At 44.6% G+C, this 140,165-nt stretch overlaps 15 protein-coding genes and 1 long non-coding RNA gene across 17 annotated transcripts; 10 read left to right on the forward strand and 6 right to left on the reverse strand.

Annotated features, from left to right (window-relative positions):
- Positions 1-2,888: 2,888 nt before the first annotated feature.
- LOC4332184 (glutamate decarboxylase 1) lies at positions 2,889-5,847 on the forward strand. Its single transcript, XM_015772426.3, has 5 exons — positions 2,889-3,170; positions 3,283-3,487; positions 4,140-4,555; positions 4,642-4,948; positions 5,039-5,847. Exons 1-5 carry the CDS (start codon positions 3,085-3,087, stop codon positions 5,501-5,503), a joined length of 1,479 nt encoding a protein of 492 aa, XP_015627912.1. The 5' UTR covers positions 2,889-3,084; the 3' UTR covers positions 5,504-5,847.
- A 288-nt stretch (positions 5,848-6,135) lies between these two features.
- On the forward strand, positions 6,136-7,257 carry LOC107278453 (transcription factor MYB1). The gene has a single exon (XM_015774770.3). The coding sequence runs from the start codon at positions 6,202-6,204 to the stop codon at positions 6,928-6,930; it is 729 nt and encodes a 242-aa protein (XP_015630256.1). The 5' UTR covers positions 6,136-6,201; the 3' UTR covers positions 6,931-7,257.
- A 4,167-nt stretch (positions 7,258-11,424) lies between these two features.
- LOC136355798 (uncharacterized) lies at positions 11,425-16,340 on the forward strand. Its single transcript, XM_066308874.1, has 2 exons — positions 11,425-12,167; positions 16,057-16,340. Exons 1-2 carry the CDS (start codon positions 11,558-11,560, stop codon positions 16,110-16,112), a joined length of 666 nt encoding a protein of 221 aa, XP_066164971.1. The 5' UTR covers positions 11,425-11,557; the 3' UTR covers positions 16,113-16,340.
- Positions 16,341-17,575: 1,235 nt separating this feature from the next.
- On the reverse strand, positions 17,576-18,442 carry LOC136355527 (vegetative cell wall protein gp1-like). The gene has a single exon (XM_066308220.1). The coding sequence runs from the start codon at positions 18,440-18,442 to the stop codon at positions 17,576-17,578; it is 867 nt and encodes a 288-aa protein (XP_066164317.1).
- Positions 18,443-31,194: 12,752 nt separating this feature from the next.
- Positions 31,195-32,122, forward strand: LOC112938344 (uncharacterized). Its single transcript, XM_026024411.2, has one exon. The coding sequence runs from the start codon at positions 31,223-31,225 to the stop codon at positions 31,847-31,849; it is 627 nt and encodes a 208-aa protein (XP_025880196.1). The 5' UTR covers positions 31,195-31,222; the 3' UTR covers positions 31,850-32,122.
- A 1,102-nt stretch (positions 32,123-33,224) lies between these two features.
- LOC107277088 (uncharacterized) lies at positions 33,225-34,064 on the forward strand. Its single transcript, XM_026024494.2, has one exon. The coding sequence runs from the start codon at positions 33,238-33,240 to the stop codon at positions 33,883-33,885; it is 648 nt and encodes a 215-aa protein (XP_025880279.1). The 5' UTR covers positions 33,225-33,237; the 3' UTR covers positions 33,886-34,064.
- A 291-nt stretch (positions 34,065-34,355) lies between these two features.
- On the forward strand, positions 34,356-43,048 carry LOC9267792 (anaphase-promoting complex subunit 6). Its single transcript, XM_015772908.3, has 16 exons — positions 34,356-34,765; positions 35,633-35,767; positions 35,850-35,923; positions 36,277-36,316; positions 36,495-36,540; positions 36,715-36,794; positions 36,902-37,077; positions 37,165-37,290; positions 37,673-37,747; positions 38,452-38,577; positions 39,132-39,201; positions 39,579-39,661; positions 40,533-40,646; positions 41,201-41,300; positions 41,942-41,977; positions 42,618-43,048. Exons 1-16 carry the CDS (start codon positions 34,406-34,408, stop codon positions 42,708-42,710), a joined length of 1,734 nt encoding a protein of 577 aa, XP_015628394.1. The 5' UTR covers positions 34,356-34,405; the 3' UTR covers positions 42,711-43,048.
- A 2,518-nt stretch (positions 43,049-45,566) lies between these two features.
- LOC4332186 (transmembrane 9 superfamily member 3) lies at positions 45,567-49,831 on the forward strand. Its single transcript, XM_015775462.3, has 7 exons — positions 45,567-45,932; positions 46,348-46,388; positions 46,473-47,058; positions 47,624-47,761; positions 47,889-48,045; positions 48,165-48,649; positions 49,184-49,831. The coding sequence occupies exons 1-7, from the start codon at positions 45,772-45,774 to the stop codon at positions 49,401-49,403; spliced, it is 1,788 nt and encodes a 595-aa protein (XP_015630948.1). The 5' UTR covers positions 45,567-45,771; the 3' UTR covers positions 49,404-49,831.
- Positions 49,832-50,878: 1,047 nt separating this feature from the next.
- Positions 50,879-53,319, forward strand: LOC4332187 (deoxymugineic acid synthase 1-like). Its single transcript, XM_015775463.3, has 4 exons — positions 50,879-51,248; positions 52,334-52,577; positions 52,704-52,883; positions 52,969-53,319. Exons 1-4 carry the CDS (start codon positions 50,941-50,943, stop codon positions 53,191-53,193), a joined length of 957 nt encoding a protein of 318 aa, XP_015630949.1. The 5' UTR covers positions 50,879-50,940; the 3' UTR covers positions 53,194-53,319.
- Positions 53,320-58,910: 5,591 nt separating this feature from the next.
- LOC9270511 (protein indeterminate-domain 16) lies at positions 58,911-63,264 on the reverse strand. The gene is made up of 3 exons (XM_015773933.3): positions 62,816-63,264; positions 62,266-62,734; positions 58,911-59,798 (listed from the first exon to the last, which is right to left on the reverse strand). The coding sequence occupies exons 1-3, from the start codon at positions 62,991-62,993 to the stop codon at positions 59,129-59,131; spliced, it is 1,317 nt and encodes a 438-aa protein (XP_015629419.1). The 5' UTR covers positions 62,994-63,264; the 3' UTR covers positions 58,911-59,128.
- Positions 63,265-96,490: 33,226 nt separating this feature from the next.
- Positions 96,491-99,244, forward strand: LOC4332189 (uncharacterized). Of its 2 annotated transcripts, XR_001544692.3 has the most exons (3): positions 96,491-97,077; positions 98,283-98,341; positions 98,895-99,244. XR_001544692.3 is itself a non-coding variant. In XM_015776330.3 (2 exons), exon 1 carries the CDS (start codon positions 96,527-96,529, stop codon positions 97,067-97,069), a length of 543 nt encoding a protein of 180 aa, XP_015631816.2. In that variant the 5' UTR covers positions 96,491-96,526; the 3' UTR covers positions 97,070-97,077; positions 98,895-99,244. The 2 variants fall into 2 exon arrangements, 1 of the variants encoding a protein (XP_015631816.2); XM_015776330.3 differs by lacking the exon at positions 98,283-98,341.
- A 964-nt stretch (positions 99,245-100,208) lies between these two features.
- LOC4332190 (65-kDa microtubule-associated protein 6) lies at positions 100,209-106,109 on the reverse strand. Its single transcript, XM_015776329.3, has 11 exons — positions 105,654-106,109; positions 104,136-104,339; positions 103,128-103,385; positions 102,501-102,716; positions 102,260-102,415; positions 102,022-102,181; positions 101,784-101,935; positions 101,567-101,654; positions 101,240-101,313; positions 101,077-101,151; positions 100,209-100,982 (listed from the first exon to the last, which is right to left on the reverse strand). The coding sequence occupies exons 1-11, from the start codon at positions 105,750-105,752 to the stop codon at positions 100,632-100,634; spliced, it is 1,833 nt and encodes a 610-aa protein (XP_015631815.1). The 5' UTR covers positions 105,753-106,109; the 3' UTR covers positions 100,209-100,631.
- Positions 106,110-112,585: 6,476 nt separating this feature from the next.
- LOC9271521 (cyclin-J18-like) lies at positions 112,586-115,078 on the reverse strand. The gene is made up of 9 exons (XM_015777778.3): positions 114,904-115,078; positions 114,733-114,809; positions 114,529-114,646; positions 114,330-114,428; positions 114,233-114,250; positions 114,027-114,097; positions 113,220-113,346; positions 113,073-113,133; positions 112,586-112,924 (listed from the first exon to the last, which is right to left on the reverse strand). The coding sequence occupies exons 1-9, from the start codon at positions 114,997-114,999 to the stop codon at positions 112,806-112,808; spliced, it is 786 nt and encodes a 261-aa protein (XP_015633264.1). The 5' UTR covers positions 115,000-115,078; the 3' UTR covers positions 112,586-112,805.
- On the forward strand, positions 114,232-123,311 carry LOC112938300 (uncharacterized). The gene is made up of 3 exons (XR_003241434.2): positions 114,232-114,436; positions 114,523-118,075; positions 123,088-123,311. It is a non-coding gene; the product is annotated as an uncharacterized lncRNA (long non-coding RNA).
- LOC9267393 (uncharacterized) lies at positions 115,550-117,346 on the reverse strand. The gene is made up of 2 exons (XM_015777779.3): positions 116,991-117,346; positions 115,550-116,392 (listed from the first exon to the last, which is right to left on the reverse strand). The coding sequence occupies exon 2, from the start codon at positions 116,371-116,373 to the stop codon at positions 115,660-115,662; it is 714 nt and encodes a 237-aa protein (XP_015633265.1). The 5' UTR covers positions 116,374-116,392; positions 116,991-117,346; the 3' UTR covers positions 115,550-115,659.
- Positions 123,312-127,092: 3,781 nt separating the features above from the next.
- Positions 127,093-130,314, reverse strand: LOC4332194 (type IV inositol polyphosphate 5-phosphatase 9). The gene is made up of 8 exons (XM_015772961.2): positions 130,209-130,314; positions 129,878-130,113; positions 129,632-129,739; positions 129,122-129,536; positions 128,782-128,966; positions 127,947-128,055; positions 127,688-127,845; positions 127,093-127,578 (listed from the first exon to the last, which is right to left on the reverse strand). Exons 1-8 carry the CDS (start codon positions 130,233-130,235, stop codon positions 127,329-127,331), a joined length of 1,488 nt encoding a protein of 495 aa, XP_015628447.1. The 5' UTR covers positions 130,236-130,314; the 3' UTR covers positions 127,093-127,328.
- Positions 130,315-140,165: the final 9,851 nt, after the last annotated feature.

Consider the following 140,165-nt stretch of genomic DNA (forward strand, 5'->3'; position numbering starts at 1 on the left):
AATGTGAAGTCTTCTCTTACTTTTGACGAGTAACACATGATAGTTTGGGGTGGGGGTGATAGCATTGATATATACTATCCCCTAGCCTAGAACAGGGGCGGATCTACAGAATTAAGGTCGACACCGACGACTTTCGGTAAAATCTATAATAAAACTGCTTATCTATATGTTATAACAATATGACCTAAGGATAATTAGCATGCTATGACACCGATAGTCACGTTATGACACCAACGAATCTATTTTCTAGATCTGCCACTGCCTAGAACCCTTCCCTTCTCTTTTCCTACTTTTTTTTTTCTGTCCAAACTCCAAACCCTCAAATGAATTATAATTTTGATGTCAGGGCGAATATGGCATATGTCTTGACGAAGGTTGAATGGTAAGTGGTCAAAATTTTCGTCCTTTTCAACCCCGTTTCAAGAATTTACAGCTAAGATTCTCTTACGTTCAAGACATGTAACAATGTTAGGTTATTATCTGAAAAACGTAACAATGTTAGGTCTCCCTGTATCAACAAATTAACAAAAATTAGCGTTAGTGGACGAAAGTATACAGGTCTTATTTCTTTGTAAGAAAAATATGCAAGAACGCTACTGGGTTTCATCAAGAGTAGGAGTACTTTTTGTGCAGCTTGCTGACGTCATGAGTTTCTCAGCTGCCGTTCTCTGTCACGAGTCACGACCACCTCAGATCAAATGTCAAAAGGGGCGAGTGACGTATTTGATACAAGATGAACGAATGGAACCTGAAAAAAGCAGTTAAATATAAGTACAATATATGTCGAACGTGTGTCGATCTTACATAAGACTAACCATTTTGCTTTTCGTTGGGAAAATGATTTAAAACTCTCGAGGGAATGCTTTCTTTTCATGTCATTTATGTAGTTGTATTTTTTTTAAAAAAATAGATTAATATGTGGTATATCACTACATAAATATATAAGATCAAATATGATATCTACAAGTTAAAAAAAACTCTAGTTAGTTTACATATATTGACAGTTAAATTTGTTTGCTTTGTAAACTTGTAGAAATCATAGACATATCATACATCAATCTACCTTTTTTTTAACTTTTGAGTAAAGTGAATTGTTGGTCTCTAAACTTGTTCACCTGTGTAATTTAGGTTCTCTAACTCTCGAAAATTTATTTTTCAAATTCCTGGACAAGTGTTTCATTCTGATTCCAAATTGCCTAGACCCCTCTATAAAATGAGGGCCTGTTTAGTTGGTGAAATGAGAATTTTTTGTGTCACATCGGACGTTTGACCGGATATCGGAAGGGGTTTTCGGGCACGAATGAAAAAACTAATTTCATAACTCACCTGGAAACCGCGAGACGGATCTTTTGAGCCTAATTAATCCGTCATTAGTACATGTGGGTTACTGTAGCACTTATGGCTAATCATAGACTAATTAGACTCAAAAGATTCATCTCGCGATTTACATGTAAACTGTGCAGTTAGTTTTTCTTTTTATCTATATTTAATGCTCCATATATATGTTTAAAGATTCGATGTGATGTTTTTGGGAAAAGTTTCGTGGGAACTAAACAGCCCCTGAGTCAATGCCTCATGTGGCATGTCAGGTGAACAACACATAGGATCCCGGATGGGTCATGACCGAAATAACATACTTTAACAAGTTTAGGATCTAAAAATGTATTTTGAGAGTTAGAATACTTATATGACACAGGAGACCGGCAGTGTACTTTACTCTTAATTTTGTATAAGTATTTAAATAAGAGTATAAGAGGACAAAAATCATTTTTATTTCTGGTGTATATAATATTTCGTCTTATCTCTTACTAGCTGGTACAAGTAACCAGTACTCCCTCTGGTAAAACAAAAATACATCATTTGATTTTCTTTCAATCATACTAGAATTTTGATCATCAATAAATTTCAAAATACTTAAGTCTAAATCATAAAAAATGATATATGTAGCTTTGTCTTGATAAAAATACTACCTCCATCTTAAAAGAAGTACACTTTTATCCATGAATTTAAACTTTATTTTGGCACCAAAGTAGTACGCTAATAATCCATAAACTAATTAAACTTTTTGTAACTAATATGGGTAGACCAGTACTTAGCCACTTCTTTATATTTTGTCCGAAAATTGCTAGATTGACAAGTAATACGAAACGGATGGAGGGGTTGTGATTAAAGTATCATCATTGTGACCTAAAAATGTATGCGTATATTTTGGTTACAGATCAACGATGCTTTTATTTATTTGACCATTTATGGTCAGAATAGACTTTCATAAATTTATCTTAATAAATAATCACGGTCCAATTCACACCAGAACGACCTAAAAATATCTTCATATTATTTGATCAGAGGAGCATGTGTTTTACAGATCAACAGTTCCTTTGTTTATTTGACTATTCATGGTCAGATTTTTCTTTTTGGTTTTAAGAAGACTGTGCACCGTCTCTCTCTCTCTCTCTCTCTCTCTCTCTCTCTCTCACGAGTACTGAGTACTGACAGGTTAGTTTGTTTCCCTATTCATTGGACAATTACGCAGTTACACACCAGTGCCCATTTTTTGACCAACTAGTGAAAACGGAACCAAATCAAAAGTGTCCATTTACCGAATCAAGTAACGACAGCACACGGCGATTTGTCTGCGCGACGAAGGCTCGCGGCCTCGCGCCTGGCAGCTCGCTCGCTCGCTCGCTCAGTCGACCGTCGCTGCTTGACTTTTCCCCCTTTTCAAAGTCGCTTCCTCTAGACCCAGCGAGAGCGGGCAATGACGGAGCGGCCACTGCTTCCGTCCGTCCCTCTCTCCTTCCGTCCCTTTCGGCGTTTGTTGTGCTCCGTCTCCGCCGCGTCACTATTTTTTGCGGTATAAAACCCGGCGCTGCCCCCTGCCTCCAACCACACCAAAACAACTCGCATCCGTTTCGTTCAAGTCCCCCCCCGAAAAGAGCTTAGTAGAAGCGCGCCACAGAGCCTTCTCGACCTGGCTCTCCTCTAGCCACCTCTGCTTCTTCTTCTTCTTCTTCTTCTTCTTCGTCTGATCGCCACCGAGGCTAAAGCCACCAGGAGGAGCAGGTTGATAGCTCGGCAGGCAAGATGGTGCTCTCCAAGGCCGTCTCCGAGAGTGACATGTCCGTGCACTCCACCTTCGCCTCCCGCTACGTCCGCGCCTCCCTCCCAAGGTACGTGCTCTCGATCTGCTCTCTCTCTGTTCTTGCTGTTCTTGGCCCAATGCAGAGCTTCTTCCAATATTTCATGGCTGACTCGATGGGATTGATCGATTGGTGTTATTAGGTACCGGATGCCGGAGAACTCGATCCCGAAGGAGGCGGCGTACCAGATCATCAACGACGAGCTGATGCTGGACGGCAACCCGCGGCTGAACCTGGCGTCGTTCGTCACCACGTGGATGGAGCCCGAGTGCGACAAGCTCATCATGGCCGCCATCAACAAGAACTACGTCGACATGGACGAGTACCCCGTCACCACCGAGCTCCAGGTACAGCACCCTGCAGGCATCTCTGCTTCGTTGAATTTTCTCCTATCACCTCGCGTTTTCTCGCCGCCGCGCGCGGCTCGAATGCACACTGGAAATCCCCGGATTTTTGGTCGATAAAACCGGCTTGGCCAGTTGGCCTGGCCTGGCAGATTGGTGATAAGAATCTCAGGCTAGAAACTTTATTTCCGAGTTTATCATTTGCGTCATTCACGGGAGGCAGAATGGGGGAAGAACATGGCACAGTTTCCGAGATGATCACCAATTCGCATTAGAAAAAATATATAGGAAGTCCAATAAATAAAGTAAGGGGATGGGAAGAATGATCACCATATCTCTTCATTTTTCGCATTAAAATATGGAAGGTGCATGAATGAAGGGAAATGGGAAAGAATAATGCTTGGTTTGGTCAAAACAGGGCAAGAGACCAAAGTTCCATCTACTGAAACGGCGTGGACAACAGTCAAAACCTGGAACACAGAAAACACCACTGCAACTTTCCCCTTTTTGTGAATGAGACACATTATTAGTCCTTTTTTCAGCCAGACATGCTTTGGGCCAGATGATGTCCTAGCATGAAATGTACAACATTTTTTTTGGGCCGGGCCGTTCTACAGCTAATTAACGAACGCTTTGGATGTGTGACGCTGTGCAGAACCGGTGCGTGAACATGATCGCGCACCTGTTCCACGCGCCGCTCGGGGAGGACGAGACGGCGGTGGGCGTGGGCACGGTGGGTTCGTCGGAGGCCATCATGCTGGCCGGGCTGGCCTTCAAGCGGCGGTGGCAGAACAAGCGCAAGGCCGAGGGGAAGCCGTTCGACAAGCCCAACATCATCACCGGCGCCAACGTGCAGGTGTGCTGGGAGAAGTTCGCCCGCTACTTCGAGGTGGAGCTCAAGGAGGTGAAGCTCCGCGACGGCTACTACGTCATGGACCCCGAGAAGGCCGTCGACATGGTCAACGAGAACACCATCTGCGTCGCCGCCATCCTCGGCTCCACCCTCAACGGCGAGTTCGAGGACGTCAAGCTACTCAACGACCTCCTCGACAAGAAGAACAAGGAGACTGGGTAACTAAAATTACTATTTCTACTACACTAAATTATCTATCTATGAAAGTGAGATTAATCGATGTCATTGCGGCCGTGGTGTGCAGGTGGGAGACGCCGATCCACGTGGACGCGGCGAGCGGCGGGTTCATCGCGCCGTTCCTGTACCCGGAGCTGGAGTGGGACTTCCGGCTGCCGTGGGTGAAGAGCATCAACGTGAGCGGTCACAAGTACGGGCTCGTCTACGCCGGCATCGGCTGGTGCATCTGGCGCAACAAGGAGGACCTGCCCGAGGAGCTCATCTTCCACATCAACTACCTCGGCACCGACCAGCCAACCTTCACCCTCAACTTCTCCAAGGGCTCCAGCCAGGTCATCGCCCAGTACTACCAGCTCATCCGCCACGGCTTCGAGGTATAATCAATGGAACACAATTAACTCTCTTGATCAGATGAATTTTTTTTAGCTGATCTGACACACCCATCGATCCGATGTTATTTGCAGGGGTACAGGAACATCATGGAGAACTGCCACGAGAACGCGATGGTGCTGAAGGAAGGGCTGGTGAAGACGGGGAGGTTCGACATCGTGTCCAAGGACGAAGGGGTGCCGCTGGTGGCGTTCTCGCTCAAGGACCGGAGCCGGCACGACGAGTTCGAGATCTCCGACATGCTGCGCCGCTTCGGCTGGATCGTGCCGGCGTACACCATGCCGCCCGACGCCCAGCACGTCACGGTGCTCCGCGTGGTCATCCGGGAGGAGTTCAGCCGCACCCTCGCCGAGCGCCTCGTCCTCGACATCGAGAAGGTGATGTACCAGCTCGACGCGCTCCCCTCCAGGCTCATGCCCCCCGTGCCGCCGGCGCCGCTGCTGGTGGTCGCCAAGAAGTCGGAGCTCGAGACGCAGCGGTCGGTGACGGAGGCGTGGAAGAAGTTCGTGCTCGCCAAGAGGACCAACGGCGTCTGCTAGTCTCAATTAGCGACAGCGCCACGGCCTACAAATCCACAAATCAAGACGCTGCTGATTGATATGATTAATTACATTCATGGTGTGAGCTACCATTACTGTATTTTTTTTTTACCGTGCTAATTTGAGTGGAGCCTTCGATTCTAGGTCCAAGGTACTAGTAGAGTTCATAACCAAAAGCCATGCTCTTGCTTTTGTTTCTCCTTCTGATAATCTGTGCAGCTGCGCTGCAGCCTGCACTCATCTCCCGAGAGTTGTAAGTTGAAACTGTACGATTTTGATGTTCCCTGTTCTAGTGTAAGTGCCAATTATTGAGTGGTATGGAAAATATTTCTTCAAGAAACCAATCAGAGCGTAATTTCCGTGCTTGATGTTGTGCTTGCTTCTTGCCGTTATATGTTCCCCGTAGTACCCTCTCTACCTGCACTTGCCTTAAACTTTTTTCTCAACCTTATCAGTAGTACTAGTAATTTTCCCCTGATTTGCCTTAACAGTAGGAGTAGTACTAATAGTATCAAGTAGTTTGTTCTAAAGAGGACTTCTAAAAATGTAAATTGGGCCCAATTGAGCCCGACTCGGACTCGACGCAACGGCGATAGCCCTATAAAAGCAACGGTTAGCCGCAACGCTCAGCCATCGAACGACTCATTGATCAAAGAGGAGAGAAAAGGAAACGACTCGTTGATCAAGAAACTGACTCGATGGCGTTGGAGGGAGCCGCGGGCGGCGGCGGCGTCGGCGGCGGTGGCGGACCACCGGGGCAGGAGGCGGGGAAGAAGGTGGGGTGGAGCAAGGAGGAGGACAAGCTGCTGCGGGAGCTGGTGCGGAAGCAAGGCGGGAAGGACTGGGGCGTCATCGCCACCGCGTTCCCCGGCCGCACCGACAAGTCGTGCCGCCTCCGGTGGAGGCAGCACCTGGACCCCAGCGTCGACGTCGCGCTGCCCTTCTCCGCCGGCGAGGACAGGAAGATCGTGGAGCTGCACCGCGTCCACGGCAACCGCTGGGCCACCATCGCGGCCTTCCTCCCCGGCCGCAGCGACAACGCCATCAAGAACCGCTGGAACACCCACCTCCGCAAGCGCCACGCCCAGGACGTGCAGCAGCGCCCGTCAGGTGGCCTCGCCCTCGGCCTCGGCGGCGGTGGCGGCGCTGGGCAGGCTGCGGGCGGGAAACTGACGCCGGTGTGCCTCCAATTGTTCCCTCCGACGCAGGCACCGCCGATCGGGGAGAACTTACCGGGGCCGGCAAGAAGCGCTGTGCCGGAGCTCCTCAAGCTCTTCCCCCTGGCTCCCGGTGATCTCAAGGACAATGCGAGCGCGGCGGCGGCGATGGATGTGGGTAACGAGGCCGTCCGCGCGCTCCCCGAGTTGAGGCTTTCCCCGGCGGCGGTGGTGTTCGACGCAATGCCGCTGCAGGCTATCCGGATGTAGATTCTTGCCTCGTCTTCAATTTTTTCTTGTTTCTTCTATTTTGTTGTTTCTGAGATGAACAGCTCTTCAATCAACGCAGGGTATTTCCTAGAGGAACTTAGTTTTGATCGAAGAGCTGTAGATTTTGATCTTCTTGGTTTCTTGCAACAATCTTGCTAGTTAGTGGTGATCAAGAAGCCGTCTTGTGATTCTAGTTCTTGTTAGTAGTAGTCAAAAAATTGAGGTATCACCTTCCTGTAATTACTTGATTGCAATAGTAATCAAGGTCTGACCATCCTGTAATTACGTGATGTCGATGAATCTTTTGTTGTGGTATTCAGTTCGAAACTTGCAATTGGTTTCATCAATGTCTGGTCTAGATTACGCTGACAGAATGACAGTATCAATCTTCAGCCGTGCTTGTGTGGGACTTTAAAACATCCTGGTATGGGTCTGGGCCAGTTCTTCAGAATTTGTTTGATGGATCAATCTGCATCCCTCCAGTCCACTTGTTGTTTCTTCCTGTCCTGTGTTGGTAATGTGATCTGGAACGACTGCCCGCCGTGGCAGTTAACTGTAAAGATGTTATCTCGTTGATGTTGTTTGTCTTTCGTTACAGACGGACTCTGCTTCTCCTGAACAGTCAGACTCTGTTTTCTCTTGCCTGTACATATTCAGTTACATTTACATTTTGGAGATGGTTTGAGTTCAGCCAACAACGGCCAAGGAGTTCGACCTGAAGGCAAACAATCTTAAAGTGATTTTTGAGTAAAAAAGTTCGATTTTTTAAAAGAATGATTCTTTTTTTTTGAATGCCTAAAAGAATGATTCTAAGTAGTTTTTATATATATAAAAAAAATTCTTCCTAGCAATTATGGGATAGAGTTGTAAACGAAAATGACAAAGAAAACCCTACAATCAAATTCTAAAGCACTGATAAATCGAAACTCCTAGTGGGCGGGCGATCGTTCCCCTCTCCTCCACCACTTAGTTTTCTTTTTTGGCACCGTATTACTTTTCTGTTTTAGTAAATTTATGCACCTATAGTTTACACATCTAAAGTTTAGAGATCCAAAGTTTATAAATCAAAGGTTTATATATCCAATTCAAATTTGAATTTGAATTCAAATATTTTTTATATATAGTATTTCTATACATCTAAAGTTTATACACCTAAAATTTATAGACCCAAAGTTTATAAGTCAAAAGTTTATATACCCGATTCAAATTTGAATTTGACTTATATCTAATTCAAATTTAAATTTGAATTCAAATATTTTTTAATATATTATTTCTATACATTTAAAGTTTATACACCTAAAGTTTATAGACCTAAAGTTTATAGGTCAAAAGTTTACATACCAATTTAAATTTGAATTTGAATTTGAATTCAAATATTTTTTTTATTTATAGTATTTCTATATATAAATTTTTCTAACTCTTGTTTTTTCTTATTTTTTAAAAAATTTATGGTATAGTAGGAAGGTAAGAAGGGGAGGAGGAAGGGGGAGAGGAGTGTGTCTAAGGGGAGGATGGGGATCGATCACTTCGCGGCTTCGCCCGTTAGCATGCCCCCTGATAAATTGTGTTTAAGAATAACTGAAGTCCCGCATATAGCGTCTCCGTGAACGAAGCAGTTGTCCCATACACTGGGACTCCGATTAAAGCGGAGCCAAAACAAGTGTCTGAAGACAATATTTCCATATTGGTTAGCTCTATGATCAGATATTCCGATCACCACAACGACGGAAAAAAAAGGCAATTATAGTTGTCTATTTGGTAATTTGTATATTCTTGTAGATAAAAGAATTTTCCTATGAGGTACTAGATGCATAGTATTACTAGATGATACCCCGCGCGTTGCGACGGGATATTTGTAATGCATGTTTGTTTATTATTGTAAATAACTTTAAGTGATTAGTATATTTGCAAGGAAGTTGTAAGTTATATATAGTCTTTCAGAAACACTACATACTAAAAAGAGAACGCAAGTAATGATTATTTAAGAACTGATTTAGCTAAGGAACACTCTTGTTACCGCTCATGGTAAGGAATGCGATTGTGAAATACTATGATAGAAGTATTTGATCACACATGGGTATAACATGCAAAGAGCCATAGCATATACATTTCGTTACTTATATTGGGATAGTAGCTTCAGTTGTGCTATGTAAAAGTGCCAATGGACTGAGGGTTCCGTAGCTGGTACGGCTGAGGTAGGCAGGGCGATCCGACAAAAGCGGATCACGCCTGGCCACCGCCGGTGGCCGGCGGCTGCCGGAGCCACGCTCGTATGAGCGCTAGGCGGGGGAGGCTCCTCACTATCGCTCCTCTGGCCGGTGGTCTCGCTAGAAGCCGAGGTCAGAGCGGCGCAGATGCCGGCCGTGGTGTCGGTGGTCAGCGCGCGGCTGTGGGTGGCGTTTCAGAGGAGAGCGGTGGAGCGCTGTGTGAGCAAAGGGCACGGCGTCAATTGTCCAAGGAGGTGGCGTGGGCAGCGGCCATGACCGGCCGCCCCAAGCCGGTGCATGCTGTGACCCCTTCGCCAGCATCGCCGATCCGCTCAAAGTTTTGGGCAACGCCGGACGACGATGACTCGGAGGATGATGATGAGGCACCGACACCGCCCCCGTTCACAGGCTCATCGGCGACATCTTCTCCGTCGACGGAGGAATTCGTCAACGAGGCAAGCGCAGCGGGATTCTCACGTGCACAGCTCGTCATGGCGGAGCAGCAACTCCAAGCAGGTAAGAACAGCGACCAACGGTTGCCGGAGGTAATCTTGTCCACGCTGCTACGGCGGAAGCTGGTGGGTCCGCCATGGCGTGGCCCTTTACCAGCGGAACGCGTTTCTCCGCCGAGAACGCTGGGCGACTGCCTGGCGTCGGCATCTCGGTGTCCGCGGCGTAGGCGGCGCGATGGTCGACGGTGCGGCGTTCCTCGTTCATCGTCATCGCCGGAGGCCGGGACGGTTGGTTCAAAATTCGTAATTCCGAAATCGTTGGGCGTTTCAAACGACTCCGATCAATTACTACGGCAGGGTTCACGGCCTGATTTCCCTCCTCTCTGCGGTGCGCACTCGTCGGTCTCTACCGCGATTGCCAGCGCAGGAGGGGAGGTACGAAGGCCGGCGCCATCTGCATCTCAGTCGGATCGGATTCGTTTGGGGCCCGGGAAGTGGTTTCGGCCCACCAAAGGATTGATCTCCCTCTTTGCTCGCTCTGGACTCAAACCTAGATCGCGAAAACTGCAGCCGCCATCACGCCCCACTGCGACGATCTCGTACGCTGCGGTCGTACGGAGAGGAAAAGCCATGGCGGCACACGGAGGCAGAGGGTTTGGCGGTCAAGGGGGAGGGAGAGGCTGGGGCTTCGCGCAAGGTTTCCACCCTGGCTTCGACGGCGGCCGCGGCCGTGGCCGTGATCAGCGCGGTCGCCCACATGGCCACAACGGTGGCGGATTCGGAGGAGGGTACGGAGGCGGATATGGCGGCGGAGGCTATGGTGGTAACAGTCACGGTGGATACGGAGGCAACCGGAACCGCCGCGGTTGGCAGGGTGGGCGCCGCTTCGCGCCGGCTGCTGGCCACGCGGCCGGTCAGTTCCACGCCGGAGGTGGCGTTCCTGGACACCAGGCCGGTGGCCAGGCGGTGGTCGGCCAACTGCAGCAGCAGGCCGCTGCTGGTCAGTTCCAGCCGGCTGGCTTCCAGACAGCGGGGCTGGCTGACCAACAGCCCGCCCAGGCGCCCTTCCAGGCACCTCTGGCTGGCCAGCAGCCTACCCAGCCGGCTGCGGCTGGCAACCAGACCAGGGAGGCTGGGGCTGTGCTCTTCCAGCAGGTCAGCCAAAGCCAGAAGGCCCAGGTGGCTGCACCGGCCAACGGTGGCGGCCTCGGTACGTCTCAGGTCGGGACGTCGGCGCTGCTGGCCTCCAGCCAAGCAGCACCGGCGGCTGCTCCAGCTGGCTCCACAAGAGGGGCCATCATTGGAGGATCGGCACAGGATCCCGCGGCGACACATCTGGAAGGCTTCATGGCAACCAAGCCCGAACCTGCACAAGCCGGAAAGCAGAAGAGCAAGGGTAAACCCTACTGTTTCCGCTGCTATACAAAGGGGCACACTTTAGATGATTGCACTGTCTTGCTTTGCTGTGATTTGTGCTTTGAAAATCATGTTCTAAAGAATTGCCCAAATGTGAAGAAAACAAATGCGATTGCGGCTCCATGTGGTTATGCAGTAGAGGGCATGGGCTTTTACTATATCCCTATGAATGACAACCCAAAGAGTAATGTGGAGGAGCACACGGTCTTGGTACGTGTCTTAGACGGTTCCTTTACTGTTGATCAACTGACAGTGGAACTTGATAGACTACTGCCAGCTAAAATCACTTGGGAGATTGGTTTGAAGGGGTCTGATGCCTTCATCATTACTAATTTTCCATCCGAGCTCCGAGAATATGCGGTGAATTGGGGTCCAATGGACACCAAGACAATTAAGGGAAAGATCCGCTTCGAGAAAGGTGTCGAGAATGATGTGAACAGATATGAGATTGACAAAGTTTGGGTTCAGTTTCGGGGTCTACCTAGCGAGCTCAGAGAATTTCCTATTATATGGGCTATAGGGTCCATATTAGGGGTCTCTAAAGCGGTGGATATGCGCTTTACCAAGACGTTTGGCAGGTCCAGACTGAAGGTGGCTGTTCTAGACCCGAACAGGATCCCAGATTACGTTGATGTGGTCATTGGTGACTTCGTTTATGAGCTGCAGTTCCGCATGGAGATAGATATGCCTGTTGGAGAGCCTTCAGTCATTGACATGGACTCTACCACAGACAATGATGGTGACAATGATGGGAAAGGCGAGGACCCAATGGAGGAGGATGCCAACAAAAATAATGGCACCCCTGATGACTTACCAAAGGATGCTGCCCCTGAAAATGCCCCTGCAGACCAGCTACCCAAGCATGGCGCGGGTGCTGAGACAGGCAAGCTGAAGGAGAAAACAGTGGCTAAGTCTGATCCGGGAAAAAATAAAAGGCCCGTGGCTGTACTATCTCAGGGGATCTCTCTGGAGGGTTCCATTCAGTGGCAGGCAAACATGTTGGGTAACCATGGCTCTTCTAGCAAACCGGTGGTGCACAAGGGAGAGACTGTATCTCCTCTGAGGTCCAGCAAGCGCAATGTGTCCTCCCTGGAGCAGGACTCCATGGAAAAGGCCACCAAACTGAAAGCTCGCAAAAACTTGGATTCCACTGCTGCAAAAGGTAACAAACCCCTCCCCTCCTCTTTTCATAATTTAGATGATTCTGTTATACTGGCTACAACTGACTCTTTAGGAATTAATTTGGGGGACGATGTTAGTTCGGTTCTAGATTCTGTACATTCTTTAAAACAAATTGAGTTACAAAGATTTAACGACTTTTGCTCATCTAGTAAAGAGGAGAAACGTAGCTGCGAGGAAAACTCATCAGTTTGTTCGGAGGATAATGTTGATATTGATGCTTTAAATACTATCTGTTCGGAAATTGCGGAAAGCCTTGGTGATGGGGGCTATGACCCGCTGTGTCTACATACCCCCTTATCACAAATAAAGAGGAGGCAGCCTAAGGGTAAGCAGAATAAAAATAAAAGCGAACGTAGTAAAACATGAAGGGTATTTTTTGGAATTGTAATGGGTTTGCAGACCCGAAAAAATATAAATTTTTGTCTGATCTAACTAAGGAGCAAAATCTAGACTTTATTGCTTTATCAGAGACGGGCAGAGCCTCTTTTCCTCAGTCAACATTAAATAATATTTGTGCTGGCAGAGATTTCATCTGGCACTGCATGGCCCCTAGGGGGCGCTCTGGTGGTATGATTCTAGGTGTTAATTTGCTGTTTCTTGACATTGGAGAAATTGAGGAAGGAGATTTTTTCATTCGCTTTAAATTAAGACAGAGAGCAGATGATTTTAAATTTAATTTGATTTCTGTATATGGTCCAGCACAGTCTGATTTAAAAGGTCATTTTCTCTCTGAATTAGTACGAGTTTGCTCTAAAGAAACCATACCTACAGTTGTAGGTGGTGACTTTAATATACTTCGTAACCCACAGGAGAAAAATAATGATACCTTTAACGATAGATGGCCATTTCTGTTCAATGCAGTAATTGACACTTTGAATCTTAGAGAATTGGAGTCATCAGGGAGATCTTTTACTTGGGCAAATCACTTACAAAATCAAACTTTTGAGAAGCTTGACAGAATTCTAGTTTCTACGGAGTTTGAGACAAAATTCCCACTCTCTACTGTTAGCATCCTCACTAGGGAAATTTCAGATCATACACCTTTGCTATACAATTCAGGCGGTGCGTCCGCAGCTTACCAACCTCAATTTAAATTTGAATTGGGCTGGTTGCGGAGGGACGGTTTCAGTGATATTGTAAAGGAGGTGTGGCAAGGGGTGTCCATTGAGGGTACACCTTTAGAGAGATGGCAGAGGAAAATTAGACGATTACGCCAATTTCTTCGAGGTTGGGCGAAAAATATTACTGGTGCTTACAAAAAAGAAAAGAAAGAGTTATTGGATAAATTAGATACACTTGATAAGAAAGCTGAACATACTATACTCAATGAGTTTGAATTAAATGTTAAGCATGTTCTAAATGATAGACTGGCTGAGTTATTGAGGGAGGAAGAAATTAAATGGTACCAACGTGCTAAGGTCAAGCACCTATTGGAAGGAGATGCTAACACAAAATACTATCATCTTCTGGCAAATGGCCGTCACAGGAAAACTCGTATTTTCCAATTGCAGGACGGGAACGAGGTCATTACTGGTGATGCTCAACTTAAGGAGCACATCACCAAGTACTTTAAGACCCTGTTCGGCCCATCACAGACTTCATCTATTTTTTTAGATGAGTCTCAGGTCGACGACATACGACAAGTCTCTGCAGAAGAAAATGAGTCTTTAACGGCAGATTTTACAGAAGAAGAGATAAAATGTGCTATATTCCAAATGAAACATAATACTGCACCTGGTCCGGATGGTTTCCCACCAGAGTTTTATCAGGCCTTCTGGACAATTATAAAGGACGACCTGTTAGCTCTGTTTTCGGATTTCCAGCAGGGATCGTTGCCTCTTAATAGCCTAAACTTTGGTACGATTATTCTACTGCCCAAGCAGAAGGATGTTAGGACTATTCAGCAATACAGACCAATCTGTCTCCTGAACGTCTCCTTTAAAATCTTTACCAAAGTGGCTACTAACAGGCTTACATCAGTAGCTCAGAAAGTGATTAAACCTACTCAAACGGCTTTTTTACCGGGTAGAAATATAATGGAGGGGGCCATTATTCTTCATGAAACTTTACATGAACTCCACACAAAGAAGCAAGATGGGGTCATTTTTAAGATAGATTTTGAAAAAGCATATGACAAAGTTAGATGGTCTTTTCTCCAACAAACTCTCAGAATGAAAGGGTTTTCACATAAATGGTGCAGTTGGGTGGAGAAGTTTACTCAAGGGGGTAATGTCAGTATAAAGGTGAATGATCAAGTTGGTAATTATTTCCAATCCAAAAAGGGCTTGAGGCAGGGGGATCCGATGTCGCCAGTACTATTTAATATAGTTGTCGACATGTTAGCGATTCTCATTGCTAGAGCCAAAAACGCTGACCGCGTAGAGGGTGTTATCCCACACCTGATTCAGGATGGCCTGTCGATACTCCAATATGCGGATGATACGGTAATTTTCATGAGCCATGATGTCGCCAAAGCGATTAATATGAAGTTAATTCTTACAACCTTTGAACAACTATCAGGCCTCAAGATAAATTTCCATAAGAGCGAAATCTTTTGTTTTGGTAGAGCAAAAGAGAACGAAGCCTTTTATTCGCAGCTATTTGGGTGTAAGATTGGGTCATTTCCGTTTAGATACCTTGGTCTTCCCATGCATACCAGAAAACTTAACAATAAAGATTGGCAAGAAATCAAAAATAGGATCGAAAAGAAGTTGGGGGGTTGGAAAGGAAAATTACTAACGGCCGGAGGGAGACTCGTACTAATTAACTCTGTGCTTTCCAGCTTACCGATGTTTATGCTGTCTTTCTTCGAAATTCCAAAAGGTGTGCTAGAAAAAATTGACTGCTATAGATCAAGGTTCTATTGGCAGAATGATCAGCACAAGAAAAAATACAGACTAGCTAAATGGACAGTCATGTGCCAACCAAAGATACAAGGGGGGCTAGGTATCCCCAATTTAGAGATTCAAAATAAATGCTTACTGAGCAAATGGCTTTTCAAACTGTTAAATGAGGACGGACTTTGGCAGGAACTGATTAGGAACAAATACTTGAAGGAAAAGCCCCTAGGTTGTTGCCAGAAAAGGGCTACGGATTCACACTTCTGGAAAGGTTTAATGAGCATAAAAGACACTTTCCTGGGCTTGGGATCGTTCAAAATCAAAGATGGATCGCAAACGAGATTTTGGTGCGATACGTGGCTGGGTAATAAACCTTTAAAGGACAGATTTCCATCATTGTTTAATATTGTTAGAAGGAAAAATGACTCTGTGGCCAAAGTACTTAGTTCGTCCCCTCTGAATATTTCGTTTAGGCGGAATTTGGTGGGAGCGAATCTTAGTAGATGGAATAGAGTGCTTGCTTCCATACAGGAAGTATTATTACAGGATGGGGGTGACTCGTTTGTGTGGTCTTTGCAGGCCTCAGGAAATTTTACTGTCAAATCGATGTATGCTGCACTAATCAGTAATGGTATTAGAGTTTCACAGGATATTTGGCAAATTAAGGTCCCTTCAAAAATAAAAATTTTTTTGTGGTACTTAAAGAAAGGTGTCATTCTTACTAAAGATAATTTAGCTAGGAGGAATTGGCATGGTGATTTAAAATGCGCTTTCTGTCATCAGCCTGAGTCAATTCAACACCTGTTTTTTGATTGCTATATTGCCAAGTTCTTGTGGCGAGCGGTTCATATTTTGTTTGGTATAAGTACCCCATCAAACTTAGTTGAGTTATTCCAACAGTGGTCTAAGGGGGGTAATAAAAAACAAAATACTTTACTGTTAACTGCAGCAGCAGCGCTTTTCTGGACAGTTTGGTTAACAAGAAACGAGTTAGTGTTTGACAATTACGGACCGAAATCTTTTTTGCAGGTACTATTCAGGGGTACGCATTGGTTACGCCAATGGGCGAAGCTGCAACGGCATGAGGATCTGCGTTCACAGTTGATCGCGGCATCGCAACATCTTGAGTCATCAGCTTTGCAATTTTTTAGTTCCAATGGATGGTTATCAGCTAGACACATCGGTCTTTAGTCGTCTGAACTTTTATCTCGGTTTTGTTTCCAAGTGTTACTCTGTAAGAACGTTTGTTATAATTGGCATGAGTCTATCTTTTGATAGATGAAGCCGGGTATAAAATATCCATTATCTAAAAATGTAAAAGTGCCAATCCTTTCTACGGAGACTACTGAAGCTACAGCTAAGTAGTTATTATCACCAATCAATGTATCCTGATTGAGGATAGAAAAAATTGTACATCGATTAACTTGCTTGTAGCTACTGCCCAAGTGAGTATGTGTGTTCCATTTTCCATGTAACAGTCTACTCTGTCCACAGCAAGTCAGCAACAATGAGCATGCAAACAGAACAAAATTCGCATTCTCAGTACAACATAAATGTTAATGCGAGGTAAAACTCGAAGGAATGAATTAATTGTGTTATGCAAAAAAAAAAGGAAGCTGAACCTCTTGAAATTCTAGATTATATATTCCTAGGAAGACCCAGTGCTTTTATGAACTAAGAAATCAGTTTTCTGTGATTCAAGCAACAAATGCACTGGGGGCTTAGAAACCAAACAAAAATAATGTATATGAGGTATGAAGTGCCTGCAAGGTTAAAAGATGAACTACTTGGAACAACCCTTTTAATTCTTCGTTTTCAGTTGCTCCATTCTATAAACAGCTTAGCAGCGAATCTTCAGATGAAGTCTGGGTTTCTAAGTGCAACAACCTTTGATTGGAATTAATTAAAATGATATTACGCCCAGAAATTAAGATCTGCTACCATCATTTATTAGGCCCATCCGTAGAAAAACAATAGGGGGGGGGATTAAACATGGGTAAGTGAAATATTTTTTAGTGAAAAACAGAGTACACGTAATAGATCAAAACCCTGTAGAGGATAGACAGAACAAAAATACAGATACACCACATGACAGAGTTCCCACGTAGTGAGGGACATAGTAAATCTTGCCCATGGAGTCAGAAAAGCACGGAGAAAAGGCATGAGCTGAAACGACAAAACTTAGGCCCCCTTTGATTCAAAGGAAATTCATAGGAATTTTAAAGGATTTAATTCCTATAGGAATTTTTCCTATATAGCCCTTTGAATCAAAGGAATGAATCCTATGGAATCCTATAAAATTCCTATGGAATGCCTCTTCCCATGCAAATTTTGAAGGAAATTTAACATGAGGTTCTACCTCATGTTAAGAATCCTTTGAGTCTTTCTCTCTCCTCAAATTCCTGTGTTTTTCCTGCGGCTCAATCAAACGGTCATTCCTATGTTTTTCCTGTGTTTTGCAATCCTCTGTTTTACACTTGTATTCCTATCAGAATCCTATGTTTTTCCTATTCCCCCGTTTTTTCATTCCTGTGATTCAAAGGGGGCCTTAAGGCCAATTTAATCTGTAACCTGAGCATTCGTATCGAAAGAGAGCCCCCGCATCGTCTCCCTCACGGGCGACACGGGAGGCAGAAACCACCGCCGCCGTCGCCCGCTCCCCCACTCCTGCCTCTGCCGCCTCGCCGCCGCCCGAGCGGCCGCCGGCAAAGCCGCACGGCCACAAGGACGGCGGCGGCGGGGCTTCGTCTCTCCCTCCCGTCGGCGGTGGGGGCACCGACACGGTCTGGGGCGCGAAGACGGCGACACCGGCCTGCCCGACCGGCTGGCGAGGTGAAGAAGGCAGCGGGGTGGAGGAGTCGGTGGCGGGGTGAAGGAGGCGGCGGTGCGGCAGAGGTTGTAGTGGCGGCGTGGGCGTAGGAGGCGAGGTTGGCGGCGGGGTAGAGGCCGCGGCAGCGGGCTCGCCGGCGTGCGGCGACGCCGGATCTAGCTCCCCTGCGCTCCCCGCGCGGCGGAGGCGTCCGACGACGGGGAAGGAGGAGCGGCCGGCTTCGGTGGCAACGGCGTGGGCGGCGCCCGGTGGTGCGGCGGCGGGCGAGGCTAAGTCCGCGGCCGACGGAGGCGCGCGGAGCCCGTGCGACGGCGGCAGCTTCGACTGACGCAGCACTGGCGGGGCGGCTCGGCCAGCGACGGCAAAACCCGGCATGGCATGGTGGCAGCGGTGCGTGCGTGGTGGCGGTGGTGCACGGCAGGCGGAGGCCGGCATGGTGGCGCTGGTGGCGGGAGCGAAGGAGGGGACGGTGGCATGGTGCTCGGTGACGACGTCGGCGGTGTACCTCAGATCCGTGCCGCTCGGCCGGATCTGGAGGGTGGCCGGTGGTGGTTGCTGCGGCAGCTGAGGACATGGCGGCGGCATCGGGCCGGTTGCTGGCTGCTTTGGTGGTGGAGGGCGACGGTGCAGTGGCTTCTTTGGCGGTGGCGGCGGTTTGCGGAGACGGCGGCTGTCGTCGGTGGCTGGTGACAGCGACAGCGGCAACGGCGGCTGGTTTGCGGCGGTCGGGTCTGTGAGGCGGTGCTGATGTCGCTGGATGCGGCAGCGGCTGGCGACGTCGTGCAGACGATCGCCGGCGACAGCAGGTTGAGGCGGGGAAGGAGTCGGGTGCGAGGTGTGGATGGCAACGGGTGTTTGGCAGCAGCGGTGGTGGTGATCGTGTCTGCGGTCACCGGAGGCATGACGGCTTCGGTCGGCTAGCCGAGGGCGTGGCAGACGGCTACTTCTAGCCGGCGCGACATCGTTTGGAGGAGGGGTCGGAGACCGGCTTGGCGCAGAGAGGCGTAGCCGATGGCAGTGGAGGCCGGCTCGGCGCGAGCGGCGGAGATGGAGGCCGGCTTGGCGCGAGAGGCGTGGCCGGCGGTGGAGGAGGCGACCTCGGTATGAGGAGGAGCTGCCGGTGGGTGTGGCGCGGTCTTCCGCGCACGAAGGCTGGTCGGCGGGGGGCGGCGGTGCAGGTGTGCCACATGTCGGCAGAGCTTGAGCAGTGGTGGAGCATCGGGACACCAGCTGTAGATTTGCATGTGGTGAGCAGCGGGTGAAAACCTAGCCCGGCCTTGGCCGGACCGGCAACGATGTTCCCCCTCCTGAGGGTGTTGTCGTGCTGTCTCACCCCTCAAAGGTGGTTGCCAGGCGAAAGCCTAGTCTTGGCTCCTTTGAACCTTGACGGACGGCGGCGGCGGTGGTTCTCCCGTCACTTCTCTTCTTGGAGACGTCGTTTTGGCATCCCCTAGGGGGTGATCTCGTCTATGTTCCTTTGTTGGTCTAGCGGCGATCGGTCCGGTGCTTGCCTTCTCCCGGGCTTGTGTGTTGGCGCTGTCGGTGTGTGGGTGGTGGTATATTTTTTTCCTTTTTCCTGGTTAGACCTTCCAAGGTTGTAATCTTGTAATTTTTACCTGCTCTATCAATAGAAGTTCACACCGTCTCGTGCGAGTGGTTAAAAAAAAGGCCAATTTATGTACTAATATCGAGCAAGATAAATCGGAGGAACCTTGTTTTGTTTCCAATGACTTCCAAGTCAGACTTGCTGGAATAATGGGCTAGGAGTTCACTTGCAAGGTGAAAGAACTGGTCAATGTATAGTTGCCATGAGACCACGAGAATGCCCGATATGCTGCATTGGCAATTGGCTTGTTCAGACTTCAAAGGATCATATATATATATATAGAATTAAGGTGAGCAATAAACAGACTCAATAAGATGGAAAGCCGGTAGAAGATATATAAGTCGGCCATTACAAAGGAGAAAGAACGTCAAGCAACTGCTGGGAGGTCGAACGACAGCGGCAGTAGGAAGCTCAGGGGACAACATGGAGATGGAAGGAGTCGGCTGATTGGGTTCACCGGCAGGAAGGAGAGCATATGCGTCTGTTCAAGGATCAAGCGTGCGTGGCGTAGAAAACTGATCTGGCGGTTCTCCTTCTGAAGTGACGTGGCTGCACCAGGAAGCAGGAAAATAACTTAGTGGGGATGAATTGCATAAGTATATAGGATATGTAAATTTGTTTTTGTTAGTTGGATACGACCATTTTGGATGGTATGAGATGGGGTTTGGTAGATTGGATGGAATTTTTTTTTCTCCTAAAAGTCTCTAAATTTTATGACAAGGGAATGCTCCAAAACTTCTACTCTTTTTTCTCGTATAATTTTCATCTTCCTTGTTCAATTATTTTTATTTTTTTCGTTCTTTTCAAGTTTGTTTGTTTATTTTCTGTCTTTCCGTTTTGTTCAATGTGTTACGCTGGTCCAGACTCCAGAAGCTGAGGCCCATGGGCCTGGCGGTTTAGGTCCATGAAGGAAAAGTCTATACAATTTCGTCTTACTAAACTCTTATTATCTATTACTAACACTATGAGTATATCTGCATTTGCTATAATTTTTATATACTTAAATCAAACATCATTGTTTATAAGAGTTCTTTTTTTTTAAAAAAAAAGCACGTGTAGCAGTGCTCGTCCACAAATTGCCTGTCAGCCTCTGTCGTCGTCACGCACGGTCACAAGTCACAAGTCACAACTCACGGCTCGTAAGCGAGGCAGGCAAGCAATTTTCCACCTGCTGTTCATCTCCCTGATCCCGGATGTGGTGTCGTTCAAGGTTTTTTCACGAACGAGACATTTTCTTTTCTTCTTTTTTTTTTCGTGATTGAGAAAGTTTGGACTTCTTACAATTTACAAGTAGTAGTAAGTTTAGTAACTAGTGTAACACGATTACATCCAGAACGCTTGCGGCGCAAAGACAGAGTCATGCTTGCGCACCCTGTAGGAAGCGCGGCGACACCTGGACGAAGCACGGAGCTGTCCGTGCCGGTCGTGCTTGAGACGAAACCTGGTGACACGGAGCACGTACTCGTCGATCTCGTCGCGATCCCACACCGGATCCATCCATTTCGGCGTCACGGACTCCACGATGCAGAACTCGGCGTCGCCCGTGGACACCAGCGACGTGCCGCCGCGCTCCGGATGATCCTCCTGGAAGAGGTGCTCCGCGTTCACCAGCTGCCACGCCGGCGGCTGCGACGTCGCCGCCGCCACACTACTGAAGGTGGTGGACGGGACGTCGCAGGTGCACACGTGCCCTGGCGAGTGGAGGCCGACCCATGCGCGCAGCTTGGCGTCGTAGTGGCCCTGGCCATGGAACGGCAGCAGCCAGTCGCCGCGGCGCGTCCACTCGTTGTCGTCGTCGTCGTCGAGGGAGGAGGAGAACGTGCCGTGGTGCTTGCCACTCGTGGCGGACACGAAGACGGTGCGCCCGTCGGGATGCATGGCGTACGAGGTTATTTGCATGGTGCGGCGCGGCGAGCCGGGCTGCATGCCGTCGAACGGCAGGCGCAGCGACGAGCAGGCCGTGCTCCACGTCCACCGCGGCTCGGTCGTCGCCTCGCCGCCGCCGCGGCGCTCCAGGAAGTGCATGCCGCCCCCGTGCAGCGCGTACAGCCCGCGGGCGCCGGCGGACGACGCGACGACGAAGCGCATGGGCTGCAGCGCCCTCGGGTGGCGAGGGCCGGCGGCGTCCAGCCGCCCCGTGGCCGTGTCGTACACGGCGGTGCGCGTCGTCTCGTACCTCGGCTGCCACAGGGCGAGGATGTCGGTGCCGACGGCGGCGAACAGCACGTCGCGTGCGCCCTTGGCGGCCTCGAGCTGGAGCACGGGAGGCTCGGGCAGTTGCGACTCGGCCTCCGTGTCCGCGGAGCCGATCGCGTGGACGTCAACCTTGTAGAGATTGTACCCTTTCTCCCAGTCGTCCAGCGCCAGGTAGAGATGCTTCTGCTCCGGCCGCGGCCGCTTGGCCTCTCCGCCGGCGCACGCACCGCTGCGGTGGTCAGCATCCGATTCCGATCGCGACCGTCGTTTGCCCATCTCCGCAATCTCCTTGATCGGTCGGGTCGCGTCGCGTCGGCTTCCTTGAGTTTGCTGCTCTTGCGGGGTCTTCCGGAGTAGTACTGTATATTTATAGACCGGGCAATGGCTCCTGGGCCAGGAATGGATCCGTATCCGATTCCAATAAGGAGAAGTAAGCTCGGATCAGAATCGGAATCGGATGGTACTAATCTGCCGGTGCAGTTTCCTGATTGCTCTTGGACAGTTGGACTCTTGCCGTTGGGGGAAAGCTCGGCTTCCACTTCAGTAAGGCTCATACGACTCTTCGAATGAACCATCTACTGCAAGTCTAAACTTGACACAAAATGAAACAATTTTGCACTAAAACCATACGATTTTTCTCATAACTCTGAGTACTTCTGTAACTAGTTTTGATGTCTTTTCCAACAATGATGACACCATGAACTTTAACACGCTATAATAGCTGCACGTAAGGTGATAATACCTGAAAGAAAATTTCTCCCTTCGATAAAACCCTGCGAGGGTTAATAATTAATACGTAGTATGAGCCAACTATGCAAGGATTGTATTTTTTTTATTTTTCTCTTAGAAATTCATGGAGATTCCTTTTTAATTAACTTTAACAGATTTTTTTTTGCGGGGAACTTTAACAGATTTAAGAAAATGCAATACACATATTTTTATTTAATAAGGGATACAACAATAAAAATATATTAGAAATTGGATCGGTAACTTGTGTACATTTGAAGGTTAGGTACTACCCCGTCCTATAATATAAGATATTTTAACTATACGGATATTTCCCAAATTACCTGATAAATCCATTTGGGAATTTCATATGCATGTAAGTAAGCACTAACAGTATGGTGGTGTAGTTGTAAATGTATGATTTCACCCACTAGGATTAAAATTTGATGTGCTCAATAATACAAGTATAATTTCAACAAAAATTTAGTGACACCAAAGATGTGTCGCTGGTCTCGCTCTTTTTAGTGTGCATCATGGACAAACCTGTGGATACTCCCATAAAAATATGTGTATAGTGTTGTGTGCACGTACTCTACCGTATAATTGAAAAAAAAAAGGTCATATGCATGAATATTTAACCAAGGGTATGCACCACCTACCCGTAACAGGAATTGGTTATCGGAAAAGTAGGTCTTTGCGTGAGTTAACTAGTACCATCCAAGTATCCAACGGTGAAAAATAAATGTTTGAAATTTGGATCCGCCAATTTAAGGTTTTGATTTTTTTTTCTTCATAGGAACTTTATATGCTTTTATTTTTCTCAGTGTATTTGGATATAGTTTATTGTAGTTTAAATATAGATATATGTCCATGAAGTTTGTCGGAGAATAAACTCCTCCATCAGGGAACCGTGAGACCCCCTTTGTGAGTTCGGCCGGGGGCAGCGGGTGAGATTCGAGGGTTTGGTGAGCGAAGCTGTGTGATCTTGAGGGCGTTCAATCCCCCAAAGACGATGAGACAAAAGGGGTTTATACAGGTTCGGGCCGCTAAGAAGCGTAATACCCTACTCCTGTGTTTGGGATTATGGTTGAGTGTTACAAGGGTTCCTAAACTCCGGAGAGCATTCTCGCTCTTCTTCTCCTAGAGTTCAGGCCTACCGAGTGTCGACGTCGTCGTCGTCGTCCCTTTTCTTGGTGGGCAAGGTCCTCCTTTTATAGTTCAAGGGGATACCACATATGCCCAACAACTAACTTCCTCGAGAAGTATTACCATCTTTACATTAAATGCATGTCTTGTTCCTTAACTTGGAAGCCGCATACACGTCGCCTCGGTCATGGGGCCTACCACACCATGCCACCTGACACGGGGGGCGCCCATGTCATTCACCATTTAATGGGTGAAGACTTCTGGGCTCCTATTACATCGGGGAACGGGAGCCTAGATTTGACCAGAGTGGGAGGACCGACTCCGGCTGGGTGTAACACTACGCCACCGCGAAACTCGCCGCCGACGAGAGAGAGAGATATATATATTTAGACGAGATCGGAGTTGGGGACGAAGAGAAACAGAGCTGAGGCAGAGGAGAGACAGAGTTTGGAGAGAGATAGATTCGATTTCTTTTGCCAGGTTGGCCACAGCCATTCTCTCTCTCGAGTATTTATCTCCTGATTACATGGGCTGTTGGCCCAAACGATTTAAGGCACACAGGCCGCATTCTATTTGATAAAGTCTAGCCCAAAACACACACACTATCATTCACAGTTAAACCTCTTTCTCAGTGTCACCATTGCCGGTCATGACAGTGCCGCCCGCAGGAGTTTCAGCTTGTCCCCAAGCTGGAGCATCTGGAAAGCGAGTCTTCACAACATGATAGTCCTCCCAAGTAGCATGATCTGCTGGTAATGAAGACCATTTCAGCAACACCTGGACATGAGCTGCATTGCTGCGCTTCACTAGTCGACGCTCCAAAATCGCCTCAGGAACAACGTCAGCAGCATCAAGAACCACTTGGGATGGCAAAGAAGTATAAACAGGAGTATGATCTGGCACCTGAGCTTTGAGTTGAGAAACATGAAACACCGGATGCACAGTGCTGCTGGCAGGTAGATCCAAACGATAAGCCGCCACTCCAATGCGCTCCAAAACAGTAAAAGGGCCAAAGAACTTATAAGCCAACTTAGGATATGGTCTATTAACTACTGAGGACTGAGCATAAGGCTGTAACTTCAAGAAAACAGCATCACCCACAGCAAAAACACGGTCAGAACGACCTTTATCAACCTTGTTCTTCATGCGCAGCTGGGCTCGAGTTAACTGCTGCTGTAAAAATTCAGACAAGTGCTGCCTTTCAGTCTGAACATCCACCACATCAGGCAGAGTAGCCAATGTCAGATCAGGAACTTGAGAATAATGAGGATCCACCCCAAAAAGAGCCTTATGAGGAGAACAGCCAAGATATGTATGATAATTTGTATTGTACCAAAATTCTGCCAAATGAATCCAATGGCTCCACTTCTTAGGGTTAGCCTGAGTCATGCATCGTAAATACATTTCCAAACACTGATTGACACGCTCTATTTGGCCATCTGTTTGCGGGTGATATGCTGTGCTCATCTGTAATTGAGTGTCCCAAGTAGCAAAAAGAGTTGTCCAGAACTTGCTAGTAAAGAGACGATCACGATCAGACACAATAGAACGAGGGATGCCATGAGTTTTAAATACAGTTTTGTCCACCAGATGAGCCACTTGTGATGCAGTGAATGGATGACGCAAAGGAATGAAATTCGCATACTTAGTAAAACGATCCACCACCACCAAAATTGCATTATAGCCATCAGAGCGCGGTAAACCTTCAATAAAATCCATGGAGATGTCCTGCCAGGCCTCTTTTGGAATTGGGAGAGGAGCTAACAGTCCAGGAAGCCGACAGTGTTCATGTTTGGCCTGTTGGCAAACCTGACATTGCTTCACAAAATTTTCAACATCCAACTTGAGACCAGGCCAAGCAAATAATTTCTTAATCCGATGATAAGTAGCAGCAATCCCAGAATGGCCACCAAGTGCAGAAGCATGAAAAGCTTGAATCAACTTAGTATGCAGTCCTGCATTGGATCCAATCCAAATCTTATTCTGGAATCTAATAATCCCTTGTGTCAATGAATACCCTTGAGAATTAGGAGAATGCACAGCCAACTCAGCTAGTAGCTGCTGAGCTTGAGGATCCACTGTATAAGAATTGATCATCTCCTGAATCCAGATCGGTTGGACCACAGAAAAAGCACAAAATTGAGAGGAGGAAGGCATTCTAGATAAAGCATCAGCAACAATATTATTAACCCCTCTCTTGTATTGAAAAGAATATTGCAAACCCATCAATTTAGTCATTGCCTTTTGCTGTAATTCAGTCCCCAATATTTGATCATCCAAATGACACAAGATTTTGTGATATGTTTTAATGATAAATGGACCTCTCTGCAGATAACATCTCCACTTATCCACAGCCATCATAATAGCTAGAAACTCTTTTTCGTAAATGGACAATTTCTGATTAACAGGGCCCAAAGTTTTGCTATAATAAGCAATAGGGTGACCCTGCTGACTTAAAACAGCACCAAGACCATAAGCACATGCATCAGTCTCCAAAGTAAAAGGAAGCTGAAAATTGGGCAAAGCTAACATTGGAGTGTTACTCATAGCTGTCTTCAACTGATCAAAAGCAAGCTGAGCAGCATCAGTCCAAAGAAAGGCCTTCTTCTTCAACAAGAGTGTCAATGGTCGTGCTATGATACTATAACCCTGAACAAATTTTCTGTAATAGCCTGTCAGTCCCAAAAATCCCCTCAATTCAGTAACAGAAGTAGGCACAGGCCAAGCCAGCATTGCTGCTGTCTTCTCAGGATCAGTACTAACTCCTTTGTCAGAAATGATATGTCCTAAGTATTCCAGTTGAGTGCAAGCAAAAGAGCATTTAGACCTCCTAGCAAACAACTGGTGCTGCCTCAAAATAACAAAAACTTGCTGAAGATGATGCAAATGACTATCAAGGTCAGGGCTATAAACTAAGATATCATCCATAAACACCAACACAAACTTCCTGATAAATGGTGCAAGGACTGAGTTCATAAGGCACTGAAAGGTGGAGGGTGCATTCGTGAGACCAAATGGCATAACCCTAAACTGAAATTGCCCATGATGTGTCTTAAAGGCTGTCTTGGCTTCATCAGTTTCCACCATTCGAATTTGATGATACCCAGCTTTCAAGTCCAGTTTAGAGAAGAATTTAGTGCCTGAGAGCTCATCCAATAATTCATCAACAACCGGCATAGGAAACTTACTTTTAATGGTGAGAGCATTTAATCTTCTGTAATCCACACAAAAACGCCAACTACCATCCTTTTTCTTGACAAGTAAAACAGGTGATGCATAGGGACTCATACTAGGTGTAATTAAACCAGCATCAATCATTTCTTTCACCTGTTTCTCAATCTCGTCTTTTTGTAACGGAGAATAGCGATAAGGTCTGCAGTTGACAGGAGCTCACCTTCCTACTGCTATTCGTTTGAGAGCATTGGTTCACAGTAAAGTCTTGTTACTTTTGGTGGATTCTGGCAGCTCTCACAGCTTTATTGATTACAACTTTTTCAGTGTCACCATTGCCGGTCATGACACTGGGATAAGAGGGTGAGAACTTCTCACCATCATTATTTGATGGGACATGTCAGGCTGCACGCCGCCTGACACAAAAGCAGCGCACAGGCGCACTAGCCAGTCCCATCGGTTATTCGACCGGTCACAGACCGGTTGAGTACACTGCACGCCGCACGACCGCTCGGGTCACCATAAATGCGAGTAGGTGGGCACCTGTACGTGGTGACCTAGAGAGGGGGTCGGGGGAGCCCGATCCCTAGTCACGGGAAGGGGCCGCCGCCGCCCGACCTCGGGCTCGATCCCCCCTCGGGGGAGGGCCACATGGCGCCTGGGGCAGCCTTCTCCCTCTAGTCTTGGCCAGGGAGTGGCCGCCACCCCACCTCAGGCCTGACTCCCCTTGGGGGAGGGCCATGTGGCATTGGGGGGCGGCCTCCTCCGACTAGTCTTTGGGAAGGAGTGGCCGCCACCCCACCTCGGGCCTGACTCCCCTTGGGGGAGGGCCACATGGCATTGGGGGCAGCCTCCTCCGACTAGTCTTTGGGAAGGAGTGGCCGCCACCCCAGCCTCCTCCCTCTAAACATGATACCCCCGGGCTCATATCACCGACAGTAGCCCCCGGCGTTAGCCCTGGCCAAAACCTTTCCCAGGTGATCAGGGTTGACACCAATCTGCTAGTCAGTTGACATGCGGGCCCGATCTTCTGTCCTATCATTCTGGGAGTTGGGCGGTGGGAGTTTAGTCACGTTCATACGTCGCCTTAACTTCCCACTTTCCTCCCGGTCTCCGAGGCACTGCGGGCTCGGGAGTTTAGCCCATACCTTAGGTCGTGAACTTATTTCCTGTATATACTCAGCAAATGTTGTTAGACTCTCTCGGGCCCGTGACCTTACGCCGCGTACCTTGCTTGCCCCTGCCTCTTGTTAACCTCTGTTCGTGTTATACTTCATCTATTCAAAACGATTATTTTTGCGTGAGCGTGGGGACTGAACTTTCCATAGTCAACAATCTTTACCCGCGATCAAGCCAGGCTGGGCGCCGTAGCCAGCTGGTGGGGCCAAAACTAGCTGCTATGGAAGAGCCAGCACAGGGGACCCCAGGCGTCGACGGCGACCAGAGCTCGACGCAGGGCTAGGATAGAGCTAGGAATCATAGCTCCCACACTTCTAGCAAAGAATCGTTTGAATGGATGAGGTGAATACAAACTTTTTGTTACCAAGGGAGGCAAGCCAGCGCGCGACACGTGGGTACCGCGGGACCGCGAGGAAGAGATGGGCGAGAGATAAACATAAGCAATAATAATTCTATGCAAATGATCATCTTTGCGCGAGTGCGAGGACTAAATTTTCCATAGCCAACAATCTTCACCCACGATCAAGCCAAGCTGGGCGCTGTAGCCAGCCGACGGGGCCAAAACCAGCCGCTACGGAAGAGCCAGCACAGGGGGACCCAGACGTCGACGGCGCCCAAAGCTCGACGCAGGGCTAGGATAGAGCTAGGAATCGTAGCCCCCATACTTTTAGCAAAGAATCGTTTGTATGAATGAAGCAAACACAAACCTTGCTTGCATGTCGCGACCTTTCAAACCTTTAGCTTGAAGAGGGCCTCCCTCCATGGGTCCCTAACCACTTTGGGAAGCCTGCGACCACTTAGCAAACGAGGTTAGGTTCCCACAAGCCTGTGTCCCCACGCTACACATTCTGTTTGATCTTTCCTTTCGGTGGCCTCCTTTCAATATCTCTTCCTTCTACACGGACGACTACTTTCGCCCGTGTGTGAGAGCCGAAAAACTCTAGAGCCAGCGATCCCCGTCCACAGTTGAGCCAGGCCGGGCACCGTAGCCAACCGGTGGGACCAAAGCTAGCCGCTACGGAAGAGCCAGCACAGGGGGTCCCGGGCTTCGACGGCACCCGACACTCAACTTAAGGCTAGAATAGGGCTAGAAAACTTAGCCCCCACACCTAGCGAGGAAACATTCATGTAGATGGGAGAGAGGTTGGGCTTTTACCACCGAGGGAGCAAACAAATGCGCAACACGCGAGCGTCATATGGCCATGAGAAAAGAACGGGGGAAAATAAATATAAGACTTCAAGCTGTATTAAGCTGATGAATTGAAAAAATGAAAATACTTGAAGCTTGAAAGGACGATTAGTTGAGCCGGGCCGAGCACCGTAGCCAGCCGGCGGGACCAAAACTAGCCGCTATGGAAGAGCCAGCACAGGGGGTCCCGGGCTTCGACGACACCCGGAGCTCAACTGCAAGAGTCCTCTCAGGAGTAGACCGAGGCAGGTGGCAGGTTCATGAGCGATCCCCGCGCTTGGCCATGAAGGGCCATGGGGAAGAAACTCGCCTTGACCCGGTCGTCACCCCACGCCGCCTCTATGATCGTCGTGTGGATCTGGAGGGACTCGGAGGGGTTGATGCTACCGTGGTACCTTTCGGTGAGGCTGGGCCGAAACTTTGGGGGTCATCGGTCATTCCGAAGACTCGCCATAAAGACCTGGCCGCCAGCCTTATCCGGTGAAGATGAGGGGGGCCTGGCCCCCTGCCTGGGGTGGTGCGGCACTCCTGAGGAAGCTGCGCCTTCCCCCGCATTGGCGGCGCAACACTTATCGCGCCGGCGCTCGAAAGAACCTCAAAAATCACGAACGCGCCCCCTACCTGGCGCGCCAGATGTCGGAGAATGAACTCCTCCATCAGGGAACCGTGAGGCCCCCCTTTGTGAGTTCGGCCGGGGGCAGCGGGTGAGATTCGAGGGCTTGGTGAGCGAAGCTGTGTGATCTTGAGGGCGTTCAATCCCCAAAGACGATGAGACAAAAGAGATTTATACAGGTTCGCTCCGCTAAGAAGCGTAATACCCTACTCCTGTGTTTGGAATTATGGTTGAGTGTTACAAGGGTTCCTAAACTCCGGAGAGCATTCTCGCTCTTCTTCTCCTAGAGTTCAGGCCTACTGAGTGTCGTCGTCGTCGTCATCGTCCCTTTTCTCAGTGGGCAAGGTCCTCCTTTTATAGTTCAAGGGGATACCACATAGGCCCAACAACTAACTTCCTCGAGAAGTATTACCATCTTTGCATTAAATGCATGTCTTGTTCCTTAACTTGGAAGCCGCATCCACGTCGCCTCGGTCGTGGGGCCTACCACACCATGCCGCCTGACACGAGGGACGCCCATGTCATTCACCATTTAATGGGTGAAGACTTCTGGGCTCCTATTACATCGGGGAACGGGAGCCTAGCTTTGACCAGAGCGGGAGGACCGACTCCGGCTGGGATAAGAGGATGAGAACCTCTCACCATCATTATTTGATGGGACATGTCAGGCTGCACGCCGCCTAACACACGAGCAGCGCACAGGTGCACTAGCCAGTTCCATCGGTTATTCGACCGGTCACAGACCGGTTGAGTACACTGCACGCCGGCGTGGCGCGACCGCTCGGGTCGCCATAAATGCGGGTAGGTGGGCACCTGTACGTGGTGACCTAGAGAGGTGGTCGGGGGAGCCCGACCCCTAGTCACGGGAGGTGGCCGCCGCCGCCCGACCTCGGGCTCGATCCCCCCTCGGGGGAGGGCCACGTGGCGCCTGGGGCAGCCTTTTCCCTCTAGTCTCGGCCAGGGAGTGGCCGCCATCCCACCTCGGGCCTGACTCTCCTTGGGGGAGGGCCACGTGGCATTGGGGGGCGGCCTCCTCCGACTAGTATTTGGGAAGGAGTGGCCGCCACCCCACCTCGGGCCTGACTCCCCTTGGGGGAGGGCCATGTGGCATTTTGGGGGGGGGGCAGCCTCCTCCCTCTAAACATGATAACCCCGGGCCCATATCACTGACAAAGTTTTATTGGGAGGAAATGATTAAATTTTAAAACCCATGATAACTTCTTTGCATATACTCCTCTGCAGTAAAGCTCAAGGACATCCAATCTTCTCGCTAATTTAGTACTATAGGGTGTTTGGAAAATAGGTTAGGAGAGGTGGAATTAGGAAACGGAAATGAATGAAGCGATAGGATGAAATATGGTGAGAATGATGGATAGCTAAGATTAAGACTTATCCTTTGAGGTGTGGGAAATCATATCCCAAACCTATTTTCCAAACATGACCATAGTACTAATCTCTCCACCTAAATACCATCCTATATAAGCCACGCGCTGCGTGTGTCAGTGTCACCGCGCACACGCCTTCAATTATTATTTGCCAATGGCTTTCTCGGCTTCCATCTTCTCCTTTTACTCCTTCGCCGTCGCCGCCGTCCTCTTGGTAGGCACGGCGGCCGCCAGGCCAGCCACGTCCGCCGTCGTGGCTCGTGGCACCAATGCCACGGCGGCCGCCGCCAACGCAACCGTGATGGCGCGCCGCGGCCGCTCCTCGCCGCTATCGACGGCGACGACGGAGGAGGAGCAGCAGTACATCTGCTACCTCTGCCGCGGGCGCAACACGCTGATGATCAGCTGGTGCCCCCTCGACAAGGACGAGTGCCACATCGCCTGCCTCTCGTCGCCGTCGTCGGCGTCGCGCTCCTCCTCCTCGTCTCCGCCGCGCGCGCTGCCTTTTTCCGCCGCCGACGACGATGGCGGCGACAACGGCCGGGGCGGGGGCCACGACGACTGCTACGTCATGAAGGTGTACCCTGACGGCAGCTGGGTCGTCGTCGACGTGGTCAGCTGCCAGGCGTCCGCGGGATGCTACCTCGTGTGCAGCTACGGCGACGCGCTGCCGTCGTCGTCGTCGTCGGGCGCCGCTTCCGGCGAGATCACCCCGGCCGCCATCGGTAGCCCGCTGCCGCGCGGCCTGACCGAGTTCGAGCGGTGCGGCGACCAGCGCTAGCCGTGCCCGGGTGCCGCCGTCCGCGAGCCCATGTCGACAACGCGTACGTGCCGTTTGATGATCCGATCCGACGAATGTAACGTTGGACATAGCACTAAACCTCGTGTCAATCTGTGCATAAATATATAGGCAGTATGGTAGAGAGAAAACCAAAAGAAATTCAAGCAAGCAAAACAAATAAAAATAATAATACGAGTAACACTTTAGGTTTCACAATTTTTTTTCAGGAAGTAGTAGTTAATGTGGAAGAATCAACCAGCTCATATTTGCAAACTACGATCTGTCTCTGTTAACCAAATTACGAGTGTGTGTTCTTGGGATAAATTCACAGCCGTTTAATTTCTTACTGATCGGATCGATCTTGCGGCTTGCGGCAGCAACACGAGAAGTCTCCTCGTTCTATGGCTAAAAACGTCCCAACCTGCCGTTTCGGTGGTTTGTTTTTTGGTAAATGGCTGCGGCAGCACAACACACTTTGCTTGTTGCTCACCACTTTCAAACAGAATCCATTGCTTCCTGGGCTTGCTAATTAACCGTGTCCACCGCTGACAAATAGTACCATCCACCGCCGGAGCGCGTAGTTGCTGAACAGCTGAATTAGTAAATCACTATTCCACTACTGATTTGCACTACATTTGTTTGCTGTTCATAGCGATATGCGTAGTCTACGTGCATGTACTATGTTTTTTTTTTGAAAGGGATATGTACCGGGTATTCATGAGTATGAACCTTGTTAGAAAATTTGTACAGAGGAAAATAGGAAATGTATACCCTAGACGTTTGATCTGGAAAATGAGTACAGCTAGAAAGCTATTTTTCAGATGAGGATGAAATATTAAGTTGATGCGCGTGAAACGAGAAAACTATTAGTGCATGATTAATTAAAATATAATTATTACAGCCTTTATAAATGGGTATCTTTAATATTTTAAAGCAACCTATATATAGAAAGTTTTTGCATGAAATATACCGTTTAATAGTTTAAAAGCGTGCTAACGAAACAGAGATACAATCCGAATCTTAATTACAAAATAACATATGTATGCAACCGATTTTTCTGGTTTATCTTGATGAAGAAAAACATGTAACCTCTACATGGGAAGAGATAATTAGCAGATTGCTCGATTGAAATTTGATACCACCCTTCAGAATTCAGATAGCACTCTTACGCAGAAACAGGTAAGCACTTATTCTCGTATAGTCAAATTGTAGTATCCATTCATTGACTGAGATTTTGTTGGTCTCCCAACATAATCATAATTTCATACTACTACGCTCCTGACGTCAAAATGCAGCTGCAGCCAAAATGACCTATAAATATCCCCGCCATAAAAAAAACCCTTATAAATGAGACAGGCTGCACGCATCATCTCTCATCAATTTGTGATATGCCTCTCTCAGCAGCTTCCATCAACCGTGCATCCTACCAAGTTCTCCTCCTCCTCGCCGCCGCCGCCGTGTCCACCACGGGCGGCGACGGCAACACGGCGCCCGGCAATGCCACCGCCACGGCGACGACTGGCGGCGACGACACGGAGATGTACATCTGCTACCTCTGCACCGGGCGCAACCCGATCCTGATCAGGAGGTGCCCCATCTACTGGGACTACTGCCACCTCAACTGCTTTGACGACGCGCCCTCCACCGCCGCCGCCGCCGACGACGTCGCCGCCGTTCCCGTGGCCTCGCCGGCGGCGCCTGCGCGACGGGTGGGCGGCGTCCCGCGCGAGACCCTCGAGGACGAGGAGTGCTACGTCATGAAGCTGTACGAGAACGGCAGCTACGTCATCGTGACCACGCTGGGCTGCTCCCAGACCGCCTCGTGCCTCCTCTCCTGCGGCGGCGGCGACCTCGCAGCCGACGGCGAAGAAGCCCTGGCGGCGGCGCACCCGGCCGGCGCCGTCGGCGTCTCGCCGCCGGTGAGAGCGACGGCTCCCCGCGGCATGCCGCCGCCCCGCGTCGCCGATTTCCAGCGGTGCGGCTCACAGGCGATGACCGCTACTCCGGCAACGAGGGCCATCACCGGCGGCGTGTAGCGACCGCTTTCGGCTCCGATGGACGACGTTCGTGCACATTAATTCGTCTTCACATGATAAAAAAAAAAAGAACAGTGCAGCAATTGTAAGATAGACATAAGAATTTGCAGGAATTCCAAAGGAATCATTTCAAATTATCGTTTCTCCCGTGTTAATAATAATAGAAAAGTAAATTCAAACAGGGACGACTAAGGTGAAGAACGTCAATGTAAGCTGGCAAAATCAACATTTGTATACCACGAAATCTATACATTTCCGTAGGTTTTGATCGCAATTTCACAGAGGTAGATTCCGAATCCGGCCAGATGATGGGCCTGGCCCGTGTGTCCTCTCCTATACAGGCTTTCTGGTTCGTTTGCATATGTTGTGGGCCGTGGGCCCGTGGCCCATAAGCCATACTGCTTGCACGTTCCATCCATCGATCACTTGCTGCGATCCGCGGCGCGTCGGGACTCCATTTTTTTTTCCCCGTGAGAAATTTCCAAAAACCACCACTCTCCGCCGCGAACCCTAGTGGCGAATGTGGGATACAAAATTCGGTTTCCCTCCAGCAGCGCCGCCCACCACCGCCGCCGCAGCGCAGAAAAATCCCAAGCGGAGGAGAGAGGCGGAGGCGGAGGGGGAGGTGGCGGCGGAGATGAGGGAGGAGGCGGTGGAGCGGCTGCGCGGGGTGGTGCGGGACAGCGTCGGGAAGCACCTGTACGCGTCCGCCATCTTCCTCGCCGACAAGGTGGCCGCGGCCACGGGGGACCCCGCCGACGTCTACATGCTCGCGCAGGCGCTCTTCCTGGGCCGCCACTTCCGCCGCGCGCTCCACATCCTCAACTCCTCCAAGCTCCTCCGCGACCTCCGCTTCCGCTTCCTCGCAGCCAAGTGCCTCGTGAGCTTCCCCACCCACGCCCTTGTTTAGTCTGCCATTTTGTCGAACATGTTGGGTGCATGCTGTGTGTAGATAGAAGGTTTAGTTTCACTGCCCCTGTTAATGTTCCAGTGCGTGGCTGCGCTTGAGCTTCCTTATGAACAGCTTGTGGTTGTATGGTGGCCTCAATGTTCTTTCACTCTGGGCATTGTTTGGCAGTTTTTTTGACGATTTGATTCTGTGTGTTTGCAAGCACTCGATAAAATTTTGCTTGATCAGCTTTTAGCTTTAGCTGTATGAGTTGAGATAGGGTCGTTTACTTCACACAAGGTGCGCCCAATGGCTTGCACTGGGGGATTTCATTTTTTTGGCTTCAAGTCCAATGCTCTGCTGATGCTTCAAAATAATTAACATGATACACCTGCATTTTCTCGACCAGAATATTTTTACTTGGGCATTCCATCAATGAACGGGTGCTTAGCTTGGTTCTTAATAGCTGGTCTGATCTGGGAGTTTGGTTGATTATAATATGTGCTTCCTGCTTCGGACTTTTAGATAAATGAGAATTTTGTTTAAGTTCTATATATGTCAGATATATAAACTGCACATATGATTTTGACTGCTTATTCAATCAATATCCATGACACTCGAAACAAAAATCTGGTTTCTTATAGGAAAGATCAAAAGAACTGTATAGGATTAGTGATTTTTTTAATGTACTTCTAAGATTTTACTTTAGAAAATTGAACCATACCAGAAAATATTATGATTCAGTATAGATTTTTCTGATTTGTGCTCTGGTGTACAGTCCTGTGTAGTCCTTTATTTTATCTACCGTCTTTCCTTTTATCTTAGCTACTGTTTCATCGTTTTGTTTTGGTTTGTTAGGAGGAGTTGAAAGAATGGCATCAGTGTTTGATCATACTTGGAGATGCAAAAATAGATGAGCATGGAAACGTTGTTGATCAGGATGATGGCAGTGACATTTACTTTGATAAGGATGCTGAAGACCATGAGATCAATGTGTGTTGACTCTTCTTTCTCTTCCCCATGCCTCTCTCTCTCTCTCTTAGTATGGTGATTGATAGTAATATTTGCTTGCCAGATCAAAGCGGCAATATGTTTTTTACGTGGCAAGGCATACGAAGCACTGGACAACTGTGACCTTGCTCGACAATGGTAAAGCATCATTTCATTTTTTGTCTAATTGAGTGTATTCAGTGGTTCTGGTGAATGACGATGCAGTTATTTTGAAGTCTTTCTTCTCTTACACCTTTTACTCAATATCTTCACTGAGAATGTTGGGTTATTCGATACTCTTTAGAAGATATAAAGAAAATGAGTTTTTCTTGTAAAACGAGGACACACTGCTAATAGTTGAAATAACTGTTGCTACCTGGAAGTACTGCTAATTTTCTTTGTTTGAAATTAAGATTTAAGCAGGATTGTCTAATCAGTGTTTTTTTTTGGGCATATCTGGCCAAATAGCTTGGTTAAGATGGTTTTATGGCTTTGTTCTGCTGTTATCTCAGGTACAAAGCTGCAGTGAAGGCTGATCCTTTGTGCTATGAGGTGAGAAGAATCATGTGACTCTTTAGTACAATACCTTTTCAATTACATGAACCACCATTATTTTGTATTTTTGGTTCTACTAAATATGGAATTTGGCATCCAGATGCTAACATGGAATTGGGCCTCTGTGGTAACCCCAGTTAGTTCATTCCTAACTTCTTATGTCTGTACATGGCAGGCCCTTGAATGCCTTGTTGATAACTACATGTTGACATGCGAGGAAGGTAAGTTTTACAAAATCAATCTTCCCATCTGTCATGTCCATCCTCTTAGGATATTTCTTTTAAATAATACAATGTTTATTGTTATTACTGGACTAGTTTTAAGAAGATATGCTTAATGTTGGACCTTCAATCCTCTCTTTGTTCTTGGTACTTATTGTTATGCAATGATATCAGAATCTGAGCTATTGTCCTCTCTAAAATTTGGAAAAGAAGATGGGTGGCTCTCAGCATTCTACTCTTGTTTGATAAGGAAGGTACACGACTTATTAACTGCATTGCTTTGCAATTTAATAAACAATATGTGTATCTGCATTCACTTATATTTCTTTTGATCATGGTTTGTTTTGTTTTATGGCTTTAGCATGAAAAAGAATATATAGTGGAAGCAAAGTTCAAGGAATTTGAACGAGAATCTTGTAGTATTTCATCTTTGAGTTCAGGACTGACACTGAAAAATAATATTGACGTGTTGGCTTGCAAAGCTGAATACTATCATCAGAGTGGAGAGTACCAAAAATGTTTCGAACTCACATCTGCGTAAGTTGGTAAATGATTCATTGTCGGTACATATGTTTCCTTGATCAATATTGGTTTATCATTCTTGTGATGCTATATGTGCCTCAGGTTACTTGAAAGGGACCCTTTTCATTTGAAATGCACGTTAGTTCATTTGGCAGCTGCAATGGAGCTTGGCCATTCAAATGACCTTTATATTTTGGCCTGCAATCTAGTGAAGGACTATCCTCAGAAGTGAGTATTCCCACTGGCCTGCCCACATTCAGACCCACATAATATTTGTTATCCTGCTAGATGGGCTTTTCCCCCTTTCATTTGCATGTAACAATCTTAGATATAATGACAGTGTTGTGCACATTATTCATCTTTCTGCAAACTTTAATGCAACTTGTAAAATCTAGCCTTTAATAGCATCGGGATTGGGGTAAAATATGTTAACTGACCTTTATTTATGTGATGAACAAGAAGAGATTGACCCCCCCCCCCCCCCTTCATGTTGGTTATATAGACTCCAATAGTTGGAGGGACATAATACTAAAGTACACTTGATTGTTTGTAGTCAGACATGAGCAAACAAAGTATATTATTTTAATGTCAGCTGTGGTTCCATCTGTAGAGCTCTTTCCTGGTTTGCTGTTGGGTGTTATTACTACTGTATTAAGAAGTATGATCAAGCACGCAGATACTTTGGGTAAGCATATTCTTCTCTTAATTTCTACTGTATTATTTTTATTTGAACCTTCACTATGCATTTTTGCCTTAGGATAGCTTAGAAGATAATCCTGCTGTGCCTTCGATGTTGGGATGTAAAATAAAATAGGGTGTGATTAGTGAATATCCTCTGCACTGCAAATCACAACCATGTTCCTGCGTAAGGCAACACTTTTGTCATGAAAACATGGCAGACATGGTATAACATGTGTGCTACAATAGTGTTACCATCTGATGGAGAGAACAGTGTCCATAGGTGCCATTGCCTCCTGAAATCTACGCATATCCAACTGACTGATTGATTTCTTATAACAAACAATATATTTCTTTGTTAAATATTTTTAGTTGTCTGGAATGATAGAACAATGTGATAAAAAGACAGAAATGAGTAGGTTCTACTCATGTAGTATCAGTCTGTCAGATGGTTTGTAAGGTGAAACATATCTGTCCAATAATTCTCCAGAGTCCAAGTTCAAATAAACAATATATATTTTCTTAAGACATGTGTCTCAGTTATACCAGTCCAAAGGTTGCAGGTTATTTTGTTTCTTATTTGTTCAATGCTCATTGTTCATTGAATTTAATCATGGATGGGTTTAACCCTCTTACAACTTCTTATACCTTGTATTCTTGTTCAATTTTAAGTAGCTGTAATATGTTTTGCACTAATATATTTCCTATCAGCAAAGCTACAGGGTTAGATGGGACATTTCCTCCTGCTTGGATTGGTACTGGTATTGCTTATGCTGCACAGGAGGAGGGTGATCAAGCAATGGCTGCATTTCGGACAGCAGCTCGGCTATTTCCTGGGTCAGTAATTCCTTTCGAAGTAATTGTTTGTGTAAAAAAACTTCTTTATTTGTTATGTTATTATGCTGTGTACAGTTTAGCAAAATATTAATTAAATTAATTTGATTCTTTTTACACTTAAGTCAACTCAATATTAACACCAGAGCATACTTGTACTTGTTTGTCTAAGGAGCAATTATCTTAACACAATTAGTTGCATTAATTTTCCTTTGTACTATCTTTCAATTGTTTTGGCCTTTTATTCTGGAAATTGATATTCGTATTTTTTTTGGGTGTGACAAGCTTTTGTATCTGCTATGCATTACCGATTATGAGCATTGTGGATCCTTTCTACTTTCTTTCATTTTTTGGCCTTCTGTTCTGGAAACTGCTATTCGTGTTTTTTGGGACACTGGCAAGCTTTTGTATCTACTACACATTACTGATTATGAGCATTGTGGATTGAGTTCCTCTCTTTGTTTTGGAGTGTAGATTCTTGTTGCACTTCAATTACTTCACCTCTGTTGTTGTCTGTCCTTCGGCTCACTATTTGTTGAAATTGTTTTCTATTTCAGATGTCATCTGCCAACTTTATACATGGGCATGCAATATTTGCGAATGCACAATTTCAAACTTGCAGAGCAGGTAATAACTTGAGAAATCCTACCGAGACTAATTTTCTTATGAGGCTTCCACTCTGATAAAGAAACTATACTTAGAGCTGACTTTTTTCCCTATATTTTCTCATTCCATATTTTGTTTTTGGCAAAAAAGGAGGTTTAATGTGGTAATAGTAGTTGGTCAGATGCTGAAAATACATCCTGTATTTGTAATATTGGATGGGTTATAGAAAATGAGATATTATCATGCACAACTTCCTTTTACTTAGTGAATACTGTTTGTTGTAGCTCACAATGAGAGCCTATCATGGAGAGTATGTTATTTGCAAAGTTTTATTTGGCAAGGCATAATAGTTTTGTCATCATTTTTTTAAACCCCCTTTTCTTTCTGCTGTGATGCAGTTCTTCACGCAAGCAAAATCTATCTGCCCATCTGATCCGCTTATATATAACGAGATGGGGGTTGTAGCTTATAATATGAAAGAGTAAGAGTTTCTCTGTTCTAAAGGTTTCTTTTGTCTGCTTATCCTATTATTATTGGAACCAGTGATGCTCCACTTTCCCTTGTAAGATGCTTTGCTCTCATGAAAGGGAAAGCATTCCTATAAGTTCTATATCTGATATTCCTATAGGAAAAATGTTATGCTAACATGGATGTTTTGAAAGATGTCCATGATATACAAGGTTGATTTGGTGGTTCTGAAATTTTGAATAGAATATGGATGTAGTATGCATAGTATTGTATGGAAAGCTTTTTGAAGTGGGATGATGTGAACCCTAGTTCATGTTAAGGTTAGCATGTAGAAACTGGCTACACCGGAGGAACTTTGGGATAAAAGAAGAATAAAAGAAGGGGAATGGCTCCAGGATAAATAAGAAAGGATAGGCTATTATGATGAACTTTGGGGAGAAAAAATGTTTCATCTTTCTTGATTGATTTGTAACGGATGCTTTGCTGTTCCCTTTGTATCGACAAGATCTTCACATAGTATTCAGTGAAGTAAACCCAAGTAAGAGAGCAACTAATTTTTTTCCCCTTAGTTTCCAACTAATGCTGCACCAGCTGGGCCCTGCATTAACGCAATCACGATAACAAGTGTGTTTTATGCATTTATAGTATGATCATTAGAGTTTGAAACGTGTGATTGATGTCCATGATCCATATACAAGTTTGGTTTTTATTTGCTTTTCAAATTCTCTTCAACTTATAAAATTTCATCCCATTAGATTTGGTTCTCTGCTGAAAAAAATGTTTGACACATCCAGTTCTAGTGGTTTCAGTAAAAAGAACTGTTTGTGCTGCTATTAAAGTAGTTGAGAATTTGATATTCTGTTTTTTTTAAAAAAAATGTTTAGGTATCAAAAAGCAGTTCAGTGGTTTGAGCTAACACTGGAGCATACTTCATCCTCCTTGAATGAAATGTGGGAACCAACATTGGTGAATCTTGGGCATGCATTGCGGAAACTCAAGTAAGGGAACCATCGCATCACATTGTTACATTTAATTTCATAAGTCTGTTGGCATATGACTTTTTTATGTTAGTTTAGCAATAGATTTGTCAAGTTCCAATCCCATTTATATGCTCAATTTATGATTTTTGTTATACATGAGAGAATGGGAAAGGAAGTGTTGATTTAGTTCAGTCATCTCAGTTGTGCAGCTGTGGTTGCTTTGTTTGAAGACCTTTTATTACAGACTAGAACAAAATAAATCAGCAATATGCCAGTGTTATTATTTGGGCCAGTGTGTGTGAGGGTAAGTTCGAACTTGTGGATTTCTTTGTATCCAGAGCCAGTCAAGCCTAAATTGCATGAAACTTTAATAAGAAAATATGCCTTAGATTTTGTGCCTAGCATATCCTGACCTGAATAGCATTTCTTTGCGATGAACAGCAGCTTTGCTGTTAGTTTTGACTGATGGAATAATAATTAACCGAATTATACTGGTTCTCTTTCTTTTTGGTTGTTGTCATCAGTTGTTAAAATATCATTCTTGAGCTAACCTTTTTTTTTTGTTGCAACAGGAAATATCAAAAGGCAATATCATATTATGAAAAGGCACTCACCTTTCAAACCAAAAGTTTGAGCGCGTTTGCTGGTCTTGCTTATACTTACCACCTTATGGTACTCTTCTGTTCCTTTCTTATCCACTGCTTTGAATGGTACTATCTCTGTTATGCTGCACTGGCATGCTGTAAAGGCGATGTATCATGTGCATAGGGCAGAAGTTCTGCAAATTCTGACAAAAGAACCTGGAAGATGATACGTGTTAGATCATGGTCTTTCCACATAGACTTATATTTAATTATCTATTGGATATCTATATGATCAGAAGTTCAAAACTAAGTTTTATGTAACCTGCTACTTCAATTACAACATCAATTCATATATGTGTGCTGAGCGTTTACCGTTGAAACATCGGGATACTTGGTATTTGTTAGTTCCCATAGGCATAAGTGAGAAACAACTAGACAAGGCATAGAGATGCCATTGGAAGAATCGAGAACAGAGTAATGAGAGGGTGATTTAAGTTCTAGTAGTAGTGTTTTCAGGAAAAAAAATTTCGGTCAGAGATTCCTTGCTAATTTACATGAAAATCACGAAGGACAATTGACCTTTAAGCTTAAGTTGCATTTGTAGAAGCAATATTTTTTAGTTTTAAGAATGAGACCTGATATGCTTGATTCATTGTTTCAGTTTGACACTTCCACAGTTACTTTCTGAGTATATCTGAATTTTACTAATATCATCTTTTCATAACACAGGATAAATTCGAGGCTGCGATAACTTACTACCACAAGGTGACGCTCTATGATCATTTGTACTTAGCTGTCATGTTTAGAATACATCTTTCTAATCAAACACCTTCGGCCTGTTTGGTTGGAGGGAGTTTTTAGAAGGGATTGGGAGTTTAGAGGGATGAGGCTATTAAGTGTTTTGTTTGGTTGGGAGATATGGGAATTTTGGTGGGATGGGGATGGGGAATTGAGGAAGGAACTCCCTCCTTTTCAATACCTGGGTAGGGGCAGGTAATTGGGAGGGAATTCCTCCTTTACTTTGTCTAAGCAAATCTCAGCCATCCGTTTTTATTAATGACCTAATCTCCAACTAAACTCCCTATCAATTTCCATCACCTCTACCAAACAAGATATTGGGATTAAAAATCAAATTTCCATCTTAATCTCATCATCAATTCCCTCGTGTAAACTCCCAATCCTCTTCCCTCCAGTTACCAAACAAGCCGCTTGGAGCTGCCAATAGTTCAGCATAGGGACTTTCTTGTGCGTAATGTATCTTCACCGTGTATATATGCAATTAAGTTTTTGAAGTTTAAAACTGAAGAGATATAACAGTGGAGACCAATGCCTTTCTATTCAGTTTGTTCGTTGTTTTCATGTAGCGCAGGGTTAGTTACTAATATTTTCTCGCTATTTTGGTCAGGCTTTATGGTTGAAACCAGACGATCAATTCTCCACAGACATGCTAACGTTAGCCCTCGAGTCCAGCTGTCAAATCACTGCTCGGACAAGATAGCATAGGTGCAATCGCTGTTCGCAAACTGCAACAGGTGATGTTGTATCTTAGGAGTGTTGTATCAATTCGGATCATCTGTAGCCAGTCTTGTAAAGTTAGTGTTTAATATATAATTGCTCAAGCTCATTCGCCGTATCATCAAGATTTTGTTACCTTCGTACTGATGTAAATACCGTCCATTCCTTGTCATCACGACTAATGATGCCCAAGATTATTCTGCATGTTTAGAAAGGTTAAGGTCAGCCGCAATTGTGAGGTAGTTTTATTACATTCTTATGATAACTGAGGTATTTGCTGTAAATTTGAATGGAATCTTGATCCTTTTCTTACGAAGTGTCTATGCCTGACTCCTAAGATTTGTGGATTTCTTTTTTTTTTTCTAGCGGTTTCATTCGATTATTATTCTTAAATACTATTAAATAGATGAAAGTAATATGTGCAATGTTGTACGCTCTCTTTCTTATCTGAGCAATTAGTTGCCCAGAACTCGTTATCTGTCGTCTGTTGGTTCCACACGATTTCTCGCGGTTATCCCCCAAATCGATGGAGCATATCCATTTCTCGTGGCCTCACCAAATTCAACTGCCGAATTGACTTGACTGTATGGAGGAAGCAAAGGTTGCCTCAGTTGAATTTAATGCTAACTTGTGTTTTAAGCTAATTTAAGTTTGTTGAATGAGAGATTATTTTACTTAGATACATGAGTACAAAACCGTAGTGATTCCAAAGTTTGTGCAAAATTTCCATCACGCAGAAAATCACGCCGGGGATACAATCATTCATGGAGTAAACATTAAGAATTCTTCAGCAATCATCTGGAAAGAGGCATGGCCCCTCCAAATAAGTAAAGCATTAAGCCGATGCCTTCGGAAAAGGTAAGATTTTTAGGGAAGAAAATAACGCTAGCAATTAGCTTATTGCAGTGTCTTGGAAGGGTTTTTTTTTTTCCCGATAACTAGTGTGTTGCTCCGTCTGTTCAAAAAAAAATCGGAAGTACCTATACATCTTTCGAAAGATTTTTATGATGGTATCGCACAGATTTTTAATCTTTGGATTAAAATCCGATAGATATAATAAAAAGCAAAAAGTAATTAAGAAACACCATAATGGACACTAAATTACCATATCCTCAAGAAAAAGACCAAATCCAATACAAAATTTAAAATTTACATGCGAAGATTCAAAAATTACAGTGTAACTTACAAAAGTTACCGTGTAAGTTTCATAAATTACACTGTAACTTACAAGAAAATGCACTGTAAATTTGAGTGAGAAAATCGAGTGAGAGATAAGAAAAAAATCTTTCGAGTGAGATATAGCAAAATCGAAAAAAATCTATTATTAAATGATATATTTTTATACAACAAATCCGAACATACTCCTGTCCAATTTTATTGTATTAGGAAATATTATATCTAATATTAGGTTTGTTTTTTTTTTCTTTTGATGGAGGGAGTAGAAATGAGAACCACCTCGCTGTGGCTGCCGCCTGCGGATGGTTCTTTTTTGACTGAAACTTATCAGTTCTCTCAACGGTTCCCATTTATTCATGAGAAATTGTCAGGGAAATGAGCTGCATACTCCATACATCACATGCAGAGAGCTAAGAGGTGTCATTGTCGACCGACAGAGTTAGTTCCTACCAGCACTTGAAGTCAGCATGCGTATGTAGAGGAAACCTGATGACAGCGTAACTGCAGGAAAGGATTATGAAACTAGGGGAAGTGAAGCTCACTGAATTGGTGGCATTTGCATGGCGCTAGTGAGGGCAGGTGAAAAGCAAAGGTTGCGTTGTGGTATTCTTTTCTTTCAGCATTTGCATAGCCCTGCTAAGTTGGTAACTGCTGCAGATGGTATTACTGCATAAGCTCACTTTGGTAGTACATGGCCCGTTGCCATTCTTGCGGTACTGTCAACTCTCATGATGTTTGTGATTTTCATCTCTATAGGCAGTGACCTTCTTAGCAGCATAAAACTGAATATTACACTCCTGCAGTAGTCACTATTGTAGATTCTTTGAATGACCTAGCAATTTTTTCTACCTTAAAAAAAATCAAGCATGTGCTTCGCTTCCATCCTTCCAGGGATGGCCAGTGAGCTTATGCAGTAATGCTTCTCTTCCAGCAATGTACTCCATCCAGCCCGATTCGTTTCTGAGTTCAAGTTTGGCTGAAGCATATGTCCATCCAGCAATGTTGTACCAAACTTGAACAAAGTTTGGCTGAAGCATATGTCCATCCAGCAATGTTGTACCAAATTCCTGCCCTCATTCCTCCCTTGTTCAAGTTTCTACAACATTGTTACATGGACATATGCTATACACTAAACTTTGATTTTCTTGAGAGCAGGGAAGCCCTACTGCCCGTTCTTTTTGGATTAAAATGTATGTAGTCTACTTCAGTTTTCATTATCACGCTTTTTAAACCGTTAAACAATATGTTTCATGTGAAAAATTTATACATAAAAGTTACTATAAACTATCAAATAAATCCATTTTCAACTTTATAATAAGTTAAAACCTAATCAATCATACGCTAATGACTTTCCCGTTTTCCGTACCATTACTTAATCTTCATCTTATTAGTTTTCCGTACTACTTTCACTATTCACTACTGGAGCTAACCGATAATATTTGACAAAAAAAAATCAGAATGTGACTAGGCCAAAAAGTGGAAAGAAAACTTGCGCTGGACTCAACCCCGACCCCCGGGGAGCGAGAGAGCGCTCTGATTTGGATCGTGTCAAACCGACCGACGCACCAAAATGTGGGCTACTACTAGCCTTTAGCTTAGCTGACCCCATTATACTAGTACTACAATATTAGGGCCACAGTACGCCTCCACCTTCCTCCCCCCCACCCAACCCTGAAAACGCCACCCTCTCCAGATCTCCCCTCCGCCTCGTCTCGTCTCGTCTCGGTCTCTCTCTCTATTAAGGAGCAAGCAAAGCGGCCACTCCGGCTCAGATCTCCGCGCGTGCATCCCACCACCCCCAAACCCTCGCGCGCGCGCTCTCTCTCCTCGTCAACGCGCGCGCCCCCGCCCCCGCCCCGACGAGAGCGATGGCCTCGCCGGCAGCGGCGGCCCCCGCGGCGCTGCTCGTCCTTCTCGCCGCGGCCCTCGCGGCGACCGGCGTCGTCGCCGACGGCTCCGACCACCGCTACAAGGCCAACGAGCTCGTCCCGCTCTACGCCAACAAGGTCGGCCCCTTCCACAACCCCAGGTGAGGCTCTCTCTCTCTCCTCCCCCGCTCAGATCCCATCGTCGGATCCGTTAGATTCGTGGGTGTGGGTTGGGTTAGTTGTTCCCGCCCCCCGATCTCGCCTCGAGGTGTGTGTGGGCTGAGTCGTCGTGGGTTTAGGTTTGTCTGGTCAAACGCAGAGAGGCTAGTTTCGGAGATCCGAGAGATGACGTTCGTAGTGATTTGGACGGGATAACGATCGATCACTGCACTGTTGACTGCCCAGATCTTCGCGTCGGGCTCTGTTTTCGTTTCAGTTTTAGCAAGTATAGGTGTTCGGAGAGCGGATTCTAGACTTGCTGGGAATCGGATCTATTTGTAAAGTAGATTTTTTATTCTTAAAGGCGATAATGTCACGCGAATGCCGTTGTCATGATATTTTCCTTTTTCCTTGCAGTGAGACGTATCGGTACTTTGACCTGCCTTTCTGCTCTCCAGGTTAGTTAGTCACAGATTCATGCTTCCTCTTCATTGCTGAAGAATCCCAGTTAGTTGTTTGCTAATAAATGGTGTTAATTACAGAGAAAGTGAAGGAGAAGAGCGAGGCACTCGGTGAGGTCCTCAATGGGGACCGGTTGGTTGATGCACCTTACAAGCTTGATTTCCGTGTGGATTATGACTCCAAGCCGGTTTGCTCGAAGAAGCTCACCAAGGAGGAGGTGGCCAAGTTTCGGAATGCGGTAGCAAAGGACTACTACTTCCAGATGTACTACGATGACCTCCCACTGTGGGGATTCATTGGTAAGGTGGAGAAGGGAGGCAAGACAGATCCGAAAGAGTGGAAGTATTACCTGTACAGGCACATCATCTTTGACATCCTCTACAACAATGACCGGGTTATTGAGATCAATGTGCACACTGACCAGAGTGCACTAGTTGACCTGACTGAGGACAAGGAAGCTGATGTTCAATTCCTTTACTCAGTCAAGTGGAAGGAGACACCCACACCATTTGAGAAGAGGATGGAGAAGTATTCCAGTTCCTCCAACCTCCCACACCATTTGGAGGTCCATTGGTTCTCTATCATAAACTCTTGTGTTACAGTCCTCCTTTTGACTGGATTCTTGGCGACCATCCTCATGCGAGTACTGAAGAACGATTTTGTCAAGTAAGGATCTATACATTACGTATTTACATTAAGTATTAAAGATATTTTGGAAGATACTCCATGCATGTCACGATATTTGCCTGAGCCCACTATGCACATGTGCTAGTTAAGCACTAAAAGAAAAGAAATGTAATGAGCAGTGACAGTAAAGACAGATGCCAGCCCATAGAACATGGAAAATTGCAGCATATAAATTATTTTTATTTCCTATGGAGATGCATTTTGACAATTGACATGACTGTCGAAACTCACTCCAAACAGTGGTTTCTATTCTACTAAACGAGCATCTATTCTTCCTCTTGCCATGTTCTTCAGTTGAGAGTAAACTAATGCATGATGCATAGAGCAAATATTTTGGTCTGAAATGGATATTAAATTATTAACTTGCTAAAGGAAGCGCATAAAGCAGATCTACTATGTCAACGGTGTTCAGATTATATGTCCTTTGTAGTGTAATGCTTATGAATTTATTACTTGAAGGTTGATCTTCTCTTTGATTTATGAGCTTGATGACTTGACTACATTTCATCTCGTAGTTTTTAGTTTAACCCTTTTTCATTTGAAGGTATGCCCATGATGAGGAAGCAGCTGATGACCAAGAAGAGTCTGGATGGAAGTATATCCATGGGGATGTCTTCCGGTTCCCCAAGAACAAGTCCTTTTTTTCGGCTGCTCTCGGCACCGGAACTCAACTGTTTGCCCTGTAAGTTTTGATGGGCCTTTTCTTGCCACATATATTATGGTTTTATTTTGCTTAACTGGAATTCTTCCTCCTGTTGTTCCTTTTTAGACATGCAGATAGCTAACAATCTTTATTTGGCACATTGCAGCACAACCTTTATATTCCTTCTTGCACTTGTTGGAGTATTCTACCCGTACAATCGTGGTGCTCTTTTTACTGCATTGGTTGTCATCTATGCTCTCACTTCAGGAATTGCTGGGTATATTGCAACCTCTTTCTACTGTCAGCTAGAGGGAACAAACTGGGTATGTGTTACATGTATACATAATACATCCCTAGACACTTCTACAATGCTAAGACTGCAAATTTAAAAGCATCGATTATAATTCTTTTATTACTAATGCTATCGTTTTATACTTCTCAGGTGAGGAACTTGCTGTTGACAGGATGCCTGTTCTGTGGACCCCTATTCCTGACTTTCTGCTTCCTAAACACTGTTGCTATTGCTTATAGTGCAACAGCAGCTTTGCCCTTCGGCACTATCTGTGTCATTGTGCTCATCTGGACCTTAGTTACATTTCCCCTTCTAGTTTTGGGAGGCATTGCTGGTAAAAACAGCAAGACTGAATTCCAAGCTCCCTGCCGTACCACCAAATATCCTAGGGAGATTCCTCCACTTCCGTGGTACCGGCAAACAATCCCGCAGATGGCTATGGCTGGGTTTTTACCTTTCAGTGCCATCTATATTGAGCTCTACTACATCTTTGCTAGTGTTTGGGGCCACAGGATTTACACAATTTACAGCATTCTCTTCATAGTCTTCATCATCCTCCTTATTGTTACTGCCTTCATTACTGTTGCACTGACGTACTTTCAGCTTGCTGCTGAAGACCATGAATGGTGGTGGAGGTACATTCATTTCCCTTTATGTTTTTTAAACAAGTACTGGCATGGGAATGCATCATATATTTCATTTTATACACTGAAACTGATATTTTGGGTATTTGCTTTTATTTATTGAGCTCTGAGATCAATCAGGTGGCTGTCAATTTTCTGCAGTTATTTTTTCGTTTGTTTGACATCTTATTCATATGTATTTCCTGGGCACCCTTCTGTTGTTTTCCCATAGTTACAATTGGAGTTGCTGATTAGCAAAGTATTATCGTAGTGAAATTTTGAGTACAATGCAATAACCAATTATGTATCATCTCAATGGATTCTAGAGGGACTAGTTCTTGAAATCTGTTGCAACTCTACATTTTTTTGTCATGAGCAAGGTATACAATGCTGAGCAGTGAGCACCACCCATTTATGGATATTCTACCAATCCTTATGTTCTCTCATCCATCTATTTATTATCTAGGAACTCCAGTTTAATGCTGTTCTTTTGTACTAAATGCTGAACAACAATATGATTTTTTTTCTGCCCTTTCTCTTATACAGGTCATTCCTATGTGGAGGATCAACTGGATTTTTTGTCTATGGGTATTGTCTGTACTACTATTATGCACGATCAGATATGTCTGGATTTATGCAGACATCATTCTTCTTCGGCTACATGGCTTGCATCTGCTATGCTTTCTTCCTGATGCTGGGCATGATCGGTTTCCGTGCCGCATTGTTCTTTGTCCGTCACATATACAAATCCATCAAGTGTGAGTAATACTGTTGTCAAAGGCTGGAGAGCAGCGGAGTTGTACTCCTTTTTGGTGCCACTAAGAAGTCCCAGTATAGAAAAGGTTAGCTCTCGCACAACAGGAGCAGCTAGAGATTGCCATGTTTCAGGTTAGGCCATTATTCATAGGAACAGGTAATGAACCTATAAATTTGTTCTCCTTTTGTGCGACTGCTGTGATAAATCGTCTTTTCTTTGGTCATGTAATTCTCCCTGTGATGTCTAGACATTTTCACGTTGTTGATGCATGACCTACCTGAGCATCTCTGGAAGATCATGTCATGTCTTATTTCCTATAGCAGAATAACTGAAGTGTAGAGATGATGCCTCTAGAGCGGCTTGTCTATTTATACGTGTACCCACCGCTGGTTATGTATTGTCAAATATTGAAATACTGAACCATTCTTTTTTTTTCACTTTTGAGAATCATGATCATTTTGATTGATAGTGCGAAGCAGCTTCCAATGTGCAACTAGGCTTGACACGTTATATTTGTTGATGTGATTCGTTCTTCATAATCCAGCGAAGCTTGTTCTGCTTTTGGACTGCATTTTCTGAAAAGTTACATCTTTTCTATTGCTAATGAGACAGAAAAACCTATTCCATCTGTACTAAGATAACTTTATTTTAACATCTAACATTTGTCCCAAAACAAATTCTATGCTCTTACCTATCATTCAGTCTAAAATTAAGTTTTTATCATTTCAGTATCTCTTATCTACCCATCCATTAATATAACATTTCTATTAATTAGTGCCACTTTTTTCTGTGCTAATTTGAACCCTTATGTCTGAAGTTATTTTGAGCCCTTATGCCTGAAGTTATTTTGGGACAGATGTAAGTACATAAAATAATTCTTAAAATTGTACTATAATTAAGCTTCGGGGTATAATTTAGATAGTACGAAGAAGTTTCAACCCTCTCTTAATTGTAGAAAATGACTAGCATGATAGCCATCGATATGGATGTATTAGAACGCCACTTGGATTATCACTTGCTCTGATCCACATCGCATCGACACTCCGAGAAGTCACTACTAGCGGTGACCGTTAAGATTAATCTGTGATGTAACGCAAAGAACCAAGCCTATGACTGCATGAGCTTGGCCGGTCTCGCTATGCTACAAAACCAGGATGGCGTGATATGGGCCGCCTCCCCTTCTCCTTAGATCAGCATAGGCTTGAGTAACGGCTCTCCTTTTCCCGTCAAATCGCAAATGAACTTCCGTTACGATCCAAAAACAAATCCGAGAGGAAAACGAGAACGATCAGGCGCGATGCGCGCCTCAAAATATCCACCTTTTCCTCCTCTTTTTTGAGAAAATTCTGCGAAAGCATCGAATAGTTTTGTACTGGTCACCGACGACAACCAAATAACCAACCGGTGTCACGGCGAATTCCGTCAACACCGCACCCAAGTCGTCGTGTTTATATATGCTTTGCCAATTTGCCATAAAAACCCCCACGAAATCCTCCAATCCATTGCCGCAGTCCGTCCAAGAGAGGGGGACACTCTGCCTCCAGCCATGAGCGACGGCGGCGCAGGCGCCAAGGGCGCGGGCTTCGGCATGCCGCGCGTCGGCATGGGCACGGCGGTGCAGGGGCCGAGGCCGGAGCCCATCCGGCGCGCCGTGCTCAAGGCCATCGAGGCCGGGTACCGCCACTTCGACACCGCGGCGCACTACGAGACCGAGGCGCCCATCGGCGAGGCCGCCGCCGAGGCCGTGCGGTCCGGCGCCATCGCCTCCCGCGCTGACCTCTTCATCACGTCCAAGCTCTGGTGCAGCGACGCGCACCGCGACAGGGTGCTCCCCGCGCTCAGGCAGACGCTATGGTATGTATGCCCCCCCCCCCCCCCCCCCCCTTCTCTTTGCCCCCGTATAAGATTCCGGCGGAATCAAGTGAAGAATTGTGATTTTAGTAGTGGATTATTACGAGTTGTTTGGAGTAATCGGTTGGGCCAGGCCTATAAGAAAAACAAAGGCATTATCTTAAATAAAGGAAAATTTATTGTGGAATTAGGATATGTGATAGGGACCACCTATACATTTGTCGACAAATTTTCTCCTAAAAATTTGATAGATGTAATTATAATACAATTGTAGTGTAATTACACTGTAACTTGCATATAACTATATAACTATAGTGTAACTTGTACGTAAGTTTCACGTAATTTTGAATTGTTAGATCTATTATAAGATTTGTTTTGATGAGGAAGAAAAAAAATCACAGCACACACACATGTGAAATAGTTTGTTCCCACAACCTCTATTTTACCAAAATAACATGTTACGGAGAGATTTTTAAAAGTTACATAGAAGTTACATTATAGTTACAGTGTAATTACATGCATGTTACAGTGTAATTACACTATGATTGTACTGTAATTACATCTGTCAAATTTTTGGGGGAAAATTTATCGACAAATATATAGCAAAATTGTATGTGATATTATTCTTTAATCTTAACAAGACAAATTATAAAAAGTCTTACTCTTTGGTTGTCGTGCTGATGCTCATCTTTGAGTATAGGAATGCCTTGAGTATATCACGTGCCGACCACTCCTATGCCTTGAGTATAGGGATGCCTTGAGTATCTAGTTGGTAACTAGTTTCTAATAATTTAAAAAAGCTAGAAAACCTAATTTCTAATTTCTAGTTTATTTTTTGAATTTTGAATGTAGTTGAAAAACCAAACTGTTTGAGTGCTTTTAATTTTGGAAGATACTGCATTAGCCACGAGACAAATTCTTTCATTACCATCTTGGCTGCCACCTCCAAACAGATATTAGTCCCTCATTAACTGCAGTGCATTTAATTTCTATCTGAGGCACCATGCGACTAATCAACTGATTATGAAAGGTTAAGACTCACCTTAATTAACAGAAAGCACATGCTCATCCCACACGTATATATGCAGGAACCTTCAGATGGAGTACGTGGACTTGTACCTGGTGCACTGGCCTGTGTCCATGAAGCCGGGCCGGTACAAGGCCCCCTTCACCGCCGACGACTTCGTGCCGTTCGACATGCGGGCCGTCTGGGAGGCCATGGAGGAGTGCCACCGCCTGGGCCTCGCCAAGGCCATCGGCGTCTGCAACTTCTCCTGCAAAAAGCTCGACACCCTGCTCTCCTTCGCCACCATCCCTCCCGCCGTCAACCAGGTTGGTTTGCACAATTCACAATGCTGCAACAACCAAAAATGTTATAACCTTTTTTTAATGGTTGATTTGCTTATTGTGTTGGGTTTGCGTTGCGTTTGGTTTGTCACGGTACGTACGTACGTGCAGGTGGAGGTGAACCCGGTGTGGCAGCAGAGGAAGCTGAGGGAGCTGTGCAGGGAGAAGGGCGTCCAGATCTGCGCCTACTCGCCGCTGGGCGCCAGCGGCACGCACTGGGGCAGCGACTCCGTCATGGCCTCCGCCGTGCTCCGCGACATCGCCCAATCCAAGGGCAAGACCGTAGCCCAGGCACGTCACGTCTACATTTGCACGCGTGTGTTCGTGTCGCGCCGTCGTCTCAGCAGCAACTGACGTGTGTGTGTTGATTTGGCAGGTGTGCCTGAGGTGGGTGTACGAGCAAGGGGACTGCCTGATCGTGAAGAGCTTCGACGAGGCGCGGATGCGGGAGAACCTGGACATCGTCGGATGGGAGCTGACGGAGGAGGAGAGGCAGAGGATCGCCGGCATCCCGCAGCGGAAGATCAACCGTGCCCTCCGCTTCGTCTCCGACCACGGGCCCTACAAGTCGCTCGACGACCTCTGGGACGGCGAGATATGAGCACTCGCCGGCGACCGCTTCGTGTTTCCAGGCGCCGGCCGACGTGCGTGCTGCTCTGAGGAACGTAACAACAAAAACTGCGGCTCTTGACGATCGTGTTGAATAAAGCAAAGTGTGACGATTTCATCGGCTCTGATTGCATAATTCCGGAGTGCACACGCTAGCACGTGCGAGAGAGAGAGATATAGGTACATCGAGCGTGTCAAATCGATCAAAATTGTTATAGACGAGGCCGAGCCGAGCCAAGGAAAAGCTTCCATTAGAGCATTTACAGTGCTTCTTACTCGCATGCCAAGTCTCACATGTCAGTTGGCTCAAGACCAGTATTAGACACTCGTGTCACAATACTGTAGCCTTAAGTGGGGTCTACAAAAATACAGAAGTCCCTTCTCTCCTCTTTTTTCCCCTCTATCATGCCTTCCACTCTCTCTCTCTCTCTCTTTCTCTCTCTCTTTCCCTCTCACGCTCGAGCGGCGACTTGCACGCTCTCCTCTTCTCCTTCCACTGTGGCGGGGCGGCCGGGCGGAGCAGCAGCCTAAGCGGCAATAGCGTCAGGAGAAGCGGTGGTCCGAGCAGTGATGGCGCTAGGCGGGGCGGCCATATCCGATCTGGGCTCGCTAGATCTGGCCTTGGGCGATGGCAGCGGCTCGTCGGATCTCCCCTCTCCCCTCAGCTTGCTAGTGCCAAATCTCATCTCCCCTCCTCGTCGGCGCCCGTTGTCCAAGGCGACGACGACGAGCGGCGGCGTGGCCTATACCCTCTCCTCGGTGGCGCCTTCCGTCCTCTTCTCCGTCCGGCAGCCCTCCTCCCTTGGCCGTCGTGGGCTATCCAGACGAATCCCTGACAAATCTGACGAGAAACATGCGACTCATTTAGGCTCCATTTTCTTCACTTGGTAACGGAAACATCCGACGTGGCGTGGAATCTTGGCTGGGGCTGCCTAAGGTTGAATGCCAGTTATACGCATTGTGAACGCCGGCCGTGCCATCTGCCACCGGCACGTACGAACCGAACGTCGCTAGCTTTTGCGTCGTCGCGTCGTCCTCGTCGATCTCGGCGGAATCAACCGCCCAACCAACCGAACCGCGCCTCGTCTCGTCACGAGCCGCCGTGACAGCGTCGTGCCGGTGCAGGGGCCCCTGGCAGAGCGTGCTTACGCCGATACGTGCGACCAAAAAGCGGCTCGCATCGATCACGTCTTGAGAAAAGAGAAGAATCAAACAAAAAGGAAGAAGAAAGAAAGCGTACTAGGGGCAAAGCTTTGCAAGAGTGTATTACATATATCGATCATCTCATGGCATCTCACCTCACCTCACAGCTTTTATGGAATCACATGTTGGTCGCCAATGCAAGCTTGTCAAGTTGCCACCATAGCTAAGCTAGGAGTACTAGGTAGGGCGGTGTCTAGCTAAGGAACCAGTAGTAGTCATCGGAGGAGCATTTGCTTTGCAAATGCTTTGCAAGCGGCTAGAGTAGGTCAAACTACATTGTCACAATCTATTCGACCGGGAGCTCCAACGTTGGAGCACTCTGTAGTCTGTAGTACTCCATCGATGATTATTTACCCAAGAGCGTGCTCTGACACATTGGCATTGCCCCCTTGCAAAACAATTCTGAACATTTCGACCGTACAAACAAAATCCTTGCAAAACTTGTATACTGTACTAGCACTGTACCTCGCCGGATGGTCGTACGATGTGGCCAAGTCACAGGCACACAGTGGCACGACACATTTGACTGACAACGCCATCGAAGAGATCGAATGCAACTGGCAAAACGACTCGAGTACCCTTCTGGTAAAAGTCACCGCGACGTCGCCAGGTTTGTTTCAGATGAGGCAAAGTTTTTACTACCGAACAGGCCATGTGGTGAAGCCCAAGAACACACGTCCCCACAGACCGGCCCAGCCATGTATAAAATCAGGGCATATTCCCTCATCTCGCTGTGCAGGAGGACTGGGCGAAAAAAAAGAAAGGAAAAAAGCGAAGGTAATCGAGCGTTTTTACTGCGGCAGAGTTCACGGGGAATTCAGAGCGCACTGGGTGACGAAATGGATTGCGCGCTGCAGTTGCTCGCAGCTGCGCCGACCGGGAAGGGGGGGCTCTGCGCCTGGATCGTGCGGTTAAAAGCAGGATGAGTAAAGGCGTTTTTTGGTTCCTTTTGCGAAAGGAACGGCATCCTCTGAATCCTCCTCCTGACGCCGCTGCAGCCTCTTTTCAGTGACGCACTGATGCTGTAAACTACTGGCTCAGATTGATTATTACTCCAGGCTGAGTCCAGCTCGATGTAAACGAGTCGAATACTCGAACGATGTGCATCATGCAATGGCATCCCTGTTGCCACAACTACTGTATTTGTTTGCTCACTAATAAGAGTCTAAGATGAGTACTGTATATGCATTGAGGTATGGTTAAAGAGATCGTTTCATCTACGTACCTAGAATATTGTACTACTACGTCTTTGATAGCGGCTTTGTCCAAACGCTGTAATTTGATATTTTGTGTGTGTGTGTGTGTGTGTGTGTGTGTTAGAGCTCTAATACAATCGCAACACAAATATGGCTATATATTTCTTAAGTAAATCCAAGAGACATTACTCCCTCATCCCATGATATAAATATTTTTTATTCGTGTTTATCCAGATATATATGTAGCCAGAAATCCTTTTATTTTGAGATACAATGCTACTTCGTCCGTCAATAAATATGTTCACTTCTAGCAATTGGGATTTCTCAATTCATGAAGCAAAGGTACGTAGGTAGGGAAATAGAAATTAATATATTTTAGTATAGAGAAAATACAACGAAATTAAATCAATCCGCATGTGACTATTAGAAATATCCTACTATTTTTTTATCCACGGTAATACTATAATATATTTTGTTTTCAGCAATGAGTAACGGATCCCATATATACATATTTGAGTGTGCTCACACTATCTTAAAATAATTGTTGGCTATGTTCCCGAATAGTAAAAAATTGGTACATTTTGGGATGGAGATATAAAAAAAATGCATAATCATTTTAAGAAAAGAAAATGTTTGACTTGCCCCCCTAAACGTTTGGTGTAGCATGCTTCCCCTAATCCCCCCTGACTCTCGTGGCAACGTTGTATCAGGTGGCACTCAATCATCCAGGTGGGATAATCAACTTATATATATATAAAGAAAGAAATATCTATACCTATATGTCGTTTGCTTCATATTCTTTTCTACTTGCGCTCCTCTCTAGGGTCAACCTATATATCTACGCCACCCGTGCCAAGGAGGGAAGAGAGGAGTATGCACAGGTGCCGGAGGAAGGAGGGGAGCAGAGAGGATGAAAGCCGGTGACGGAGAAGCTAAAGGTGGAGCCCGCAATTCAGCCTGCAAATGGGGCGGGGCAGGTAGGCCCGTTCCCTATACCCTCTGACCCATTTGCTTTTGGGCACCAGTTGAAACCAGAGACAAACATTGGCCCGCCCCTCTCTGGTGGCACTGGTCGCCCCGTTAGGTTCCTACTCCAGACAACATAACAGTGCACTTGTCCAAGCAGCGACATGCAAAGATAGCAGAGTTCAGTAGTTGATAAGCATCAAATAAAATGCAGCCGGACAAGATGATAATATAAATTGACAAATCATGGTTAAACAATTCAGAATAGAAGCAAAAGAAAAACAAATTGAATTGGATTCAGAAAATTCAATCTAGAAATTTTAAAGAAACAGATATAACTCCATTAACTTTCCTAGATGTTCCATTCAGAATTTGTGATTCCTTTGCACAAATCTTCGCATTCTAAAACACAAACATCACTACTAGCAACCAGTAGTACTTCATCAAGCAAATGACACCCAATCTAACAACATGCTCTTCTGCCCAAGACGCAATAACAAAGAACACTCACACTCCATGCTCATAATCCTGATGATCGCCGGCGTCGTCGCTGCTGAAGCTGCAGCCTGAAGCAAGGTTGGGCTAAATCAATAATGGACAGCGGGAGCGCATCGCCGCCTAGCTTGTAAGCTTGGAGCCGCTGCTACCGTCTCGATCCAGCCGGGCCGGAGCCCGGGACTGCGTCGCCCCGAACCCGAAGCCGCCGCCGCCGCCGCTCCAGCCGGGACGCGTCGCCCCAACCTGAAGTCGTCGTCGCCGTTGCCGCCGCCGCCGCTGCCGCCTCGAGCCCTCGATCCAGCCTGGGGCGCGTCGCCCCAACCTGAAGCCGCCGCCGCCGCCTCGATCTAGCTGAGGAGTGCGTCGCCCCTACGCAGTGCTGTGATAAGCCGATTACGGGTCGACCCAGGGTGCACTGGTTCCTGGACTCGTTTGACCCTAAAATTATATGGGTCGACCCATAAACCTTCTGGAGCCGAATTTTGAGGGTCGGGCCAGCGGTCCAACGGGCCGACCCGCCCCATTTGCAGGCTGACCCGCAATGGTGATGGGGGTGATGTACACAACTGAACCAACATAGGCAAGGTCTGACGCTACCAAATTAACAAAAGGGGCAACCAGGTAGACGTGGCAACAGGTAGGAACTTGTCAACGCCACCACCTTGTGGCCGCTTAAATTCCCTTCCACAATTACTTCTTCCCGGTGATGAGGGGGCATATTCCTTCTCGCCCCAAGATGGCAAACTACGCCTCTTCTTCCCTTCCTGAGATTTGCCCCTATCGCCCCCTCCATTCTCTGTGGCACTGTGAATTTGGGGTGCAATCCACGTGCCTTTAGCTGCCAGTCGCCATGGGAGAGGATGGAAGAAAGGGGAAGGAAAGGGAAGCCAAGGCATCATGGCATCCTACAGCTCTATGAGAGAGAGAGAGAGAGAGAGTACGGAGGGAGGAGGAATGGGAGGACATCTTCAGGCTAACCCAACCATAGAGATGCTTCAGGATGGAGAGATCAAGAAGAGAGGATGCTAGAGAGGTAAACAAGCAGCAACAGCAACACTAATAGGTCGGCCTCACCAATTTTTTTTATTTTATTTTGTTAATTGGATTATCACATCAGTTAAATTATTGCCTACACATGTTACGTGAAACCAAAACCGCATTGGATTGAGTGAGAGAGTACTTCATTCGGATTGAAAAGTTTAGAGTTAAAAATGTCTAATTTTGCGGTTTATGGGGTAAACCGGACTAGGCCAAAAGTTCAGTGTAAGTCAGACATTTCCGTTTCAAAACAGCGGTTTATTGATGCCGCGATACACCATTAATTTATTTTATAGTGATTGAAGTATCATTTACAGATTGATGCCGCGATACACCATTAATTTATTTTATAGTGATTGAAGTATCATTTACAGATTGATGCCGCGATACACCATTAATTTATTTTATAGTGATTGAAGTATCATTTACAGATTGATGCAGCGATACACCATTAAGTAGTAACCTAGAACCATTACCAGTCCAGATTAAAGGAGCAACTTTTCCAGTAAAAAAAAAAGAGCAACTTTTTAGCACCCTAAAAACTACTCCCTTTGTTTCGAAATGTTTGACGCCGTTGACTTTTTAGCACATGTTTGACCATTCGTCTTATTCAAAAAATTTAAATAATTATTAATTCTTTTCCTATCATTTGATTCATTGTTAAATATATTTTTATGTAGGCATATAATTTTACATATTTCACAAAAGTTTTTGAATAAGGCGAACGGTCAAACATATGCTAAAAAGTCAACGGTGTTAAATATTTCGATACGGAGGGAGTATAATGGTGCCAGGGTGCATTCATGCAAAAGTTGCAAATACCACCTTTGATAATTTTCCCAACAATGACATCGATCGACCGAAGCTCGAAACGACCTACGAAACTACGTACACTTCATCAATTTGCGGCTAAAAAAAAAGATGAATTACACCGTCGTCACCCAACCCCCCTTGCTTTACATACATACGCGTGCACGTACACACGTGAACGTACAAGTTGTACATGTGCATGCATGTACATATCAGCTAGATGCCGGCGCCGACGCCGCCGCCCCTCAGGTGCTCGCGCGCCACCGCCGACGCGCCGTGGCCGTCGATGGCGGCCATGGACATCACGGCGAGCGAGCGCTGCCGGCACGCGTGGCAGGTCACCTGCGCGATCAGGCGCGCCGCGTGGTCCCGCAGCGCGAGCGCCTTCTCGAGCTCCCCGCGCGCCCGGTGGCGCGCGCGGCGGGCGTCCTCCAGCGCGCGCTCCGCCGCCGCGGCCTCCTCGCGCGCCCGCTCCCGCGCCGCGTCCGCCGCGGTCTTCTCCTCCAGCGCGCGCCTCACCTCTTCCCGCTGCTGCTCCTCCTCCCCTCCTGCCGCCGCGGCGCAGGCGCCGCCGCCGCCGGACGCCGCGGCGACGACGGCGGCGGGGCCGATTGAGAGCTGCAGCTTCGTCGTTGTCATCGTCGTCGCGTGTTGCTCGTGGGAGGAGGAGCCGGTGGTCGTGGAGTTGGACGAGAACGCGGCGGCCAACGGCGCCGTGGTGGACGCCGGGAGGAGCTGCAGCTCAGGCGGCGGCGGCGGCGGATGATGGTGATGATGCCGCAGCGCCGCGGGACGGATGACCGGCAGCGTCGTGGCCACGGGCACGACCTCACCGCGCACACGTCCAGAGTTACACGCATCCTGGTGCTCTATGAAGCTCTCCACTCTGCAACCAACACACACAACCACCGCCATTAGCACACACTAATCATACCACTTAACCACCATCTTATCACCAAACACAACAAAAACACGGCGATCGATCTGATCGACTGATTGATCATCTGTACATGTAGATCGATCGAAAGCAACGCATCGATCTCGAACAAGACACACACTGACAGATCGATGAGAGCATGAGACAACCAGATGAAACCCATGGGATGGACCACCATATGCCATCGTTAAACCCATCAAGGAAGCTAGCTACGTTCCATTGCTGACTAAATGGCCACGCGCGACCAGTCCGTCCAAGGGACCAACCAACAGCAGCACTGTACACATATACTACACACACAGCTAGCTAGTGATGGCGCCTGCACTTACGCCATTATTGATCGAGCTAGAAAACCAGTCGTCGACGACGACGACGACATATGGAAGAAGCAACGATCATATCGGTATCTGCAGGGGAAAACATGCTGCATATGCTGCTGATGCTGCTGCTCGTCCGGTATATTTATGGGCTGGTCAGTGACAAGAGAGTGTGGCTTAGCTACTGCCAATTATTAAAGCGATCGCCTAGTGGGAAGCTCTTGTCCTGGAGAGAAAAAAACAGAGGAGGAGATGATGCTGTTGTGTGTGCATGGATGATGGATGGGTGCACATGGTGGCCTGTGTATAGCTTAGCTCCGGGCGATCTGGTGATGTGCCCCGTCCGCGCGTGGTTGTACTTTGGTGGTGGATCCAGGGGTCCGAGGAATGGAGCAGCTTGTCTTTACCTACCTAGCGACCTCTGCTTCGTCACCTTGCACCTTGCCTCGTCCACATCATCTCACTCCCTAGGACATCTACATGTAGTACTAGTGTCCGTTCTATTACGGGATCAAACACACATTCTAATTCTATTACTGTAAATCTAGGCAGGTCAGGATTATCCTATCACGTACTTGATTGCTATATTTGATAGAGATATTATATACTTCATTCTTAAATAATTGGCTATGTCACTATACAGGTTTAAACTTCTGGTAATTTTTCTGGAAAAAAATAAATACTACTTAAAAATATGTTATATTACCGAAGTGTACATCATCATTAATATAACCACACAAGTTTTCTTAATTATAATGTTCTCCCTCCGTTTCAGGTTATAAATCGTTTTGACTTTGATCAAAATCAAACTGCTTTAAATTTGACTAAGTTTATAGATAAATATAGTAATATTTACAACACCAAATTAGTTTCATCAAATCAATAATTGAATATATTTTCGTAACAAATTTGTTTTGGGTTGAAAATGTTACTACTTTTTCCTATAAACTTGGTTAGATTTGAAGAAGTTTGACTTTGACAAAACAACTGATAATATGGATTGGAGGAAGTAATTATTTAAAAGTAATTTGTGGTTAAAGTTACGTGACGATAGCAGTTACTACAGCCACCTGATAAGTTTTCACAGAATTAAGATCCATAAATAGCTGCTAGTAACTCGCATGCTAAAATGCTACTCCTACAAGCTATTAATGGCTGATTAGCTCTGGCAGGCATTATGTTTGCACATGAACAAACAGTGGCGCTCATGTTTTACTTACTTTGAGTTAGGACTACAACAACCAGCCATCTTATCAGCGTAACTGGCCGGAAGCTGGAGCTATCGCTGCTACTACTACACTTAGCTTAGCTGTTGGGTGAAATGCGCAGAGACAGTTTTTGGTCGATATGCGGTCGCTTTCCTGTAGGAATTTTCGGTCCTACCGCAACCCGCCACCGAAACGATCATATGCCAGGCGTCTGCCCTGCTTTTTCATCTCTTCCATGATCTCATCGATCTCCTCTGATTTAATTTTTTCTCTCCCTTTTTCAGTCTAGCTAGAAAATAGTTTTCGATTAATCTCGATGGATATATGCGTACTACTGGACCCTAGCTACCTAGCAGGATGTATGTATGTAAGTGATCAGCATGCATCAACAGCAAGAACCTGAAGTAGTAGTAATAGTCCCGATCCAATTAGTCCGTACATAAATATGCTCTTTCTTTGGTCAGCTAGCTAGCCAGTTAAACAACGGATCGATCAGATCAAACTATAGCTAGTCAATTGGTGTCGGCTACAAAAACACACATCCTTTTAATTTTCTTTTTTTCTTTTTTCTCTCTCCGAGTGGCGATATCATATCTACAGCCCAGTGGCAGGTTTTAAACCCTGAAACGTACCATAGCTTTTGTCTTATCTCCATGCAACCCTGTCTCCCACCAAAAACAATTCGAAATTCATCTCTTTAAATCTAAATACTCCAAGATCTAATTACGTATGCACATAATCATGATATATATCCAACCACCCAAACGTCATCGTATCAATCGCTAATCATGGATGGTTAGCGTTCGTACGTAGTAGTAGTAGTGCATGCGTCGCCGGCCGCCATGAACGCTACGTAGGTTTGAGGAGGAGGAGAGGGGGTGGTGTACGTACCGGGAGAAGACGCGGCCGCAGTCGCAGGAGTGGCCGCGGGTGCCGCAGGTCTTGAGGTGGGCCTTGTAGTCGGACTGGACGGCGTAGCCCTTGGCGCAGCGGGCACACACCCACTGCCGCCGGCCGCCGTGCTTGCGCCGGAAGTGCTTCTTGATGCCGACGAGGTCGCCCAGCGCGTGTGCCGGGTCGTGGTGGAGGCAGCTCGGCTCCGGGCACACGAACACGCGCTTCCGCGCCCCTCCGCCGCCCGCGCCGCCGCCGGCGCCGCCGCCGCCACCCGCGGCGCCGCCGTCCTCCGCCGCCGTCGCCGCCGCGGGGCGCTTGACCAGCCGCCACGGCACCTTGTGCCGGCGCCGGTGCATCTGCAGGTTCTGCTCCCGCTGGAACCCCTGCCCGCAGATCTCGCACACGTACCTGTCCGACTCCAGCAGCGTCCTCGGCGACAGCGCCACCACCTCCGCATCTGGGTCTACGTACACACGGGCTCCATGATCGAACACCATGCATGCATGATGGTATCAATGTCTCCAACACATACGTATATACGTACCTGGCGTGCCGGGAGGGCGCCTCTTGCGCTTGGCGGGGGAGGGCTGGTCGGCGGCGGCGGCGGCGAGGCTGGAGGAGTTCGACGCCGGCGGTGGAGGCTGCTGCTGCTGGGAGGAGGGTGAGGAGGACGAGGTGGAAGAAGAGGCCAACATTTGGTGGTGGCTCTTGACCAGTGCCATAACTGCAAGGAGCTTTTCTTCTTTTTAAGGGAGAGGATCACTAATAAGCTTAAGCTTAAGCTTATCACCACAATACCACTTCTAGAGCTAGAGCTACCACCACAAGAGGCTAGATCACAGCAGCTACTTCTACTACTACTACTACTGCCTCTGCAGCAGCTGCCTTGGTTTGGTTCTCTTTTTGCTCCTTAGTGGGATAGGGGTGCCAAGGGAGGCTTTATGGGGTGGAAAGGTGAAGGTGCATTGTGTGTGTATGTGTTTGTGTTGTAGAAAGGGCTGGGGCATGAGGGGATCATATATAGCTTAAGCCAGGGAGAGAGAGGGGTTGTGTGTGTGTGTGTGTGTGTGTGTGTGCAAGGTGAGATGAAAAAAAGGGCTTTGTCAATATCTCTTTGCTTTTGTGCCTGCATCGGTGTGTGGGTGTTGGCCCCCTTTTTTTGAAGGGGGAATGTGTCTCATATACTCATTGGATGGGCAGCTTTTATCAAGGCTTTGTTTGTTTGTTTTGGGGGTTTATTAAGATGGGATCATGAGGGGGCTAGTCTCTGCCAAATCGATCTCGCCAACGCAATTAATGGAGCACTGTCCATTACCTTCATCATAACTTGATTAGCAAGCTGATGACCCTCTTTGATTAGTCTCTGCGTACGTTTTAATTTCCTCTCGACCCCCCTCTTTGCCTTCTTTTCTGTTGTCCTGACAGGAGTTTGGCAGCTAGATGGAAATTCAGTTCACGCATTCTTCTTTATTTATCTAGAAATACATATATATACACACTAAAAAAAATCTACTCCAAAACGCCACGTATATACGAATGCAAATATATATATATATATATATATATATATATATATATATATATATATATATATATAGTTGTTGATGCCGTGGTAGATAGCTGACCGGAGATGAAATTAAAGCTAGTGTTTTTGCCAATGATAAACTATGCAGACGAACAGCTCATCCTTGTCACCGAAGTGATTGCTTTGCTGAAAAAACGCCCCAACTGTTAGTGATCAGCAATGGGGGTGGTGATGGGGGAGAAGATTCTTCACACATGCAGGCGATCATTTTTCTCCCACAAGTGCCCCCGGCCCTTGCCTTGATCCTATCTAGGATCTCCCTTTTCTCTCTCTCGCTAAATAAACTAGCCTCGCAATGAGATGGCATTGACATCTTTCTCTCCTCAAACAACTAAAGTTTATTTGTCTCTTGGCTTTTCCTCCCTTTCGACTTTCTGCTAAGATGGCCGCATGTGTAGCTCATTAACAAAATTTTAGAAGTAAGTTGCACACACATGTCTTTTTTAATACTACCATGCATCATCCGGCTACTGCTACTCGATCTTTACAATATTCAGAAGTTGTCCTTTTGGCGAAGCTGCATGCAGTAGTACGCATAGATTCGATGAGGAGGAGGAGAAAAAGATGGCATCTTTTTTTGGAGGAAACTAAACGATGGGCCGGCGAACAATCCATCTTCTTTTGAACAGAATTTTGGCAATTACTTTTGGACTTTGATTGAAACTAACAAATACTAGTACTGTACTTTGCACAATAGCTGCTAGTATAGTAGACTAGTAGCAGCTGATTTTCATGACGAACAGAGGACTGGCCCTACTGAATTCTTCTATCTTTGTTATTGATCTCAATGCTAGAAAACGTCATATAAAATTAATAGAACGCATGGCCAGATTGTTTGGTAGTATTTGTTTTGATCTCCTGTATGAAAATAGTGTATTCATTGCATATATAAATTTAAGGGGAAAATGACAAAATGTCATAAACTATAGGTGTCTGGCATTCCTTTCCTCATACATACGCATGCATGCAAACAGGACTGAAGAAACTGTACTATATTCTGAAGTGTTAATTCGATGATGAGTGCCATCTTGTTCTCTCTCTCTGGCTGGTTAGCACTAAGCATCATCATCAACAAGTAGACTACCGTATATTAACATGCGACTTTGTGTCGTCGTACGTTTATTGATTTTATATAGCAAAAAGAAGGTGTTATTAATAAGAGGTTATCAAGAACATATCGTTTCGAGCAGTACCTTTCTCCCTCCTCGTTCGCCTGTTTCATCATTTAGGTCTCCATGCTATGCAACATGCTCGCCAAAGTTTGCAAAGGTAGAGAGCTGCTTTTATCTCTGGGTTGCTCTCAGTTATCGCAATCATCATGCTATAGCATTTGCAAGTTCGTGCATGCCAATATATATTGCCAATGCCAATGCCAATGCCAATGTGTGTACATGTATATGCGTAGTAGTAGTAGATCAATAGGATGTCCTCGTGCTCTCGAATCCCAACCAGGTTACCAACATGAACTAGTGCCTACGGCCATGTGTGTCGATCTATAATTATTCTCGTGCTTTTTCAGACTTTCAGGCTTCAGAGTCCATGCCGCCATCCTTCAGAAAGATAAATTTTCACTGTGCAAGTATACTGGGGAGCTCGCTTTCAAACATAAATTTCAGTTCAGCAACAGTGTGTTTGTCATGTCATCAGCTAAACACATCTTGCATTTCAGAGTTTCTTTTCAGCTAAAGACACTGGTGATCACCGATATATCGGGTACCTTTGTAAAAAGTAGGGAGACCATTTTAATTGCTAATTGTGGATTTCACAAGGGCATTACACAAAGTGAGTTTCCTTCTCTGAAAGAGAGAACAACGGTCGTTTGTAACTTGTATAACATAACCTTTGTCAGTTTATTAGCATAGGACATAGATTAGATATAGCATGCTAGCTACATGTCCTCATTTTTTAAAGAGTAGAATACAGAGCCTGTACTTAAAACTTGAAATAGGCTAAATGTTGGTTTATAAACCTGTAAAATATGTATTTGTATCCCTTATATTGGTTTGGTGTATCGCCGAGGTCCAAAGTGCATATGATGCAACTCGGGCACTGACGTAGCCATCCATAGACCATAGTTGTGAGAATTTTACATTTACATCCTCAATTAGAGTATGCCCTAAAATTGACTCCTACCACTTCCAAACCGACTCTCACCATGCCCATGGGAGACGAGGGGAAGAAACAACGATTAGGATAGTTGTGATCATCGGCAATTGAAGGTCTAGGGAGACGAATTGAAATAGATGACACGATCGGGAGAATAAGGTGATCATGCAAATCCGGTGTAGCGTTATTGTCACCATGATCCTCACGCATTCTAGGTCCACCATCTGCCTTCACGACGACAATCACGTCGCATCGGGTTCGTGGGATCATCCTCACCCTACCTTCTATCTCCGTCTCTTCACCTCCTCTTTCATAGGTATGTTTTTTTTTGCGGGGTCATAGGTATGTTTTGTTAAGAGTGTCGCGAGTCAATTTGAGAGTATATTGTAGTGGAAGGGCCTAAATGCAAAGTTCTTAGCATCGTGAAAACCGTGTGGTTACCCTAAGGTATAACGTGGTTTCAAAAACTGAAAAGGTTATCGCACGTGATCATCGCGATAACTACACGGTTTTGTAAACAGCAGCCGCAGCAGCAGCTAGCCGTAGGAATTCCCTGGTTACGAATTCCGGAGCACTACCATCGCTAGACAAAATCATTTAGACCAAATCAAATCACCCCCAAATTCCTCTCCCCAAAAGAGAAATTTGGAACCTCTTTTGATCACTCCTCCATGCATCATCCCATTCCCATGCAGTGCTAGTAGCCGTAGCCACCGATTTACAATTAGGCCATGCATGCATAGCTGTCGCAGTAACTTTCTTTCTTTCCCCTCTCTCTTTCTCTGTGTATTCCAGGGCCGTCGTCTCTCTCCAGTCCGGTGTCCAACCCCGCACAGGCAGCCGCACCTGAGCGCGTAGCTCGCCTTTCTCTCTGGCCGATGCAATCATGCAGCTCCCCCTGAAATGACCTATCAATCCGGCGCGGCGCGCAATTCTTCGCTGGGAGAGAAGCATCAACGACACCCTGCTCCTGCTCCCCCCCCCCCCCCTCACACTCCACAGTCCACACTCACCCAGCTCGATCACTATCAGTGTCGGTAAAAAAACACATTCCCAATCCCAAGCTACCATTTCTCGAGCGAAGAAACGGCCACTGTGCGACGCAACGCAAAGTTTGCAAGACCATGGCGAAAAGAAGAAAGAAAAAGGCACCTGGCCGAAGCATGGAATGCAATCAGTCCTATGCTGCCGCTGCAGCTGCAGCTGCATGCAGCAACCGAGAGCGAGAGCTAGCGTAGGAGTAGTAGTACCAGGTAAGGCTGTGCCTGGCTGCTCGCTGCGGCATGATCTGCAATTCCTGGCAATACGCAGGAAAGAGTGAGAGAGAAAGGAAGGAAGAGAGAGAGAGAGAGATGCGTGTGTCCAAGGAATTGCCGACTAATTGAGCTTTTCTGCAACGCGGTAAAAAAAGAAGGGAAAAGGAAAGCTAAGCGCACGCAGGGATGCTGCAGCAGCAGGGAGAGGGGGGGGGGGGGGGGGGGGTAACCACGCTCGTGATGATTATACTCGCTCGCCTGGTGCAGTAGAAAAAAGACGGGCGAGCTGTGATGCTGTGTGTTCATCAGAATCGGCGCCCGTTTCCTGCGCCGCATCATTCTGCCTTTCGGATCTTTTTTCACTCACAATCTTTGCTCCATTTCGTGCTACAGTAGCTGTTACTACTACCCTCCTGTTGGCTGTTAGGCTGTGTTTAGTTTCACCGGCAAAAAATTTGCCGGGTCGCATCAGATATACGGACACACATTTGAAGTATTAAACGTAGACTAATAACAAAACAAATTACATAATATGTATGTAAGTTGCGAGACAAATTTATTAAACGTAATTAATCCGTCATTAACAAATGTTTACTGTAGTCCCACATTGTCCGATCATAGCATAATTAGACTTAAAAGATTCGTCTCGTAATTTACACGTAAATTATGTAATTAGTTTTTTTTAATATTTAATACTCCGTAAATGTGTTCAAACGTTCGATGTGATGGGGAAATAAAATTTGCTGATGGCCCCCCTTGTAAAATCAAAGGTGTTTTTGATTATTATTCTGTGATGAACAATTGGGCATCGTAGATTATTGGTTTTGTTATTTGGAATCTATTCACGAAGTGGTTTTGGAGATGATTGGATTTCACATGTGATCGCAGGATTCGTCATTTTATGTGACCGGTCAGACCGGGCTGTGTATGCCGGTCAGACCGGCGGTGATCGAGCGGTCGAACCGGCCAGCCCGCGGTTTGACCGGCCGACACTGTGTCGGTTTCGGTTTCGGGTTGTTTGTTTGGATATCCGTGATTATTTCATGATTATGACTTCTAGATGGATACTATACGTATGTAATACTGTTGTTTGCTACTAATGAGTTAAGTTGGAGATAGCTTGGTATCGGAATATGGTTTCTTTGTTTATTTCATGTGTATGTGACTCGATGCCTCGGGACAGTATTTGCGGTGATGGACCGGGAGTCGGCTTGGGAATAAGACGACGTCCGTGGTGGTCAGAGATCATGCGGGATACTTAGGCTAGAGTTGATGCACGTTGTTGATGGAGATTTCATATGGCATACGATGGAGGTATTGTGTGCGTATGGGATGCGGAGTCAAATTTGGAAGGAGTCCAAATTTGGTACGATTGGTTATGTAAAGTTTCTTTCTTGTACTAGAGGGTTTCCTAAAGTGTTTAGGACTTCTAGTATGAGTTTGGTTCGTGGCTTTAGGCTGCCTACCTCGGGTATAAATAGAGGGGGAGCGTGAGGCTTCCCGGTATCGCTTTAGAGAGCAATTGAGTTGAGTTTTGAGTTAGGATTTCGAGTTTAGTCGAAATTTTCGTAAGGAGTGCTGTTGGTGCACTTTGTAAACACAGAGAGAATCAATAAAGTCGTCATCCACTTTAAGAGTTCTTCGATTTGTGTTTACCGGGTTTCGGCGGTCTAACCGGCGATCTACCGGCGGTCAGACCGGCGGCATACGGGCGGTCAGACCGGCGGCGGCGACAGGCGCGGCAGGCAACTTCGGCGGTTAGACCGGAGATTCAACACCGGTTAGACCGGCGGCATCCACTCGGTCAGACCGGTAGATTAATCTCGGTTAGACCGACTTGCGTCGATTTCGAGGGTAACTTTTATTTCCGCTAAAAGTTTTCGGTTTTTGGATATACCAACCATTCACCCCCCTCTGGTTGGCTTAATTCTTGTGATTCGATCCTATACCCCATAGTAATATTTTTCTCTAAGGTGTGAAGTCATGGTCAAAGGGCCCTTTTTTTCAGCTATACTGTGTCACTGTTCTTAGGTAATTTGTCTCTGCAGAAGAGGACTGTAGCATGATGTGTTTGGGCACATGCCTGCATGGTGCACTTGTGTGGATTTGGCAAGTTCCAAGAATACCCTTTTGTCCTTTTCAGTATTTTGCATATCCATGGGCAATTGGGCACTCTGAGGTGGGGGTAATGCCCATTAGTGCAGTAGTTAATTAATTAGTATGTATGCATATATTCAGGGAGAAGCAATATATGTTGGCCGGTTATTCATAAAAATAGAAAGATTATCACTGTATATGACTGTTGAACGAGGTTTTTATATAGAATATGTATGTCGGTCTATCTGTGTATCAGTATGCTAATTTGTCATTACAAATGAGCTGCAACGTTAATAAAATTTAAGAATCAATCATCGTATTATCATTGTCGTGGAACATATTAAAATATGTGTTAAATAAAATATGTCATTGAAAATACCATTGACTCGTTTGTTTTAGTAAAATAAATATTTCTTAAATTCACAATTAATAATTATGAAATTGTAGCGATCTTGCAACTTAATTTATTATTATAATTATTATTAATTTAATTCTAAAATATAAATTATTAATTACATTTTCTAGAAAAAAATAGCAATTTCTAACAAGTTGTAATCGGCATAACTTTTCTGTTAATCTAAGGGTACAATTGAAAACTATGCCAATATATTATTACATGATTGCAAAGTAAGCGTAACTCAACTTGTTAAGTTTTTTGTGGTGGAACCAGTTCACCTGGGTTCAAGTCCTATGATTGACAGGAGTGCTCGTATTTACGGCTAAATATTCTTTCAGCGGTAAACGGCATATTTGTCAACAGCGAGACATATGTAATAACTTCGTCAATCTCAAGACATGTCGATCCAGTCCTTGAGGGTGCTCATATTGGTAGGGTGTGTGTGCGTGTTCATAGGGATGAGTATGTGCACGTTGTGGACGCCTACGTTTGTACTCTGTTTCTAAAAGAGTAAATTTCATAAAACTACATATACTTTGCACATTCTATCACAAAACTACATATTTAAGAATTTATTTTACAAAACTACAGATTTAGTGTCTATGTTTATCACAAAACTACAGGTACTTTGCACAATACATCACACAACTACAGATTTAGAAACTTGTTTCACAAAATTACAGATTTAATATCTTCATTTATCATAAAACTACAAGTTTAGTGTCTTCATTATCACAAAACTACATGTTTTAGCATTGTTAAAACTTGTAGTTTTGTAATAATGGAGACACTAAACCTGTAGTTTTGTGATAAAAGAAGACACTAAATGTGTAGTTCTGGGATAAACGAATACACTAAATCTATAGTTTTGTGAAACAAGTTCTTAAATATGTAGTTTTGTGATAAATTATACAAAGTACCTGTAGTTTTGTGATAAAAGTAGACACTAAATCTGTAGTTTTGTAAAACAAGCTCTTAAATATGTAGTTTTGTGATAGATTGTGCAAAATAACTGTAGTTTTGTGAAATTTACTCTTTCTAAAAAAAGTATAGTAGCATATATGATTAATTTTTAATATATATAATAAATAGAGTCTATGCAATGGCGTGGTAACTAATTGGTTTAATTTCTACAGGAATTAGGAAACCTTACATTTTACTTTTTTTAAAAAAGGGCTGAGCATATCAATCGATGAAACCTTTCAAGTGGAATATCAACAGAAAATAAAATAAAAAACACTGGAGAGCTGAAGAAGATGAAGGGGGAGCTTTGCCAAGAGAAGGGGGTGTCACTATTGGGCCTGGTCCCCAAGTCTGTCCTCTCGGCCCGTTTGAACTTAGCAAGGTGGCCCACGAATCCGATGGTTGAGATCTGAGACGGCAAGGCGGGCCCACCCTGTGCTTCCTTGCACACGTAGACTGGCCTCCCCCCTGGACCCACCCATTCTTGCTTAACCATCAATGATGACTACGAGGCAAGCAGGATACTTGGCCCAGCTAAAGAGCTAACCATCATTGTGTCTCTCTCTAATTGTACTTGCACATTTCGTAATCTCAACTACATATATGTGTTCAAATGTAGTAGACGAGCTTAGCTTAATTTTAGGATGACAGTGAGATAGGGATAAAATGTGTTAAATCTTCTGTAGAATAAAAGGGAGAGAAGACTGCAGCGTATACTGTAACTGATGAATAGCCGGGTGATAAATTGACAAAAGGCAGCATGTTAGGCACAGGGAAGAAGCACCCAAGTGGCTCTGTGTTGATAGGCATCAAGAACAGCTATTCCCATTAATTAGCTGGCCTTGGTGTAAACTCATGTTAACCCAACAGTCACAACTCATCATAACTTACATGCAACACAGGGCATGACAAGCACTTGAGCTTAGTTTTTCAGCGCGCCCATGTCTCCATCTGTCGGGGGTGGCTTTCAGACCTCTTATTGCTGCTTAATAATTAATAACTTCAACTTAATCTGATCAGTATGAAATTATGAATGATTGGGCTAGCAGCTTCTAACTAACTAAGCTAGATCTAGTGTACCGGCCGGGTTGGTTCTAATTAAGGGGGAAAACTCTGATGTTGTAGTTTAATCATTATGCTTAGCTAGCAGGAATCGATATATGCCTAACTGAAAGAGTTCAGAGAATTAACAATACATTAGTGCAACGAAATATATATCAATTGTGGTAATTAAGGTTAAATTGTGCAGGCTAATCTCTGAAGAACTGATATACCAACCTAATGATTTCCGGCTTGGTAACGAGGTTTAGGGTACTCCTACGATTTTGCTAGTTAGCTAGTTGCACTTGAAAAAGGTAGGCATGCAACAGAACTAGTTTTGGTATCCTTCGATTGAACTAATCTGCCGACGACGTACGCAGATATATACGGATGGAGTACGGTGGCCAATGCAACGACAAGGACATGCTGTACAGTAGTGTTCAAGTTGTTATGATCCTGATCGATCCAAGTTATAATATGGTACGGTTTTGGAGAGCTTATAATCTGGTACGGTTTTGGAGAGCTTAAAAAATTTGAGAAGTAGCTGGCTATGGTTGGTAAGGGCAAGTTTTATAGTAGAGGTGGATGTCACATCTAATTTGAACCATGTCATCTTCTCATTAATTAAGAGGTAACACATACAAAATATCACATCTAATACACAAACCCCAATATTAGTCTACTCTCACATCATCTTTCACTTTTCTTGGAGATTGTGTAGATGTTGCCCCTTGCATGAGGGATGGCTCATTCTCTCTCTCCTAACTTCTCTCTTCCACCTCATTATCTAATCTTATGTGGTAAATTTAGGGGCGCAATATGTAGAGGCTTATAGTACTTGCCCTAACCACTTTCTAAGAATCTAGAGAAGTTAAGAAGAATTCTAGTTTATTTTTTAGATTCTGTAACCATATGTTCATAAAATCTGAATAAAAACTGAATTTAATAAAGCCTTTAATTATAGGAGAAGTTACCGTTGTCAAAAGTTTTTCTAAATAGGCCCTTGACAATGTTTGCAATGTCCCCTCCCCCCCTCCCTCTACCACATAGTATGAAATTATGGCGATTTTTTATTTTTTGTGAATTTGGTTAAAATCTATTTAAATTTAGCCATAACCGGGCAGAATTTAAAAACAAAAATCGCTAAACGAACTCCAAAACATCTGAAATCTCGGAAGTTCTGTTGCCCAGCATAAATGTTCAAAACACCTAGTCATAGTAATATCTTACGAGTTACGATACCATGGTCCTATCAAACGGCACGATGATCTTGATCCTACCATAAATATGTTATAGTATCATGTTCCCACATAAGAGTATTAATTGATTCCATAAGATCGGTGGACGATCTTACCTGGGATCCCGATAATATGATTAATTATGCTATTGTTCAAAACTAAGGTGGATTTTTTTTAAAAAAAATGAATAACTCTACTCAAGTTTACACAATTTAACAAAACTGATATTATTGTATTAATTTTTTTACAATGTATTATAACATTTATATAAAACTATGCACTTTATGAAAATATGACAGGATCATGATCCTACGTCCGATTCTACGATTCAATATTGTTAGAAGAAAACGATCTTACCTAATATTATATTATCGATCCTGCAGATAGCTTTGATGTGTTCATTGTCACTTGTCACTGCTGCCTGAAAGTTTCGAGAGATCGCCAAGTCAGTTAAAGCCAAACGCTTGGTGTTGAAATGCCGGCCGGTGCGTGTGCCTACGCACGTGGACGAGCCAAAAACCACGTAGTACACACACCCACTAGCTAGCTCTTGTTCTGATATATATATTCTCCTTGCCTGAGCTCTAGTCGTCCTCAGCCAGGTCGGCTCATCGTCCCGTCGACCGACGATCCATCGATCCATCCATCGACAGATCGAGGGTCCCTTCAAGCTCTTAATTAATCCATACATGTAAATATGTAATTCGAACAATAATTAATCTTGACTCGGCGCTCTTCTCGGTCTCTATGGTTTTGGAGTCTATTCTCTCGGAGAGTCATGTGTGATCTTTCGCTGGCGTAGTTGTTTTTGGGGTTTTTTTTAGTGTAGTGTGGCTCCATCTTCACCATCTCGTTGATTGAAGTAGCTTTTATCCGTAATAGTTTCTCTTTCTTTTACCTAGTTGTAGCTTTTGTTTTTTCTTTTCTTCCCACCCCTGATATAGGTTTATCCGATTGCGTTGTGTAATAGAAACTATCAGTCTGTCTATCTGCAGCTAGTTGCATACACAATTACATGTAGGCTACAGCCACTTCGATCTCGATATCTCCAAAGAACCTGATCACTAATAAACGATGCTAATATATATTCCCCTCGATCACCATCCGATCGATGCCCGAAACGTACAACTAGTCAACTAGGTAGCTAGCGCATGCCTAGTTGCATAGTTGCGTTGCATCACATGCATATATACAATGCATGCATCCATGCACCCGATTAATCACAGATAGCTAGCTGCGTCCGTCACCGATCGGCAGCTAGCAAGTAGCACGGGGTACAGTCGCAATGCTCATGCTGTGCCACTGTCGGGCGTACGTACACACAAAAACACGAACACGCACCAGTCACTTCTTGGACGATGCAATTAATCACAGTCCATGCAAATTAAAGCACGGCATGTGATTGATCATCAAGAGGCCGATCGATCGAGATCGATCACCACTGTGTACGCCGTGCATGCACGCACCGATCTCATCTCATCGATCTCATCTGATCGATCGATCTAGCAGCTAAGCTATCAGCAGGTGGAATTGGAGGAGGAGCGGAGGGAATAAAACGGTGGCAGGTCGGGTACAAACGCAAGGCACCGCGAGATCGCCGTGGCAAAGGACCCTCCGGGTGCGCGGCGACAAGGGGATGCGACCAGCCGCGCGCGGCGGCTGCTCTCTCGATCGATCGATCGATCGACCGAGAGCCCTGTGGCGAAAGCAAAGGGTTGTAGCTAGCCAGTACACATGTAGCTATGGCTAGCTTCAATTAGCTTAATTAGCCGTGCATGGTCGATTGGCCGGCCACCCAGCGAGTCGCCACTGTGCTGCAGCCGGCCGTGCATGCATGGCTAGCTAGAGCTGGCCCAATGCAGAGCACGATCGCTCGCGGGCGAGAGGAATGAACAGTGCAGCTGCCTGTTCATGTCCTACTGATTAAAGCCGTTGATTCCCAGCACTTTGGTCACTGTTCGACGCTAGCTCGACATGTGTACAATGGGATTGAAAGGGGACAGAGAACGATCGCGACAGTACGTACTTGCCGTCGTCGCCGTCGTCGTCGTCCTGTGCCTTTTTTGTGGACAGGGAATGGCCTTGCTTGGCCTCGATCGATGATGCATAGCATAGATAGCATCCTCTAGAGCCAAGCCAGCGAAATTATATATGTCTATATATGCACATGTACGCTTTATATAATCTGCATATATGCAAGTATGATTATATAGTGCATTTAGTTATCAACACATTAGCTACCACTGGTACAATAACAATTTTTCCGTGCAGTCAGAATCGGTTTTCGCGTGCGGATCTTCCACCCGTCTGGAACGAGATGTCTGCGAAAATCTGATTTTTTTTCGTACGGGTGCAGGCACTTAAGCCGCCCGCATGGAAAAATAAAAAAAATTAAAAAAACAAATCAAAAGCGGAACCCTAATCCAGCGGCTGCCGCCGCCGCCGTCACCACTGTCATCGTCGCTGCCACCACCGTTGTTGTCACCGCCTTGCCCGAGGCCCGATGCTGTCATCCCCGCGGTTGCTGGCGATGAATCCAGCCTCCCCGCGATGGCCGGCGACGAATCAGGCCTCCCCATGGTGGTTGGCGACGGGTCCGGCCTCCTCGCGATCGCCGGCGACGAATCCGGCCTCCCTGCGGTGGCCAGCGATGGATCCGCTCCACCGCCGCCAACCTAGCCGTTGCCGTCGCCTCCATTGTCGTCTCCGGGATCAGGAGATGGGAGGAGGGTGAGGAGGAGAGGGAGATGGGAGGAGTGGGAGGAGTTGAGAGTGATATGGGAGTGAGTGGGATGGGCGGCAACTGCGGGATTAAAAATGTAGGTGGGCTATTTCCGTGTGCGGGTTATTTAACAGGTCCGCACGCGAAAATAAGCTTATTTTCACGTGCGGACATGTTAAGTGGTCCGTCTGCAAAAATTAATTTTACCGTACAGTCATTTTAAAGAGCTGCACGTAAAAATAGAGCACGATTTTTTACAGACGCGACCGGTTACGGTCCCGTCTGCAATCTAAAATTAGTCCCGTCCAGAAAAATTATTCCGGTACTAGTGTACAATCTGCATGCAGATTGCAGAGTACTGTGCCATAGTGCGTGTCGTCAGTTTTGGAAGAAGAAATTAACAGGATAAGCTAGTGGGTTCATTAATATTTTGGTAGGAGCATATACTCTCTCCGTAAAAAAAAACTCAACCTAAGACTGAAATATGAGATAATCTAGTACAACAAATATGGACATAAGTTATACTAGATTATGTGCTTGTTTAGTTCCCAACTTTTTTTTTCAAACTTTCAACTTTTCCATCACATCCAAACTTTCCTACACACATAAACTTCCAACGTTTTTCTTTAAACTTTTAATTTTAGTCAAACTTTTAATTTTGGTGTGAAACTAAACACAACCTATGTCACATCCCAATTCTCGGTTGAGTTTTTTTTGGACGGAGGGATTACATTTCTTTTGCTTCGTTACACACGTTCGAGTCCATGCACATATGACCAAGCAAGGCAGGGCACAGCCTATAGCTAGGTACGTGTACGTCTCCCCTGGATAATTAAGCTCTCAGTAGTGTGGTACTACACTACTACACTTATGAACACTGCTAGGGATAGCAGAATTCAGTGGTCGCTGTCGTGGCACAGCGTTGCGCATCATTGCACACGAGAGACCAAAGGTGTACAAACAAAAAGCGTCAAGGGGGGGAGAACAGCACAAGTCACACCCAATTGGAGAAGGATTTGGATCAAGGGGCTTGTCACGTAGCAGCAAAGAGCCATGAGACAAGGGTGAAAGGGACAAACTAGAGTTTGTACCGCCAACTCTTTCCCGGGAGCCCCCAGATGCCATCGCCTTATCTTTGCCCTCCAATCTTTGGACATGGCTAATCCAAATCATTGAGGTAGCCCTGCTGCTCAACAGAGCCATCGAGCGAATTAACTTAACAAACCCCCCCCCCCACCCCCCCTCGATCGATCTTGCAAAAGCTAGGCAACAGTCGGAGAACACGCCATGTGGAACTAAATTAACTTTGTGTAAATGCATAATGGAATCTTAGGTTTGCCTACATGCCTCCTAGTTGTAGATAGAGTCATAGAGAGGGATATTTATGACCTCGTTGGTAAAAAAAAATTGCTAACATATTGTTGGAAAAGAAATGACGGATGTTAAGCAAGTGTTTCTGTGAATTCTTCTGTTCCTCTCCCCTTCTGAGGGTTACATTTATATATTTATACTTAGTGGCTCCCCTTCTCAGCATGCTCCGTATTCGGCTCTGACTCCAGATTATCGGAGCCACGAGCTCCTCCTCACGCTAAGGGGGAAACCGCTCTATTCCTCCTGAGCCATCGCCTCCTTAGGGTCGACGTGCTTGTTGCCTGAAGGACAACTCAACCTCCGACGGATGACCTTCCCAACGGAGGCCCTCCCTCTGATTACCTAGAAAGGGGCGCGAGGGTCGGAGCCCTTCCCCAACACATATAATATATTTTAATTTTTTAACTTAGCAAGATTTGAAGGTGATGATCACTTTATTAACCTACCAGGTTTTAGCTTTATCAAAATTTGGCAAGCTACCAAAGTTTGATAATTCTAGGATCGTCTTCTCACAAAATCTTGACAAATGTGGCAAACCAAATACAACTTACACATCTCAACCTTAATTAATTACTAAATATTGGTAATGCTAAAATTTGCCAATATCAATATTTGATCAAGTTGATTTAGGAATCAAAGTGAACTCCCCTATAAATAGAGTTATATTGTTAATAATTCATACTTTTGTTTTCTATAAACAAATAGCGCTAGTAGATTTAGTAATGTGTTAGAAAAAAATGGTAAAAAACCCGTAGATGCACTTCTTACAATTGTATTTACATGCAGTTATTAGCCTACATCACGATCGAGAACGATTAACGTGCTCCCATCGAGTGGTCTTCTGACAAAAATCAAGGACGAGGCCAAGATATGGGCCTTAGCAGACGCGCATCATCTGAGAAATTGGCTTGTTCCTTAGTTGACTAGGGCCAAAGGTCCTGATTTTTTTTCTTTCCCTTTACACTGTACAGTTTTCTCCTTCTATATTTAATGAAATTGGCGGTTCGCCGATTCAATAAAAAAATAAATAAAGAACGATTAACGTGGAAGTTTCTAAACCCTAAGTACACGTGCGCAGAGCACACGGAACGTGGCTCTTTTTCCTCCAAATATAGGCGTTGTAATGTTCCAAGGTTATTTTCCGTTACGAATGTGTCGATGACAAATTTATCAACGTACTACGCCTTTAATTATATGACCTCACACCTAACAATACACTGACAATAGCAGAAAGGAATTTGACAAACACCAAGCATTATATATTCTCTTGAGCGTACAAAATGCCAGCCTTCAACCGCAACTTGCAAGTGATCGATCACTGCATATTTTGCAATCCTAATTAATTGTGGAAAAGGGAACATTCTCATTGTTGTCTCCCTGTCGTGGGTTGTCGCTTTCAAGGGGTGATCAAACATCAGTGTCTCTTATCAGAACCAGATCAGCTAGCTAGCTGGCCTGGAGATCAAGCCTGACAATTAAGAGAGGGCGAAAAGAAAAAAGGAAAAATCATTATTGTACTTTGGGTCAGAATTTGTTACCTAAGTCTGCACATTATATTGTACTTTGGGTCAGAATTTGTTACCTAAGTTTGCACATTAATATAATTGCATTATATCTTAGTTCCTTCTTTAAATATATATCAGCGTATATCTTATCTCTTTCCATCATTTAGTTTAATTGGACGAGTTTTATTTCATTTTATTGCACTTTCAACCAGGTAGATCTATCCTTACCACACTTGCGGACCAGCCACCTCCTCCTTTATTCATCGCTGCTATACCATTTCCTCATTAACACTTCCTCATCATCTCTACTATATATGTAGGATTGAAACATAAGAACTAAGCCAACCAGAGGAGAGAGGGTAAATGGTTGGTATACCAAAAAACCGAAAACTTTTAGCGGAAATAAAAGTTACCCTCGAAATCGATGGAAGTCAGTCTGACCGAGATTGATCTTCCGGTCTGACCGAAGCGTAGCCGCCGGTCTGACCGGTGTTGATCTTCCGGTTGGACCGCCCTGGAATCCCTGCCGCGCCTGTTGTCGCCGCTGGTCTGACCGCAGGTTACCCGCCGGTTTGACCGCCGTGATGCCGCCGGTCTGACCGTCGGTGTGTCGCCAGTTAGACCGCCGAAACCCGGTGAAACACAAATCAAAAAACTCTAAAAGTGGATGACGACTTTATTGATTCTCTCTGTGTTTACAAAGTGCACCAACAGCACTCCTTACAAAAATTTCGACTAAACTCGAAACCCTAACTCAAAACTCAACTCAATTGCTCTCAAAAGCGATACCGGGAAGCCTCATGCTCCCCCTCTATTTATACATGAGGTAGGCAGCCTAAAGCCACGAACCAAACTCATACTAAGAGTCCTAAACACCTTAGGAAACCATCTAGTACAAGAAACAAACTTTACATAACCAATCATACCAAATTTGGACTCCTTCCAAATTCGACTCTGCATCCCATACGCACACAATACCTTCATCGTATGCCATATGAAATCTCCATCAACCACGTGCATCAACTCTAGCCTAAATATCCCGCATGATCTCTGACCACCACGGACGTTGTCTTATCCCCAAGCCGACTCCCGGTCCATCACCGCAAATACTCTCCCGAGGCATCGAGTCACCTACATATGAAATAAACAAATAAACCATATTCCGAGACCAAGCTATCTCCAACTTGACTCATTAGTAGCAAACAACAGTATTATATACGTATAGTATCCATCTAGAAGTCATAATCATGAAATAATCACGGATATCCAAACAAACAACCCGAAACCGACACAGCGTCGGCCGGTCAGACCGCGGGCTGGCCGGTCTGACCACGCGCATACCGCCGGTCTGACCGGTCACATAAAATGATAGAATCCTGCGATCACCTGTGAATCCAATCATCTCCAAAACCACTTCGTGAATAAATTCCAAATAACAAAACCAATAATCTCCAATGTCCAATTGTTCATCACAGAATAATAATCAAAAACACCTTTGATTTTACAATCTCCCCCTTGATGAACACATTGGCAAACTCATCAAAAATGTTTTGGTGTTTGGAAAAATAAAAACAAAAGTGGTAAAAAGCACACTTCGTACAAATGTACACATCGTGCTCAAAAATCAAAAAGAAAACTTATCCCCCTTATTAAAAGAAAGAAATTCCCTCATGAACCAAAAACATGCTCTTCTCAACAACTCCGAAAATACACCTTGCTTCTCCAAAATTCCAAAAATAAATTTCACATTACTTCTCCCCCTTTTGACAATGATTTCATCAAGCATAGGAATTATGTTCATTAATGTTCAAGAGCTTAGCATACATATAGCATATCAAGTCATGTGTTGCAATAAAAAGAAGATAAACCCATCTATAACAGAACAAGCATGCATTAAAGTATAACCATGAACCAAAGATTTTACAATTAAGCTTGAATCAACAATCAAAATTCATGATTTCATACGATTTGTAATGCAACATCTTAACAAGCACATAGGTTGAATAATAAACACTAAAGACATATACCTATTGCATTTATCACTCTTTCTCAAATAACCTTTAGCACAAAATAACCAAGAGAACTTTTTATAACTTTTCTTTTTCTTGAGCCTTTTTGCTCATATTTTTCTCTTTTATTCCGGGTACGTCCCTGTCGTCAAGATTGTTTCCAGGGATTCGGCACCCATTATTTTGCTCACATCGAATACGTCCTTGTCGTCAAGACTATTTCCAAGGATTCGGTATTCATTTTTTTCATATTTTTTATTCTCCTTTTCACAATGAGCAATTAAAGCTATTTGAGGAATAACAATTCAACAAAGCATATATATAGAGCATTTATAGATCAAACCATATGCTAGCATCAACGTTGCATATTTTCTTAATTCAATTATAGAATTTAAGTGTCATGCATCATCTCCCTTAAAAGCAAAATCTAAATCTCATGAAAAGACTAGAATGCATACAAGCTATGTTAGAGACAAATAAACCTTCAAAGTATTGCTAGCATGCACAAGAAAATACCATATGCATAAACAAAGCTCTCTTTTCTCAATTTTCTCATTGTCATATTATTGCTTGATAAAACCATGAGGTACAAACTCCCCCTCAAACCATGCCAAAAGGATGAATTATGCCCAATTCACCATGAAGAAAAGCAAAGCGATTAGAATCCAAAGGTTTAGTGAAAATATCAGTAATTTGCAACTTGGTGTCCAAAAACTACAATTCAACATCTCCCTTTTCAACATGATCCCTCAAAAAGTGAAAACAAATATCAATGTGCTTTGTGTGTGAGTGTTGAACAGGATTCTTAGCAATGTTAATAGCACTAGTATTATCATAAAAGAGAGGTAAGTAAGACCATAATCTTTCAAAGTAGATAAAAGTCAAAGAATCTGTGAACAACAACTAGCAGCAGCAACATATTCAGATTCAGCAGTTGATTGAGCAACACTAGATTGTTTCCTAGAAGACCATGCAATCAATGACGTACCAAGAAAATGACATGTTCCACTAGTACTTTTTCTATCAATTCTACAACCACCGAAATCAGCATCGGAATATCCACTTAAGCATATAGAAGATGAAGTAGAATACCAAATTCCAAACTCAAGTGTATGATTCAAATACCTCATTATTTGCTTGACCGCTTGACGACGTGAAGCACGAGGAGAAGCTTGAAAACGTGCACACAAACACAGAGCAAACTGTATGTCTGGCCTAGAAGCAGTTAGATACAATAACGATCCAATCATACTTCTATATTCCTTTTGATCAACAGCTTCACCATCTTCATCAGGATCCAACACAGCTGTAGAACCAATTGGTGTTGAAATTGGCTTGCAATTCTCTACCTTGAACCGTCTCAAAAGATCCTTCGTATACTTCGTTTGATGCACAAAAGCACCTTGAGGTGTTTGCTTAATTTGCAATCCCAAAAAGTACGATAACTCACCCATCATGCTCATCTCAAATTCCCTGCGCATAGTCTCAGCAAAATCTACAACCAAGGCGTGAGTCGAACAAACAAAAATGATATCATCCACATAAATCTGAACGAAAAGTTGATTATAACCATGCTTAAGAACAAAAAGAGTTTTGTCAACCTTTCGCATTGTAAAACCTTTCGCAAGCAAAAAGTTCTTAAGCCTATCATACCATGCCCTAGGAGCTTATTTCAAACCATACAAAGCTTTAGACAATTTAAAAACATGGTTGGGAAAAATCAGGATTTTCAAAACCTGATGGTTATTTGACATAAACTTCCTCTTGTATAAAACCATTTAGAAAAGCACTTTTCACATCCATTTGATACAATTTAAAACCTTTTGAAGCAGCAAAAGCTAACAAAAGTCTAATTGCTTCAATTCTAGCAACAGGAGCAAAAGTTTCATCAAAATCCAAACCCTCAATTTGAGTAAAACCTTGAGCAACAAGTCTAGCTTTATTTCTCACAATCAAACCATCCTCATTTTGTTTATTTTTGAAAACCCACTTGGTTCCAATAATATTATGTCCAGAAGGTGGTTCAACTAAAGTCCAAACTTTGTTTCTCTCAAAATTTTCAAGTTCTTCATGCATGGCGTTAATCCATGATTCATCAGTTAATGCACGTGACACATCTTTGGTTTCAAAAGAAGCAACAAATGCAGAATTTGCACAAACATCATGAATCGTTACCTTAGACCTTGTAGTCCGCTCACCTATATTACCAATAATTTGTTCTGGCGGATGTCATCGTTGAATGTGCAAAGGAGCCACGACTTCTGAAGTTGATCCACGTTATGTATCAGTACTGGTCGAAGTTGTAGTTTCCGGAGGACCATCTCGAATAGCATCAACAGAACCTTCAGCCGACGATCCTGGCCAGTCTGACCGCACCTCCTATGCCAGTCTGACCGGAGGTGTGCTGGCGGTCTGACCGGCTTGGCGCCCGGTCTAACCGGCCGAGCCGACCTCGTCGTCGTCGTTTTCGTCGCTCTCGTCTTCAAAAATACGACCATCCTCCCCCTGAAATAATAGGAGCATGTGAAGAAGCAACCATCTTAGCATGACGACACGGTGTACAAACCAAATCAAGATCTTTCTTAAGTTTAGACGAACCATGAACAAGATCCAAACCACTTAACCTAGTGAGATGATCAAAACCAACATGTCCAAGTCTACGATGCCAAAACATCACATCTTTATCAAACTTAGCAACCAAACATGTTATCATAGGTGAAACAGGATTTTCAAAATCAGCTTTAAACACTCTTCCATAGCGAGAAATATTCAACACAGAATCACCACAAGAATCAAAAACTTTATTTCCAGTTTTCTTAAAGTGAACCTCAAAATTTTCATTAACAATTTGTGAAACCGAAAGCAAATTGTACTTTAAGTCCTCAACCAAAGCTACATTCTTCAATTCAAATTTTTCATTTACCTTAACCAAACCTGTAGCGAGACGGCATTTGTAGCAGCATCACCAAAGATAATCGATTCAGTCTTGCATGCCTTTTTGAGTGAGGAGAACCAATTTTTATCACCGGTCATGTGCCGCGAACAACCGGAATCCACGATCCACACGTTCTCCTTCCTTACCACCAAAGCCTACACACAAGCACAAGTCGAAGCCTCAGTACTGGGGTTAGATGATAATAAAAATTAATTTAGGAATCCAGTACTGAGACACATGACCAGAAGATCCAATAGGCATATATCCACGTGCAAAATCAATTTTTGAATTTTCAGAAAAATTCCTCCGAGGCCGGTCTGACCGAGGTACAGTGGCCGGTCTGACCGGGGGCCGGTCTGACCGCCTCTGTACCGCCGTCTGACCGGTGCCCGGTCTGACCGACGCTCAGTAGCCGGTTTGACCGGTCGCCGGTCTGACCGCGGGACCCACTGCGGTCTGACCGGTTTCTTCGAGGGAAAACCATATTTTTGCCATTTTGATTTTGCAAAAGCAATCTCTCTCTCCTTTTTCTGTTTATGAGCTAATCTGAAACAAAAACCAACAATATGTCCATCTTTGCCACAAAAAGAAAAGTATATTTCTCACGATGATTAGACACATTGGTAGAATTAGAAGATTTAGCAACACAAATAACAACATGAGATTTAGCATGCACAACATTGGATTTTGAAGAAGATGCACTCATAATAGACATGATACCAGTAGATTTAAACACAGTTTTATTAGTATCAGGTTTAACCAAAATCTCACCACTTCTAGCACCAACACCTAACACAATAGGAGGATGTCTAGAATTATGAGCATAAGGATTAAAACCTAAACCACGGTTATGTGTGCTAACCTTTGATTGATCCAAAATCATATTGAGGTTCTTTTTACCATCAGAAAATCTTAGCAAAGAATTTTTCAAATAAGAAACCACTTTTTCCAAATTAGCACAATTTTCACAATCTACCATGACACCTTTGCTTTTACGACACTTGGAGCAAGAAAGCACTTCATTGTTTTTCACAACATCTTCCATGTACTCAACACGACCTAAAGCATATTTCAATTTCAACTTATTCAAATTACATGTTGAGCAATCCAGAACATCATGAGGTTGTTTTAACTTTTTAGCAGAAATCATGTTAAACATCAAACTAGCATGAAAAGCAATTTGATATTTTTGCAACAACTTTTTAGTTAAAAACAACTCATCCAAAGTGCGTGTGTGCAAAGCAAAACTACAAGCAAGAGAAGATTTATTTTTCAAATCATGTGCATCATTAACATCTCTAATTTTTGAAATCTCATTCATTAAAACCTCACAATTTTCGCAATCATCATCATTAGGAATAAGAGATTTTAATCTAGCAATTTCAGATTTAAGAGATTCAATGATAAATTCCTATTTTCTATACATCTTCTCACACTTCTTATTCTTTTCACTCAAAATATTAATAGCTTCCTCAAAATCACTTACCTCATTTTCTTCATACTCTGTGTCAGATTCACCACGCGCCATGAAGCAAACATTGGAGATGTTCTTTCCCTTATCATCATCTCCACTTAGTGGCTCGAAGGCGGTGCAAACTTGTTGAAAAGCCTTCCTGAGATTCTCCAGCTTCCTCCTTTGGGATGAACCCTTTGGCTTGTTGTTGTTGGTCTTCTCACCATCTTTGTCTTCTCTTTTGCCTGTCCCATTCTTAGGACAATGCGAACAAAGATGATCAATTGAACCACATTCAAAGCAACGATTTGGACCACCTCTTTTTGTCAGGGTTATAGATACCACATACCTAATAGTAGTTGGCTAAATCTCGGCAGGATCCATCACATACCATGTCTTATACGGAAACTGACCTCGAGGGAGTTCCGGATAAGGAAAGACAACCAGAGTTCTACATGGAAACGACAATGACTACTCGGATTGTATCCATATTGGTTTCCCTAGTTCTACTTGGACAAGGGGACACCTATGGGTATAAATACAAGCCCCCCTAGGAGGAGAGGGGACACGAGAGAATCAACACCCACCATGGAGGATCAACACCCAACACAATCGACATAGAAGCCACAACATAGAAGACTACATACGCCAAGACACGCCGCCGGATATCGACTTCAGGGATAAGCACGGCTAGTACCCTACGGTGTCTCCGGATACTGTCAGGAGAGACGAAAGCGCCATCTCTGATCTCGCCGGGCACGGATTCGAGGAGGAAGGCTACCCTGTTGTCGACTACGAGTCAGATCGTCAGACCGTCATGTCGACAACAGTTAGATAGGCTACTCCAAATATTGTACTGGTGTGATTATCATGAATAAGAGCAATACCGGCTTCGGCCAACAGGATGTAGGGTTATTACCTGACAATTCAGGGGCCCGAACCTGTATAAAAATCCTCGTCTCCATCTATTTTACCTCAGTCTCGCATATATCCTAGCACTGACAATCCACATACCATGTAATACCAGAATTGCGACATCAAACGCCGACAGTGGCGCGCCAGGTAGGGGGATTTTGGTGCTTCAGGATTTCGACAAGATGGGTTCAAAAGATGGATTCTCCGACAACGAGCTACTCGACGACTTCAGCTGAGGGGGAGATCCAACCTAACCAGATCGGAGCCATCATCGTCATCGACAACTTGGTCTATCGAGATCATCCAAGCCTCAAGCTCCGCGGCGTACCAAAAGATGTCAGATCGCATGATATCGAACGAGTACGCAACAAGGTAATTGGTAGATTGGTTTTTTAAATTGATCTACTAATTTCGTAAATACATCCGGCATGTATCTACAAAGGTACGCAATATTTTATCTGCAATTTATCGTACCTATTCAGATCATACAGTATTGTCAGATCTATAATTTATTATGTTTACCCAGAGCATGTTCTTTATACAATAATATTTGTTGCGCGGGTATCCCCGATGTTAAATCGACTACGATCTAACGCTGGGGGCTCGCTCTGTCTTTTTCTGTATAAATCATGCTTGTTTACGGTTTACATAATGCCCTGACATTTACATCTGCTCGTTATATCCTGATAATACTAGAAGATCCATGCAGTTTTTGAGTACATACTCGATATTATCTGCTATATGTCTTGTCTTCTAGAAAATATTTTTCAGGAACAATTGAGCACTCGAGTAGGTTGTGGTCAAGTACACCGCATTATCGAGAACGATCTCAACAAATGCAGAGTTGTCGCGCCCAACCTACCAACGAAGACCGACGACCTATCTCATAGCACCGGCCATGGCTGGACTACTCGAGAAAAGGTTGTTAACGGATAATTCCTCGCGAACACCGTCGGCTTGGTCACCCGACATGATTGCGAACGGACATCCAGATATGCTACAAGTTGGGTGTGTGAGTCATGCTGGCCACATGAGATGCACATAACCCAACTCTAGCGCCTCCATTGGTGTTCGAGAGATAATTCTACATGTTCGCTGGTTCTCCAACCAGCACGTAGCAATCTCTCGCACCGCAACCTCCATTGATGTTCGAGAAATAACTCTACTCGCTCGCTGCTTCTCCAACCAGCACAGAGCAATCTCTCGCACCGCAACCTCCATTGGTGCTCGAGAGATAACTCTACACGTTCGCTGGTTCTCGAACCAGTACGTAGCAATCTCTTGCACCGCCAACCTCTATTGGTGTCCGAGAGATAACTCTACTCGCTCGCTGGTTCTCCAACCAGTACGTTCCCATCCCTCGCACCGCAACCTCCATTGGTGCTCGAGAGATAACTCTACATGTTCGCTGGTCCTCGAACCAGTACGTAGATTTCTCTCGCACCGCAACCTCCATTGGTGTCCGAGAGATAACTCTACTCGCTCGCTGGTTCTCCAACCAGCACGTAGCAATCTCTCGCACCGCAACCTCCATTGGTGTCCGAGAGATAACTCTACTCGCTCGCTGGTTCTCCAACCAGCACGTAGCAATCTCTCGCACCGCAACCTCCATTGGTGTCCGAGAGATAACTCTACACGTTCGCTGGTTCTCGAACCAGTACGTAGCAATCTCTCGCACCGCCAACCTCCATTGGTGTTCGAGAGATAATTCTACTCGCTCGCTGGTCCTCGAACCAGTACGTAGCAATCTCTCACGCCGCAACCTCCATTGGTGCTCGAGAGATAACTCTACACGTTCGCTGGTTCTCGAACTAATACGTAGCATTCTCTCGCACCGCCAACCTCCATTGGTGTCCGAGAGATAACTCTACTCGCTCGCTGGTTCTCCAACCAGTACGTTGCAATCTCTCACACCGCCAACCTCCATTGGTGTTCGAGAGATAATTCTACTCGCTCGCTGGTCCTCGAACCTCTCGCACCGCAACCTCAGATGGTCGAGGTATGACTACAGCAATAACGTAGCAGTCCTCGCACCACGACTTCAAATGATCGAGAGACACCTACTCACTGGTTCTCAACCAGTCAATCGTAGCAATCTCTCGTACATTTACTTCTAGTGGTCGAGTTTAGACTACATCTAGTTCTCGACCAGCGGTGTAGCGATTCTCCCACTATTTCTACTTCTAGTGGTAGAGTTGCGACTACCACCTGGTCCTCGACCAGAGGTGTGGCGATTCTTCCATTACCTCTACTCCAACAAAGTTGACATCAGATACACAATATCGCCAAGTGTTTTACCCAGAGATCCCTTACCACAAAAGACACATAGCGTTGAAACCTATCCTACTGTTCCTTTACGCCGTCTTGACAAGGCCTCCGAGGAACCTAAGGGAACTTTGGCTGGGGACGCCCAGAGCCGATAAGGCCTTGTCGGATTCTTCAGAGACGAAAGACCATGTAAGATCTGGTCGTGTAAGAGTTCTCGCCGTGCGTATTAACCAAGCCGTGTAATCGGAAATGGATTTTCCAACTTCATGGCTGGGGGCTAGGATCAGTGCTTGTTCAACCGAGGCAGGTCAAAGGTCCAAGAGCCTTGTCATCCGAGAACGATTCTCCGACGACAATGCTGGGGGCTAGGGAGAGTGTATGACTCTACAAACTGACTGATCGGAGTCGGTAAGAGATAAGACACTCATATACAAAACACTGGTCTGTACATTCAATTCACTAGTCTGTCATATTATAACATGTTACCCTTTGAGCGTTCGCTCGGGGGCTATTTCTATCTAATATTCTTTTCTTAGTATTGATTTTAGGAAAATTCTATTCGACATTATCGAAGATCGCATGTCTCTATGGTTCTACACCAAGATCAACTAAGGCGAATACGACAAATGTTGACAAGGCTCTGTCGCAGACTCTACGCCTACTCGATTACTCGAGAACGGTTCGTGGATCTCGACGAGGAATACGGAATGAAGAGATGGTGTACCCGCCGAGATAAAATTTCTTGACTTCAATCCAAATTCTCGATTGCAGCAAGACGGGAGACTTAGTCATACGCTCTGTACTTTCTCGGTCGACATCAGAGATTGACTTAGACAAACCCTTTCGGTGCCCGCACGAGGCTGATAAAGGAAGTCTAACATTATCTCTAAACTCACCGAGAACGGTCACGTGAGCTCGATAATAGTTCCTCCAAAGTCTGCGGTTGAGAATATGAACTCGTTCATTTGCATCGAAGTCGGGGGCTACTGTCAGGGTTATGGATACCACATACCTAATAGTAGTTGACTAAATCTCGGCAGGATCCACCACATACCATGTTTTATACGGAAACTGACCTCGAGGGAGTTCCGGATAAGGAAAGACAACCAGAGTTCTACATGGAAACGACAATGACTACTCATATTGTATCCATATTGGTTTTCCTAGTTCTACTTGGACAAGGGGACACCTATGGGTATAAATACAAGCCGCCCTAGGAGGAGAGGGGACATGAGAGAATCAACACCCACCATGGAGGATCAACACCCAACACAATCGACATAGAAGCCACAACATAGAAGCCTACATACGCCAAGACACGCCGCCGGATATTGACTTCAGGGATAAGCACGGCTAGTACCCTACGGTGTCTCCGGATACTGTCAGGAGAGACGAAAGCGCCATCTCTGATCTCGCCGGGCACGAATTCGAGGAGGAAGGCTACCCTGTTGTCGACTACGAGTTAGATCGTCAGACCGCCATGTCGACAACAGTTAGATAGGCTACCCCAAATATTGTACTAGTGTGATTATCATGAATAAGAGCAATACCGGCTTCGGCCAACAGGATGTAGGGTTATTACCTGACAATTCAAGGCCCGAACCTGTATAAAAATTCTCGTCTCCATCTATTTTACCTCAGTCTCGCATATATCCTAGCACCGATGATCCCCATACCATGTAAATACTAGAATTGCAACATCAAACGTCGACACTTTTCCTGTTCTTGGAATTATTCATAGCTCGAGCAATTCTGTTAGCAACCAAAGCCAAATCCTCCTCCTCGATTTGTTCGAGTTGATCATCGGATGTGGCATTAAAAACAGCAAGAAAAGAAGGCTTAGATGAAGAAGCATCAACATCCGAAGAGGAAGACGAAGAAACCAAAGCACTCGACTTAGAATCAACTTTTCGAGAAAGAACATTCATCTCATGTGTTTTCAATTTTGTGTAAAGTGAATCCAAAGTCAAAGTAGACATGTTAACAGACTCCTGAATAGATGTAACTTTCATCTTCCAAATAGACATGTCAAGATCATTCAAAAAGTGACGAGAAATCTCAGATTATGGATAATTAGCATCATAAGAAGAATCAACAGATCTAAGATCACTCAAAATTTTATTAAACCTAGAAAGATAGTCATCTAAAGCTTCTCCAGGTTTCATCTCAAATTTAATGTACTCCTTTTTGAAAAGATCTCGACGAAGTTCTTTAATGTTATTAGTTCCTTGATGAAAATTACTCAAAACATTCCAAATCTCATGAGCAGTTTGAAGATGAGCAACACGATCATAATCTGAACGAGAAATCCCACTCAAAAGAATATTGCGAGCTTTGCATTTTTGTTCAAACTTAGTTTTTAAAGCAGCAGTATTAATCTCTTCAGGAATCACATAAGGACGAGAAACTTTTCTCCAAATATCATAACCTTCAGCCATAATATAAGATTGCATCCTACTACACCAATGAGAAAAATCCGTTCCATCGAAAACATGAGGCTTAGTTGAAAACCTAGCGGGAGTAGCCATGACAAAAACTCTAGATCGATAAAAATCCAAAGAAGAAAACAAGGCTCTAATACCACTTGTAGGATCGAAACACAAGAACTAAGCCAACCAGAGGGGGGGTGAATGGTTGGTATACCCAAAAACCGAAAACTTTTAGCGGAAATAAAAGTTACCCTCGAAATTGACGGAAGTCAGTCTGACCGAGATTGATCTTCCGGTCTGACCGAAGCGTAGCCGCCGGTCTGACCGGTGTTGATCTTCTGGTTGGACCGCCCTGGAATCCCTGTCGCGCCTGTTGTCGCCGCCGGTCTGACCGCAGGTCACCCGCCGGTCTGACCGCCGTAATGCCGCCGGTCTGACCACCGGTGTGTCGCCGATTAGACCGCAAAAACCCAGTGAAACACAAATCGAAGAACTCTAAAAGTGGATGACGACTTTATTGATTCTCTCTGTGTTTACAAAGTGCACCAACAGCACTCCTTATGAAAATTTTGACTAAACTCGAAATCCTAACTCAAAACTCAACTCAATTGCTCTCAAAAGCGATACCGGGAAGCCTCACGCTCCCCCTCTATTTATACATGAGGTAGGCAGCCTAAAGCCATGAACCAAACTCATACTAAGAGTCCTAAACACCTTAGGAAACCCTCTAGTACAAGAAACAAACTTTACATAACCAATCGTACCAAATTTGGACTCCTTCCAAATTCGTCTCCGCATCCCATACGCACACAATACCTCCATCGTATGTCATATGGAATCTCCATCAACCACGTGCATCAACTCTAGCCTAAGTATCCCGCATGATCTCTAACCACCACGGACGTCGTCTTATCCCCAAGCCGACTCCCGATCCATCACCGCAAATACTCTCCCGAGGCATCAAGTCACCTACACATGAAATAAACAATGAAACCATATTCCGAGACCAAGCTATCTCCAACTTGACTCATTAGTAGCAAACAACAGTATTACATACGTATAGTATCCATCTAGAAGTCATAATTATGAAATAATCACGGATATCCAAACAAACAACCCGAAACTGAAACCGACACAGCGTCGGCCGGTCAGACCGCGGGCTGGCAGGTCTAACCGCGCGCATACCGCCGGTCTGACCGGCTATCAGAGCCCGATCTAACCAATCACATAAAATAATATAATCCTGCGATCACCTGTGAATCCAATCGTCTCCAAAACCACTTCGTGAATAAATTCCAAATAACAAAACCAATAATCTCCAATGTCCAATTGTTCATCACAGAATAATAATCAAAAACACCTTTGATTTTACAATATATCGTGTTCTTTTCTCCTGAAAATGAAGATGAAGATTAAGATTAAGTTTTTTACGCAAAATGATGTGATATTAACATATCATTGATTGTGTTTTAGTTATTACAAACTTGATAAATAGATTAATATAATATTTTAGAGTAACTTTCATATAGAAAATTTTTGCACGAAACACACCGTTTAGTAGTTTAAAAAAGCGTGCCACAAGAATCTTAATCTTCATCTAACTTTTGTTGGAGAAAAGAATAGGACTACTGCATGAGCTCGGGCTACTTTTAACTATTGCTATAAGTTCCAACCATGATCAAGAATTCAAGATATGTGCCTATGAGCATGGAAGAAATACGCTAGAGAGGATAAGGTTACAATCAAAGTAGGAGAGAAGCTCTCAGGCGTGGAAGAAAATATCTCATTAATGTGGGGAGGAGAAGTGCTTGCTGATGGGAGGTAACATGGCTCTAAGAGCAAGTTGCTGAGATGGAGGAGATAAGAGAGGAGAGAGAGAAGAAACGGACTGTAAACTTAGAGGCGGTTTAGACACAAGAACCAAGAAACTCTGTAAGAGAGACAAGTGGGTCTATATTAATTGTAAATAACCTTATAGCCAACAAATCGGCTGTATTACTAGCCTTGCTTTAATAGTTCAGCGATTCTAGAACGACTTACGAGAAATAAGGCTACCTAGTCTAATAATTACCCCCCTCCATTTTAAAATATAAACATAATATTAAGGTTAGAGGAAAGAATTCAGTGGATGTGCACACTCCTTAAGAAATAATTTGGCTAAAGAACAAAAGCAAGAAACTTAGCTACAAAACTAAAATCATCTATACCGAAACCTTGCTTTTGATGTCCCTATTGGAACCTTGATGCTTTGTTATGCTAAACTTATATTTAATACTAATTACATAATTACTTACTCTTCGTTCCCTAATTGTTTTGGGTACCGATGACCACTCTGAACACCCTAGCTAGGTCCGCCCCAAAAGAAAAAAAAGATCTCACTTTACTCACCTCAATGGTTAAAATTTAAATTTTGAATTACTTGTACTTTCGTCCTAAGCACTTGATTGACTAAATATTTACGGATTTTATGCCCTAGAATCAACGCCTCAAAAATATTTATGTTGTATTATTTATTTTCAAATTAAAAAAATACCATATCACGCGACTTAAAGTAATAAAACCTACCCTAAAATGCCATTAGAAGAACAAAGGGCCATCGACCCATCGTAGGGAGAGAAAAAAAACAGTTTGCTACTCATAATTTGATACTAACAAGGATACTTTGGCCGAGATTAGTTTCAAAATTTTTCTTCAAACTTCTAATTTTTTTATCACATCAAAACTTTCTTACACATATAAACTTTTAAATTTTTCATCGCATCGTTTCAATTTCAACCGAACTTTCAGTTTTAGTTTTAGTGTAAATTAAACACACCCTTTTTACTTACGTGCGGCCTCTATTCCCTCCCGCTTTATCGCACGTCCTGTTTCCCGGCCTGCTTCCTCGCGCGCGCGCGGTCGGTGAGCGACCAGAAGAGGTTTTGATGCCATGGCTGAAACTGAAAGCGTGACCTGACCTCCCACCAACTCCCCCCAAGGCGGGGCTAGTCGATCGAGCCATCCGATTCATTCCCATGACCCACGCGCGGCGACAAGTCGGCCGGTGATTTCACCGTACCAGCTGCCCCCCCTTGTAGTATCACGTTCGAACGGTGCGCCCGCCGATCGAGCTTGCGCTCGGTGCGCCAGCGCGCAAGAAAATCGCCGCGCGACGAGGCGGCACGCACGGGATACTGCGCCGCGCGCGGCTTCCGCTCTTCCGCGGTGGGATCCCCAGGCGTCCGCCGCCCACAACGACAAGTTGGCACGGCTGCGCGAAGGAACGACCAGCCCAGCCGGCAGGCAGCATAGCAGCAGACACGGGCGGATTTCGTCTCGGCCCGCGTCAGGGCCCGGCTGTTCGGCGGATGTCGCTGGCTGGCTCGGTCCATGCAAACAAGTGGAAAGTGGCCTATATCTGGATTGAGCCTGGCCTTGTCAACAAGATAGGCCTTGTCGCTGGCTCGGTCCATATTGGGCTTTCGGGTGTGACATGGAAGTTCGATTCTTTTCTTCAAGTAGAACTGGTGGCACTGTTAAAAAGACAACATGTTTTTTTATTGATCATTTGCTTCTACCCCTGGGGACAGTGTATAGCATAGGTTGTTCATACCATACGGTTATATGGGAAAATATATAAGTGTAAACCATATATATAATGTAAACCCGAAAACTATCGTACAATAAAAAAAATGGACGTCTGAAATTGTCCACGTTACCCTGAGTGAAAAAATTATTTTCAGATTTAACCATAGTAAAAGTTTTACCATGACATGGATAAGCATTAGATGCCCATATTTTTATCCTACTATAGTTTTTTTTTGTAACATATATGTGATTTACAATACATATTTTCCCTCAATTATATAATGCTATGAAGAAATGGTCATATGTCTAAGGATAGCATCTTCACGGTGGAAACTGAACTAGAGAAAATGACCGTTTACGTTCTTTATGAAGAATATAACATGGCATGTTCAAGACAATATGTACATTGTGTGAACCAGCAGTTTACTGTTTATTTTTTTAGTGCAACGAAAAAGGGCTATAATCTTTTCAGGGTAGGGCAAATAGAGAATAAATAACATTTTTTTCCTTGTGAATTACTCCTATCAATTACTTTACTTCGTTAAATTCAGAGGAAACATAAAGTTGATAACATTGAGTATTTAATACAAACACTTCATAAACCAGAGAAAAGATCAAAATTATGGCATGAAGGAATGAACTTTCAGAAGTCAGAAACTGTGAGCTATAGATAGACTGATAGAGACATTAAACAACAATTAATTTCATGCCATCTAAATTTGAGAGACTGTTGCCATTACATTACAACTAAGTGATAGATATACTCAAGACAGGACTTGGCATTTGAAAGTCAAGAGACTGGCATGCAAATTAGCAATGCTCAAGACAGCATGTACATTTGAAAGTCCAAGAAACTGAACATCACTACATGCTACTTCTAGAGACTTTTGCAGATTAGCAATGAGTAAATGGAGACAATAACTCAGACCAAACTGCAATATTGAGACCTACAATGAAACAAACATAACATGTATTTTACACGATTGTTACAAATTCGTTCGCCCCATGCTTGGCCCAGAAAGTCTTCAAGTCAATTGGAATAGCAAGGTTATACCCCTCACCACTTCACCAGTCACCGGCTAGCTTCCTCCTTCCAGCAATACATGCACCCCATGTTTAGTTCCAAAGTTTTTTTTTCCAAACTTTTAACTTTCCATCACATCAAACTTTTCATACACACACAACTTTTCTATCATCGTACCGATTTTAACCAGACTTCCAAACTTCAGTGTGAACTAAACACACTTCAGTGTGAGTCATTGGTAGTGGATATGTCGAAATAGAAGTTGTGCAACATGCAAACTGCCAGCCACCTGCACCCCAACGATACCATTGCTGGGGGGATCAGTGCAAGAGCTGCTAGCACACAGGTGTTGCTATCCTTGAAAGATCCAAATCAATAACCATTAATTACCATCCCCACAGTCTTCTCGTGGATGCATGCATGTTATGTTTGAAGCTTTACCAAATTTTGGTGTGGTTTTTAAAGAGTGAAAGTTTCTACAAGATTCCAAAATTTAGGATGTATTGATGGTTGAAATATTTTTTGTTCGCTGATAACGTTGATTTGGGCAACAAATTAAATAGGCACAGTAAATACTGGAGTATTTGAACAACTTTGTGGTAATCCTTGCACACAAGTCATAATTCGTAATACTCCCCTTTTCTCAAAAAATAGCAACTTAGACCGAAGAAGACATCACTTAGTAGTATAAATCTGAACAAACTATCAGTTATCTACTCACGTAAAGGTGATTATCCAGATTTATAGTATTAGATAATGAAATTGCTATATATTTATCGACAAATTTTCTCTTATAAATTTATTAAATGTAAATACAATATAATTGTAATTATATTGTAACTTTTATGCAACTATATTCTATCTTTTATGTAACTGCAATGTAAATTGAATGTAACTTTTATATAATTTTAAACTTGTATGTAAGATATGTGTAAGTTAGAAAGAAAAAAATTCGTAGCGCGCGTGGGAGAGGAGATTCGGTCTCGCAACCTCCTCTTCATGAAAACAGCGTGTTACCATAGGAGTTTTGAAAGCTGAATAGAAATTGTATTATAGTACAATATAATTGACAATATTATTATATTATAATTATACTGTATTTATATCTGATAATTTTTTATCGATAAATGTCCTAGTCTCCATTCCAAAACAAATTAACTTCTAAAGATTAATTTGAATAAGCATTTATTCATTTAAGTTTGTCTCAAAAGATAAACAAAGGGCGTATATTCAGTAGGTGGAGTACGCCGATGTTACGGCAGTTCGGGAATGTACCCGCAGCTTCTAGAACCCTCCATTCTCCCCACGTATAAGGCCGCGCCCCGCGATCCAAGCAGCAGCAGCCATAGCCCCCGCCAGCTCGCCGCCGCCGCCATGTTCGGCGTCGTCTTCCCGGACCACAGCTTCCCGCTCGACGTCACCGCCTTCGCGCAGGTGGCGCCCAACTCCTGGGCGCTCGACCTCTCCACGCTCTCCCTCGCCGCCGCCCCGCGCTCCGCCGTCGTCTTCCTGCTCCCGGCCGCCGCCGCCGCGCTCCCGCCGGGGAAGGCCGTCGCCGTCTACTTCCAGCCCGCCGCCAACCGCCCCTTCGCGTTCCTCGGCGCGCTCGGCCCGGGCCGCCCCTCCGCGAGCCTCCCGCTCCCGGAGGCCGGCGACGAACCGGAGCCCCCCCTCGGCCCCGCCAAGCTCGGCGTCGCCGTGGAGGACGCGGCGGCGCTCCCTCCGCCCCCCGACGGGCAGCGCGCCGAGCGTGTCGCGCTCCGCGTCGGCGAGAACCTGTTCAACTTCATGCAGTCGTTCTGCGGCGCCGACGGCGGCAAGCTGGTGGTGCCCACGGACATCCTCGACCGGTGGTTCCGCAAGTTCCAGGAGCGGGCCAAGAAGGATCCCTCGTATCTCAAGACATTCGACTTTTGAGAGCGAAGGTACAGAACAGCCTTCCCGGTTTGCATCGATTCTTCCTGTAATCCTGTTTTTTTTTTCTCTTTTTGTTCCCCTTTGGTACCAAATCGTCAATTGCTAATGTAATTAGTAGTTAGTGTTACGATGCTACAGTACAATGCTTGTAACTAATGCTAGTCTTAGTGCAGTAGGACTAAAATTAGTTTTAGATCATGATCTCACATTCTCACAGACGGGGACAATGTTGGAGATTTTATAAGACAATGTAGTGGACTAGTGGTGAACATGGTATACTTTGGGTATGCATGTACCGGTGTATCCTAGAGGCCCAAATTGAATCCTTGTGTAGGCCTTGTTCGGTTATACAAGGATTCAATTCGGGCCGGGAATGACAAGTATAGTAAGAAATTTATGATAGATACAACGAGAGACCGGGATTTATTCCGGGCTGTGAACCAATTTACTCATGATAGGGACAATAAGAAACCGGGAATCAATCCACTAGTCAAGAGGTGTGGAACTAATCCGGATGTTTTGTTGTGCCTAATATGAGTAAATTGGTTCCCGACCCGGAATAAATCCCGGTCTCTTGTTGTACCTATTATAAATTTCTTGTTATACCTATCATTCCCGGCCCAGAACGAATCCTTGTGTAACCGAACAAGGCCTTAGGGGGTGTTTATACAAATGAAGCTGCATTGAACCTTATCTTGTTGGTTTTTGAATTGCCTGTACATCTTACATTTCTTTACTCATCATCGTGTGCTATCTGAATTTTAATCCTGAAAATAGCGACATCGCTGTTTTGAGAATGGCCAGGACACGTTAGAATTGCAGTTGTTAATATAGGACTTCAGCTGTAATGCTTTATATGATGGGAGAATCCATTCAGTCCATAATTGAACATGAATGTTTTTTTGGGTTAAGTTCTAGATACTCTGTGTTTATCATATTATACTGTTTGTTTATGTGCTGGTGATTCTGATTTAATGTTTACATATCAGTTTGGCAATATCATTTTCACCTTTGAAACTACCAGCTTCTGCTCGTATTTTGATTCATCTGTTCATGATCTTTTCCTACGTTTTTGGATACAGATATCAGATGCAAACTAAGTTCTTAGGTGTGATTTTTGTTTCAGTTCTTGTTTGTGTCAGACCAAAGAATCAATGAGTCAAAACTAAATTTTGTTTTAACTGTCTTTTTTTTTTTTTGGTGGAGCCAATAGATCAGTAGACATTGAAAGGTTTAGCCTTCGCTGGTGTGCTGTTGCTCCCCTTTTCTTGGGTATGTTTTGCCTGCCTTTAGTTTTTGTAATAGCTTATTATGGGTTTATGTAGTCTTTTTTGTTGCAAGAAATTTGTCTTCTTTGTTGCCCAAAACATACCCAAGCATGAAGTACTGTCAAGGAAACAATTTTATGCGGCGTTTCGATTTTTACGTTGTGATCACCGATCAAGCATTCTCTTATTAGTTATTACATCTTCCTGCGTTGATAAGAGGCAAGCCAGTAATTGAGTACTAAAAAAATCAGTAGCATGGCTGAAATTCCCAGCTGGAGTTCTAGTTTATAAACTGTTTGTTATTGTTGTCTGAAAGTAGATGGCTTTGAAAGAACTGTGTTTGTGTTTCGGACAGCCATTTCCTAGTATAAATATGAAGATGTGCACCACTAAACACAAATTACGAACCTTAACAGAGATCGAAATATTAGTACCACTGTTCTGCAGAACTATTGCGACGAGCAACTAGCCTATGTCTTCTATTTTCTTTTGTTAATGGTCTACTTTTGTGCATAATGCACACGCTAATTAATTTCGCATGGGCATATCTTTTTCAGGTTATTTTGCAGTTCATTGCAAACTGCATGTCGGCAGAAAGGGTTGGTTAGTAGAGTTTTGTATTTGTAGACCATCTATCAGTTCTGTATTTCTAGACAGAAATTAACTTGTCATTCAGGGACTGGATTCAATCATGGTTGCCAGTTTTTTTTTTCTTTTTTTTTCTGTACTTCTAGTACTCCTAGAGAAGTGGTACCAAAAGCCAGAACCACAAGAAGGTACTTGCGTCAAAAGATGAAATCGTGTTGCCAAACTGTACAGTAATACAATTGAACTTTGCTACTGCGTGTCAACTTTATCTTGGAGTTGCCGTTTCATGCTAAGAAAGGGGTAATTCTCAAGTTGTTTACTGTTCTGCTGTTCACTGGCGTTTTAGCTACTACACAGGCTTGTTCTTTACACATGTCAGGCCTCCCTATATCTTTGGAAGACCAAAATGCAGCAAGGGTGTTGTAAAATGTACTCCCTCCGTCAGCAAAAGGTAATTTGCTTCTTTCTGGTCCAAAATAGGGGTGCTGGCCAAATATTTCCTCAGTTGAAGACTATCAGAGCTTCTATCGCAATGAAAGATTATCAGAGCTTCTATCTCCTCTGCTTTTTGGAGGATTTGGAATCACAAAAACAACGTTATCTTCAATAATCAACCACCATCAGGTGCGTGAATTTTACATCAAAGAAGCAGATGGACCGGCCCTAGATGGGTGGAAGGCTGTCTTCTCAATTGCTATTTCTTCGGGCTCCTCCCATGTTTAATTCTGTTTCTTTCTCTTTATTATGTACTAGTATGCTCCCTCCTTGTTTTCTTCTTTCCTGTATTTTAATTACCCGTTGTAAGCGACTTGGTTACTCCATTAGGAGGAGCTTATATCAATATAATTCAATATTCGCCCAAATCTTCAGTCCTTGACCAACAGTTTTGATCCCACAATTGCAGCAGCAATTGGTAACAAGTCCACTTGCTTCTACTGCATTGCTTAGCCCACTTGTTAGGTTTGTAACATATAGTTTTATTTCTTACCGATAATCAAGTACTCCATCCGTTTCACAATGTAAGACTTTCTAACATTATCCACATACATATAGATAATAAATCTAAACACACATATGTCTAGATTCATTAACATCTAAATGTATGTGGGCAATATTAGAAAGTCTTACATTGTGAAACGAAGGGAGTAGATAAGTATGAAGTATGAACTAAATGGTAGTAAAACATATGCGACCTTTGAGTTACCTTCCTGAATGAAGTATGAACTACGATTTCCATAGCAGTACAGCACACAAATCAAAGGCCTCAGGTTGAGTCTGCAGGATGAAATTACACAGCACCTTTGGATTGCAAATCAACACCAACTCCTTTTCACATGCAAAACAATGACTAAATACAAAACTCAAAGAATACCAAGAAAACGAATATAATGCACAACTTAGGCATGCTTCCTAACCAACCCACTGATCAATCGACGTAATTTAGGTACAACAGCACCGCAGATGTTAGGTCATATATCTACAGGCAAATCTTATCTAAATCCTGTCACAACCTGTCGTCACTCATTAGCAATGTCAACCAGTTAACACACAATGGCCCAATGTCGTGGATAGTCTTCACTACCATCCTTCTTGCTGAGAAGTCTCTCATCCCTAACCAGAAATGCAGCATTTGGAAATCAGGATTATCAGAACCTCAAAAGATCAACTGTGACATTCTCGAAAATGTCCAATCGAACGATGGGATCTCAGTGCAAAACCAAAGGAGAATCAGGTTCTGAGCCGCTGATGGAGGCAAAGGATGACATACTATCCTCCTTCGAAACCGTTGAGAAGTTCAGTGGTGCAGCAGCCAGCCTCCTGTTCTCTTTGAAGTAATTATTGTACCGTCCAGAATATGAGCGTGGAGTTAGAAGCTCAGGAGTGGCACTGCCTGCAGAAACTCTACGGGGCACCGGGGTCATGAACCCAGCTCCATTTCCATTCGGGTGATGGCTGCTCGTCCTCCTATTAAAGCTGCTTGTCTTTTTTGGACTAGGTTTGGAGCCGAAAATCAACTCTTTCTCCTTAAGCAATAAGCTTTGCAGTTTCTTCTGGTCCTGTAGTAAGAATTATCAACACATCCAAATAGTGAGGAGTCAACTCTTGTGGTCGTAATGCCAAAAGGAACACATGATGCGGTACAATTCATACCCGGTGTCGTCTCTTGTCTTCTTCCTTTTGTACCCTTCTGAGTTTTTGCTCCTCCAAAATGGCAACAAGACGGGCCTTCACATGCAAATTCAATTTATGTAATTCAATGGAACATAGTGTACTGTAATGATGATAAATATGGTAGACCAGCTCTACGACTTACTCCATCATATAAAAATGGCACACTTCTTTCATCCTCCCACGCAAATGTTTTAGCTATCAAGTTGTCAATCATTGCTGCACAGAAAGTATAGCTTCTAATCATTTTATGTATCAAATATGCGAGTGACTATAGATGGATCTATATCAGAAGCAGCAAGTAGACCGAGCTTGTGAATCAGGAAATGCTTAGTGATTACTGTTAGGAGTACATCATTGTCTAATAAGGTTATACCTATATCAGAACCATTAGCCCAGTTCAACCAATATTTTAGCAGAATGCAACACAGTGTTCAACTGACATACCAGCAGACATGGAAACAAAACTCACATGGTATTTTTTGAACAAGTATCCTTGCCTTCTCTGCACGCTTGAGATTTATATGGGCACCCCTACCAGCACTATACCTGCTACTATCCTGCACAAGGACACACAAAAAAAAAACCCTTAAAGATCTTAACTAAATCATAGAAGAGATGTGAAATATATGTTGTCAACCAAGGCCTATATGAATATTCAGAATAATTAAAACAAAAATGAATCGTACTTGGTTATATTCCTCAAGCCAAGTTTCTTCATCACAAGCTGATAGCCATCTGTCTACTTTCTCCATGATATCTTTCCTGGTTAGGGACTCCTCCCTCGCTTTTGCTATTTGTGTTTCAATGCTGGAAAGAAGTTCACAAGGATCCACTAGACCTGAATATGAAATTATTTTAGAACATTTAAGATATTCCTCAGCAGCAATTTTCAATTGTAAGCAAGAGAGAATATCAGTAGTATACCAGAATCAATCAATGCGGTTATCTTCTCAGGTGCTGTGCTCATATCAGGCTCCATATGCGCATTACTGCAGATATCTTCTAGCTCTAACCTTTTCTTAAGAACAAGCTCCTTCATTCTACTTGCCTTTTGTTTAGTTAGTCTCTCAACTTCCTCTTCTGTCTGTATTCAAATAATTATGTTAATAAGTCCAAATTACAGCTTGTAAAGAAACAAGTATCTCACAGATAGTAGCCGAACCTCCTGAATTGTCTCCAGCGACAGGACACTAGATGAAGTGATCTCTTCCTCAGTAGATCCAAGAACAGCAGCTACTCTGGTGAAATGTCTCCTCTCTTGTTCAGTTGACTCCATCAAATTCCATAACTTGTGGAGCTTTCCGACGATTTCTTGCAACTGAACAAAATTTCCAAATAGTTAGAAAAGCTATAAAATGAAATTGAGACACCTCTGTACTCTGTAGTTTCCTAAGAGGAATCACCTTCGAAACTCTAGTCCTCTTTTCTGCTTTGAGCTTAAGGATGGTCTCAGTAAGACCTTCAAGAGTGCTATCACTGATATTCGTTGAATTTTCTGAGTTGGCCCCATGTAAACTTGGATGCACATCTTTAACTGTCTTTGCAAAATCCATCCCAAGCACAGAGCATAGGCAGTGCACTTCATCGACGTATATGAAGACCTTCTGAAGGCGATCAGACTGAACAAGGAGGGAATGAAAAAGATTATTGCTTTCACTAATACAACAATATGGCATGGCAAAGTTAGGATTTTAGATAACAAAAATGAAATAACCTATCCTTTGAAATATATAACTAATCTTGTTCTCAGCATGTTGAAAGTGACAGTTTATGGTTGAAACAATAGGTAAACAAAAAAATGGTTGTAGCACGTAAATGCTTAAGGCATACACATATTTTGATATCCACCATTCACTTTATCATCAATATCTAGTCATATGCGACTTTGTGTGAAAATATGTACATTTTGACAAGATACATTTGATTTATTTTTTATTATTATTATTTTGGTGCAACTCATATCCACATGATGGCTGAATGGGTTGAAGCAAGTTGAGCAAAGAACCATTTTAAGTCAAGATCATAGTTACCTTCTCTTTCTGTAAATTGCGAAGCTCCGCTTGAAGATCAGAAAGCCTTCTGGTTGACAAATCATGATTGTCCTTGGAATGATTGACCGGACCATTGTCATGCTGATTATTGTGATCCGAAATTTGTGCTTTTATCTTCTCGATTTGAGATTGGACAAGTGAGAATTGTTTTATTCTTTCTTCTTTCTTTGACCTGAGATCTTCCAGTAGAGGCGTCACTTTGGCAAGTTGCTCTTTCAATGATTGCTTTTCATCCACCTGTAGACGAATATCTCAAATTACTCAGAAATGGAATATACTTATACAGTGATGTCAAATATGTGACAGAGAACCTTTACGATATAACAAAGCATAATAATTCACCTTTTTTTACTTAACTAATGTGACCCTAAACATGCCAAAAGCAATTAACTGTGGCCAATGCATGTAGAAGTTGGGAGTCAAAAGACCAACACCTTTGCTTTTTTTTTCTTTCTAAATGCCATTACCAAATGGAATTTCAAACAAAGTTCACCGTACAGCAAACCATGTTGCATAGTCAACCTCATGTGTAAAAGAAAAGCTAGGCATCATCCAGGTATGCTTAACTTACAGGAATCATATCCAGCGATTCTTCAACCAAGTAGATGGTCCACAATTATAATTCTGGCCAGGAAAGAAAATGGTCCTTTGAACCAAGTTCTACACTAAACTAGTTTCTCAAATGTGCCCATCAGACATGACTATGTACCAACCGAGTGACCCAGCTGTGCATGTTGCAGTGATATGATCCCCATCATTATTTGAACAAAGATGGCCAACCTGCTGAATATGGTATATTCTACGAGGTGTAGCATGACACTAACAATTATTTCATACTTGTTGTACAAGCTACAAGATAACCTACCAATATCTGTAGCTACAGACAAATCAAACCTTATACGCATAAGACACACGATAACATAATCAAGGTCCCTAGGCACAAGGCTTGGAACAAGAGGCAAAAATAGAAGTATGGGCTGAGTATACCTTAAATTTTGGGGTAATTTCACCTATTGAAGCCACTAAAACTTTAAGCTCTGCTTCTTTGGCCATCAATGACTGACGGAGCTGGGATCTCTCAGCATTGGCACTATCAACCTTTCGACGGTACACACGCATGCACTCTGTTTCAAGTTCTAAGAACATGCGATCTTTATCTTCTTCGCGCTCCCCAATCTCAGTCCATATTTGCTAAAATAGAAGTTATGTTAGAATGGAAACAATTGCAAGAATTACATATAAGTTCGTAATATTCAGAGAAAATAAAAATGTGCAGCCACCTGAGCAGCATTAATGGTAGCTACATGTGACATTTTTATTTATTTATTTATTTATTTTTGCATATTTGATGTTTTTATTCATCTAATTGACACATTGGCAAACCGGCAAATGATAAATTGTTATAGACCATGTAATTTCATGCCACAAGGAACAAAAATCTAATACGCAGGCTTTTGATGAAGCAAGCTGACTGCTCAACCACAGACAACAGAGAGAGTAAATGAAACTCAAAATAGGGGTATAGAGCATACAAAATGTAATGTTCATAAGAGAGCTACTAACTTCCCAAAATGTATATAAATGTGTCTTTGCATACCCTAACCAGGCCCCACTTCTCTGGACAGCATTAGTTAGTGGAAATTTAATTTGTTTTTATTTTCTTTCTGCAGAGTTTTTTTTTGGTAAAAATAAGGGGCATAGCATTTCTTTTGAAACAGCAGAGGATTGCACTCTCACTTACAATTCCCAATTTCGAGTACGCCTGATGCTATTAAACTTATATCATTATGCTCACTGACACATTAGCTGAGATAAATACTACTCCTACCAAACGTAATATTTCTGACCCGTGGTACATCAACAGTGGTATAATAAGAGCGCTCCTAACTGAATTTACACAAGCAGTACTACTCCAAGTTCTTCAGCTCCAAATTCAGACTTTAGTAAAAAGAAAAAGTAAAGTAAATCGTCGCATCTGCTTTGCTTCCCGAGAAACATAGTAGAGACCCGGAATTTCCATAAAAGAAAAACATAGAAACCAAGAAGAAGCTCGTAGTAAATCAAAAGTGAAACCTTTAAGAATGAAATCTGCAAAGCTGTAGGCAGAAGCAACAAACTCCTGCTGTTATCTAAATCCTAGCATCTGTTCAAAAGAGCGAACTTTTTTGGTAGAGAAAACAGTATGCTTGCAATTCAAGAAAACCAAAGGAGTTGGAACTTTTGAGCATAATTTGGACATATAATGTGTGCTCATCTCGAAAACAATACACAGAATTTACAAAAACACCAGTCCAGCTTGGCTCAAACTGTGCAATTTCATCCAAAACAAGCAACGAAATCCTAGTATTTCTACGATTTAAACGAGCAAACGAATCAAGCAAGAAGTATCCTCTCCTATTCCTTCCAAAGAACACCTTCCATTTCTCCTTAAATCCGTCGTATTCTTGCAGAGAACCAAATCAAATCAAATCAAGGACGCCATGAACAAAGAACCGAATTACGCACCTCGAGCTCGCGCAGCAGCCTGCCGCACGGCGTCTCGAAGCTGACGCTGCTCCTCACCGCCTTGTCCATGCCATACCCGGCCAAGACCATCTCGCCCATCTACTCTCCTTTCCTCTCCCACTCCTCTCTCTCTCTCCCCCCTCCAGGAAGGAGAAAGAGAAAGCGGCTAGAGGCAAAGGATGCACCTATCCAGTGCCTCTTCCTCTCTCTCTTCCGTCTTCTTCCCCCCTCCTCCTCCTCTTGTCTTCTTGGTTTCTTGGTTCTTGGCCCAACGACGACAACAATGGCGCTTCTCGCCGGGGCTGCAGCCAGCAACCCTCTCTCCTACGCTTTCCTCGCAGCAACCCTCGGCTCTAGAGGACTAGAGAGAGAAAGGGAGGGTGGAGACCAGAGAGATGGGCAGCGGTAGTTGCTGGACCATATATGGATCTCACTGAGCACAGTTGGTAGCACAATGGAAAGAAAACGAGGTGATAAGGGTGAAGAAACCGAGAGGTAGGAGACGACCAGAGGGATCTGTTTGTAAAATTCAAGAAACTTTTGGGGTGATTTGGATGAAAAAGGTAGTAACAAACAAATCTCCCATTTTTGCGGTTTGGGGACAAATCTGAAGATCTTGGACTCACACAAGCTTAGTAGAATTTTACAGCATTTGTTTACCTTTTTTATTTCCTGTTTTATTACATAGTAGATCACAATTATATACTACATAAGAAAAGTGTCCCCATCAACTTGTTTCTTTTACAATGTTTCGGTATTCTAAGCGAAGATTTGGCAAATAAATACTAAACACATTATACAGGAATTTGAGAATTTTTTATGTTCCAAATTAGTCCTTTAGGTCATTTAGAATTAAAAATGGCTGGGCTTCATAAATGAATTGCCCCCAAAGAAGGACATTCCCTGAAGAAAACTGATAAATGACAGGTACATAATTAAATGACAGCATTGTTGCCTGTTCTGAAGCGCGCCAGATTGTGTGAAGCAAGAACCACCCGGATTTTTGTGTGATTAATGTACACATAAGTAGGAAAGGTAGGTACAGTTAACCACAAGGTTTTTCATGCCATTTACTGCACAAGTAAAAAATTATAGAAGAGATGAGGCAAAGATATTCTGCTGATCTACTCCAGAGTGAAAAAACAAAATTATCTAGGAATAACAAGGTGATCTTCTCTAAGAATTCACATCTACAGGAAGTTTTGGCACCTCGGATGTTAGCCCTTCACCAAATACAAGAGGTTAGGCTAAAAACCATGTAAAATGCACCACAGTTAGATTCCACCATTTTAATTAGATGGGGACTTTTGTTGCGATGTAGATTGCAACAGGTCACTCTTGGACCCAATCAATAGTGTAGATCATGTGTGTTGCACAATTATAAGATCTAAACCGTACAATTAAATCAGTGCATCACCGCAGTGTCGCCATGATTTAAATGCAGGAATTTTCTCAGTTCCTGATAAGAGCATTAGAGTTCAAAAAAAATATTAGGCTGTTTTATTTTTATTTTATGCAGAAACTGACCTGAATGTTTATCCCCATTGACAGTTTGTGCCGACCATTAGGCAATATACAGACAGAGTTGACTAGAATTATATGGATGCTTGTAAACGAAATGATCAAATGAATCTGAAGTTCTGAACCTACATGCATCATCCACATGTACAGTGTGACGAGACATGCCCCATGTGATGCTGAGGTCAACCTCAATAGATTAGCAAAAGCTATGGGATTTAGAAGTAAGTAGTGTGATCTAAACAATGTACTGGATCTAGGCTCACCTGCCCTTTCTGTCCTGATTTAATTGGAGGAAGCTTCTCTCAAACTGTCGGATTTGAGTGTTACCTGCAATGCTTTCTTATGAAGATCCTGCACTTCGCACATATTGATTGCTCTAATAGCTCTGGTCTCAGTACTAGTACTGTACTATGCTACTTCAGATTCTAGATTTTCCTTGTAATTTTTGTCTCTTTTTCGTCCACTTAGCTATGATGGGTCTATGAGAAGCATTTGACAGTTGCATCTTCTCTCAGAATCAAAAGTTCTCTAACGGCCTAACTTTTAATTAAGATTATAAGAGTTGGAATCTAGATGATGAATTAGAAGCCATAAATTGATTTTTTTTCAGCTTCTTCAGATTCTCATCAGTTAGATTCTCATCAGCTGCTTCTTATAATCTAAAACTCCCTAAACAAATCCTTTATTTTCTTCTTAAGAAAGGATTGCCAATTTGGCATGTGTTGTCTACGGCAGAGAGGTGAGCAGTCTCTCTGCCAAGAAGGAATTCAGACATTTCTTCTCATGGTCCATTGCTTCGACATTAATCTCTGCAATGGTACACCATCGCTGTCTCCTCTAGTTTGGTCAAACAAACCTACTTCCTCTATTCTAAAATATAACAATCTAAAATAAGATAAGACACATCATAAACTATAAATCTGGACATAATAGTGGATCTCATCCCATACTAGATTACTATATTTTGGAACGGATGTAGTAATGCAGAACTGATATAGGAGTATCCAAGTGCCACTAGTAGTACTATCCTGTCACAACTCACAATTCACACATGCTTATTTCATGCAGTTTCCCCCTTTTTTTTAACTTTGCTGTTTCTCTGGAGCTAGTGTTCGTCTGTATCGCAGACTCCCAGTTTGTGTTTGACTGCAAAAATCCATGAACCCCCCCAACTTCTCAACCTCTAGGAAAGAGAGAGCAGAATATAAGGTGTGTTATGATTGTTTATGTTGTGATCTTGTGATCTTTCAGTTGTACAGATGGACAAGGAGCGAAAGGACAAATGTATCATCTGCCGTGCTTGATGCTCCCTTGCGTCTTCGGTTGAGGGAGCAATTAGCAAATAATACAATACCTTCAGATAGTGATTAACACGCGTAGGACAAAACTGTACTCCTCTGAGCCTGAAGAGTTATTCCATGGCAAACATGAACGGTCATTTTGTACCTTTGAGTTAATCTGTGTGTGTGTGTTTGACGTCTTCCTGTCCACCTGTACATTGGTCGGCACGGCCTGCAGGAAAGGTTACGCTGCACTTTCTTGTGCACATACAATTATACAAACTTCATAAATTTCTTTTCTTTCAGAAGGAATTTTTCATGTCTGAACATGAATGTGATTTTGTGTACATCTAATCAGGGTTCTATATTTCGGAATAAAATATATTTCGGGGGTTAACGATAGAAGAAAAATTTCAGAAATCATGGAAATTTCAGACAAAAAAAATTAAAATTTGAATAATTTTGTCTTATTTTTGAAAATTTCAACCAAAATAATTTCCTATCTGGAACCTAAATTCCTGAAAAATTTCCGGAAATTTTGGAAATCGCAAAATGAAATATTGAAGCCTACATCTGATCAGTTGATCAATCTGGAACATTATATATATTGCCAGAGCATCAAACCTTTTTGCACATATGTTTGTGACTATTAATAAATACACATCAATACATTCATGCCCTCTTCACTTTTGGTACATGTTGAAGAAATGGAGCAAGATTGCCATCGCCTCAATCGGTTGGTGGTGCAACAGAAAGGATGAAACAGATGACACGTATGGTTTTCCAGTGAAGTATCTATGTGGATGAAGTGCAGGGGAAGGCAAAATTCAGCTCCAGCCTACACATCATTCGGAAGTTGGCCAAAAATTTGAGTAACAAACAACCCGCTTTGGTTTGTCCCCAATTCCAACCATTTTGAGATCAGGAAATGCTATCATTACTGGTGTAATCTGGGGCCCCTCAGGCCAATCAGTCCAAATTAAAGTAAATCAAATACCCCCAATCATTTGATTTGGTTGCTTAACAAATGATCATATCATTATCTTCCCGGGGGGCCTATCATGTCCACAATTCCAACCTAATTACCTCAAAAGTTTTTCTTTAGTTGTGGGCTTGTGGGCATGGAATATATATAGCTAGCTTTTCTTGCAAATTTTGGAGCCAATTATCTTAAGACTGTAGATGTCATTTTTTTTAGGTCGCACTCTTAGTAGTGAGTAGACCTTGTGTCACTGTCTGCATGCTACTTGCCAAAATGCATGCCACACATTGGTAATGCACTAATACTAGTATATGCATGCAGTTTACGCTAGGAGAAATACAGATGAGCAGAGAAAAAGAAAGAAATGTGACCCTCTACCAGCTTCAGATACACCTTTCACATCGCCAGCTGTAGTTAGTTCATGGAATTATCATCAAGCCAATGAGAAAGCACTGAACAAAATACCTTCTTTTTTTAAAAAAAAAGGAACTGGACAAAAATCAAATGTCTACGTATGTAAGTATCTGTCTGCACATTGACAATGATTAGTACATAATTTGGACAGTTCAGATCAATTTGGATATTGCAGTTACAATCCTTCCTCTCTCTTTTTTTTTGGGTTTGCATAGTCAATCATTAGACAATCATTTGTCTGTGGGTATGTGTATATATATAGATGGTGATCAATTATTTATTTCAGGTGTTTAAAGTAAGAACCTGAGGCTATCTAACACATGCAGAAGCAATTCATGTTCATCAGTAAATAATATCTGTTTCTTTTCCCAAATACATGCATGAAATGGGTAGTTAGTTACAGGCTACGTATGTGGGCTAAGTTGCTTGCATTGCAATACATGCAGCAAGGGAGCATCTCAACACCCTAGCTATCTACAGAACCAAATATATGTAGTTGCAAGCACTTTGCTTAAAACAATTAAAGTTCCCTTTCCTTTAAAATTTTCTCCTCTGTAACTCACCATTTTCCCTACCTTCTACAGAAAAGAACTGAATATTGCAACACCACAGAGTAGTACACCACCCATACTAGAACTGAAGAGGTGACAGTGAAAAAATTATGCCTTTTTTTGAGAGGAAGAAAAAACTCTGCATAACTGGTGAGATTAAAAATGCTTTTTATCCAAAAAAGTTCTTAACCTTCATATTAGTTAAAAAGAAAAGTTGGGGAGGGAATAATACATGACTAGGAAAAGGCCATACTGTGTAATATCCCTCGTCAAACGTAAAAATTTGTTTTTTTAAAGAAAATTGATTAAAACCAGTCCTCTACACCATAAAATTTCGATAAGTAAGAAACTAAAGACTCCACAACGGAAGCTAACAATATACAAGGCTCTATCAGAAACAATCAAATCATGGGACTCATGGGATTCTGCTTAGTTTAAAATGTACACTAGTCAATGCTTCAAAAGTTAAACAATGTAACAAGCCAACAACTTACAAAGGCGACAAATAATCCCGCCGGTGGTTTAGTTTACTTTACTGATACCTTCCAAGCTAACATGAACTGATTTTTGGTCATCATTAAGCCTATATAAACATATCAAATCCTACGCACTAGGTCGTTAATCATGATGGCTTGCTCTTCCTGTAAACATAAAAGGGCACTCTAATATTAGAAAATTGAGTCCACGAAATGGACCAGCCTCCAGGCAGACACTAAACAAAAAACTAAATCGTTTCGTTTGACTAAAAATGAGATAAAAATTGGCATGAAAATCCCATGTCTGAAACTGCTCTAATTAAAAAGATATAAGCACAAAGTAGAGAGGGACGCAGGAGCTACAAAAGCATACACGTGTGGCCCATCTTGCCGAGCTGCCGGACTTCTGAATTTTCAGGTGATACATCTTAATCTGACGACAAGAATCGTCGCTTTGGAAGCTCTTTTTCTCCTCTTTTCTAGTTCAGAGAGATTTTCTGACGAAGTGCCCTGGTTTTTCCTTCTGTTTTTTTAGTTCAGAGAGATTTCTGACGGAGTGCCCTGGTTGGTGGTGATCCTGGTTTAAGGATGTTGAAGCATACGCCATCACGGAAGCTCCCGTGCAATGATCTGACAACGCAAAAATGACGTGATTCAGTTGGTTGCAGCATAAATCAATTCGGTTTGATGTAATAGCTGTAAAGGCAAAAAAGATGAAGTTTCAAATGGGGCATAGAGCTATGAACTAATTTTGTTCATCCCATTTCAATATACTTTCTTGGTTTCTGTTTGTCTCTGACAACATGAAGCAAGCTCCAAACATAGTGTTAGTTGAACAATTGTAATTAGAAAGCAAGTTGCATGCTTGGACACTGACTTCACACCAGATGTTCAATGATATATCCCTTAAGCCGTGTTTCTTCATCGGCCGTACAGTACCTGGAGCCGGAAAATGATTGGAAATTGCTTGAGAATTTCAATGTTTATCGTCTAGCTATGGACCAATATATGCCTGATTTGATGATCAATAAACTCGAATACACGTTTGCTTGCTTCTTTTCTCCTCAAGAGAATGTTCGATTATCCAATGGCTTGTTGTAGGATGTAGCAATACTCTCTGATCCTTACTGATCAACGACTCTTGGGACCCCTTGTATGTGTTTTCATTCGCCAATTATCCATCGGATTTTCTTTGAATTAGGAAATCAACAATTATCTTTGATATTATATCTGATCTCAAAGAGAGTTGACGGGTCATCTGTCCCTTGATGCGCTGAACAAAATCCATTTGCGTACCGTCATTGTCATCATCATTATACCATATACCAGTCTAGAATTTTTTAACCATGCATTATATATATCATACAGTTTCATATTTTTGACAAGATATTGCACATTTCAAGGCTGAAAACCAAACTCAAGTTTTCGTTGTTACCACAAACAACAAGTGAAAGGAAATTGATGGTCTCACATAGACATGAGGTGACGTCCATTCGTAATCTCGAGGTACCATCGGCACAGCTGCATCATTCACATAAGCTGAAACATCAGAAGACAATACTTCTGTACATGTTTACAGAATTATCAGTGAGCATTATTCATCAACATATGGCATTAAACGTATTTACAGAATCGATTGGTAAAATAAGGCACTCATAAATATTAGTTACTTCTTAATATCCAATCATGAATTTCAGTTGAATCATCATTACTTCAATTCCCTTGCATTTCTTTAATCTTTGAAAAGCAATTCCCTTGCATTTTCAACATTTTAGTCTCAACAATGTGTCAATGTCGGTCGTCGGGCATAGACGGGCTGCACAACCTTGTACAAACATGTGTAGCAGTACTTACAGTTACATGAGAATAGTGCTTACAACGGCAAAACTGGGACTCATGCTCTACGCATAAAGAATTCACAATAAACCTCAGATATTGAAATCTCTCTCGCCCTTCCCTTTCATTTCATCTGGTTTAAGCACGTGCATTAGAATAGTCAGAACAACCTTCATGATTTCTTCTTCATCATATGATGTCGTAAACGTAACTGCCAAGTGCAGATATTGAACAAGTTAGAAACAAATAACGCTCTTTGCTCAACTAGAGAAGGAAATAACCTAACTAAGCAACGTGCATCTTCTGGACCATACAGGCATACATACATAGATAGAGTAAAATATGCGGCCAAAGCTTACCCCAAGGAAGGATTGGGAACTCCCATCTCTGCTTAGGAACTGATATGGCATATGCAGTAACCTGAAAAGAAATGAGACATCATATAAATCATAATTCAGCAGTCTATACAAAATCTCAGTAACAAAATGCTGCATTAAATAACATACAAGAGCTGAAGCAGCAAGTTGACAGGGAGAGTTAAAAAGCCATGAACTATCTTCAGTCTCATAAAGAATATCCAAAATTTCCATGCAAACATCCATATTTAAAAGATCACCTATTTTGGATATTTCCCTGGCAATAGACAAGAAATTAAGTGATATATCAGTAGAAACTATATGGTTAAGCTTCTCATAGATCAGGAAGTCAAGAAAAAAAAGCAAAAACTGGTAGTTTAATAATGCTGTCCGGCGATGGTAATACTAATACAGGTAAACAGGATTGCTAAAACAAATGATACCCTGGCAGGACAGTCTTTCAAGGGAAAGGAAGACCAATGGGAAGAGTGGATGAAGAAGCAAAAGATTCTTTTTCTTTTGTTTTATTATTCGCTTCCTCAGAACACAAGTGAATCACAAAACTAGTTTTAAATATGATCTGAGATCATCTATACTAACATGACACATTTAAACATTTCTAGTGCAAAATTTTGGCACTAAAAAGTAAGAACTGCTATAAGGAACTAGGCATACACTGATTGTGCTTGGTGAGTAAAATAAATGCAACAGATTATAGTGACCAATCAGTACAGCTGTCTGTTGTGATATACATATAATATAATTCACAAATACATAGATGTGGACAGTGGAAGCCATAAATGTAGACTTAGAAGAGAAGATATGTTCGTCAAGTATTTATTAGTTCCAAATATTCACCCTCAAGTTTTATAACTTGGCCCTGAGGCCTAAAAACGTGGTGCTACTGCTAACTGTCCATTACAAACAATAAAAAAAATATTAAACAATCCAAAGAACCTGAATTGCACGAGAAGCTCCTCTAGGTATGTAAAAGCAATGTTCAAGGACCCAATGTTGTATTCCACTACCTACAGAACCCACAACACGAACAAGAAGGAGATAATCTTTTTAGACAATGGAAGTACAAGAAAATAATAGAAGGGGGAAAAGGAATATAACAATGAAATGGAGCACGCCATGTAGTTGTATATATTTCGCATTACCTCCATGAACACCAGTTCCTGTGGCATTACAGCAAACACCTTTTAGCCACTACAAGAAAACTTTCAAACAAGGAACAACAATGCGTCGATAACTCACAGCATTGGCGAAATCGCGGCAAGTGAAATGCTGGTCGGCGATGATGCGATCACCAAGCGCCTTGAGGCTCTTCACCGACAGCGGCTTCAGCTCGTGAATCTAAACAGGTAACCAAATGAAAAATAAAAAGGAATGTAATTCCACCTCTCATGGCAATAAATCCACACGACGTTTGCTCAACAAATGCTCACAGAATCACCTTGCTGGCGATCCACACGGCAACGAGGGCGAAGAGCTCCAGGTTGCTGTCCCTCAGAGGCTCGAGCAGCCAGGAGGTCACAGCTCGGCCACCCCGTGCGCCACAGAACCCCATCTTCCTGCAGCGACAGCGAGCAAGTTAGTAAAACAATAAGAAACCAATTTAACCCCCACAAAAACCAAGGTCTCAACTTCGCGGGGTCACCTCCGGAGGGAGGGCAGTAGGCGGTCGGCGAAGAAGGAGAGCGCGGTGTACTTGACGACGGGACGGAGGTCGAGCCGCTAGAAAGGAATCGCAGCAGAAGGCGGCATGCGAGGTGAGGTAGCTGTCGAGGGGACCATGCCGGAAGCTGAGGGGGTGGAGGGGAGCCCGTACCGTGGAGGCGTGGAGGAGGAACTCGATGAGGCGGCGGCGGCGGGAGGGGCCAGGCCACGCGCTTGCCGCCGCCTCCACCGCGCGGTCCTCGTCCATGGTGGTGCGCGCCGCGGTGCGGCAGCGAGGAGTTGGGACGCCGGCTAGATTGCCGAAGAGGTGGGGAGAATGGAGGAGCGGCTGCTCAACCAGGCCTCCAGAATTCTTCAACGGCCCACTAACCTCATGCTTTCGGCCTGTTCGGCTCTTGGTGTTGGACCCTGTGAATAGTGTGCTGTTCTATATGAGGAAAACGGAAGGGGATCCTCTCACGTGAAGTCAGATGCCTACATGTCAGTGACATATCACGAAGAAGTTCAAGTCATGTATCCCTTTCCAAGGAAAACGGGTTTGGCTATATGTTTCTTTCGAAGTTGCATTTTCCCGATTTTGCATTTCAATTAGAAACATATGACCTATTTGAGAATTTTTTGGTGACTGCAGTTTTTTCCAAAATCTCAGCTCCCAAAACAATTCATATTACCACTCGGATTCTGAATTGAAAAACAAATTAGAAGCCGGAAATTAAGAAATCAGTTTATTTCATATTTTCACCGGCTGGCTATTAATAATCTCTCTAAACAGAATTACCTACATTCAAGCACAAGAATTATGCGTTGTAAATTTATATACTTTTTAAAAAGAAAAAACAATGTACATTTAATTGTTACACAAAAACCAACATGACAACTCTAGGGATGATAGGATTTGCTTAGTTGATCAATTGTCAAATTCTGAAGAGAAAGACCGCTCAAACTCTGCATCCATGAGGACGCCGGCCATGACATGGACAATGATATCCCGCTCCTTGACGATATCCACGCACTCTGACGGCACGCCGTTGACGACCAGTGCACCGTCCACGTCCCTCCTCCAGGCGGAGATCCTCAGCCCAGACACGGACTCCAGGACAGGCGCCACCGCCACCATCTGCTGCCGGTGGCGCGGCGGTGCCACGTCCGCGGCGCGCAGGCGGCGAGGGACGGCGGAGAAGCCGAGCACACGGGAGACGACGGCGTAGGTGGCGTCATCATCGGCGCCATTCCCGTTGGTAGCGCTGTCGTTGGGGCGTTGCAGCTTGAGGACGCGGCGAAACGACTCCGGCGAGGGCACGAAGACGGTGAAGGCGAGGTTCTTGGGGAGCATGGACACCATCATGTCGCCGAACTCCCCCAGGCTCGCCGTCATGTCGTCGCAGTTGACAGATGGTGGTGGCGAGGAAGACGAGGATCTTCGTCCTGATGACACGACGCTGCTGTCCCGCAACGACGGTGGCGACGAGGAGGGAGCTGAGGTGGAGAGGAGAACGAGGACGAGGAAGAGGAGCGTCGCTGCGAAGGCGCCACCGGCGACGCCGGCATGGAGGTGTCGTTGCCATAGCAGCCGTGGCCTGACCAAGAAAAGTCTCTTCCTTCTCTTCGGCAGCATATTCATCAGTGTGTGTCCTCGCTACCTGTTGATTTGCTGGTCAGGTTATTGGCACGAGGAGATCACGGGAGGGGTCGAGGCAGCCGCCCGGCGATGTGGGCGCAGGAGCACAGCCGCACATGACGGATCCGGCTACCTTGCCTCCAGGGGCGGCCCAGGTTTTTCAACTTGGCTATTCGAAATTGTAAAAGATAGAAAAATTTTTCCAACCCAAGATCTAATAGTTGTATAATATGTAACGGTATAAACATGATTTCATAAAGTCATAAATGGATAGAATTGACCATAAATTGAATGCGTTAAGCATATTAGAGTACAGTACTAAACTATTAATTGACAAAACATATCAAATTTATAGAGCATACAAAACTCTTTAAATTAACCATGGGACCTTTTTTTCTCTTCATGTTTCAAACCTACAAACAACAATATCAAAGAGCAATTGAGCAAAGCAGCACTGGTTCCTAAATCCTAATCTAGATAGTCATTCACATTTCACAAGCTATGAAGCTAAAATAACCAATACACTTCACACAATCACACAATCAGTCAATCACACTCATCAAGCATTCAAGCAATATCCTCATTAGTCAGTTTCAGTTCGACAACTCCTATTTCCTCACCGCTGCTGCGCTGCAGGCCGGAGGACGGGAGGTCGGGAGGAGGGCAGGAGGCGCCGAGGCGGCGTCGGCGGGCGGCGGCACGTGCGCACGGCGCGACGCGGGAGTGCGCGCGGCGGCCGGCGGGCCGCGCCGCCGCGGGCGACGGGGCGGGGGTGACCGGGACGGCGGGACCGGCGACGGCGAGCCGGCGAGGCGCGCAGGCAGCTCAACAGCTGGGCGACGGCGAGGCGCGAGGAGCGCGGGCGGCTGGGCTGGCGCGGCGACGGCGACGGCGACGGCGACGGCGCGTGCGCGTCGGCCTGGGCGGGGCGCCTGGCGACTGGCGGCTGGGGTGGGGAGGGTTGACCGGTTGGGATGGGAAGGGGAGGTGAGGAGAAGAGACAGGGTTAAAAATGTGGGCTTTTATTTGCTATTGGGCTAATAGGCCTGAAATGTTGGGTGGTGGGAGGGTTCAGTTTAGTTTTCTTTTAAGTTTTGAATGGGTATAGGTTTTTTTTTTCCTGTATATACATATACAGAAAACCTAGACAACGATATCCCGATAGTACCTTTTATGAGATACCTTTTATGAGATAGTACATTATACCTGTTGTGGTACCAGCTGTATGATACCTGATACCTATGATACCTATTACCCGGTACCTGTGATACCTAGGACCTAATATATATGATACTCATGTAAGAGAATAATTAATATGCCTTATTCCGTTGTAACGGGATCCCGTTTTATAGCAGCTCTCGTTACAATGGGCCCGCCCCTTATGCCTCCGTTTCCCGATCGAGGGCGCACGCATTGATTTGACAAGGAGGAGACTTACGAGCTAATCAAGCCGGGACAACCACAATCGGCTTGGCACGCCCCGCGCACGGCCCGGTCCAGCCTTATGAACTATTGGGCCTAGAGACAGGCTTACAAGAGGAGATCTCGATCGGGATCGTGCATTCGTTCCGTCCTGCACGATCCGATGGGGGTGGTTTTGCCGTCTTGCCTCCGAGCCGACGCCGTGCGGTGCCAGTAGCTGTCGCCCCTGGTGATCTGCCCGCGACGGACTGGCGGTGGGCCGGTGGCTACGCGCGATGGGAAGGTCCGCAAACTGGCCTCTCTCTATCTTCTCCCGCCGATTTGGCCGGTTTTTTGGGTTATACGTTGTACTTGTACATGTCCGAATAAGGGTAGATGATGCTCCATTAGCAACCTGACGCAAAGCCTGCTTTATACAGTCTCGATTTTTGCCCTGAGTTGGTCACTGATCTTAAGGCTGCGTTCGAGCGCAGGAGAAAGGAAGAAAGATTGTTTCGTTTTCCGTGCGCATGCTTTCCGAACTACTAAACGGTGTGTTTTTTAAAAAAATTTCTATAGGAAAGTTGCTTTAAAAAATCATATTAATCCTTTTTAAAGTTTAAAATAATTAATACTCAATTAATCATATGCTAATGGCTCACCATGTTTTGCGTATCTTCCTAATCTTTTTAATCCCCTTCTCTTCAAACACACCCTCAGGGAAGATAGAGAGGAAATCTCATGGACTGAAAGAAAAGGTCGTCACTGTATACTTCTACAGCCTTAACTAATTAACTTCTAACAGGTGTCCTAACAGCACATTCTGGAATTCATCCTTGCACCCTAGTCACGTATCACCTTTTTCTTTTCTTTTTCAGAAAATCTACAAAACGGAATCCCGTCTAAATGGATAGTTAATAACAACCTACCTATTAGAGTATATGATAGTTAGAGTCATATTATGATAGGATTGATTTGTGTGGAATCATTCCTTATCTCCTTCTTATGTACTCCTATATATACTGGCCCCCTGAGGCTCAATACAATTGATCGTATTCCTCTCTCCCTATACTATCAAACATGATATCAGAGCGGGTGATCTAGTCGCCTCTCTCACGCTTCCGCCGCCATCGCCCCCGGGAGGGTTCTGATCTCCCGGGGGTGGCCACCAATTTTTCTTTTTTTTTCGTTGTCTGCACCGTCACCCGGGAGGAATTGATCTTCTAGGCGGCTGGTTGTCGTCCATCTGCGTTGTTGTTGTCAAGAGGGATCGATCTCGGTCTCCTCGGTCGGCAAAGTTCTTTGTCGCATCAAGCAACTTCAGTAGCAGATCGATCTGGAGTGTGCGGGCCTGCACCATGGACCGTGGTGCAGCTGTCCCCTCCTTCCCATCGTCAGTGTGGCACAGGGTCTGGGGGGGATCCGTCCCTGCCGTCTCCTCCTCCGCCTGGGCCGCAACCGCCTGCACCCACCAGGCCGCCGGTTCACGTCCAACGCTGTCAGCCCGTTGCCTTGCGCCGGCCCCGCCCACACCACAGCACTCTCCTCCTACTACCGCCGGGGGAACGCAGCCCTCTGTTACATCCGTCGGCCTGCCGGCGCTGATGGTCGCCGCTGGCTGCTGCCTCCCCGCAACCGCATTGTCCTCTCCTCTTCCTCATCCGTCTCTTCCTTATCCACTCCCTCCTACAGCATTTTCGTCCAGGACGCCGTCTCCCTCACTCCCCTCTATCTCCCTTTCTCCTCCGCCATGTCCCAAGGGTGTAGCGCCCGTTCCGTCGTGGCGCCTAGCGGGAAAATTATCTCTTAAAAACCCTAATTGCGAAATTTGTTTCTTTGCTTGTTGTCTAGTGTCCGTGCCATCTCAAGATCTCAAATCCCCGATCTATCGTCGAGTTCAATTCCGGATCCAAATCCTTCCAAATCAAATCCCTCCGCAAAAGTCTATTTTGCCTCCCCCGGGGTCGATGGGCCGAATCTCTCTCGGCCCATCTCCCCCTCCCTCCCGGCGCTCTCTCTCTCTCCCTCTCTCCCTCCCCCTCCGCTCTGCCCGCGCGCGTGCGCGTGAGCCGCTCGCGCCGAGCGCCCTCCCTTCCCTTCGCTCTGCCCGCGCGTGCACGAGCGCCGCGCCGAGCGCCCCCACCCCCTCGCTCTCCTTCTCCCCATCCCTGGCGAGCTCCCCGCCCGCGAAGCCGGCCCCCGCGCGCCGTTGTTCGCGCGCGCGCCCGCGGGATTGCCGCCCGTGCCGCGCCGTCTGCGCCGTCTGCGTCACCCGGTCCCGTTGCCCTGCCGCCTGCAGCCGCGCAGCCGCTCGGCTCCGCCGCCAGCGCGCGTGCCCGAGCCGCGCCACTCAAACCGCCGCGCCTCCCGTTGCATCCCGCGCGCGCGTGCCGTGGTGGCCGACCGCCTGGTCGCCGCCGCCGTCACCCTCTGCCGCGCCTGCCCGCGCCTGTCGCCCGTGTCGCCGCTCCGCTCCAAACCGCCCCGCCGTCATCGCCGTCGTCATCACCTCGGCCCCGCCACTCCGCGCGCAAGCCGCCAAGGGACGGAGGCAGAGCCCCTCCTCCCTCTGCCGCGACGCCCCCGCTCCCCTCCTCCTTTTCCCAAAGAAGCAAGGGGCGAGCCCCCTTTCTCTCCCTCCTTTTCCCCTTTTCCTCCCGCCGGCGTCATCCTCCCTCCGCCCTGTCGCCGATTTGGCCGCAAGCGCCGAGCGCCAGCTCGCGCCTTGACCGCCCAAAGTAGGTTTCCAAACCGACATTGCCGCCCTTTAAACCCAGGCGCCCTCCCTTCCTCTTTCCCCCCCAATCCTCCCCGTTTCTCGTCCGCGCCATTGCCGCCGCCTTCCGAGCTCTGTCTCGCCTCCGCCGTTCATCGCCAAGCGCCGGGAGAGCCGGTGCGTTCGTGGACGCGGAAGGGGACTCTGGGCGCTCGTCTTCCTCCTCTTCCCCGGCCCGAGGCCGGAGAGATTACTCCCGCGCCGTCGGCCTCTCGTCACTGCGCCCCACCTCGTCTCGGTAATGCCTCCCTCTGTTCTTCCTCCTCGCTCCATCTCCCCCCTTAGTTTTCGGTAGTAGCACGAGTAGCCTCCCCGTAGCTAGCCGGCGCCGCCCCGACCGTTGCCGCCGCTCGCAGTGTGCTCGCCGCCGTCGCCGCCCGTGCTCCGTAGTACCCGCTCGTCGCCGACCTCGCTCGGCGTAGCTCCGCCCAATCCGACGCTAGCAACGGATTCCCGTAGCTGCGTAGATGCTCTCACCGCCGGGAATTGGCCCCTCGTGACCTCGTCGCCGTTTCCCCCTTTCCTCTCCGCCGGGCGCCGCCGCCGCAATCCGCCGCCGACGGACTCCCTCCGGCGAATCTAAGCCGTTGGCTCGCTCCCTCTCTTTCTCCCTCGTCATCCCGGTGTACGCCCCGTCGCCCCCCATCGTCGCAAGGCGTCCCGGAGAAACCGCCGCCGCCCGCCGTCCATTCGCGGCCGGCGCCTTCGTCTTCCTCCCGCCAGCCCGTGTGGCAGCCACGTAGGCGACACGTCGGCGCCAGCTCGGCCGAGATCGGATCGGGCCGACCCCGGTCAGCCCCTCTCGTGCGCGCGTTCCACCGTGAGCCGTGAGGCTGCGCGAGGGCCCGCCGCATCCGTTCCACCGCGAACCACGCGCGTGCACCGCATCCCTTCCCCGCCCGCGCGCGTGCGCCGCGTGCTCGCTCCGCACGGTGAACCGTGTCATCGACAAGCGGGTCCCACCCGGGACCACGTGTGGTGAGCCCGGTCCACCGGCCCTCTGTCTCCTCCCCTCCCGCGCGCGCGCTTTAGTCTATTTTCCCTCCCTCTTTTCTTTTCTTTTCTTTTCTTTTTCAAAAAGGATTTAATTAAATCCTTTTCCTTTAGACCAAAAATCCAATAATCTTAGAAATTCAATATCTTCCCAACCGTAAATCCGTTTGACTCCGTTCAACTTCCAAAATTCCTCAAATCTCGAGATCTATCTAATGGCACGCTTAGAGGTCATTAATAGGGCTTTATTTTTGATGTTTGTTGAGTTGTCCCGTTTCGCGTGTAGTTTCGGAGCCCGAAGACCCGCAGTGCGAGGATTTCGAGGATCAAGCTCCAGATCTCGAGCAAGGCAAGCCACCTTTGAACATCTTGAGCCTATATTTGAAATTTAATTATGTTGCTTGAAAAATATTATGCATTGATAGGATCGCACTTAATCTGTTGTCCCGTCTGCAAGGCAGATTGGCGGACCTACCTAATTTGTTGCATTTGATCCTTCCTTTGTTAATTGATATATCATGTCCCCTTGTAACCATCTAGTTGCGTCTCGATATTCGTGCACCCTGTGCGAGTATCGACGGACGCCTTCAAACTTAAAATCTGAGTAACAACTTGGGTAAAACTAGGGTTTTACAAAAGACTTGGAAAACCCGACACCTGGGTCGGTGCTTGCGAACTAAATGAATTTCCAAAACCGCGGACCGGGGAACGTACCGGGTGTACGGTTTCCCGCTCTTGCACTTAAGGACCGTTTCCTTGGAATTTCATCCAAACATAAGACAAGTACGACCACATGGGTGAAATGGGACACCCCTGGCTGAGTAACTAGCTTATCAGGGGAGCCTTGATGCCGAGAGACATGTGGATTCGCTGGGGTGGTGTCGGGGAGGACCACTGGGCTTCCTGGCACAGTAGGGTCTGGGACCTAACCTGTTGTTGGTCTGGGACCCCTCTCGTCGGCATATGGTAAACCTGTGTCGGCTTTGGAAATGCCTTGTCATGAAAGCTTGGAGGTCTCCCGACGTGGCTGATTCCCACGGGCTGGGTGATCCGGGTTAGTAATGTCGTGTGGGTAAAGTGTACCCCCCCTCTGCAGAGGTTAACAAACTGTTCGAACAGCCGTGCCCACGGTCATGGGCGGATGTGAGGTGATTCCTAGCGTAGTTTTGTTTGACTACTGCTTGTGAAATTGCTGTTGTGAAAAGGGGTTCGATGTTTGAAAAATCTGCAGCTGACGGGATCAGCTAGGCCCGGGTGGCCGTTTGAAAGTTGTTGGCCCGGGTGGCCGTTTGAAAGTTGTTGGCCGGGTGCCAATCTTGATCAATTCTAAAGACTGATACATTGTACAAACTCCGACCGGACGAGACGCACTGTCTCATCCGTGTCGTTTGAGAAGCACTCACTTAGTTGTTTTCAGAAAGGAGTTCAAATAAAATCAATTGTAAAAACAACAGCCTTTCCTTGAAGCCTGCATTAAACACTTATTTCCCATGGCTTGCTGAGTACTCCCGTACTCACCCTTGCTCTATATAAATAATCCCCCCCAGTTGCTGAAGAAGATGAAGTGGATCCTGCTGATGAGGAGTTCTTCCAGGAGCAAGCCGGCTACGATGAGTTTTAGGGTTTCGGCCTAGTTCCCAAGTCGCGCCTGTGTTGTTTGGTCCAAGTCCTGGCTTCCGCTTCCCTTTTGTAATGCAGTTGTGAGCTCGGGATCTGTCCGCAGCCCAACATGACTGTACCTCTACTCTATAATAAAGAGACATCTGTTGCTGTGATAATCTGTCTTCTTGTGATACCAGCACTGTGTCCTGGGACTGGTATCGATTAACAGGTTAATTTGGAGCGTCACGGGCTAGTTCCGGTCGGTACTAGTTCGGGGCGTGACAAAGGGCTGCGCCGCAGTACGCCGACTCCTGCTCCGGTGCCACGGGGGAGCTCGCCCTCATGGAGGACGCAATCCAGGAGATGGAGTCGGGGGGCTTGACGCCGAAGGAGGGGACGACGTGGACGCCTGCTCCGCGCAACAAGGCGGCCTCCACTTCTTCGCTCACCAGCGAAAGCTTTGCTGCCTCTATCTGAGCACAGGGAGGCGCCTCGCGCTCCCCGCCGTGGAGCTGGGGCGCATCCTCCAGCGCGGGGCCGGGGTTGAGTGGCGAGTGGTGGCCGGCGCAGGTGAGGGGCCCCGTGTGCGGGGGAGGCAAGTCGCCCCGGGCCTGGCGCTTGGGCAACGGGGATGGCGAGGGAGGCTTGGTCGCCTTGCGCATGGGATTGGGCTTGCTGCGACGGCGGTAGGTGGTGGTGGTGGCGGCTGGTGGCAAGGGATTAGGCTCCATTTTGGTGTCATCGGCCGGCAAAATTATTTATGTCAGTCCGCCGGCTTCTGGCCAGCCCTCACCACCTTCAAGGTCCGCACCGTGGCCTTCTCCATCAAGTATCAGTCATCAACCCTCGGGGGTATCTCGGGGAATCACGACTGATACTCACAAGTATCAGGCCTGGTACCCAGGTATCAAGGTCTAATACCTAGGTACCAGCCGGTACCCAAGGTTTTAGAGGAGCGCACGTGGAAGCTCACCTATACAGAGGAAAGGAAGGGGAGGAGTCACTTAATATTTAGATCCCACCCGAAAATTTTATACCTTGTCACATCGTACGTTTGAACACCTGCATAAAGTAATTGCACATATTGTGACTACTTTGTAAGACGAATCTTTAAGCCTAATTGCTCCATGATTTGACAATGTGGTGCTATAGTAAACATGTGCTAATGGTGGATTAATTAGGCTTAATAAATCCGTCTCGCGGTTTACTAACGGATACTGTAATTAGTTTTTTTATTAGTGTCCGAACACCCCATGCGATACCCTATATAATACCCGATATGACACGCTAAAACTTTACACCACTGAATCTAAACACCCCATATTCATTTTTTGCAATGGCCCAATGGACTGCATGTCAGCACGGTTGAACCCCTGGCGCCCTTGTCTTATCCTTCTACTCTACTCTCCACCAGAACACGCACTTCCCCTGACAGGAAAGCATCCAGAAGCTTCGCAAGGATTTTCAAGGCGATGTAACACTTACACAGTGGCATTGGTTGCGCCCCCCCCCCCCCCCCCCCCCCGCTTTTTTTTTTTTTTGACAACTCTACGGTTTCCACTTGTATTTGTATATGACATTACCTTGTACTTCAAAGTTCATATCTTTCAATCATGCAAGTTCATAAGGTTTGCTCCTTGCACGGTTAAACTGCCATATTTTTTGTAGACCAATGTTGTCATTGCTCTGAACTCAAGCTCAATAAGTTGCATACTCAGCTTCGAGTGCTTTTGTAGCGTCTGGTTGGCACATTGCGAGACATCATGCGACATTGGACTACCTGTATGGCTGTAGCAGGATATTTTCTAGGGAAGGCAAAGAAGAATTCAGACTTCTCTAGACCGCTTCTTTCCTCTGCCAAGTTGCAGTCTCGCAGAACTGTCTTCCTTGTTTGCTCAGCATGGTTGTGACTTGTGAGAGGCAGAGAGGGAGTTGACCTAAGAGCCAGCCTGAAGATTAGGCAGGGCCTACCAACTTGCCATTCTTCAGACAAATCCACTTGCACAATCTGATAGGAGTCTTGTCTCCTGTAAAAATATGCTCGTAATCTCGCCTGATGTCACCGATGAAAGATGGTATTTGTCATGTACATGCTATGCCATTCAATATGGCTGAAACATGTATAGTAAAATGAAGCTCTCGTTGGGAACACATAAAAAAGAATGCAACTTGTTCGTGAGCTTCATCTCACGGCTGATTTGCTGATGTGATTGTTGAGGGATTAGGACTGCAATATTCACTAACAAGAAAGTTCTTTTGTACTGAATGGACTTTTTAAGCTTGATGATTAACACAATATAGAAACATTATCTAGTTACTTATTCATATGTCCATCAACGGCGCTCTGTTCTCATCGATCTAATGATTTCGCCATTTCCCTTGAATAAAATTGGACCCATATGGTTTAGCAGGTGTTAGGTGATGATGTAAGATGATTGCTAATTTCTTTTATCAGAAACGATAAGAGCTTAATGTGGTTATCAAGTGGAAGCATGGCCAGTGGTCCAGTGCTACTGTAATTTAGTTATTTCTTTTTTGAAAAAACTTGATTTAATTACTTTCTGTGCTGAGAAGAATCTTCTGGGATACCCCTTGTTTAGGACCAAATATCAATTATTCATCAATCAAACTGCAGAGTTGAAAGTTGAAACTATGACGACAAGGGCGGAAAAATGTTGATAAACTGGGCAAACTATTTTGATCCTTAAGGGGATGTCTTATCGTTATTTGCATGTCACTCAAATAGTTATGAAAATTGAGAAGATGTATTAACATGTGATGTATCACTCCACAATTATACAAGTTCAAATTCAACTTCCACATCTCGCAACGAAAAAACAAGTTAATATACATTCAAAGTTAAATTTTTTTTTTCGTTACGAGATGTGGAAGTTGAATTTGAACTTGCATGTTTGTGGAGTGATACATCACATGTTAATATATTTTCATAATTTTTTTATAACTATTTGAGTGACATGCAAATAATGAGGGGCCCCTCGAGGGATTAAAATCCACTCCCGATAAACAACTGTACACACATTGTAGTTCTCCCAAAAAAAAAAAGAAAAACTGTACACACATTGTCTACCTTCGAATGTGGATGTACATCAGATACTCCTATAGTCCTATATGACCTTATTTCTGAAGAAAACTTCAGGTGTTTTCATATTTGGAGGTACAGTCTTGATGAAGTAACCTAATCATTCATGTTCTAATACAGCTACAAATATGTTTATCACAAGATGCAGGTGAAAAATGGATTTTTCTTAAAAAATAAATGGGATAATAAAATAGATTTACAAGATCAATGGATGTCTCTCACTCTGCAAGAATCAAGATAGCAACCTATAGTCAGCAGCCTTGTCTTGGATCACTTCATTTGTTCTGCAGAATACTGACAAATAGAAGGAACAAGCAGCAGAAAACAAGAAGAGGGGACAGTCTTAGCAGAACCCTTGAATTTAGGGTGGTGGATTGAGACTGACCACCACTAGTAAGTGTGTGTAGTGAGCAATTTGGGATGGTCCATGAGGCCATGACAATGCCACAATAGCTCTTTTGGAAGGTATTACTGTGTACACATGTACAGCTAAATCCAATGCCGGATATATAGAATAAGAAGATTATTAGAGGTTCAGAATACCCAAGGTCTGACGGAATTATGGCGCTGAATTTGTCTCACCTCATAAATTGTATCCCACTTGTTTTGCGATTTGAAGCACACTTGCTTTAGCTGTTCTTCATTCCATTAAGATACTCGCCACTTGCATTGTTCTTCCATTCATTTGTTAAGCTTACAAGCCCTGAAGCAGCCAAAAACAACGCCCAATGAAACGTAACGTTGACGCCAGCCTCTATTTACACTTGCTTCATGGCCACGTATGCACAAATCTAATCCTCCCTAAGGTGGTTTCACAGTGAATTTGTGTTTAGCTGTTCATCCAAGCAAATTCTAGACAAATTGATCTGGTATTGTGAATTTCTGATCATGAAGAGTACATATGTATAGTTACAGGAAGTCAGGAACAGTCTGTATCCTAGCTATACTGCAGATTATATACGAACATTTACTCAGGACAGAATAATCAATTTACATTACACCCTCTCTGTCTCTCTGATTCTCTTTCTCTAGATCTCTCATCCTCTTCTTCCACTGATCCTCTCTCTGTTTATCTGCAAGAAAGCATCAAATGGTGTCGCCGAATCTCGCGCTGCTGGCGGTGCCATCCTCCCGGAGCAGGTCGGCGGCGGCGCTCCTCCCGCCGTCGAACCTCTCCGACAGGAAGAAGCTCCGCAGCGAGTTGAGGTTCCTCCTCGGCGCCCCCACCTCCACCTCGAACAGCGCCCTCACCGGCCGGTGGTCCGACAGCCGCGACTCGCACCGGTCGTACCGCTTCTGCTTCAGCCCGGCGCCGCGCCATAGTATCCGGTCACACCTGAAAAGAAAAAAAAAAAGAACGGCGGCGGCCGCCGGTTAGCCGCGGATCTCGCCGGAATCTCACGCTATTTCAGCCGTTTTTCTTTTTCTTTCTTTCTCTGGCTTACCACGCCGGCGCGCGCCGCTTCTCGCCTTTCCTGCCATGGGAGGCGCAGCCGTAGTAGGTGTCGGAGTTGGGGTAGTACTTGTACGTCGGCGAGAAGGCGATGGCACCCTCGTTCCAGCCATGGAATGCGCCTCCTTCCGATTCCACCTCGCTTCGCAGCTGCAAATTATTCAGAATCAACAACACGTTCAGTATGATTGGTACTAATTTAATTTGGAGATTGATTGATTGATTGATTTGGATTCATGCGTGTTGCATGCCTGGTCATTTTCGAGCAGCGTCTTCCAGTCCTGCCTCTCCACCAGCAACCTCGTCTTCGCCTCCGGCAGGGAGATCCTGTAGTTGAGGTCCCCAAGCAGGATCACTCGGCTGCATCCACAGGAGTAAACGAAGAATCAATCATTAATCATCCGTCAGATATTCAGATTAGTCAAAGCCCGCCTGAATGCCTGATGATTGCTTTGATTTGAAATGTCGTCGTCATGAAGGCCGGTGAAAGAAACTAAACGAACGATCAAAAGCATGTTAATTGCCACTAGTTAATTACCGTCTAAAATCGATGCGATTTTATACTACGTTGTTGACTACCGGTGTCGGTATATAAAACAGTCGACGATACGGCAGATATTTGTAGTGCTTGGAAGAAGTTAATTAATTTACTGTGCCTAATTGTCTACTGTATGCTACGTATGCAACTATTACCGCTAATGACTAGTATCTTATGCTACGCAAATCCTAGATACAGCAATACCTAATCCTCGATTTTTACCGGTACCGTGGACGGTTCAACCACCGGATTAAATTAGTACGGTTGCCGTCGTGTGCACAGGCCGTAACAACGGTCGCTGTATGGTAATTTAGCTGACGGATATACATGCATGCTTGGGTGTCTGTCAGTCAGCTCAATGCTTCTTATTTCCAGCTCTTTAATTAGTCAGCGACAGCGATGTGTTTCTTCCCTGCAATTCTAGTATGCTTCGATTTTCAGCGTGCACAAAAAAATGTGTTTTAATTTGGGTCAAAAATGAAAGGAAAAATAGGATTTTGAAGAGGTCGATGAATGATCAAGTGGGAGGGGTGTGTGCGTTTGCTTACTCGTGGTCTAGAATCTTCTGGGGGAGGTTGAGCGAGTGCCCCCGGGGGAAGGTCGTCCGGGAGAGGATCTCCGTGGCGTCGGCGTTGCGGTGCGCCTCGTCGCCGTCGCGGCCGCCGGACGCGAGGTGGCAGCACGCCACGCAGAAGCTCGTGTCGTGGAGCCAGAACCTGACGGACACGGCGCCCTGCACGTCCAGGCACAGCCATGCACCCGTGGCGATCCATCGATGCCGTGCGTGTTAGGTACAATTCATTCCCCTCGCGGCGCGGCTCGCCGCGCGCGCGCGCGCGCGTGGCGTGTGGTGAGCAATGGCGGAATGATAGGTCAGGGGTAGGGTACCTTGTTGCCGAGGCAGCCCATGACGCCGCAGCCGACGCAGGAGACGCTGGCGCGGCGGACGAAGCGGGCGAGGTCGGCGCGGACCCAGACGGTGAGGAGGATGCCGACCATCTGCTTGCTCACCACGCACCGGTAGTCCCTGCAGGCGAGCTCGCCGCCACCGCCGCCGATGCCGCCCCGCACCGGGTGAACCTTCTGCTGCGCCGCCTGCTGCTTTATCTCCCCTCCTCCGGCTGCGGCTGCGGCTGCGCCGCCGCCGGTGCCCTTGGCCTCTCTCTGGTCACGGGAGGAGTTCGGCGCCGACGGCGACGACCGGTTCAGCGCCGCGCGCACGAGCTCGTTCCAGCGCATCCCGACGCGCTTCTTGTCCGCGCCCAGCACGTTCCGCGCGCTCAACGGCACCACCTCCTGGAATCTGCATGCGCCATTTGCGACCATGAATCCATGATCAGCTATTGATGGCCGCCACCGGCATGATCGAGCTCCACTACTGCACTTATGGTTGCTTACCCGAGGACGTAGATGTCGTAGGCGGCGTTCCTCGTGTCGAGCCAGTCCGACAGGTCGAGGTCGTCCGGTGGCGCGACGCCGCCGACGTTCCACGTGCTCGCGAACAGCCTGCAGACGAGACGACGACGTCGCGAGTGAGATCGACTAATTAATCAAGACGCCATGAGTAGTCCAAGCCAACTAATGGCTGGCGCGGCGCGCTGCTACATCGTAATGAAAGCTTGACCGATCGAGCGCCATATGTACCTGTACTTGAGCGTCTTGTTGCTCGCTCGCTGCTGCGGCCGCGGCCGCGGCCGCTTCACGCTGCGGCAGGCGTCGGCGTCGGGGCTGCAACCATCGTCGTCGAACGACTCCACCGCCGCCGGCACCGCCTCGCCATCGAAGTCGTCATCAACGGCCATCGGGAAGTCGGCGACGAAGGCATGGCTGCCGGATGGCTTCCTGAAGAGCTTGTTCGCCACCAGCCTCGGCCAAAGAACCTAGCCACACACAAACACACGAATCAGCTATCAAACGTGAGCTACCAAATCTCACACCGACCTCGTCAAGCTAGCTAAGCTAGCTAGGTACATACCTCCGCTTGCCTCTGGTTCTCTAGCATGGCGACCAATCCGTAGGGAGGTAGGTAGGGATGGACGGGTGGTGAGGTCGAGGAGACGAGGACGAAGGGAAGAAACTTCAGGCGGGGAAGAGGGAGACGGCTTAAATAGGCGAGGAGGGCGGAAAGTGACAAACAAAAGGAGTCTCCCGTCCCGCGCATGTTCATGCGCACTGTTAACCAGCGGTGGATGGATTGACGGATCGACGCTGATCGATGCATGCATTCGCATGGCGCGTGCGGTGAGCGGAAAAAGGGGGAGAGGGTGGTCGACTCTCGACTGGCGGACTGGCGGTGACACGGTGACAGCGGAGGATAAAAGCACTTTTGACTGTAGAGGGATTCTTATGGTGGGGTACGATCTGTTTGGTAATTAGTTAAGGTCGAACTTCTAAATTTAGGTTTAGTAGTTGGATCTGTAGTGAAGTTTTCACAACCTAAACCCAGTTACACATTTCTAGTTTATTTTATGATAGTGCTTTAGGTGAGTGGACTAAAAATTATTTGGCTGGACTTCAGCTCCAGAAGAGATAGAGTTAGAGCTAGAGCTATGCAAAATAGAACTACATGCTTTCACTTCTCAAATTATTACTCCCTCCGTTCATAGAAATAAGCATTTTTAGGTTGTTTAAGTAAAAAATAAATCTCGAGTACAAAGAGAGTAAAAGGCATTTTTTTTCAGTTATCTTATTGGTCAAATTTGAAAATTTGGCTTGCTTAGATTCATGTACATTGAAGTGTCCTATAAATGCTTATATTGTCTACAAAATTTAAATCTTAGAAATACTACCTCCATCCCCCAAAAAAAGTTACTCTCTCTGGTTTCATTTCATAATTTTTGACGTTCTGGATAAGTTTGAGGTCAATTTTTTTGTAACTTTGAATATCAATATCTTTAAAATTATTTAAATGTCTAAAGAACTAGAATGACATATATAGATTTATCTTTTAAAATACTATAGTAAAAGTAAACATGTATTTATTGATTGTATATATTATAATAGAAAAACAGGATCAAAGATATATTTTGGAGATTGAGTCATTATCTAAAATATCAAGAATTATGGAACCGGGGGGAGTAATATATTTTGGTACATACGTAGTACTTATATTCGGAAATAGAGGGATTAGAAGTAAATATATGTATAAGATTTTCAATATATCTACTAGCATATTTCTTCTGTTTTTAGTAGATGATGTTGTTGACTTTTTTTTTACATAATGTTTGATCTTTCAAACATTCAGTGTAAAATATACAAAGATATAAGTAATGTTTAAAGTATAATAATAAAATAAGTCATAACAAAATAAACGAAACTAGTATGATGAATAGTCAAATATTATGTATCAAAATCATCAGCATTATCTATTTATTATTTGTAGTCAGATTTTATTCTGTACGTATATATCAAATCTAATATAGACCCATTTTCGCTGAATGGTGTATTACCCTTCTTTTAGAGAATGGTCTTTGCATATTCTATTAATGATGTTAAAAGGTTTCACAATTTTTATAGCTTTTTGCATGATATTTGTGAGAAATGGGTGGGCATCGCTATAAGAGAGTAGAGCTTTTGTTTTGAATGTTGTCTAGCGGTCAAAAAGCGGAATCACATAAGAGATAAGCACGATTATTTGGATAGGGAGGGATATGTTGGGAATCTTTGTATCTGCCAGGTCTGTTCAACTACAGTTACAATGAGATAGATGTACTGGCTCATGCTATTGTGCAGGTTTACCAAATCCTTTTCAGTTTTTCTAATAATAATAATCAGAACATCCGATTTCTTTAGCAGCGATAAGGACATAAGATTAACTTTTTGAGATATTTTAGTCCGGAGTACCATAATTTATTACTATCTACGTCATTGACTTTTTAAATACATATTTAATCATTCGTCGTATTTAAAAAGTTACAGAATTATTATTTATTTTCCCATGACTTGATTTCTTGGTAAAGATATTCTAAGTATGACTTACATTTTCGCATAATTGCGTAAAATTTCTAAATAAAATGATCAATAAACGCATGTTAAAAAGTCAACGATGTTATCTATTCAAAACTGGAGGGGATTTATCATTAAAAAAATATGATGCACGCCTCTCAATTTCTACTTAAGGATCTCTATCTTATTTTGTTGTTAAATTATATTCATCGTGATGGATGAAAAGACTTATTATATATCCAATAGAAGTATTTCTCAGTTAGGGCATTTAAAGATTTACACCTGAAAATTATTGCGCCTTTTAGCAAAAAAAAAAAAGCCTTCGACCTTCATAAAGCATAGTTTATAGAATCGTTGCACCACCCATTGGAAAAATCTAATCTTATACATTTGGCCAATGATTAATCAAATTACTAATTTAATGTAAAAATATATCAACAGATTTATATTTCTATTAATTAAGTGTTTTCCATATATTAGTTTTGTAGGTAATGGAGAACCAACAATTAAAGTTTAGTCTTAAAGACTTTTTATAATGAAAAGATGTCCTATAGAAACAAACTGAGAATGGAGCGTGGAGACCAATTTAATTAGCTGTACATGTTTATCCATCTGGCCATCTCGTATTCTCGTATCTACAACTAACTATTATTTTTCTACTAAGCACATACATATAACTATTTTTCTAACACGTGTTTTAAGTATTGTGCCTAGTATATAGACTCAGGATAGGGAGGTTGAGACCTATAGAGTTTTTGGTCTCAACTTGAGCAACTTGTGTTCGGTATCACACCTCTTATAACTGGTTAAAAAATCACAACATATGTTGTCTGTTTATCTCACATACGTTTGTCAATATTCAGTTTGACCTTTTAAATATCTAATGCTTTATCTTGCTTGTGTTATTAATTCCATATCACATTTGATTATACATATAGATCACAGTGTTCTTTATGATTTTACGCGAACATGTAACACTAAATCCCATTCATTTTTCATAGGGTATGATTGCCTTCCCTCTCAGACTTGAAGCTGCAACACATCTAAAACACTATACTCTATACTCTGTTTTAATTTACTCGTTGTTTTTTAACATTATTTTTTATTAAAATAATTATCGTTCTCATATTCCAAAACATTTTTAGAGATGCTTTTCTTTCTTACCTTAATTTCATCAATGTAGCATGCTAGTACTAGCACTCTTCCAATAAAATTTAGTGTTTGCTGCGAAAAAGATGATTGTGTAGAGTATTAATGTAATTTGCCATACTTCCTAATTTAATGTAATATTTGTTAGAACGATAAGTAAATTTTTTTAAAAAGGGGTACATATGGTTGATATTCTTCCATGAATTTGTTTTAGTAGCACCTTAATTTTACAACATCATAGCTAGGGTTGGTTAAGCTCGCACCTCACGCGGCTTAAAATGATATTCATCCCACAACTTATTCATGACTTTGCTTCATTTTTTTTGTTTGCTTCAGAAAATAACTTATTCATGACTAATACCTCAGTAGTCTAATCTGAACTGGAATATGCTTTCTTCCCTTCCTTATCTTTTCAGAGCTTTCAAAATACATACTTGCTTGGCTTATGTTGTACACGTTACGTTCTGAATTTTAAATTTGACATTAGTACTATATTGTATATACATTGCATGCATATACAAGAGCAAGTGACCTATCGATCATGGGCATCATGCAAAAACAAAACTAGGAGAGAGTAAAAAAAAGTTCAGACAATGATGATCTGATACACATCGCCCACGCATAGAAATCGAATGATATATGGTGGTGGATGAGTTTCTGTCACACAATGTTACAAATTTAAGAGACTACTCACCCATATGATCTCGCATTTAGCTCTTCTTTTTCATCACATTTTGTTGTCCTTGTTCTTTGTCGATCAGCCGGCCAATCATTGTTTGGAACAGGAAAATGGCAAAACGCAGGTGGGGAAAGGGAGCTGCTCTTGACGTTTAGCCTGAGGCTATACAATAATCATGCAGAATTATCTAACGAACCATGTTGATTAATCCACAACAAGCTGAGTCATTAGTGACTATAATGATCCCCATGGGTACGGCGATTCCTCGTTAATTCCATTTTTTATATATTTCGGCGAAAGCTCTATCATTTTTTTTAAAGCAAAGCGACTCCCTACTCATTCCTTCCTGCTACTCTTTTGTGTTTGTATCAGTTTCTGAATTATCATTGCGCTGCAACCTGCAAGATACTTCCTCATGTCTTTTTTTTTTTGAACGACTCGCACGAGACGGTGCGAAGTTCTATTGATAGAGCAGGAAAAAATTACAAGATTACAACCCTGGAGGGTCGTAACGAGGAAAAAGGAAAAAATATACCACCACCCACACATCGACAGCGCCAACACACAAGCCCAGGAGAAGGCAAGCACCGGACCGGCCGCCGCTAAGCGTGACCGACCGCCGCTAGACCAACAAAAGAACCCAGACGAGATCGCCCCCTAGGGGATGCTAAAACGACGTCTTCAAGAAGAGAAGCGACGGAAAGACCGCCGCCGCCGTCCGTCGGGGCTCAAAGGAGCCAAGACTGGACTTTCGCCCGGTAACCACCCTCTTGCGAATCCACGGCTGGTGCCTCGATGCTCCACCACCATTCAAGCTCTGCCGACATGTGGGACCCCAGCACCGGTGCCCCCCGCCGGCCAGCCTTCGTGCGCCAAAGACCGCGCCACACCCACCGGCAGCTCTCCCTCACACCGAGGTCGCCTCCTTCACCGCCGGCCGCACCTCTCGCGCCAAGCCGGCCTCCTCCACCGGACGCGCCTCTCGCACCAGTCCGACCTCCCTCCATCGGCCGCGCCTCTTGCGCCACGCCGGCCTCCCTCTCCGCTGCCCGCGCCTCTCGTGCCAAGCCGGCCTCCGCTGCCATCGGCCGCGCCTCTCTGCGCCAAGCCGGTCTTTGACCCCTCCTCCAAACAATGCCGCGCCAGCCAGAAGTAGCCGTCTGCCACGCCCTCGGCTAGCCAACCGAAGCCGTCATGCCTCCGGTGACCACAGACACGGTCACCACCACCGCAGCCGCTGCTGCCGAACGCCCGTCACCATCCACACCTCGCACCCGACTCCTTCCCCGCCTCCACTAGCTATCGCCGGCGATCGTCTGCATGACGTCGCCAGCCGCTGCCGCATCCGGCGACCAGCGGGGGAGCACATCGGCGACGGCAGCGGGGAGGGCGTCGGCGTCCGGTGAGAGGCGGTCTCCTCATGTCTTTTGTGATAGCCTTCTGCAACCTTCGGCTTATAATTCAGAAAGAAGTTTCTGCCAAGTATTAGATAGCATACATAATAAAGTTCACACAAACACCCAAATTCTGTATACAAAAAGGAGAATATATTTTGCATGTATGTGAAAAAGTCTTGTTGGACTATGATATCTTATTAGGTTGTACGTAAACAAACCTGCAAGGCTGCAACCCAATATACCAACCCAGTGTTGAAATCTATGTCAAAGGTAAGGTCTTGAAGTGTTAGTCATATAGTACTACTTCCCACGTCAAGTAGCTTTGATTTGCATTATCCTTAGGACACCCTTATATGTATCAAAATCACCATGCGTGAAAATCAAAACATGTACTGTACTATCTAATTTATCAATTTAATATAATTTTTCAAAGATAGAATGATGAGGATGTCCAATCCACATAGTACTTATCTTTATCTAGAAAGATACGTACTTATAGAAGAATATTTAATCTAAGCAAAGAGATTCCATAGTGGCATAGCCGAAGGAAGGGTGAAATATATTTCAAAGTCGATAATATATTAGTGGTGTTTTTTTAAAAAAAAAACTTTCATATTTGCATAAGTGAACTTTCCACATTTATCTAAAAGCTTAGCATTTTAGGAACAAGTTGCTAATACATGCAACTCAATACGATCAGGCTCAAGAGTCTTGAGTTCTAGTTATGGATATATAGCATGATTAAAAATTGCACTCCACCTCTAACGTTTGAGAATTGAGGAGCACATACATGACATGAGGCTGGGCGTGTTTAATTATAAGTGAATTGCCACATATATAAGATAAAACCTCACAGGGAAAGACTACCCGCATAGCTTCTCAAACTAAGAAGAAACCTTAGCCAAAGACGTCCGAGAAAAACCACGAACCCTAACCCCTTTGACACGCATATTTGCTTCCCATGTTTTAAACAAGGGGGAAATGAGTGGTCTTTTCTAAACCAACTCTAAAAATTCGCTTTCGAGAGAAGTCGAACTAAGAAACTGGTATGTGCTACTAAAGTATTGTAACCACTAGGCTACAAATCCCTTCACCGGTAAACTGGATTCTAGATTACGCATTAATAACCTACCATTTACTTAAATTGTCATAAATTTGATCAACAAAGGTGTTCATGCTGGCGAAATGCCATCTGTAGTTTCCTTCAACAACAACCCAAAAAAAAAAAAGACCCTATCATTTACTTTATTTCTATCGCTTCATGAAGAAATCTCTTTATTAAAAATATTTGAAAAACCTTACTTTATACTCTTTCAGATTCATATTATAACTTGTTTTGACATTTTTTTAGTTAATTTTTTTAAGTTTGACCAAAATTATAGAAAAAAATTAACATTTACAACACGAAATTAGTTTCATTACAACTAACATTTAATATATTTTAATAATATGTTCATTTTGTGTCGAAAATACTGCTAAATTGTTTTATAAACTTGGTCAAACTTAAAAAGTCTGACTATGAAAAGAATCAATATGTAATATGAAACGGACAGAGTATACGATTAGTGTGTAAGATATCAACTAGGCTCTTGATATTGTTCTAGGCGCCACATCATCAGAAGTTATAGAAACATTACAAGAGACGGTCATCTGAGACTTCAATCAAGATGCCCTGCCTTGTCTTCCTTAAACTTTCTGTAGATTATTCAGAAAATGGATTCACCTGCATTCAATGAACAGAGCATAAAGGTCAAGCCAGGGAGCGATGGTGTTTGTATAAAAGATTGGTCATAGAAAACCTAACAACAAAAGATTCTGCAAACAAATTGCTTCCGTCACAAATAGCAATTTAACTCATAGACCAAGGTCCAAGGAACACTCTGTGTCTGTTCAGATTGATGCCAAAATAAACCTTACCAAAATTTGGTAATAACAAAACTTTGGCGAATTGGTAACATTGCCAATTTTTAGTAGGATGTACTCAATATAATGTTGTCAAAATTCTATAGACATTACCAAAATTTGGTAACAAACTAAATATAGCCGCATAATTATCAATTTAATCAAATAATAACATGGTTTGAAATGACATCAATCTGAACAAACCCTCTTTTTAAATGTGGCCTGAAATGCTGTGAAAATTTTATCCTAAAGTACTGCTGCTACATCTATTTCTTTCTGTATAAGGATTAACTCATAAAAAAATTACTCCATCCACAAAGTTTTAATATTCCTCAACCAATCAAATCAAATAAAAATGACCTAAAAAATTTCTCTCGTTTTTTCTCATCCATTTCAATTGGATCAGAGATTGGCTAGTATCCAGATGCCCTTGCCTTGTATTTCCTTAAACTTCCTGTAAATTATTCAGAAAATGGATACACCTGCATCCAATGAACAGAGCATACAGGTCAAGCCAAGGATCAATGGCGTTTGCATAAAAGATTGAGCAGATAAAACCTAACGACAAAAGATTCTTGAAACAAATTGCTTCCATCAGACGTAGCAACTGAACTCATGGACCAAGGAATTAATTGTGGCCTGAAATGCTGTAACATTTCTCTTAAAGTACTGCTGCTATATCTGTTTGTTTGGAAAACAACTAGCTCAGAATAAAAATTACCCCGTCTTCAATGTATTATTTTTTAGATAATAATGTATTAATATTCTTGATCCAATCAAATCAATAAAAATGATCTCAGAAACTGCTCTCTCTTTTTTTTTTTTTTTTTTTTGCTCATCCATTTCGATTGGATCAGAGATTGGCCAGTATCCACGTAAGAATAGTTTTGAGGAGATATTTACGAAAGGGACTACTGGAGCTATGCAAGCCAGACATCTACTTGATTAACAAATGTTCTCCCTGCAAGTTGCAAATAAAGTTGTCGTGTGTGATATCAAGAGACAACTAAAACTATGGCACTGCGTGCTTCAGCAGTCAATAAACCCAGCCCACTGCTTGTTATTCTAACCAAACTGATTGGATTATGTATTTAGTCAGAAGAGAGAGTAAGCCACAGAAATTTTTAGTAACCCAGCAAGTTGCCGGTGATGATGCCTGCCCATATCTGTTTGGATCTTCGTCGACAGCAAATCATCACAGGTTAAGTAACAACAACTTCTACTTGTAACATATATATACTAATGACCAAGAAATACCAGGGATTATTAACTAGTAAAAATGCCTCCTAATTATCCTACTTATGGGTTTAGCTGGCATGGCATCTCTTCTCTCAATTCATATGAAAGTTGCTATTGTGTTAGGTTTCACATTGACCTGGAAAATCGTTTTTCTTGGCGCATCAACTTGCCACCAGGTCAAACTATACTTCCAATCATGCTACAACAAAACGGCCGTCGGCTAGTACAAGAAAACGCATTCGATCGCCATCACTGGGAGCAACTTGTTTTGCTGCTACTACCACAACAGAATTTAGGCACAGGTCGGCATTGTAATCTGTGAAAATTGGTCACAGTCTAGCATGCAGGGAGTATGACATAATTGTTCAGGCATGTTGCCTGATCAGCCGATTTTCTTGGCTGGGTCGCAATATATCTCTGAACTTGGACGACTTAAAGATATATAACTATTTCTAGTTCTTGAGACCGTATTTGCTTGATTGCAACACAAGCATAAACTGCACTTGTCATGGGCGCCACACGAAGTAAGTTCTAGAGGTAATACTGTTATCATGGCCATTGCCTTTTTTCCTGAACCTTCGAGTCTTCAACTTGCTAACCTCCCCACTGCATGATTCTGTCACAAATCCATCTCAATCTTTTACAACAGTATTGCTGTTCGGACAATCTGAATTCTGAAGTTTCTTATGCTCACTGTGATATACGGAGTAGCTAGCAAATGTCAATTGTCAAGTAGCATAACAAGCTTAAATCTTCTTTTTTTTTTCAGCAACAGTTTTGGCAGGAGCTAGATAGTTGCTCTGTGTTTGTCAGGTGTGTCTGTCGGATACAATCACAGCAGTGACAGCACGAACACTAAGCTTATTTACTCCTGTTAATTATCCCTCCTCATGATGTAACACTGCACAGGTGATCACACCCAGCTGGCCCCATTTCGTCAGTGGACGCCGCCGGTGATCGCTCGTAGGTCGGAGCAAAGGTAAAGACAAGCAGAATTAGTTAGTTGATAACCGAAATTATTGCCGACTAAGGAAGCATCAAACTGCAATTTTGTGGGTGTCTTGTTGCGCCAAGGCTTGCTAATTACGGACTTGGGCCATGTGATTTTGTGCTGCGCCTCGTGATTGAGACAGCAATGTCGTGGTGCAGTTAAGAGGATTATATCATCATAAAGTAGGCGTGTTAAGCTAACTAAAATGTGAGCCTAGCAGCTACTTAGCTAGCTAGGTTTGCTATACTTTTACAAAGGATCATTAGCTGGTGGTGACAGGAAGGAGGAACAGAGCTAATCATGCAAGTAAACTAAAGCATACGCCTTGTCGTTTTTATGGACATGCTAACGGCCATATCTTTAAAAATTTATCGGTGTGTTTTGTCCGGTTGATGCTAGTTTCAAATTTGTTATTGTTGATTGTGATGCACACGAAGCACCAAAATTGTCGCTGGAATAACCCGCGGGTGCAGCCGCGCTCGACCGCCGCCTCGCCGGTGAGCTGTGCGCCTCCGTCGCCGGCCGCCGGCGCGCCACCTGACGGCATTCTCTGTCCGGCACAATGAAACCTTATTAGTTACTCCCTCCATCCCTATGATATAAGAGATTTTTGAGTTTTTGCTTGCACTG

This window comes from Oryza sativa, chromosome 3, assembly GCF_034140825.1.
Source record: "Oryza sativa Japonica Group chromosome 3, ASM3414082v1".
NCBI lineage: Eukaryota > Viridiplantae > Streptophyta > Magnoliopsida > Poales > Poaceae > Oryza > Oryza sativa.

What these genes read in the sequence shown, in the direction of transcription:
- LOC4332184 (XM_015772426.3), top strand. Translation starts at nt 3,085, where the DNA reads ATGGTGCTCTCCAAGGCCGTCTCCGAGAGTGACATGTCCGTGCACTCC. An exon ending in CCGTCACCACCGAGCTCCAG is followed by an intron (nt 3,488 to 4,139) that starts GTACAGCACCCT and finishes GACGCTGTGCAG; the next exon opens with AACCGGTGCGTGAACATGAT. An exon ending in TCATCCGCCACGGCTTCGAG is followed by an intron (nt 4,949 to 5,038) that starts GTATAATCAATG and finishes TGTTATTTGCAG; the next exon opens with GGGTACAGGAACATCATGGA.
- LOC107278453 (XM_015774770.3), top strand. Translation starts at nt 6,202, where the DNA reads ATGGCGTTGGAGGGAGCCGCGGGCGGCGGCGGCGTCGGCGGCGGTGGC.
- LOC136355798 (XM_066308874.1), top strand. Translation starts at nt 11,558, where the DNA reads ATGCGCTTTACCAAGACGTTTGGCAGGTCCAGACTGAAGGTGGCTGTT. An exon ending in GGATTCCACTGCTGCAAAAG is followed by an intron (nt 12,168 to 16,056) that starts GTAACAAACCCC and finishes TCTTTTTTGCAG; the next exon opens with GTACTATTCAGGGGTACGCA.
- LOC136355527 (XM_066308220.1), bottom strand. Translation starts at nt 18,442, where the DNA reads ATGCCGCCGCCATGTCCTCAGCTGCCGCAGCAACCACCACCGGCCACC.
- LOC112938344 (XM_026024411.2), top strand. Translation starts at nt 31,223, where the DNA reads ATGGCTTTCTCGGCTTCCATCTTCTCCTTTTACTCCTTCGCCGTCGCC.
- LOC107277088 (XM_026024494.2), top strand. Translation starts at nt 33,238, where the DNA reads ATGCCTCTCTCAGCAGCTTCCATCAACCGTGCATCCTACCAAGTTCTC.
- LOC9267792 (XM_015772908.3), top strand. Translation starts at nt 34,406, where the DNA reads ATGTGGGATACAAAATTCGGTTTCCCTCCAGCAGCGCCGCCCACCACC. An exon ending in CTGAAGACCATGAGATCAAT is followed by an intron (nt 35,768 to 35,849) that starts GTGTGTTGACTC and finishes TTTGCTTGCCAG; the next exon opens with ATCAAAGCGGCAATATGTTT. An exon ending in GTAGCTTATAATATGAAAGA is followed by an intron (nt 39,662 to 40,532) that starts GTAAGAGTTTCT and finishes AAAAATGTTTAG; the next exon opens with GTATCAAAAAGCAGTTCAGT.
- LOC4332186 (XM_015775462.3), top strand. Translation starts at nt 45,772, where the DNA reads ATGGCCTCGCCGGCAGCGGCGGCCCCCGCGGCGCTGCTCGTCCTTCTC. An exon ending in CCTGCCTTTCTGCTCTCCAG is followed by an intron (nt 46,389 to 46,472) that starts GTTAGTTAGTCA and finishes TGTTAATTACAG; the next exon opens with AGAAAGTGAAGGAGAAGAGC. An exon ending in AGCTAGAGGGAACAAACTGG is followed by an intron (nt 48,046 to 48,164) that starts GTATGTGTTACA and finishes TATACTTCTCAG; the next exon opens with GTGAGGAACTTGCTGTTGAC.
- LOC4332187 (XM_015775463.3), top strand. Translation starts at nt 50,941, where the DNA reads ATGAGCGACGGCGGCGCAGGCGCCAAGGGCGCGGGCTTCGGCATGCCG. An exon ending in GCGCTCAGGCAGACGCTATG is followed by an intron (nt 51,249 to 52,333) that starts GTATGTATGCCC and finishes GTATATATGCAG; the next exon opens with GAACCTTCAGATGGAGTACG. An exon ending in TCCCTCCCGCCGTCAACCAG is followed by an intron (nt 52,578 to 52,703) that starts GTTGGTTTGCAC and finishes ACGTACGTGCAG; the next exon opens with GTGGAGGTGAACCCGGTGTG.
- LOC9270511 (XM_015773933.3), bottom strand. Translation starts at nt 62,993, where the DNA reads ATGGCACTGGTCAAGAGCCACCACCAAATGTTGGCCTCTTCTTCCACC. An exon ending in GCGCCCTCCCGGCACGCCAG is followed by an intron (nt 62,735 to 62,815) that starts GTACGTATATAC and finishes GTGTGTACGTAG; the next exon opens with ACCCAGATGCGGAGGTGGTG. An exon ending in TGCGGCCGCGTCTTCTCCCG is followed by an intron (nt 59,799 to 62,265) that starts GTACGTACACCA and finishes TGTTGGTTGCAG; the next exon opens with AGTGGAGAGCTTCATAGAGC.
- LOC4332189 (XM_015776330.3), top strand. Translation starts at nt 96,527, where the DNA reads ATGTTCGGCGTCGTCTTCCCGGACCACAGCTTCCCGCTCGACGTCACC.
- LOC4332190 (XM_015776329.3), bottom strand. Translation starts at nt 105,752, where the DNA reads ATGGGCGAGATGGTCTTGGCCGGGTATGGCATGGACAAGGCGGTGAGG. An exon ending in GGCTGCTGCGCGAGCTCGAG is followed by an intron (nt 104,340 to 105,653) that starts GTGCGTAATTCG and finishes CTTCTATTTTAG; the next exon opens with CAAATATGGACTGAGATTGG. An exon ending in GCAATTTACAGAAAGAGAAG is followed by an intron (nt 102,717 to 103,127) that starts GTAACTATGATC and finishes CTCCTTGTTCAG; the next exon opens with TCTGATCGCCTTCAGAAGGT.
- LOC9271521 (XM_015777778.3), bottom strand. Translation starts at nt 114,999, where the DNA reads ATGGACGAGGACCGCGCGGTGGAGGCGGCGGCAAGCGCGTGGCCTGGC. An exon ending in TCCTCCTCCACGCCTCCACG is followed by an intron (nt 114,810 to 114,903) that starts GTACGGGCTCCC and finishes ATTCCTTTCTAG; the next exon opens with CGGCTCGACCTCCGTCCCGT. An exon ending in CTACTGCCCTCCCTCCGGAG is followed by an intron (nt 114,647 to 114,732) that starts GTGACCCCGCGA and finishes CTGTCGCTGCAG; the next exon opens with GAAGATGGGGTTCTGTGGCG.
- LOC9267393 (XM_015777779.3), bottom strand. Translation starts at nt 116,373, where the DNA reads ATGAATATGCTGCCGAAGAGAAGGAAGAGACTTTTCTTGGTCAGGCCA.
- LOC4332194 (XM_015772961.2), bottom strand. Translation starts at nt 130,235, where the DNA reads ATGCTAGAGAACCAGAGGCAAGCGGAG. An exon ending in CGCTGCTCGAAAATGACCAG is followed by an intron (nt 127,846 to 127,946) that starts GCATGCAACACG and finishes AATAATTTGCAG; the next exon opens with CTGCGAAGCGAGGTGGAATC. An exon ending in AAGCGGCGCGCGCCGGCGTG is followed by an intron (nt 127,579 to 127,687) that starts GTAAGCCAGAGA and finishes TTTTCTTTTCAG; the next exon opens with GTGTGACCGGATACTATGGC.